This window comes from Lytechinus pictus, unplaced genomic scaffold (assembly GCF_037042905.1).
Source record: "Lytechinus pictus isolate F3 Inbred unplaced genomic scaffold, Lp3.0 scaffold_19, whole genome shotgun sequence".
Taxonomy (NCBI): Eukaryota; Metazoa; Echinodermata; class Echinoidea; order Temnopleuroida; family Toxopneustidae; genus Lytechinus; species Lytechinus pictus.
The window spans coordinates 9,083,790-9,227,968 of record NW_026974140.1 but is presented as its reverse complement, the minus strand read 5'-3'; the positions used below and the strand labels follow the sequence as shown (position 1 = coordinate 9,227,968).

The following is a 144,179-nucleotide window of genomic DNA, read 5'->3' as shown; positions in this document are numbered from 1 at the left end:
GTATATAAATCATCAAATATATCATACATAAATGAAAAATATTGAGTGGTATTTTCTGTTGCACAATAAATAAAATGGTTGCAAGGGTCGTCACAAAAGCAAAGCTTGAAAACGTAACAGCCCTGGAAAATATCCAAAATAATTAATATATATTGTCATAAAACGTGCAAGTGCATGAGGGACTGGGAGGGGGGAGGGCAAGGGAGATGCTTGGTCCTTAGCATGAAATGTTAGAAAATAACACGTATTGTTGTTTGATTTTTAATTATACATGTTCTAGATAAAAGTCAATGTCTAATTAAAATAATTATAACAATGATAATGATTTTCTTTTTTTAATTTGTTAGGTATTGGTTTAATCGCAATTCTTTTATAGTTCGTTTAAAGGAATAAAATGATCTTGTCTGCTGAAGTGAATCTGGCAATGCATTCCAAATATCAGGTCCATGATCATGATGATGTCTTAGTGTTTTATGTGCAAATAGTGTCCTGGGATATTATTGCATGTTCTTGTTGGATATGAGTGTAAATTGTTATTATATGAAAATAAATCCGTGCATACTGGAGGAAGCATGTCATAATTATATGTATGCATAAACAGTGCTATTTGTAAAGTATTAATATCATTTATCTTAAATATTTTTAGACGATAAAAAAAGAGGGTCTTTATGTGAAAGATATGCAGATTTTGAACAAATTCTAACCGCTTTCTTTTGCAATAAAAGTATATGATCAAGCCTAGTCTTGCAGCTACTCCCCCAAATGAGGTTACAGTAGTGAATATATGGTAAAATCAATGTATTATATATCATAACAAGAGATTTCTCTGGTAAGATATTTTTTAATTTACAAAGTATTCCAATTCCTTTAGCTACAGAGGAAGACACGTTGCTTATGTGCGGAGTCCATGATAAACAGGCGCGGATCCAGGAGGGGGCCGAGCCGGCCCCGGCCCCCCCCCCTATTTTTTGACAACCTGCAGAAAAAATGTACTCTTTAACTTGATAGAAACTATGAAAAACAGAAAGAAAAGTAAGAAAGAGGTATATCATGCCCATGATGTGTAATTTACAGTAACGGCCGGCCCGACCCCGAAAAGAAACAAGAAAAAAGTGAGAGGAAGAATTGGAAAATAGACTTTATATAGTCTATTTTTCGCTCGCGCTTGCATTGCCTGTGTAGTGAATCCCATTTAAGAGGATTAAATGGCACTTATATATCCAGTTCTGAAATCAATTTGCACACAATATTTTAGCTCGCACATCAAGCTTTCATCATTTTGTTTGATTTACAGAAATTGTTTATATATATCAAAATTTTCACCTCGCGCTGCGCGCTCGCATTGTTTGATTTGTGAGTTGCCTATCCTCTTTGGAAATTCTTACCAAAATTTGTCAAAATGCTCCTTTATCATGTCAGTATATCAAAAAATTAAGCTCGTGCTTCGCGCTCGCATTTAATTGTTTGAGACACACAGCTTGTTCTTTATCTAAATAAAAACGCGCTTAGACTTTTCCAGTTTTCAGGTCGGAATATCAAAAAATTTGAACTCGCGCTTCGCACTCTCATTTAATTGGTGATACTTGTATCCTCTCCATTAATCACTAAGAAAACAGTTCTAATTGAGTCCCTTTTCATGTTACTATCATAAAATTTCGGCTCGCGCTTCGCGCTCGCATTGTTTAGTTTGATACTTATCTTTTTTTCATGATTATAAAATCTCCTCAGAATCTTCAGGTCTAAGGACATATAAATATCAAAGAATTTTAGCTCGCGCTTCGCGCTCGCATTATATATTAAGACCATATGAGCTACCATATCTTGTTTATAACAATAAAAACTAACATATACTTAAATCTTCAGTCTTTAGTTAGGACTACCCCTTGAAAAAAAATCAGATTATAGCGGCCAATCGAGAAAAATGTTAATGAAAATATTTTTCGGCCCCCCCCCCCCCTATTGGCGAAAGCTGGATCCGCCCCTGATAAATGCTTGTCTATTGTGATACCAAGGAATTTTACGTATTTTTTTTTTATCTAAAGGCACATTATCAATTGTTATATCTTGCGTAAAATTTTCATTTCTATATGAGATGATTGAAAATGCATAACATGAGTTTTACTTATGTTAAGAGGTAACTTATTACATTTAAACCATGATGAAACTTTATTTAATTCTAAATTCATTATATTTATCAATTCTGGTAAGTTCTTGTGAGATAACAAAATATTAGTATCATCGGCGAATATGATGAAAGAAAGAATGGAAGATTAATTTACTATATCATTAATGTATACTAAAAATAACAAAGTTCCCAGAATAGAACCATGCGGGACGCCGCAATTGATAAACGATACAGGAGATTTAACATCATCGATAGAAACGTATTGTTGCCTATTGGAAAGATAACTCTTAATCCATGACCAAGCAATGCCCCTTATCCCGTAGTTATACAACTTATGAAGTAAAATACCATGGTATCAAAAGCTTTACTTAGGTCCATAAATAAAGCAATGGTGTGATTTTTTTTTTGAAAGTGAGTTTACAACTTTGTCCAGCAATTGCGAAATCGGTAGAGAAATTTTTTTCTGGATCCAAACTGGGCTGGTGTAATAATCTTATTAAATGACAAAAAGGAATCCAATCTTTTGTAAACAATTTTTCTAATGTTTTTGATATGCAGGGCAAGAGGAAAAAAGGCCGATAATTTGTAACTTGAGTAGGATCATCTTTTTTATAAATCGGGATTACTTTGGCTATTTTTAATAGATCAGGAATCAACCAGTGGAGAGTGATAGGTTAAAAATATGTTCCAATGGAGAAACAATACATGTTACAATTTGCTTTTAACAGTTTTGTACTAATACCATCATAGCCTGTTGACTTTTTTATGTTAAAGTTTGTACTATTTTAATTATTTCATGACGGTCTGCAGGAGTAAATAAACATTGTATTTTGATTTGGCTGAGAGAGATATTCTTTAAAATACGTATTGTCACTAACTATCTTGGAAGCTAAATTGGGACCGATGTTTGTAAAGAAACGGTTGAATGATTGTGCGATTTCAGCCGGTTGAGATATTTCTTCATTGTCTATCTTAAGACTGTCGCTGTTGCTTTGTGGTTTGTTTTTGTTAATCAATTTGTTTATAACTTTCCACGTGGCATTTAAATTCCCTTCTGCATCTTTTAATTCCTTAGAATAATAATCTTTTTTGGATGAGCGGATTACACTGTTAAGAGTATTGCGATATTTTTTATACTTCTTGAAACTTTGTTCAGACGGTTTAGAAATATACGATTTATAAAGTTTATTGCGTTTTTTAATTGAACGTATAATTCCTCAAGTGATCCATGGGTTTCTTTCATCATTTTTGCGTTATATTCTTTGAACAAGTGGTATATTTTTATTATAATAATAAGTTAGTTTGTCAATAAAATATTTGTAAGCTCTATTAACATCATGTTGAACCATAATTTCATGTCATTCTTCTCTTTCTAAGTCTTCAATTAAAGCCGAAATAGTATTCAAAATTTATTTTCTATATTTTCTTTTATTCTGCTTTTTATCATCATTAAACTTCAGAAGTGGAGAAATGAAAAATATTGGTAAGTGATCCGTAATATCATAAGTAAAAACACCACTATTATTATTATCATTAAAAGAATTGGAAAATATGTTATCAATGATTGTCGCTGACATTGGAGTTATCCTAGTAAGTACATTTATACATGGATAAAAATCATATGAAAATAGTGTATTAAAAAATGTATTCATGTTTATTATCACTGGCATCATGATTTCCTATTAAATGTGACGTGCTTTGTATATGATGTAAATATGTTTATTTTCGCGTAAAATTTTATCCAATTCACTATCTAAATTTTCAAGAAAGTTGTTAATATTGCTACCTGGGGGTCTGTATAATGTTCCTATGATTACATTTTTTCCAAATTTAATTTCTATTTCAATGAATAAACTTTCTATATCTTCAAAATGAATATCTGTTCTATAAGTTTATATTTGATATTTGAATTAATATACATTGCCACACCCCTCCTCTTCCTTTCCTCTATCCTATCAATGTGTATCATGTGATAATTTGGTATATTATATATATTTGGAGAATTCGACTTCAGCCAGGTTTCCGAAATACCAATGACTGAAAACGAAAAATTGTTTTTAGAGAGATTAAGAAATTTTCGACAGAGTCAAATTTTTTGCAGATACTTCTTGAATTGAAATGTAGTAAACTGAAGTTATTATAAACATCAACATTGCCATCGTTATTGTCGTTTAATTCAAAGGCTGATGTGAATTCCTGTGAAGTATAATATTTGCAATTTTTTACATCATTTCGACTATTAATAGTGTCGATTTCATCCAAATGTGAGGTCATTTAAATACCACATTATAAGAGAAAGGACCAAGCGGGAAAGTGACAAGGGAAAAGGGGAATGGGGAGTGCAGAGGGGTGCAGGATGAGGGAAAACATGTTTCGAAAAAAAAATGCTAAAAAATGATTTCATGAATTACAACAAACGAAAAATTGAATTGAGAGTTCCATTTTCAATTCAGTATATTACCTATTTTCATCTCGCTCCTCACACTCGCATAAAATGTTTAGTTGGATATCCATCCTTTTCATTATCACTAAAAGTGCTTAGAATGTCTAAATTTTAGGTCAGAATATAAAAAAAATTAGCTCGTGCTTCGCGCTCGAATAAAATGTTTAGTTAGATATCCATCATTTTCATGATTACCAAAAGAACTTAGAATGTCTAAATTTTAGTATAGAATATAAACAAATTAGCATTAGGTAGGCTGATGATGTCACATCCCCACTTGTTCTTTTGTATTTTATTATATGAAATTAGGTTTATTCAAATTTTTTCCTCCAAGAACTAGAAAAATTGGATTGACAACTGATTTAGTGCATTCGATATTTATTGCTGCAACTTATTTCATTATAAGGGAGACCTATTATTCACACAAGTATGAAATAATGAAAAAAATATGATTTTATGTAATAACATAAGAAAACGGAAAGTGGGGATGTGACATCATCAGCCCACCGAATGAATATTCATGATGACTGTTTTCACAAAATATTGCTAAACTTGAAACTTCAATAACTTTATTATTTGTGATCTGATTTTGATGAAATTTTCGGCATTTTGCTCAGTGAATTCTACTCTATGTATCAAGATATAAATATTTTCAGCCCGGACCATCCCTTTAAGATATTCAAGTTTTAGGTCAAAGTTTTTTCAGCTCGTGCTTCGCGCTCGCATGAATTGTTTAGATAAATACCCATCCTAGCTGTTCAGGGTCACAAAAAGTGCTTAGAATCAAAAGTTTTTGGGTTGGAATATCAAAAATTTTCAGCTCGCGCTTCCCGCTCGCCTAAAATGTTTTATAGTTAGATACCATAGACATATATATCTCTATGTTAGACACCCATCTTGGATGGCCTGTATTATCACCCCCCCCCCCCCAATAATTTAGGGTAGAAAAATTATAATAATGATGATGAAAAAATGAAAAGTTTGATCATGATGATTATAGTGATGATTATAGTATGCCATCAATCAGTTTGTTTCCCTCGCAATTTGTGTATATTGTTATTAAATAAAAACGTTATTTTCCAAGACTTTTAAACAGATGGGTGGAGGTTCAAGATAAAAAAGAATAAAATGTTTATGTATATGATATTTTTTTAACACATGACATAAAAGGACCCCGACGAAAAACAACTTTTGTTGATAGGGTGTTCCATCCCACCAGTGGTGAATAAATTAATTTTAATAAATAAATTAATTCATAAGGGTGGAAAATAAACGGGAATAAAAGGGTGGCAAGATAAACGGGGAAAACCCCATGGACGTAAATCCCAGAGGGGTATAGATCTTGAAAAAGTACAAATAACTTTTCTCAGATTTACCCCTCCCCACATCCAAGTGCATGATGTTTGTCCCATTTAATCTACAACCCTTTTGAATATCACTTCATTTTTGTTCTGTAAAATAAGTAAATCGCCAGGCATCGCTGTCATAAAAAGTTATTGTAACCAATTCCAATGCGCGAAATTAACAAGCTACCAAGAATTTCTCTTTGCGCATATCTAACAAAACGCGCTGGTCATAAAACATGTAAAAGCTCTTGAGCAAATTATCCTGATTATATCGCGGACATATCTGAGGCTAAAAATGGATGCAAAGCGCAAAAATTATTCCAAATTAACAAACTTCTTTCAAGCAACCCCAAGCAAGAAAGCAGAAAAAGAAATGAGAAAGGAATCTGAAAGTCCGCTGCAAGAAAAAGAAACAGCTAGTATAAGTGAATTAGAATCGGCATCAACTAGCACCACAGTGGAAAGGAAAGGTGAAGAAATATTCCATGATGATGAACCAAATCACCCTTAAGATTGTTCGATCATTCCCCCAAAAGAGACAAAATGCAAAAATTTCACTTTTAAAAAGTCATAATGGTCGTTTGGTGATCAGTAGCTCATATATATATGGTGCTTTTGTTGTATTTAATTAATATTAAACATTTTATCATGTGACCCCATCAGATACCTCTCATGAAAATATTGAGGTTCAGTGAGCTCAATATAATATGATCATATTTTTACAATTTTTTAATAAGTGAAAACAATTAATGGTTTCAGAAAGAATAATCATTCATTTCTCTCTAAAGCTTGTCTTCGGATATGAACATCGGATGTTTTTTTTCATGTTATTCTTCTTATTGTTATGGACTTGAATAACTAAACCTTTTTTTTTTTTTTTGCAAAAAGAAATCTCTTTTGAGTTTGGAAAGGGATGACAGTTTTGCATTCTATATGAGCACACTCATGCGGTATCTAAATTTCATTTTAACATATATATTAGCTGATATTACACACTGATGGTTTAAGAATATGTTGGAGAAATATCGTAACATGACAGTTGAGTTTTGATTGTTTTAATGTTTGTTTTTGTTTCATGCATTAATAAAGCATTTAAAACATGTTAAAATCCAGGGTTAAAATCGTCTAAGGAATGACGGTAAGCCCGATGGCGCACGAGAAGCCACACAGTTTGTAATTTGTGCTAGTCTTAATTTGTCCGAATCTGCATGCATTTTATCATCATGCATTAAGAAGAAAAAAGATGTTGCCAGTCGGGTTAGATTTAAGAGAGAAGTTGTATACATCATGCTCAATAAACAAATCACTTTGTACATGGTCCAGACAATTTTTGTCATTTTTTCTTTCGTATGAGTTTAGAATAGGCTCACTTGTAACACAAATTGAATTTTCAAAAAAATTATATAAGTACAGTACACAGCAACAATGAAGGAATTTCCAAGAACACCATGCATATCAACCACTCCCAAATGTCCTAACTTGTGATTTTAGTGGGGGTAATGTTGAAAGATCCCCATCCACAAGAACATTTGTGTCAATCATCCCCCCAACCAAGAATACCGATCGACACCCATGGTTTGTACACATGTAGTTACCCATCCTGTTCATATGGTCACAAAATGTAAAATGTCAAATTTTGGGTTTGGAATATCAAAAATGTTCAGCTCGCGCTACGCGCTCGCATGAAATGTTTAGTTACATAATATACGTCTGGCTCATGATCACCAAAAGTGTTCTAGAAATGCCCAAATTTTAGGTCAGAATATCGAAAATTTTCAGCTCGCACTTCACGCTCGCATCAATATTATTGTTCGGATAGATACCCATCCTGTTCATGGTTTTAAAAAGATAAAGCTATAATGTCCAGTTTCGTGTCGAGTCGGAATATAACATTTTTTTAAGCTCGCGCTACCCATCGTGTTCATGATTCATGTTCATGGGTGGGGGCGCCATTTTTCGAAAATCAGGTCGGGCCCCTGCATGGGTGCACAATCCTGGACACAAGCCTACCTTATCAGATATTAAAAAAAAAATAAGGTGTACTTAAAACATCAGACTTAAGTGGGGGCTACCCCCTGAACAAAAAATTAAAAAGTCAGGTTTTAGCAGTCGACTGGGGAAAATGTGGGTGAATTTTTTTTTCTGCCCCCCCCCCCCCCTAAATTTTAAAACCTCCGCCGCCAATGTCATTAATACAAAAAAAAGGCTCAGAATATTCTTTTGTTGTTGTTGTTGTTACTCTAATTATAATTACACATCCCGAATGAGCTCGCAGTTCGCACTTGCATGATAAGTTTAAGCCTTATGAGATACTGTAGTTTATCGTAGTGTAAGAATGAGGCTAAAAATACTTTAAAGAAATAACCCCTAAAAAAATCAGGAGATCGGGGGAAATGTGAATGAAAACATGCCACCTATTGATTAAAGCTTGACCTGCCCCTGAGTCGAAAGACAATGTGACTATAAAGGGGGAATATAATGTGAAACACTATATCAGGACTCATGGTCGTCGGACGTAATCGGTACCGATATGATCTGTCGGCAATTAATCGGGCTCCCCCCCCCCCCCCTCTCTACTTGAACAGCCCACGACAAAATCACCTTTTACTATTTGACATTGGCGGCGGAAGCCATACAATTTAGGGGGACCACCCAAAATTTTCGACAAGCAAAAAAAAAAGTTATAAAAAGGTTATAAAAAAAAAAATATATATCGTCCCCCACCTCAAATTTAGAATTTAGGGGGGGGGGGGGCATGTCCCCCGCCCCCCCCCCCCCCCGCTTCAACCGCCTATGCGATTTGAAGAAAGTATTTCTTGCCTGCAATTATACGTTTTCGAACATGAAATTAAAGTAGAAATAATAAGAAAAGCACCCTCTTTATCTTACACATTGCTGGTAGCGACGGCGTGTATATTTGTTGTCAGATTTATTGGATGAAATGTTCAGCCTTATTTTTTCGGTCAATTTTACTTTATCCGGTAGGAAGTAATTCCTTAAAAAGCTGTGTGCGCTATGAACGCCTGGCTTACAGCCGGGTAATATAGGAGCGCCTTGAGTACCTAACAAGGTGGATATGTGCGCAATATAAATACCCTATATTATTATTATTATATCCCGGCTTTATATTAAGACTTTATCAAAAGTTTCAGCCCGGCCGAAGTAGTACCCCTTTATATCTAAGTAAATCTTACTTTTTTAAGTTGGGACAAAACGGTCATTTCTTTTTGTAGAGATCATATACAAAAAACACAAGATGAGATAAGATTTGTCGTAAATTCATCCATTAATTAGAAGATATATGTATCTGCCCCGGTATCTGCGTGTATATTTTTTCCTATTCAGAAGTGTAATGAGCCAAAGATTTTTAGGGGACCTAGATATGGGGATGGAGCAAAAGTTCAGAAAAATTAGAGCGAATCAGGCGAACAAAGATTTTGAAATTTTTAATATAAAAATCAATTTTGTTTTTAAATAGATTTTGACATTATTTCACTCTAGGTTAGCTATCTTTTTTTCGGGGGCAGGCATGACCCAATTGAGGTCCCCTATCTGAAGAAAAAGCCATCCTTTCAGCATATGATTTAATATTAATCTCATAGTTTTTTTTTAAATCTCATACTGTCATGCTTCTACATGTCGGCCTTCACTGGTTATCGATATCCGAAATAAAATAGGCCTTCTCGAGCTCTCTCTCGAGCTCTATCTGCGAGCTGCCTGCGCTGCTATGCTATGCATGCTGCTGACAAATTGCTGATGACGTCATCATCATTGTCAAGGGAAGCTTTCGCTTGGTAACAAGATTTTTCGTGCAAAGATTATGCCTAAACGATGGTGTTATATTTTACTCTGATGATGTTACATGACTGATCAACCATGGCAAATAAGAGAGGAAGAGAACCATCAGCAGATGGCACTGATATCGACAAAATTCGTGCAGAAATCGAGCAAGAGAAACAGATGAGGTACGAATTTGCAACAAATTTTTTTATGATAAGTCCCACATGTGTAATTTTATGCTGTCAATTGCAGGGTATGTGACTGAGTCTGAGAGATGCGACGCGCGCGCGGTTTGTCTTGAGACTTGACGGAGTCAGCTCAGCTTGTGAACGTGAGTGAGTGGGTATCTTATGTGTGACCAACCGCGTAGCCAGGATTTCATTTTGGAGGGGGCGGTAGGGCCTAGATGCACGCGAAGTGTGCCAACACTTACAGAGCGCGCGAAGCGCGCTCCCTAGGGGGATGGGTTCACTTCAAGTTCAGGGAGGGGGAGTTTTCCCCTCCCGCGCGAAGCTTTCGGTGTTTCATAAATTAAAATAAAAAGGAGCCGCCTCCCTTGTTTCTAGTACCTACATCAGCTCCAATTCATTTGACTTTATTGTGATTTTGAACCTTGTTTTCAAAAGTGATTGTAAAATGAACAAAAAATTAAAATAATATTAACCTTGCGCGAAGCGCAGAAGCTAAAGCGTTTTTTTTTTTGTGTGTGCAAAGAAAATGGTCCCGAGAAAAGGTTATTTTCTAAGTTATATTGAATACTTCCCTTGGAAAGATCAGATTTGATTACAAACAATTTAGCGACTGCATATCTTAACTCGCAAAACAGAGCTGAGGAGAAGAAGGATATATGTGCGCGATGGGATAGGACGTGCCTCTCAGTTGCTCCCTGAGTTTATTTTTTTGCTTTTATTTTATTCTTTTTGGTTTCATTTCTTTTTGAAATTTTTTATTTAACTGTGATAAGAAACATTCCAAAAAAGGTTGCTGCAAGAAAAATACAAATTGGATGTAGGATTGCTGAGGATTATACGGATTTTGAATCTACATGAATCTGCATTGCAAAGTGGAAGGACACGCCATACTGTTTTACATACACGTGTGTATGTTGAATGTGTACTCTGCCTATATCAAGTCAACACAGTTACACTACGTCTACGGTATGACATGTGTGCAAATGTTTGTCATCAAAGCTAAGTCTCCCTCCATCAGCAGACCTGTTTCAGCCAAGCAAGTTAACTGCAAGTATAACAATTGAAACTTGTATTCCAGTGTGCCTGCATCTTAGATTTTTGAAGAATTTTGTTTGATTGACTTGGAGCTTATGTTTTATTTTTGTGCTGATGTTGAAAACTTTATAAACAAGCACCAATATTGCAAGCTGCTAGTTGAAGCTGTTTCATTTCTTTGCAACGAAAAACAAAAGGAGAAAAAGTTGAAATAACTGTTTTAATGAGATAAACTTGTATAAAATTGACTTAGTTTTATGTCAACATACTACTACTAGAACATTCTTCAAGTGGATTGTGAATGACTTTCTTTTGCTTGTTAAGAATAAGAGAAGCATCTTTTCTGTTGCTGGACTTTCGGTATTCTTTTTCTTTGAGTGGTCCAATTCAAGTATTTCACCCTCCTTCATAATTTACAGTTACAGACGACATTGATATAGGCCTACTTAAAAGCTTTTGTAATCTGAGAGAAAAATATCATTAATATGGCAAGTCGTAAAACATCAACTACAAGTGTAGGGAGAGGAGCTTCGCGCAAGGGGAGTATAAATTCAGATGCTCGAGGAGGAAAGGCAAAGAAAGATAATTACTCCTGTGGGAGCTGTAATCTGATAGTAATGGATGAAGATTCTGCTGTGGAATGTGAGGTTTGTAACTACTGGTTCCACTGTACTTGCCAAAATGTCTCTCCTAAACTTTATGAAAGTATCCAGGAAGAAGCAGAAGTCATTCACTGGTATTGTAGAACATGTAATGCTACTGCTGCTAATATGCTTAAAATTATGATCACAATCACAACAAGCAAGCCTACAGCAAGATATAGTTGGCTTGAAAAAAGTCTTCTCAAATCATGAGCAAGAGTGCAAAGACAAGCATCAACAAATGTGTAAGAGGATAGATGATGTAAGAAATGATGTCACAGAGTCAAGTAAATCTGTCCAATCTGGTTCCACTAAAAAGGTCATGGAAAGATTAGAGAAGATGGAGAAGTCAGTATCATACAAGCTAGATGATTTTGAAGAAAGAGAAAGAAGGAAAACAATCTTATCATCTACGGATTATCTGAGTCTGAAAATGCCAATCCTGAAGCAAGAAAACAGGATGATATTCAGCAGGTAAATTCTATCTTTAGACAATCTCTTGGGGTGAAATCTTTTGAGATTCGTGCATTATACAGGCTTGGAAAAAAGTCAGAGCAGGTATGTCGTCCTCTGAAGGTCATAACGAGCACAGCTGACTCACGTGATGAAATCCTGCGCTGTTACAGAAGTGTTGATTCCCCCTTAGATAAATCAATTCAGATGTCAAGAGATCGCACTCAGAAAGAAAGAGATGAATACAGAGAACTTAGAAAGGAATTGAAGGAAAGAGAAAAAAATGGCGAGGAGAATCTTGTTATCAGAAATGGTAAAATTGTCCGACACAGGTTTCGTGACTCACAGGGAAAGGAGTAATGTTTATGCTGGAGTTACAGCAAGGACTAAATCGACGTTGAAACCTAGTGAACAGCTTAGCAATTCACCCTTTATTTCAACTACTCAATTGCAAGGAAACTTGTCAAGTAATGAGTCATCCATAAATAGTAACTTGTTCATGAACACTACAGCAAATAATGTGAATTTCTCTTCAAGCAAACCCAAATGTGATTCTTCATTGAAGTATTGTCCATTAAAGGTATATTACACTAACTGTGACTCTGTCATCAACAAGAGAGATGAGCTGCTTACACAACTGGAATCGATGAAACCAGATATTGTAGCATTAACTGAAATTTATCCAAAAAATAAACAGTCAGAGATTCAACAAAGTGAATTACAACTTTCAGGATATCATTTGTTTATGTCCAGTGATGATCAGGTTTCAAATAGAGGAGTCGCTATTTATGCAAAGGATATCCTGGCTTGTAACATTGTAGAATTAGACAACGGAGTGTTTGGAGAATCGGTTTGGATTAATGTGGAGTTAAATAGAAAAAAACTTCTATTTGGATGTATCTACCGATCTCCCTCAAGTTCTACTGAAAATAATAATGAACTGTGTAATCTGATTGAGAAGGCTAGTCAAAGATCGCATATGTATGACCACTTGGTATTTGTAGGAGATTTTAACTATAGATACATAAATTGGGAGACTCATTCCATTTCAAATTGTAACGAGGACTGTCAAAGATTTCTAGACTGTATTGAGGATCTCTTCCTGTATCAACATGTATTATCTCCGACGAGATATAGAGATGGGCAACTGCCCAGTACCCTCGACTTTGTTTTTACGGATGAAGAGGAACTCGTACTCGATCTAAACTATGGGCCCCCGCTTGGGAAAAGTGATCATGTTTGTCTGCTACTGCAACTAGCTGTGCAGCCAAAGGAAATCGACGACGAAGTATCAGCGAGGAACTACTACCAAGGCAATTATGATAAGATGAGATCAGTTTTAAATGAACTTAACTGGGAAAGTGAATTATCAGCTCTCTCGGGAATAGAGGCTTGGATATTCTTAGAGAACCTACTACTCGGTTGTATTGAAAATTATGTTCCACTTCGAAAGAGGCACCTCCGAAATAGACCTCAATGGATGAATCAAGGACTCTTGGAAATAATCAAACTCAAACGTAAATCATGGAATAAATATCAGAAGAGTAGGTCTGAGGCAGATTGGAAGATATTTGTCAGGCATAGAAATCATGCCACCTCGGAAATAAGAAATGCAAAATCATCCTTCGAAAACCAAATTGCAGAGGAGGTGAAAGATAATGCTAAATGTTTCTGGAAATATGTCAAGAGCAAGTCCAAGTGTAAAGCTACTTTTCCTGACCTAGTAAATCAAGATGGTTCCCTAGCCAGGTCCGACGAAGAGAAGGCAACTACCTTCAATTCCTTCTTCGGTAGTGTTTTTACTGAAGAAGATCTGACTTCTATACCAAATATTCAGAAGAAGACTCGGACAGAGCTGACAAAGATTGAATTCAGGGAAAAAGACATAGAAGATATACTGTCCAAACTGGACATTAATAAGTCTCCTGGTCCAGATGGAATCAACTCTAGAGTATTAAGAGAAATACATAAGGAGATAAGTACACCACTCAAGATAATCTTTACGAAGCTGATGGAGGAGGGTACTGTTCCTGAGTCATGGAGTCAAGCTATTGTAATTCCTCTGTACAAGAAAGGAAAAAAGAGTGATCCATCCAATTATAGACCCGTTAGTCTAACATCAGTAACTTGTAAAGTCATGGAAAAGATTGTACGGAAAGTTCTCTTGCAACATTTAGAGGGAGAGGATCTTCTCTGTGACAACCAACATGGATTCCGCAGTGGCAGATCCTGTACGACACAGTTGCTGGAAGTACTCGAGGATTGGACCAGGGACATCGATGACGGTCACTCAATTGATTGTATATACTTAGACTATCAAAAGGCTTTCGATAGTGTCCCCCACCAGCGTCTGATCTCCAAATTGAAAGCATACGGTATTGGTGGCCAACTGTTAAACTGGATCAAAGCCTATCTATCTGGTAGATCTCAGAAAGTATATCTGTAAATGGAAAACTTTCCACTTCGCTTCCGGTTACTAGCGGAATTCCGCAAGGTAGTGTCCTCGGACCCACGTTATTCATATGTTTCATAAATGATCTACCTGAATCTGTCAAGTCCAATATGAAGTTATTTGCTGATGACACAAAGATGTATAGAATAGTGGACTCACAGAGTGATGCAGATGATCTTCAAGATGACGTAAATGCCGTGAGGGAATGGGCGAAAGCATGGCAACTTAAGTTCAACAACTCAAAATGCAAGGTTGTACATTATGGTCGTAGGAATAAAAACTTTCAATATCAGATGCCAACCGAAGAGGGAATATGTGAAGTCAAACCAGAAGATAGAGAGAGAGATTTAGGAGTCGTGTTCGACAAATCCCTCTCCTTCAGTGAACATGTTGCTGATATTACAAAAAGAGCCAATACCAAGCTTGGCATAATTAAGAGATCCTTCACGGCTCTAAATGAGAAGGGCTGGCTCAAACTCTACAAAGCTATTGTACGTCCTACCCTAGAATATTGTAATCCTGCTTGGGCTCCAGTTTTCAAAAAAGATGAATATCAACTAGAAAAGATACAGCAACGAGCGACGAGACTACTTCCCAACATTCGTCATTTAGATTACCCTGAAAGGTTGAGAATTTTGGGACTCCCTACTCTTTCATACAGAAGGCAAAGAGCAGAATTAATTCAAATCTTCAAAATCACAAGAGGTACTGATCGGATAGATCTGAGTAGCCTGTTCCATCTTGATGATAATAAAAGGACCAGAGGTCATAGTATAAAATTCAGGAAATACAGATGTAGATTACAGACACGGCAATATGCTTTTACAGTTAGAAGCATAAATAACTGGAATGCTTTGCCTGAAGTAGCAGTTTCTGCTACTAGTGTAAATGCATTCAAATCTGCAATCGAGAGGCACTGGAAATCCCATCCATTAAAATATTCACCATACCAGAGACAACCCTACGTGACAAGGGACAAATAAGCTTTATAGCTTTATGTCTCTACATCCAAGTAAATCCAAGTAAGTAAATGTCGGGAGGAAGATATTCCTCCCCGCGCAGAGCAATGAAACTCGAAATTTCAAAGGGAATTTATATTAAACAGGATGATGCATAATTTATTTCACTTATCCTGATGCGCTTCACTTTGAATGATAAAGAAACTTAAGTGTCATTCAAAATCTCAAACTGAGGGCGCAAAACAGGACAGGAGATGAATGTGCAGGGAAATGACATGAAGTTGAATAGAATTTGATTAAAAAAAATATTTTCCTTTTTTATTCATACGACACAAATTTTATACCTTCCTCTTTTTAAATTAGGAACCCGTTTGCCCCCAAATTATGGTTGTTTAGTATAATGAGCTGAAAAGCGGGAGAAGTTGCCTATATGGAGGTGACGGCAGAAATTGAGATAAAGATTTTACCCACCCGGAGCCGACCCTACCAGAAGTTGCGCGATCAATTTAAAAAATATATAAATTCATATACTTCGGCCTAACCTTACTCTAATTCCATGCCCTAATGTATACATTTGAACTTTAACTGGCAAGAAACATATAGCTGAGGTGGAAAAACAGGGTTAGAGAAAGGGTGAGGAAAACAAAAGAGAACTGCAATATTGTCATTTAACCGCGCACAGCGCGGAAGCAAAATTCATATATATAAATTTAGAGCAAGAGTCACAGAGTTTCTGTTTTGAGAAAAAAATAAAGAATAAAAAGAAAAACCCACAAAGCTACCTTTCTTCCCTTTCCTCCCTTCGCTTTTCCTTTCTCTCTTTTTCCCTTTTTTTTCTTTCTTTTTGGGGCCGTTTTTGGGGGGCGACCGCCCCCCCTGGCTACGCGCCTGTGTGTGACCCCGAGGGGGGGCACTCAGTATATAATGCATAGTGGGTATGTGCCGCGGAGGGGACCCCCATTTTTACACTCAAATTTCCGTTCCAAGGCATAGCATTTTTGTCTTTTTGAGAAAAAGAACAAAGAAAGCCGCTCCAAGGCATAGCATTTCCTTCTTATCGAGAAAAAAGAAGAAAGAAATCCGTTCCAAAGCTTCGCATATTTTTCGTTACGCCGTTCCGGTCGCATTGATTTGCTACAAGGAGCTGCAATTTGGTGAAAAGCGGCCGTAGAGCGCTTTTCGACCATCGCCTAAGCGAGAGCGCACCCGGCGGAGGCCCCGCTAACTGCGTCATGCACGATTGCCCGTTCCATAGGGATGCATACGCACTCACAGAGATACGGAGATCCGTTCCGAGAACCCCCGTTTTCACAAACATTTATAGTTCCGAAGCCCGTTCCGAGGACCCTCCTTTTTACAATAAGCCCGCTCCAAGGCCCCCGTTTTTTGCCTCGCCCGCGGCACACCCCTACCACTTTTTTGGTCGAGTGCCCCCCCCCCCCCCCGGGTGTGTGACACTGTCATTAGTTTTCCTCACTTGGCTGATAAGCTGTTAACCTGTGATATGAATGTGACATTGGCGCTGTAGTTAAATTCAGAAATTGAATAACTATTTTAGACAGCATTTTAGCCTCTTTTTAATTTTAGGCAAAAATTTTAGGCCGAGATCAAAATAAATGTCTATCGAACTAAACTTCAACTATGTCTGTGAGAAGCTGATATTTTTCACTGATTCCTTTGATGGTCTTATTCTCAGATCATTGTAACAAATACGAGATAAAATCGTAACTGACCAAATTGATAAATGACCAAGTGTGTTAAAATGCAATAATGTATGGTAAAATGAACTTAGGCATAGAATTAGTTTAGTTTAGTTTACTCCAACGATGTTGTAGGACTAAGCCTGTTCATCGATCAAAGTAGAATGTCTATAGGTGCACTACTTCAGACAAAATTAGATGCACTACTTATGTTGGCAGGGGTATCGTAGACAGTAAAAAGTTCCATGAAAAACACACGAGAATCGAAAATTACTCAAAATCATAGGCAATCTTCTCCCAATGCTTATCCAGTCTATTCTCAAATGCCATCACTGAACAAGCAGTAACTACATCTTCTTGGAGACTGTTCCACACATCTATCACTCAGTTAGCAAAGAAAAACTTATGCACATCAAGACGTGAATATATTTTCTCTAGCTTTAAGGAATAACCACGTGTTTTACCACCATTTCTCAGACAGAAAAGCACAGAACTTGTATCATAGTAACCATGCAGATATTTGTACACGTCAATCATGTCACCTCTTTTACGTCTGTGACTAAGTGATGGCAACTTTAGGAGGCAAAGACGTTCAGAGAATGATAGGTGCTTAATACCTGGGATCAATTTAGTAGCTCTACGTTGGACATTCTCTAACCGCCTCTGCTCACCCAGCTTATACGGTGACCATCTTATCTGCTTCTTATAGCTTTGAAGTGCATAATGCCATGGAAGTTTACATCAAATTGTCCCAAATAATTTTCATTAACAAACTTGAGCTATGCCTTTGTTATTTTCTTTTCCTTTGTAGTCTCATGCTTGAGAATTCAATGCAAGAGCTGGAAACAACTATGGAGGAATTGGAAAAGAGATATGATTGTATTTTGGATGAAGGTAAGTGATTATAATTGTTTCTTCTCTACTACCCCCCCCCCCCTTGTTTGGGTTTCATTGATACCTTCTGAATGCATGACACAATCAATGTTAAACCCAGTTAAAGCTTTGGTAACTCAAGGGTTAATAATTTGAATTTTATTCAAGTATCATCTAGCATGCAAATTTTACAGTTCAAATGGCTTTTCATCTGCTGAGTGGTGTTGGTGGTACAACAAATGTATCAGTTGAGAGCTGAAGATTTTCTCATTCAAATTCGGGTAAATTCAAATTGACAGATTCAAGAAGTTTTTATCATTGATCCATTAGATTTGTTTACCTTTTTTGTATTTTCTTCTTTCTTCAGGTAATGAATGGAAAACAAAGTTTGAGACACAGGAAGAATTCAATGCTCTTCTTGAAAAGCAGTTTCTCTTTCTCAAAGACAAGCTTGAGAAGGCCAAGGAAAGCGCCAAAGATGGATTCAGTGATGAACTGAAGGCTTTCGATGAACTCTCAGAGGTGAGTTGATGCTGCTGCTGCTGCTGATGATGATGCCAGTGCTTCTGCTGATGATGATGATGGCTGATGCTGCTGATGATGATGATGGTGATAGTGATGATGATGATGATGATGGTGATAGTGGTGATGGTGATGATGGTGATGGTGATGATGATGATGATGATGGTGATGATGATGATGCTGATGCTGATGATGATGATGCTGATGATGATGCCAGTGCTGCTGCTGATGATGATGGCTGATGATAATGATAGTGATGATGATGACGATGATGCTGCTGCTGCTGCTGCTGATGATGATGATGGTGATAGTGGTGATGGTGATGCTGATGATGATGGTGATGATGATGCTGATGATGATGATGATGGTGATAGTGGTGATGGTGATGATGGTGATGATAGTGGTGATGGTGATGATGATGGTGATAGTGGTGATGGTGATGCTGATGATGATGGTGATGATGATGCTGATGATGGTGATGATGCTGATGATGATGATGCTGATGATGATGATGATGATGGTGATGATGATGCTGATGATGATGATGATGATGATGGTGATAGTGGTGATGGTGATGCTGATGATGGTGATGATGATGATGCTGATGATGATGATGATGATGATGATGATGATGATGATGCTGATGATGATGCCAGTGCTGCTGCTGATGATGATGGCTGATGATGATGATAGTGATAGTGATGATGAGGATGGTGATAGTGGTGATGGTGATGATGATGATGATGATGATGATGGTGATAGTGGTGATGATGATGATGATGCTGCTGCTGCTGCTGCTGATGATGATGATGGTGATAGTGGTGATGGTGATGCTGATGATGATGGTGATGATGATGCTGATGATGATGATGATGGTGATAGTGGTGATGGTGATGCTGATGCTGATGATGATGATGATGATGATGATGATGCTGATGATGATGCCAGTGCTGCTGCTGATGATGATGGCTGATGATGATGATAGTGATAGTGATGATGAGGATGGTGATAGTGGTGATGGTGATGATGATGATGATGATGATGATGTGATAGTGGTGATGATGATGCTGCTGCTGCTGCTGCTGATGATGATGATGGTGATGATGAGGATGGTGATAGTGGTGATGGTGATGATGATGATGATGATGATGATGGTGATAGTGGTGATGATGATGCTGCTGCTGCTGCTGCTGATGATGATGATGGTGATAGTGGTGATGGTGATGCTGATGATGATGGTGATGATGATGCTGATGATGATGATGATGGTGATAGTGGTGATGGTGATGCTGATGGTGATGATGATGATGATGATGATGGTGATAGTGGTGATGGTGATGCTGATGGTGATGATGATGATGATGATGATGGTGATAGTGGTGATGGTGATGATGGTGATGATAGTGGTGATGGTGATGATGATGATGCTGATACTGCTGCTGCTGCTGATCACTTAATACATTTTTCTAATTGCTGCATACTATTTAACCTAGCATAGCTACCCTGATCATGCAACCAGAACATGTCATTTCACAGTATATATCTGTACATTTTTATCGTTTAAAGTAATGTTCAAAACAAAAATTCATTTATTTCTTTACTCTTTTATAATCAGGCAAGCTTACGGAAAATGGTGAAAGAACTAGAACGAGAGAAAAACAGTCTCAACAGTCAGCTGAAGGACTATAACTGGAGATTAGATCAAGAATCAAAGGTAAAGTATTGTTGTTTTTCACCAAGTTTGCTTTGACAAAAGCATTTTCAGATTTCATATCCGTTTTCAGATCCAGCCAAGCTTACTAGAGTAAAAAAAACAAGGATTGGTTGCACACTTTGGAATTTATACGAATAATTTTGATTAAAGATATTGGTTAGACTTTTCAGGGGATGGGGGGAGGGGTTGTAAAAGAGGATCTGTGGGGTTTATGAAAACTTTATATTTTGAAATATCAAAGCTTTCAGAATACACTCTCTTATAACATTTGTTTATTACATTATGATAGCTCACCAGTCTTGTTATGTCTGTTCTGCTGTTTATAGGTTGGATATATTATAAAGGTCTTTCTTTCTTTCAATACAGGCTTTCCATAAAGCTAATGAAGCTAGGAAGAACTTTGTGACAGAGCTAAGGAATGTGAGTATTAAGTTAATTTATTTTCCAACATTAGTAAGAGGTGTTTCAGAACGCAATGAGACAATAATAGTGTAATCATAGTTTAATGTTGGTTCAGTGATGTTTTGGCCAAAGTGATATTAAAAAATAAAATTTGTTAAATGTAGCACCCATGCACAACAGTGCACTGTCTAGCAACTTCAAATTTTCTTCTTCTTCTTTTTTTTTGAAGTAATGTCTCAATTTCATTTTAATTTTACAAAAAATGTCAGTAATATTAAAGTTATAATTTGCTAAACAAAAGGGACCAGGATGGCTGATGTATCCTTATTCATTTTCCAAGTAGAATTAATTATAAGATCTGTACTCATTAACATAACACTTAGAGCCTTCTAAATATTTGCCCAAATTTTAATCAGAAACCATTTGACATGAACATTAATTTACATACTGAATAACTTTTTTTGCCCCCAAAATGCTCCAAGGAGCCCTGAAAAATTCCCATCCACTGCAATGTTATATCTTATCCAATATTGCAAATTTAGGCAGTAGGTTGCAAAAAATAGTAGCCCCCTTCCCCCTCCAAAAAATAAAAATGAAAAAAAAATGAAAAATTTATTTTGTTGCCTGTCAAGATAGTTGGTATTTCTTAAGGGTAGGGGGCAGGTCTTGCATTTTACATACTATCTTTCCTGTTTAACTAATTACTTTATTTAATGTTTAATCACTAGGCTCGGTTAGAAGAAGACAAGTTCAAGCAAAGCCAGAAAAAGGGCAGTAACATGAGTACCCCAAGAGATAGTTATAACAGTACACCTGCGAGCAGAAGACTTGGTAGAAAGTAAGTATGATGGAAAGGGTTTATATTCATTTGGTTACAAGTAGCTGGTCTACTTCTCAAATAGATTAATCAAGGATGCCATTTTTCAGACTAAAGTCTGAATTCAGGCTTTTAAACTTGTTTTCAGCCATAGAAAACACATTATTTGTAATCGCGGAAGTGGTTTACACAACACCATGTGGTAAGTCCTGGAGTGACTGAGATAAGAAAAGTGAATAGAAATTGAGATGAAATGGAAAGGCGAGAAAGTGGAGATTTGAAAGAAGAGTATTCTTTTCAAAATGAGTGTCGTCCTTAAAAGGACTATAAACCAGAAGGAGTGAAAAGCTGAGAAGTAGACAGGCTTGAGTAGGTGAGAGAAGGCTTGCTGAGTCGGCGAATGGAGTAGGAGCAGGAGAGTAGATGTGACGTTTCGAGCAGGTTCACTGTTGAGTGAGTGTACTGTGGTACTTATGACGTACATGTATGTGCGGACCTGGAAGAAATAGTAGGCCGGCGACGGCAGCGCTCTGTGTGTGTTTTATTTGTAGTCTGCAGGCACATACCCTGATTGAAACTTTGATCAACAAGTAGGTATTCACAAAAGACTAGCATATTTAAAACTTGCTGTTTCAAGGGCCATAAGTATACAAGTCATTATAGGCGGTGTATTGAGACCATTTACATGTAACTTGAGTAAAGGGTTCGCACCGCAGACTTCATTATTTGTGTATCAAATGGCTAATTTTAGATGATTTTCAGACTTTTTTAATGAATTGTATAAACTTGCTGAGACAGTTCCATCAAAACACTTTCATCAGAATCAAGCACTTTTGGAGATGATGACTTTGACGAGGCAATGTATTTTAAAAAAGAATTGTCATAAAACTGGATAGATACTGGATCAGGGGTCAGTTTCACAAAAAGTTGTAAATTTGCAATAACAGTTTAAAGCTACTAAAATCATTTGATTTGATTGGTTGATAGTAAATTTGTTACAGAAGTTATACATTTGATATTAAAACAACTCTTTATAAAACAGGATCCAGTACCTGGATGGTATCAGGGGCCCGTTTCATAAAGGACTTGCAACTGTTGAAACTTTGCCATAATGGCAACTACCATGGTAACAGGGCTCAGCAGCCAATCAAAATCAAGGTTACCATGGTAGTTGCCATAATGGCAAAGTTACAACAGTTGCAACTCTTTATGAAAAGGGCCCCTGATATCCAATGACAGCTGACAATAATATTGCTTTTATAAAAGCCACAATCATATTATGGCTACATTGTATATCCATTACGTCAAACCCCCGTTTGGAGAAAGACCGCAGTTCAGATTGCAAACTGCGGTTCTATACCCCTTTTTCTGTTTGGAATTTGAAAAAATCATTTCCAAGCGCCGATCAACCCTGATTGGCCAGGTAATCCCGCTCAGGCCAGATTATGAGCGTTGAGCCAAGGACGAAATGATAAACAACAGCTGTGCTATTACGTAAGACTTCTCTGCCTGTAGTCGGACCTTCGGAATGAAATTATTGTATTCGATATTTAATCACGTTTTCAAAGGCATATTGTATTCAGAAATCCAATGTTAGCCCATTTTCAATTTCGAACGAAGAAAAATCGACCTCGAAATTAGGAAAGTAGGGGGATAAAATGACGACATGGTTTGCAGGGATGCTACCGTGCTCGCACATTGCCCATAGAGCTCTATGCATAGAGCTATTATGCTCTATGCACTGCCATATATCCATTTTGTGTGGCCCCCTACTGTGACGGTATATGCCGGGCTGTTGTTATCTTCGGACCGAGGTCAAGACACAGGTGTTTTGATACTGCTTGTGGCATTAAGGGTTTGTTGTACTTGGAGAAGAGAATTGATGCGGAGGGAAATAGGGGTATAGTGTTATCAAATGGAGGTTTTTCGTCATGCATTGCCATTTTTACCCATGTGCATATTTTGTTTTACCCTGATCAAAAGGTTGCAAGTTATTCATCACTATGTATAAGACCAATGTAATATATCAGCTCATTTATTTCCTTTTATTTTTGCTATTTCTCCCCTAGTGTACCCGACAATCAGAGGATCATTGATCCACGGAGAGGGCCAATCAGGAAAACCGCTGCCGTTAAGAAACTCCCTAAATTGGACACAGCATGAGATTGAAATTAAGGCGAAGGGAAGACCAAGACTAGGGTAAACTATCCCAATATCATAACCAAGTAGTGCTTGCAAAACCTCATAAAGTCACTGAAATCTGGGTTAGTATTCACAACAAGAATTATTGAACGGATAATTCTGCCTAGATTGACTCACTTTCGACCAAAGAAATTGAGTTCCAAAAAATTTGACTTAAAAGAGCTGAAAAACATATTTGCAAGATATGGGCCTGTAACATAAAGTGTAGTGATCAATCATGGGGCTAATTTTGATGATTGATCATACAAAATAATATTAATGCAATCAATTTTTGAAATCAGCTCCACAATCAATAACTAAGCTTTATATTACAGGTCCCCGGTCTGAAAAGTGCTTTTACTCAAGGCAATTATTTGTTTTACGGAAGGTCGATGAACACAGACCCAAATGTATATCATTAGGTTGTGCCAATTATGACTTTGGCCTGTCAAGGGTTTATTAAAGGCAGCTTAAAACCATGGGGAGAATATTTTTTATAGTACATTTTAAATGGTGTTATGCATTAACCTGCTATGTGTTTATTGTTCATAAAATTGTTATTGGTTCACAAATCATGAGTATATTTTGAAAGGAATATATTTGTATATTGTTGAAAATTATTTTGGCGAAACAGTCCAAAAGATTTCCAATTCAGGGTTTTTATGAGAAAATAATATTTGATTTGAATTGGAGAATTAAGTTATTCCTTGCTGATACCATTCTAACCCTAATAGCAACTCATAAAGAAAGCAGAAAATTCAGAGGAGCAGAAAAGTGATTTTTTTTTAATGAAGATTGACACCCCGCCCCCACTAGAAAAAGAAGGAACAGAAAAGAATAAAACAAAGTTATCCATTTTCTCAAGATTTGTGATCACATTGCGAATTGCAAGTCTTAGCTGTAGTATGGGCAAAAAGTTATCTTTTTCTGGCATGGTCTTATTGTACATTTACTTTGTATTTTGTCCACGACTCATGTCACAATTCACAAGCCACAGTTTGCACAGTACAGGCAACATTTCAAATACATGTATTCATAACATCCTTAATTATTTTTCACAAATCTCCTTCTGTGAAATTTCTACTTTCCTTTAAATGAAATATGTGTCATATATGTACAAGGGTTAGATTTGTTGCTCAGTCACATCTCATTAATGTCTGTACAGTACATGAAATATAATTTTCTATTTGCGTATGAATGTGTCAGCCTTGGAAATTGACTAATTATGATTGTATCTGAAATATTTGATCTTTTTTTTCATGTGTAATTAATAGATTATCTCTAGATGGATGGCACTTTACAGCTGCCTATTATTATTATTATCTGTTGTGATCCGTCTTCTTTGAATGTTTCATGCAAGTTTGTATGCAGATATATAGTCGGGCTGTATTAAAGTAGATTAGTATGTCTTGTGTGAAAAAATAGCTTATTTTTTCAATTATGTTCATCTCTAAAGAAGCCTTCATTTATACACACATGATGAATTGTGCAACCTGTACAGTCAATATAAATATAGCTTTAAAGGGGAAGTAAACCTTCAAATAAAACAAGAGGGCTTGCATGGAAACAGAAAAAATCAAAGAGTAAGATAAAAAAAAGTTTGAGAAAAATCAGACAAATAATGAGAAAGTTGTGAGCATTTGAATGTTGTTATCATTAGAGATCCTCCGATTGGCAATGCGACAAAGATTTATGACATCACATGTGAACAACTTTCCCTTTGATGGACTATAAGATACATGTACCCCCAAAATGTCCCTTTTTGCTTTTACTTATGGTGATACAATCTTTTCATCCATAATGTATTCCTTGAAAACATTACATTCCCTCTTTAATATAGAAAGAATACATGATCTACTAATAAATGTGATAGAAGAGGCAGATTAAGTGAAATATATACAAAAGTAATGGGAAAGTTGTTCACATGTGACATCACTCTTCTTTGTCACATTGCCAATGGGAGGTTTGATCTAAATTTCAAATGCTCATAACTGTCTTATTATTTATTCAATTTTTCTCAAACTTTTGTTGATCTGTTTCTTTGATTTTTCTGTTTTTGCACAAGCTATATTATTCCAAAGGTTCCATTATCATTTAAGCTAGCAGAGATCGGAATAATTACTTATAAAGGCTCATTCGGACATAGCACATTAAAGCTAGAGCAAATTAACCAACATTGCAAGTATTCAATAAGTAGCGAAGTGATGAAGTGAATTTCATGTGCAAGTTGCATATATAGGGGGGGCTCTGTGTCATGTGATGCACAGTTGTGGCTGTCTCCAGGTGTCACTGAACATGGATAAAGGATTTTAAACAACAGTAAAATTCAATGTATATTCTTGGTATATATTTCTTCATCTATTACAACTCATTGGAAAAATGAAGCAAGTTTAAAGGACAAGTCTACCCCAACAAAAAGTTGATTTGAATAAAAAGAGAAAAATCCAACAAGCATAACACTGAAAATTTCATCAAAATCGGATGTAAAATAAGAAAGTTATAACATTTTAAAGTTTCGCTTAATTTCACAAAACAGTTCTATGCACATCCTGGTCAATATGCAAATGAGGGGACTGATGACAACACTCACTATTTCTTTTGTATTTCATTATATGAAATATGATTTATTCCCATTTTCTCCTCATTGTCCTTGAAACAAAAGTTTCATTCCTCCCTGAACACGTGGAATTACCATTGCCTTAACATTTTATGGTTCAGTCAAGTTGGTCCTTATCAAATCTGTAAAAATTGAAATATTCTATATTTCAAACAATAAAAAACAAAAGAAATAGTGAGGGACATCATCGACTCACTCATTTGCATGTCATTGAGTTGTGCATATATATCTGTTTTGTGAAAAATAAACGAAACTTTAAAATATGTCATAACTTCTTTATTTTACATCCGATTTTGATGAAATTGTCAGCATTATGCTTGTTTGATTTTTTTCTATTTATTACAATCAACATTTTTCTGAGGTGGACTTGGCCTTTAAAAGGGAAAGTCTACCCAAACAAATAATTGATCTGCATTATAAAAGAGAAAAATGTAATTAGCTTAGCACTGAAAATGTCATCAAATTGGATGTAAAAGTAAGTAATGACATTTCAATTTCACAAATCGAATTTTTGTTGTTGTGGTCTACCCCTTTAGTTATATGAATGTCAGGAATTTGCATGTGATCATTTTCTTGTTAACTTCTGTTGCCATGGCTGTAGGACTGTTCATACTTGTATGAATTGTTTCCTAAGGGACAAACTTTCTAAAATACATACATATAAAAGGGTATCTTATTAAAATATTTATATTGAAGGTATAGGATCTGGTACCTACAATGTTTTTTTTTTTTGTAAAAATGTCCGATAGAAAAGTTTGGGGTTTTTTTTTTTGGGGGGGGGGGCTCTTCCCCCCGCCAACTACATGTACATGTACAGTCATGTCTGTAGCTGTTATTTACCCGTAGGTTAAATAATTTTGTCATGTGGACTTGAAAAATGGTATATAAATTAATGTTTAACAATTGTACTCAATAATTTGGTTCAAGAAGTCATATTCAAAATGCAAGAACATGAATTTCATGTTTAGAAGCAGTGGTGGACCGTTACCCGGAGGAGACAAAGCATTGGAGGGGCACAGCATTGTTCACAAACAATACAGTGCCCCTCCAATTATTGTCTCCTCAGGGTCACAGTCCGCCACTGTTTAGAAGAGAGAAGGGAGGATTAAACCAGTCATTCCCAAAATATGCTGCTCACACGACAGTTTAAAATTTAACTACTGTATATGATTGCATATAAATTGGTCATAAAGTGGAGTATACAAATTTTGTAGAATCTCAAGTTATTTAAGACACAGTAGTCAAGGAATGATGTATGACTGTAGATAATGACGTATGTTTCGATGCAATTCTTGTGTGTAGAAAATATTACTATATGAAATTGAAGTGCAATAGCTACATGTATCTATGTATATGTATAATACGTACAATATTCAGTCCTGAAAGGGTTCATGTACGTGTACTCCAGGCTGAAAATGATATCTTAATTCTCAAATAAATAGAGTAAAATTCAATGAGCAAAATGCTGAAAATTTCATTAAAAATATATTTACTGGTAGTCTGTCACGTATACTTTATTACCTGAAATCGTAATCATTTCATACATACATGTATGTAAAACATGTCTCCCTTCATATAATAAGTTTTAGCAATGATCATCTTGCACAGTAAATCAGAAGTCCTTCCTATTTTCACATTCTTGGAGTACAGAATTTGAATAAACAGTTTAAAATCAAACAAAAAGATTGATTGGGAGACGATTATGACATCAGCTTGCTTATTGCATATTTATAATTATAATCTATATAGAGCGTTATAGCCATACATTAAACGCATATTTTGGTCTGCATCAATTGCCTGTGCAGTATCAGAGCATATCTTTAAAATGACCGAAATCCGACGAATATCCCATAGGCTCCTGTACAAGATTTACCATTGAGTATGAGACCATATTCAAGTATAATGCGCATGCGCGAATGTGTGAAATATACAACATGTACAACAATGAAAGCAATGCGATGCGCAGCATAGATCACAATTACACTCAATGAGTCTTAATGAAGTACATGTAAGTCGCATGTCAATGACCAAAATTGATACTTAAGTGATGATGCCATAATGTGACAAGTGATATGACTTGTTAAATCAAATTTCTCCCTTTTTTGTGGGGGGTTGTATAGATGATAATAATTATATTGGATGGCTTTATTTCATGAAATACCAGAAATATTCCACTTGATAGGTCAATATTCCACTCATCTGCGATTTGTGGAATATTTTCCCAAACTCTTGGAATATTTATATATACCAAAACTTTGGAATATGACTACTTCCTCATCCAATTTTAATGAAGTTTTCAGTCTTGTTTATCTAAATGTTCAGATTATAATGTTCAGCCTGATGTACCCCTTTAACACACTGGGTGATTTCAAGAATGATGTTATGGTAACTAACACCAGGCAAACACCAAACACAGCACCAAACAAGATGAAGAAATTGAGGTCTTAAGTCACTGCACCTGCAATGTACAAGATGCTGAGCTAGCCATAATGTGATTTGTGTTATTATCATAGGCCCACATTTGGTGTTAAGAGTAAGAATCAACAATGCAATCATTGAAACTACCCAGTTTTGTTCAGTAAGAATGTTTCACGAAACATCTTGTCAATTATTCCTAGACAATTTTGTTCTGAGCCAATCAGATGCAAGGTTTTCAGTAGCTTTTAACGAATAGTCATGCTCCTCAGAAATCCACTCTTGATTCTCAACAAATAACTTGTACCACAACTGTGTTTATATTTCTATAGTTGGAATAAAAATACTATCCCCAAAATTTGTTATTCTGCATTTTTTGTGTGTCATTATCTTGACCTCAAACTGTTTGAACTATTATGACTCGTAATGCCAGATCAGGGGCGTGTCGTAGAAAGAGTTTTGAGTCAACCAATCACAAATCCAGAAATCAACTTGAATGAAATGCACATATTAAGGACTAGCTCTTTTTTTTTCAACTCTGTGCAAAAGGCCCCAGGGCCCTTTAATAAAGTACTTTAACATCCAAGGTAATAGGGCTTGGCAGCCAATCCAAATCAAGACTTTCATGGGCGAAGTTATGATAGTGATAAGTATTTCATGACAAGGGGCCCCTGATCTTAAACATAGCAAACCCAACCCCCCTGGCTCCCACCACCCTGTCTCTCTTTTATCCTTTTCAACTTACACTAACAGTACTTCCTCTTCACTCTTTCTTTTAAGGCGTCAGCGCTGAGGATTATCCTTTTTTTCATGGGGGGGGGGGCATCTATTCTACACTGACGCCCATGAACCAAACCAAACAAAATACATTTCTAAACAACCACATTCTCATTCAAGTAAATAAATTTAATGTTCTGTAACACATGTCTTGAGAGCGTACAGTAAATTCTAACCAACATGACATTGCCTTTCACAAACAACCTTCTATGCATGTTGGGTTCTCTCCAACATTCATTGAAATGGACATATGGTATTCTTGGGTTTTATTTCTGGGCGATTTCCACAAATAGTTTTATCATTGATGATTCGATTTTGCTCTGCCTATCATACCACATTGCAGTAGCTAATATTTCAACTCACTGTGAGATTCAAAGTTTATAACAATACATTGTGTACTGTAACAGGATTGTTCCCATATAAATTCTATGATAGCAAGAGAAAAGAAGAAAATCAGTTGTCAACAGAGTGATAATACACCAGGGGCCCGTAACACAAAGCTAAGCAATCATCGTAGAACTTTTCTTAACGATTGATTGCATGGACTACAATGTCGTGAAAATCAAGCGTACGATTAATCACTAACATTTGTGCTACGGGACCCAGATGGTCGCCTTTAACGGGGGAAAAAAAGAGGGGTCAGAAAATGCTCTGCCCTTCTGAGAAAGGGGTTCACCAAAGGCAGATAAAAAAACAAGATATTTTTTATTCTGAACAATAACAATATTCTGTTACATCTCTTGGTCACTCGTGCCTCAATATTCTCAGTCAAGATTTACATTCTACGGCATAGGAGGGTATTTCCAATACATTTTTCAAGATATGTTTTTCATTTTAAAGAATTCCTTCCAGTGCATGGATGGTGAGCTCTGCGAGCGATGCGCTAGTATTGATTTCATGAATGTTTGAAACTGGAAAGTGTTTCTAGACCAAGGTCAAGAGAAGAAAACGTACAGTTGATAAGGACTTTTGGGGCATTGCAAGAAATTTGAGATCAATTGCAAATCTATTTAGGGTTCTCAAATCAATCATATGTCTTGCAATTAATATTAGATTTTCTATTGCTGATCTGCTTCTGGCAAAGGTTTCTAAAACTGATTTTGTACAGCTGAAATTGATCTATCAATCATAAAAGTGCAACAGAAATCTGCAATTGATTGCAAATATTTTCTCGCAACTGATTGCCAATACTTTCTTGCAACATCCCTTAGATTCACTACAGTGAGGGAAGCAATAATCAGCAATGTTTATTCCATTTTGATCAAACTTATCAGTCTTTTAAAAGCCTGTGAAGGATTATAAGTACTCATGTCACAATGAAATGCCGTATACATCAAATGTACCATTGATGCTGAGGATACATGGGCATCCATATCCATGTTGATAAGGTGGGCATTATTTACCCCATTTCCCTCTCAAGAGCACGTCACGTCAGACACATTTTAGAGGCTACATCTTGATATAACAATAGTTATTTACAACACAATGACATCCACACGATAGATATCCCAGGGGACTGACTCATCGGACAGGCAGCCATCTTTGCGTCATCTCTGATAACTTCTTGGGTTGCTCTGCAGGGGAGGTTATACAGAAAGAAAACAAAAGTGTGATTGAAATTCCAGGCTATTAATTTCAAGGTGACAAGACATTTGCTCCGGCGACAATTGCTCCAGGCTTTATTTCATCTAAGATATAGGGTTAGAGTTACAATAGAGTTTCATGTTAGGTTTAGGAAAGGGTATGGAGTTTAATCCAGGGTTGAAGTTGGTCATTCCATTAACATGTGGAATTTGCAGCGGAGATATTGTCACCAGAGCAAATGTCATGAAACCAATTTCATTACTGATGCACACTTGACATTACCCACAATATAAAAATTTGAGGGATACTATCAATATTATCCCTTTGGGGTGTTCATCAACATTTGTCATCGTCCCATGCTTGCTTTGTAAAGTTACAAAGGTACTGCAGCAAACAGCAGTCAATATGCTCCAAGTGCGAATAAACATCTTCCCAAAACGACAGTAGTGCCTCAGTGAGATTTGAATACATGACCCTCTGATTTCAAGTCACGAGTCAGAACCCTGCATCAAAACACTTCCACAGCAACAATGAATGCATCAAGCTATGATCAACATACAATATGGGGATGATGTTTTATTGTGGTCATTAAAGGGGTACTCTGGGCCGAAAATCAATACAAAGAAATAAGATGAATTCACTGAGCAAAATGCCGAAATTTCATCTAAATCTAATACAAATAACAAAGTAACTGAATTACAAAGTTAAGCAATATTTTATGAAAACAGTTATATGCAGGCTGTCATGAATATGCAAACCATAGCAGGGCTGATAATGTCATGTCCCCACTTTCCTTTATCATATATATGTTCTTACATGAAATCATAATTATTTCATATTTACAACATTTGTGCATATGTCTCCCATGTAAAAAAATAAGTTGCATCAGTGAACTATCTTACACATTACATCAGAAGTCAATCCATTTTCCCCCTTTTTTTGAAGGATAAAATTGGAATAATCATAATTCAAATAATAGAATACAAAAGAATAAGTGGAGTCATTGCATATTCATGAAGACATGCATAGAAATGAATCAAAATAATGCAAAATTTTCAAAGGTCCTAACTTTTTTTTGGTCTGATTTTACTTTCCTGTTCAATTCTTATAATTTTCAGTCTTGGGTACTCCCTTTAAATCTTTAAAGGAAAATGAAACCTTTCAAACAAGATAGCTTGTGCAAATACAAAAAATCAAAGAAACAGATAAACAAAAGTTTGAGAAAAATTGAATGAATAATAAGAAAGTTAAGAGCATTTGAAGTTTAGATCATTAATGTAATGTACATCCTCCCATTGGCAATGCGACAAAGATGTGCGATGTCACATGTGAACAACTTTCCTATTACTTTTCTATGTATTTTACTTGGAATTCCTCTATTATCACATCTGTCAGTAGATCATGTATTCTTTCTACATGTATAGGAAGGCATGTAATACAGATTATCAAAGAATACATTGTGGATAAAGAGTTTGTATCACCCTAAGAAAGAGAAAAAATGTACATTTTCAGGGTATTTCATAGTCCATCAAAGGGAAAGTTGTTCACATGTGACATCACAAATAATTGTTGCATTGCCAATGGGAGGATCTCCATAGCATTAGTGATCGCAATATTCAAATGCTCATAACTTTCTCATTATTTGTCCAATTTTTTCTCAAACTTGCTGTGATCTTATTTTTTTATTTTTCTGTTTCCACAAAAGCCAACTTGTTCCAAAGGTTTCATTCCCCTTTAACAAAAATTGTATTTCACCTTTTGTGAAGTCTTCTGGATGCCTGTTTACGTAGTCCTGGATGTAGAATTCTTTCTCTGCTAGGGCCCTGCTTTCGAAACGACCAATGAAGTAACCTATCACTCCACCAATTACAGAAGCAGCAATGTGCCTATGTCCACCTGCATTGGAGTAAGAGTGAGGGAGAGAGAGAAATAGAAAGGGAAAGGAGAGACAGACAAATGAGGGAGATAGAGATGGAAAGGGAATGAGAGACAGACAGACAAACAGAAAGAGGAAAAATTAATACATACAGAGTAAATTATAACACATTATCAAAATTAATGCAATAAGAAGTAGAGAACATTGGGAATGTAAGTAAATAAGTAAAGAATTCCATATAAAAATTCCTTGACTTTATTAATTCTCATTTTGTTTCAGAGGTACATGTAGCCCGCCAGTTTTTGGACTAGCAGGCACATTTTGCCCACATGTACAATACTCGGTAGAGAGTGGTTGTATTTTCTGTGAGTCCAACCACTAATATACAGTGCGTATCAAAAAAAAGTTTACACTTAGAAAAAATCCTGTAAAATTATACATTTGTAATATTCTGAAATTTTTTTCACATTTTAACATTGGTACAGATCCATTCAAGCAAATGACGATATAACTGTCGAAAAATATTTCCGCTTGAGTGAGCACCACTTACTTTTGAAAAGTTAGTGAAAAATGATTTGCGCAGAACTTTGAAATAGTTATGCGAATAAAAGTAGACCTTAATCATGAAGAACACGTTGAATTTAGCTAGTAAAATTGGTTTGAAGATATCTTTTACCTTTTTAACTTGTTTCCTTGCCCAAAACACTTCGAAGAGTGCATTGCGCCCCACCCCACTCCCCCACACACCGAGGCCATCGTGGCGATATCTGCTTTACACTGAGCTGTGATGTACATGAAATGGCTTAGGCTTGATTTTCATTTTGTTAATCATTGTCAAGCTTGGAAAAGGTGTGGAGAAACAAGTATTAAATGAAAAAATGAAATGTAAACCCATTTTAAATGAAAAAAATTTAGTGAAAAAATGCTGGAGATGTCTGATATAAACTTTTGTTCAGATCTAGTTATGTCCTCAGATCCAGCTCGCACAAAAAGGGTAAAGGTTGTGCTTACTAAGTGTTGAAATTTCAATTTGGGTTGCAAAATTGTTACAAAATGCTTGAATGTATCTGTTTTATTTCAATTAACTAAAAGTGCAAGGGAAATGTATGAGAAATGTTTCGCAGGGTAAATTTGATTTCACCCTTTCCCCTTGACACAGCGTGAAAACGAGCATTTCTGCGCAAACAGATTTCTGCGAGCTTTACAAGAATGGACAGTGCTCACTCAAGTGTAACATTCTGTCAAAACTTTTACTTTCATTGGATAGATGAGACCCAAACCTAAGATTATATGTGAAAAAATTACCCACATGTTGTATATTTTTTAATTCCCAGGGCTTTTTCAAAGTGTAAACTTTTTTTTGATACGCACTGTATAACAAGATACAGAAGACTTTCATGGTTGGTGATGACCAAATAAAATGATGTTTACCATGTAGACTAGTTTCTACCAACCTTAAAGGTCAAGTCCAACCCAGAAAAATGTTGATTTAAATATAGAGAGAAAAATCAAAATACATGTAGCATAACACTGAAATTTTCATCTTAATCGGATGTAAAATAAGAAAGTTATGACATTTTAAAGTTTTGCTTATCTTTCACAAAACAGTGATATGCACAACTCAGTGACATGCAGATGAGACAGTCGATGATGTCCCTCACTCACTATTTCTTTTGTTTTTTATTGTTTGAATAATACAATATTTCATTTTTTCCAGATTTGACAATAAGGACTAACTTGACTGAATCATATACAGAGTGAGTCAGAAAAAATGTCCCACTTTTGTAAAGTTGAATTGTTTAAAATAAAAATATTTAAAGGAGAATGAAACTCTTGGAGCAAGTTAGCTTTTGTGAAAGCAGAAAAATCAAAGAATAAGATCAACAAAAGTTTGAGTAAAATAGGACTAGCAATAGAAGAGTTATGAGCATTTGAATGTCGAGATCACTAATGCTATGGAGATCCTCCAATTGGTAATGCGACCAAGATCTATGATGTCACAGATGAACAACTCTCCCCTTTTGGACACTGAAAATATACCCCCAAAACATCTCTTTTTGCTCATTCTAATCATATGACAAACGATTCATCAATGATATAATGTTGTGAAACCTCTGTACTTGTCCTCTCATAAATAGAACACCTCACCTTGTGATAGACTCTATAAAAGTGAGAATATAAGTGAAATAAGTACTAAAGTAGTGAGGGAGTTGTACGTGTGTGACATCACAGATCTTGGTCGCATTGCCAATGGGAGGATCTACATGGCATTAGTGATCTCAATATTCAAATGCTCATAACTTTCTTATTATTCATTCAATCTTCCTCAAACTTTCAACAATATGTTTCTTTGATTTTTCTCTTTGATATGGATTCAGCTGGTTTCAAGGGTTTCATTCTCCTTTAATCATTAGTTTCATGATATGTCTTGATAGAGGTATCCTCCAAGTACATTCAGGTACCATGTTCATTTGATCCCGTGCACGCATGACTGAACATCGGACAATCTTTAGAAGACTGTCAGATCTCACTTGCGCCAAGTTACTGGGTGATGAATAAAACAGTGCTTTAGACAAAGACAGTCAGACAGACAGACTGGCATGCTCACACACACACACACACAAACACACACAACACACATGTTAATAACTGGTTCATAATTTTCTCTTTTCTGATTAAGAATTGATTTTTAGCAAGATCACTGAATGTTTAAGTGGCAATTCCCGACAATCTTTCCCCTTAAAACACATTCACTACCACCATCATATCATCTTGATCTTGATCTTCATCATCATCATCAAGTGCACATAAATCCAATATGCTGGTTATGTCTTTTGTTGGTCAACAATGAAAATTTACAATGGATGTCTGTGCTTTTGTTGCACTTGCCTGTAAAAGGGCTTGCTTGATTTGGCAGCAGTCACTTGAGCCTCTTTTTCATTGTTGAACCACAATAAACTACCTCAACAAATACAAAAATTCCCTTTTAATTGTTTGTGTTTTTATTCACCGACGTTTGCAGTAATTGTGTGCTTGTGTGTCTGTGTGTGTGTGTGTGCATGTTTGAGTAGGTCTGCCAGTGCGTGTGCATGTGTGTTTGTGTGTGTTTCAATCTGTCGGACTGTCTTTGTTCAAAAGAGTGTTTTATTCCCCACCCTGTAACTTGGCGCAAGTGAGATCTGACAGTCTTCTAAAGATTGTCCGCTGTTCAGTCATGCGTGCAGGGGATCAAATGAAAAAGGTACCTGAATGTACTGGGAGGATACCTCTATCAAGACATATCATGAAACTAATGATTAAATATTCATATTTTAAACAATTCAACTTTACAAAAGTGGGACATTTTTTCTGACTCACTCTGTAGTATTAAACAATGCCAATTCTGCATGTTCAGAGAGGAATCAATCGTTGTTTCACTTTACAATGAGGATTATATTATATCATTATATTTCATATAATAAAATACAAAAGAAATAGTGAGTGGATGACATCATCTGTCTCCTCATTTGCATATTGACCAGGTTGTGCATATATCTGTTTTGTGAAATTAAGCAAAAGTTTAATATGTCATAACTTTCTTACTTTACATCTGATTTTGATGAAATTTTCAGTTATGCTTGTTTGATTTTTCTCCTTTGGATCAAAACAACTTTTTGTTGGGGTGGACTTGTCCTTTAAAGAAATTTGTGTCTAATCTTAAAGGCTATAATGGTACGCAGACGGGTTCCTCCCCTGGTCCGCGCAAATCCTTCAAACGTCACTATTTATCACCAGGAGCTGGACATAGAGGAACAGAAGATCCTGCGTCCAGAACCAAGCCTTGAAATAAGCAGCTGCAGACCAGGGGCAATTTTTACAGGAACCGGGGGCAATTTTCTGGAACCAGGGGCAATTAAAAAAAAAAAAGAATATAACGGTGAACCACACTGCAAATTTGTTTATAGTAAGCGCAGCTCCTGCAATTTTGTAATTAGTACATGAATAGCATACTAAGTAATAGGCTTATTCAAACATTTAAGAAATCAGATTTAAATGTGTGTGTTTTGACACCCTCACTCCACATCCCCTTTACAACCACACACACATGGGCTTATTTATTTTTCATCTTTAATGAACCACAACCAATGAACTCCCCCCCCCAAAAAAAAAAAAAAAAAAAAAAAAAAAAAATCTAAATAAATGAATAAAATAAATATATAAAGAGAGAGAGAGACAAAAAGAGAGGGAAAAGGAAGAGAAGAAAAGAAAGGAGAAAGGAAAAGGAGGAAAAAGAAGAAGAAAAAAAAAGGAAGGAAGAGAAGAATATTTAAATAGAAAGGAAGATGGGAAGAAAGATAAGAAAAAGAGAGAGAGAGAGAGGAAGAGGGGACAAGAGAAGAAAAAGAGAAAGGGGGTGGAAGAGAAGAAAAAAGAGAAAAGTGAGAGGAAAAGAGAGAAAGAAAAGACAGGAAAAAAGAGAACAAAAGGGGGAAAGAAAAGATGGGGAAAAAAAAGAAGAAAAGGGGGAAAGGAAGACAAGAAAAAAAAAAGAAGAAAAGGGGGAAATAAAGAGAAGAAAAAGAGAGAGAGAGGAGGAAGGAAAAGAAGAGGAAGAAAAGGGGAGAGGAAGAGGGGGAAAGAAAGAGAGAAAGAAAGAGAAAGGAAGGGGAATGAGGATAAGAGAAAGAAAAAAAAGAAATAGGAGATGGGAAACGAAAGAGGGAGATGTTGACCCGGACGTCGATTTGATGTTCGAACTATAGGCGGCGCCAAAATGATGTTCGATCTAGTGGGCGCCGAACTGATGTTTGAACTGGGAGGGGGCGCCAAAGTTGGGGAAGTACAATAAGAAACAAGATGGCGGCGTAAACATCGGGCAAGTCTCTTCCGTCTTTTCACAATATTTTTTCATTTTTTTGATGAATTCTTGTTTAAAAATAACAACGAGAGTGTAGAAATTTCGGAAATGAAGTTTTATCCCATGTACATGATTCAGAGCTAGATCTTTTGGCCATATTAGCTAATATGCCCAGCCGCCATTAATACCGCTCATCTAAGTAAAAAATACGGGACATATGTGTGCGTTTTGCGCCCGTCCCGGATTTTTTTTTGTTGGTAAAGCTTTACGCGGTATATATAAATCTTAATTTCACTACAACGAGTGAATAGGTGAGCGTGGCGCAGTGCATAATACGTAGACAACTAAGCTTTCGTGGTTCGAATCTCAACAAGGTTCCTTTTTTTTAAGGGGATCGGGGATGTGAAGTATTTCGGTGCTATTTCTAAAGGTCGACATTCGTTTTTATTGTGTATTTCATGAACTTCAACAACTTTTCTATATTGCTTAAATCCGAATTTTCAGGAAATTTGTCACTCTATACTAGCACCTTAATATGCCCAACAACTTTTATATATTGCTTTATTCCGTATTTTCATGAAATTTGTCACTCTATACTAGCACCTTAATATGCCCAAAAGAATTTTGAATAAAATATGCCTTTCCTACTTTTCTCTTTTCGCTCTATCCCCCCTCAGACATTTCAATCCCCCTGTCCGCTGCTTATATACCCCCAAAAGAAAACCCCTTTTCTCGCCCTCCGGGCAAACACAAATTATTAGAATCTTGGCTTGTTCATCACTCTATACTAGCACCTTAATATGCCCAACAACTTTTCAATATTGCTTTATTCCGTATTTTCATGAAGCTTGTCACTCTATACTAGCACCTTAATATGCCCAACAACTTTTATATATTGCTTTATTCCGTATTTTCATGAAATTTGTAACTCTATACTAGCACCTTAATATGCCCAAAAGAATTTTGAATAAAATATGCCTTTCCTACTTTTCTCTTTTCGCTCTATCCCCCCTCAGACATTTCAATCCCCCTGTCCGCTGCTTATATACCCCCAAAAGAAAACCCCTTTTCTCGCCCTCCGGGCCAACACGAATTATTAGAATCTTGGCTTGTTCATCACTCTATACTAGCACCTTAATATGCCCAACAACTTTTCAATATTGCTTTATTCCGTATTTTCATGAAGCTTGTCACTCTATACTAGCACCTTAATATGCCCAAAAGAATTTTGAATAAAATATGCCTTTACTACTTTTCTCTTTTCGCTCTATCCCCCCTCAGACATTTCAATCCCCCTGTCCGCTGCTTATATACCCCCAAAAGAAAACCCCTTTTCTCGCCCTCCGTGCCAACACGAATTATTAGAATCTTGGCTTGTTCATAACTCTATACTAGCACCTTAATATGCCCAACAACTTTTCAATATTGCTTTATTCCGTATTTTCATGAAGCTTGTCACTCTATACTAGCACCTTAATATGCCCAAAAGAATTTTGAATAAAATTTGCTTTTCCTACTTTTCTCTCTATCCCCCCTCAGACGTTTCAATCCCCCTGTCCGCTGCTTATATACCCCCAAAAGAAAACCCCTTTTCTCGCCCTCCGTGCCAACACGAATTATTAGAATCTTGGCTTGTTCATCACTCTATACTAGCACCTTAATATGCCCAACAACTTTTCAATATTGCTTTATTCCGTATTTTCATGAAGCTTGTCACTCTATACTAGCACCTTAATATGCCCAAAAGAATTTTGAATAAAATTTGCTTTTCCTACTTTTCTCTTTTCGCTCTATCCCCCCTCAGACGTTTCAATCCCCCTGTCCGCTGCTTATATACCCCCAAAAGAAAACCCCTTTTCTCGCCCTCCGGGCCAACACAAATTATTAGAATCTTGGCTTGTTCATCACTCTATACTAGCACCTTAATATGCCCAACAACTTTTCAATATTGCTTTATTCCGTATTTTCATGAAGCTTGTCACTCTATACTAGCACCTTAATATGCCCAACAACTTTTCAATATTGCTTTATTCCGTATTTTCATGAAATTTGTCACTCTATACTAGCACCTTAATATGCCCAAAAGAATTTTGATTAAAATATGCTTTCCTACTTTTCTATTTTCGCTCTATCCCCCCTCAGACATTTCAATTCCCCCTGTCCGCTGCTTATATACCCCCAAAAGAAAACCCCTTTTCTCGCCCTCCGGGCCAACACAAATTATTAGAATCTTGGCTTGTTCATCACTCTATACTAGCACCTTAATATGCCCAACAACTTTTCAATATTGCTTTATTCCGTATTTTCATGAAGCTTGTCACTCTATACTAGCACCTTAATATGCCCAAAAGAATTTTGAATAAAATTTGCTTTTCCTACTTTTCTCTTTTCGCTCTATCCCCCCTCAGACATTTCAATCCCCCTGTCCGCTGCTTATATACCCCCAAAAGAAAACCCCTTTTCTCGCCCTCCGGGCCAACACGAATTATTAGAATCTTGGCTTGTTCATCACTCTATACTAGCACCTTAATATGCCCAACAACTTTTCAATATTGCTTTATTCCGTATTTTCATGAAGCTTGTCACTCTATACTAGCACCTTAATATGCCCAACAACTTTTATATATTGCTTTATTCCGTATTTTCATGAAATTTGTCACTCTATACTAGCACCTTAATATGCCCAAAAGAATTTTGATTAAAATATGCTTTCCTACTTTTCTATTTTCGCTCTATCCCCCCTCAGACATTTCAATCCCCCTGTCCGCTGCTTATATACCCCCAAAAGAAAACCCCTTTTCTCGCCCTCCGGGCCGACACGAATTATTAGAATCTTGGCTTGTTCATCACTCTATACTAGCACCTTAATATGCCCAACAACTCTTCAATATTGCTTTATTCCGTATTTTCATGAAGCTTGTCACTCTATACTAGCACCTTAATATGCCCAACAACTTTTCTATATTGCTTTATTCCGTATATTTATGAAGTTTGTCACTCTATACTAGCACCTTAATATACCCACAGAATATTAAATTGTGTTCAAAATTTTCTATATCGCTTTATTCTGTATTTTGATAAGTTTGTCACTTTATACCAGCACCTTAATATGCCAACATTTCTGTATTGCTTTATTATGTATATTTTGTATGCAGTCACTCTATACTGCATCAAATTAATACGGACTAAAGCAATAGAGAATTAAGAATCTTGGCTCGATCATCACTTAGTACTTTATGCCCACAAACTTTTCTTTATTCCGTATTTTGGTAAAGCTTGTCACTCTTTATTAGCACCTAAATAATTATGCCCCCCCCCAAAAAAAAAATCTATTATTGCGTTTCAACTTTACTATATTGGTTTTTACGTATTTTGTTGAACTTTTTATACTAACACCCTAATATGCCTCCCATTTTTGTTGCCTTACTTTTCCTTCGCTCTACCCCCCGCCCAGCCAGACATTTCAAACCCAGAACACCACTTTTCCCGCCCTCCGGTCAATAGTAATTATTAGAATCTCGGTTGATTCGTCCCTATGCTCACCAAGTTTTCTCTATAAGCTTTATCCCGTATTTAGTGAAGTTTGTCACTATACTAACACCTTAATCAATTTGCCCATCAAAAAAAAATCAAATTGCGTTTTAACATATGTTTTTCCTTTATTCCGTATTTGTAGCTAATCACCTTTGGAATATACATCTGTACCATTAAAAGTCTGTCTTGCTCTTTCTTGAGGAAAATAAAAATAAGGCTAAGCTAACATTGACAAAATCCATTTATGATAGGGTGACGATGGAAGAGTAGAAAAGATACGCAAAAATGTTGGACATAATAAAATGCCCTATATAGAGTTTAACAATTACGGAATAAAGCAATAACGCGAAGGACGAAAATTGAGAAACAACATAAAAATACAGCATAAAGTGAAAGTTCATGAATATATAAAATCATGCATAAAAGTTTATGCATTATGTGCGAGATGCGGCAAGACATATCTTGATGTCAGTGGGGCACGATTGACATGGAGGGCGCAACTTTTCGCAGAGGATTAGAGTGAGGATTGTTTGAGAGGATTAGAGTGAAGAAAGAAAGGTTTAATGAGAGAGATGATTGATGAGCTTGCCGGGCGAAAAAAAATGAGGAAATTTGTTGACTTGGAATATTTTGGCGGAAGGAGTGAAGGAGGTTAAAATTCAATATAACGGGGCATTTATATATAACGCAAAAGTGAGTATATGAAATTATTTACAATTTCTTGTGCATACTTTTTTTTTTCAATTTTGCCGTGCCTACCAAAATGCCACATTTATTTGAAAATATCCGAGAAGATCGTATATTGGCGGACCGATAGCGACATGAGGTTTGCTGTAGAGGGGATAACTTGGGAGTTTAGAATGAAAAAAAGGAAGCTATATATATGTTAAAATAAAGTTTTAGGTCTACACGCCGACTACGAACATCAAGTGCGAACTAGTTGCGTGAGTTTTTTGTTCCATGTTTAGGCCCCCTGTTGCCTAAACAGAGAAATGTTCCAGGTGTTATTTCAGGTGACTCAATATACTCAATAGTAAACGCACATCGTGTTAAAATACATAGCGATAATATAAACGAAGTGACAAAAATAACAAAATCCTGTTTGGAATTATTGGTACCATTATCTATAGCCCCTGGATCCTTAAATATATATATTTTCTAATGAATTAAATCACTGATCGTTGATTCCCATGCCTGCTAACTGCCGCCGGGGAAACCTCCGTACGACTTGAGCGCTAAACCAGTTTCGGCTGTCAGCTCATCTCATGTGGCGTGCTGACTACGATGCTGGACTGCAGATCGAAAGGTTCGAGTTCGATCCCCATCAAGGACAGAAAAAATAAGGTTAGTAAAACAGTGTTATGTAATATAATATGAAATGAAATGCACAGTATGATGAATAAATTGGATGGAATGAATGAATGAGGAATAAATCTACCCACCATGTATCATACAGAAAACACAAAAAGAAAACGAAAATACGATGCACATAGTATTTTATTGAAAACCCGCCGATTTCATATATTTTAGTGCCCCTTCACCCCCCCCCCCCAATCCCTAATCCCCGCCCCTCTCTCGCATTCAGCTGAAATACCCATTAACACGCCACTTCACTGAACGCCGATATCCCGCTGACTGAGCTTTGTTATTGTGCGGTCATGTGTGACACCGGTCGCACATGCTCTTACGCACGTCTAGCGATAAGAATTTTCACTGGGCTGAGCAGTTATAATGGCGCTTGGGCACAATAGCGAATTTGGCCGATCTTTTATTTAGAAGGAAAGTAGAAATCTCGGGGGGTGAAAGTTTCAGGTTTTGGGGTCCTTCGTGTAGGTGAATAGGAAGGACTCCCTGGCTTCATTGAGAGTAAGCCTACGTTAGTAAATGATTTTTACTCTCAAGAAGCCGCCTGGCTATTATAAATATAACTATAAGTATAATTATAACCTCGTTCGTAGACGTAGGATGAGTGCCTACCGCTAGGCACTTCAGGTGAAAATTAGGAAAGGCTGTTCCAGCATATTTGATGGGCTCACAATGAGGCTCAATATCTACGATTCACAAAACTGTTTGAATTTTCAAATTCCGATATCTAGAAGTCGAGTTATTGTCATCTTTGTGATGAAAAAACAGGCCTTTTTGTGGACAAAAGAAGATTGCGAAATCTTATTATTCTCTTTGTTTTGGGCATGGCACATTTATAATACATAGCTAATATGGGGAATTGTACAAGCTTTTTATTTAAATCTTAAAGTACTCAGATTGATTTGACATATTGGCATATGATTTCTTTGGTTCAAGGGCAACTACCCCTGGACGATAACCCCCCACCCCCCCACCCTCGGACAATTCCCCTCCCCCCACCCCCACACACCCTGGACAATTACCCCCCCCCCCCCGGACAACTACACTGTACCCCTATCCAAAAATCTACACCTAACCTAACCCTATTTCGGGGGTAATTGCCCTGTGGTAGGTTTGTGCACAGGGTAAACATGACTTGATATTGATTTTCTTTGCTTGAACATTAGAAATTAAGTTTTCAATGAATATAATTTGTAATCAAAGAAAGAGAATTAAAATAATAATCTTAGGATTTCTAGAAAAAAATAAAAACAGATTGATTTCAATTGTCTATTATCTCATTATTGTCTTGTTATTATGGTCTCAATAAAATTGTTGATATTATTATTGTCTCATCATCGTTTCATTATTGTCCCAATTAGTATTATAATTATAATAATTATTATTATGATAATTATTTTTGTTTCATTAATATTATTTTCTAAATAATTATTACAATTATAATTACTATCATAGTAATTATTGTTATAATTATTTCATAATAATAATTATTATTGAAATAATAAATATTATTGTCTCAATAATTATAAGGCCTATAATTATAATTATGATTATTTTTATGATTATAATTATAATTATAATAATTTTTATAATAATAATAATTATTAATGACTTATCAATATTACTGTCTCAGTAATTATTACAAGTACAATTACTTTCATTATAATTGTTATCATTATAATTATTTCATAATTATTATTATTGTAATAATAGTTATTTGTCTCAATAATTATAAGGCCTTTAATTATAATTATGATTATTTTTATAATCATAATAATTTTTATAATAATAATTATTGATGACCTTTCAATATTACTGTCTCAGTAATTATTACAATTATAATTACTTTCATGATAATTGTTATCATTATAATTATTTTATAATAATTAGTATTATTGTAATAATAGTTATTATTGTCTCATTAATTATAAGGCCTATAATTATAATTACTATAATTATAATTGTTTCTACAATTATATTTATTTTAATTATAAGTATTATCATTATAATGATTATTATTGATATCTCATTAATATTATTGTCTCAGTAATTATTACAATTCAAAGTACATCATTATAATTGTTATCATTATAATTATTTTATTATAATAATGATTACTGTAATAATTATTATTGTCAATAAATACTAGAATTGATGTCTCAATAATTATTACAATTATAATTATTATCATTATAATTATAATTGTTATCATTATAATTAATAATTATTATAATTGTCTCAATGTTTATTGTCTCATATTATTAATGTCTCATCATCACTGTTAATTGCCTCATTATTGTCTTCTCTTACTTTTTCATAATATCTTCAAATTAATAATTAACACCATAACAAAGGTCCATAAATCCGATATCAAATTCATGAAACACATCTCATGTATGTAAACCTATTTCTAAATTAAATTCATGCAAGGAGCTTTCTGTGCCATTCAAAAATTCAATACCATATTCTAGACATTCAGACGAATTCCAACAAAAAATCACATATCAAACAAAATTCTTGAAGTTTACTTGCAGTTTTGCTCTTAATACTTATTTCACACGAATTCTACAAAATTATTTTCAAAATAACAATTTGATTTTCATAATTAACAGAGCTCAAATCGTAATTTAAAAAAATATACAATGGCTGAAACATACTGTGTCTGAATACCAAGACTAATCTCAGGCCCAACGCAGTGGGGATGACGTCACTCACAGCTGTTCGTATACGCTCAAAACAACCCTGCTCGATCGGCCGAGTCAGATTCACAAACACCTCATGACACTCAAAACTGAAGCTCATATTCGCAAACTCTCTACGGACCAAATTTGATTAGAATTTCACAAAATGTTCTCAAATATACAATTTTATTACTGACCGAGTTTACAAGGGATCCGATGATTACAAGAAGGTGATTTCAAGCAAAGAAAAGTAAATACCTGAATATTAGGTCCTTCCCTCGCATGAAGGTAAGTTAGACTCCGTCTTGTAATATATTTCCAATGTTTACCGAAGATGTACGAAGCAACCGCGGGAATTTTTGACCAATCAAAATCAGCGGAATAAAGGAAGAAACTGACTCTGTCTTTTCGAGCAATGCCGAATGCAACTCCAGCGCTCGGCCAAAGTGCCGAGCGGAGCGAACTGTGTGTGTTAGATAGGCGCTCGCCATTCACTGCAATGCAAAAATCTACGTCTAGCGCTGTGTCCGCGCGATCGCCCGCCCGACTGAAGTGCCTACTACCGCCTTACCGGTACTATTCAACATTTAATTGTACTACGGAAATAAACATGATTTTTGTTTGATTCAATCATTGTATTTTTGTTTTGGTCCAATTATGCTTAATTGTGCGATATTTGGGCACTTTACTCTAACCTTGTTGTATCATAAAAAAAACTGCTGGCTAACGACCGACGGATTTCCATTCTAAGCCGTTCTCTGATTGGTCAGTTAAGACAGTGCGGTGTCTGTGTGTTCCGTGTACTGTGTGTATGTGTGATGCGAAGCGTGCTGTACATGTGTTCACTGGACGTGTGGGCATAGAGTAGATACCCAGTCGTTTTATTGATTTTTAAAATGGAAACATGCCGGTCAATGACTATATGTTTCAGTGTATAATGAAAATGGGGATTACTGCGTGGAAGTTCCTTTTGATATTAAGTCTCATATCAATGACATAAGTCCCTTCAATAGCAACTTGTCATCCTGCCATTATGAACAAACACATAGCCAATTGACCGGCATGTTTCCATTTTCATTATACACTGAAACACATATAGCCAATTGACCAGCATGTTTCCATTTTCATTATACACTGAAACATATGGTCAATTGACCGGCATGTTTCCATTTTCATTATACACTGAAATATATGTTAAACTGACTGGCATGTTTCCATTTTCATATAATACCGGTCAATTGACCGGCATGTTTCCATTTTCATTATACACTGAAACACAGAGCCAATTGACCGGCATGTTTCCATTTTCATTATACACTGAAACATATAGCCAATTGACCGGCATGTTTCCATTTTCATTATACACTGAAACATATAGTCATTGACCGGCATGTTTCCATTTTCATTATACACTGAAACATATAGCCAATTGACCGGCATGTTTCCATTTTCATATACACTGAAACATATAGTCATTGACCGGCATGTTTCCATTTTCATTAAAGGAGAATGAAACTCTTGGAGCAAGTTAGCTTTTGTGAAAGCAGAAAAATCAAAGAATAAGATCAACAAAAGTTTGAGTTAAATAGGACTAGCAATAGAAGAGTTATGAGCATTTGAATGTCGAGATCACTAATGCTATGGAGATCCTCCCATTGGCAATGCGACCAAGATCTATTATGTCACAGATGAACAACTCTCCCCTTTTGGACACTGAAAATATACCCCAAAACATCTCTTTTTGCTCATTCTAATCATATGACAAACGATTCATCAATGATATAATGTTGTGAAACCTCTGTACTTGTCCTCTCATAAAGAGAACACCTCACCTTGTGATAGACTCCATAAAAGTGAGAATATAAGTGAAATAAGTACTAAAGTAATGAGGGAGTTGTACGTGTGTGACATCACAGATCTTGGTCGCATTGCCAATAGGAGGATCTACATGGCATTAGTGATCTCAATATTCAAATGCTCATAACTTTCTTATTATTCATTCAATCTTCCTAAAACTTTCAACAATATGTTTCTTTGATTTTTCAAAAAAGAGACAAAAGAAGAAAAATAAGAAGAAAAGAAAAGAAAAGAAAAAAAGAAAAGAGAAGACAAAAAAGAAAAGAAAAAAAAAATAACATGAAAAGGAAAAAGAAGAAAAAAAGAAGAAAATGACAGAAAAGAAAATGAAGGAAAAAGAAAAAAAATATTAAAAGAGAGAAGGAAAAAAAATTATAATAAGTTACTGAAAATGAACAAAAGCTGTGGCAAAAATAGTCAATCCTGACTGGTTGCCAACCAAGGAAAGAAGAAGAAGAAGAAGGTCGCTAGCCAGCAGTTAAAAAAATAAACGAAAGCGACTTCTCAAGACACAGGTACCGTACCGGCGGTAATAACGAATGAGTGGGACTACGCTGAGTTTGCCTAAGGCTAAGCCAAGCCAAGGCTTAAATTCATACGATTTTGATTATCTTCGATATCAAAGAGATTTTACCCAGGCAATTTAGGTCATTACAAATTATTTTACCTGAGAGGAACGGTCTCCTGAGTAATCCATTGTTTACAAACGATGATGCTAATCCATAACCAGCGCACATAAGCGTGTATTTATTGAATATTTTAACCTGCCCAGCAATTTCTTGTTTCTCCACAGGTGCAGCCATGTTGAAATTACTGAACACAATCGGCGCGCGCGCGCGCGCACGTACGTCGATCGATCGATCGATCGATCGATATGTACGGTACCCCCCCCCTTCTCCCCCCCCCCCTTTCTCCCCCCCCCCCTCTCAGGTGTCCCCAGGGCCCAGGTGCTTCCCATGGCTTCAAATCCCTATTTCCTAACAATCCAAGTATATCACTATCAGCCAATGAAATTGAATGACTTCAGTAGCTTTACACTGAGGGAAATTTACAGATTTTTAGATCTTTATGTACCGCAATTAGCATATGGAGTGTTTCATCAACATTTTTTTAAGCGACAAGTTGTCAGATCTGACATCTTTCTCTGATGTTGATTGGCTGAGAGGTACTGTTACTATGGTAACTGTCGGATAAAATGGGACTTGTCGGATAAAACGTCCGACAAGTCCTTTCATGAAACGCTCCCCAGGGGTGGGGTGGGGGCGGAGCTTGTGCCATATACATGTAGACCCCCCTGAAAATAAAAAAGGATGGAGAAAAGGGGTAAAGAACGATATTATTTTCTACATATGTCAAAATTTATCACAATTAAATTTATATATTGTATAAGGGCCAATTTTTTGCCAGCTCGCTTCGCTCGATCGCACACACTTTGGCTGCATCCAATTGGTTCCAACTGGAACCAGTTGGCTGTATATCCAATTGGTTTCAACTGGAACCAGTTGGCTGCATCCAATTGGATTCAACTGGAACCAGTCGGCTGTATATCCAATTGGTTTCAATTGGATCCAGTTACATCTAATTGGTTTCAACTGGAACCAGTTGGCTACATATCCAATTGGTTTCAACTGGAACCAGTTGGCTGTATCCAATTGGTTTCAATTGGATCCAGTTACATCTAATTGGTTCCAATTGGATCCAGTTGGCTGTATCTAATTGGTTTCAACTGGAACCAGTTGGCTGTGTCCAATTGGTTTCAACTGGAACCAGTTAGCTGTATGCAACTGGTTTCAATTGGATCCAGTTACCTCTCAATTGGTTTCAACTGGAACCAGTTGGGAATTGTAACTGGATCCAGTTGCAATTCTTTCTGGATTTCAACTGGAACCAGTTGTTCAAATTTCCCTATTAAAACCAGTTACCTACTGGTTTCAATTGGTATCAACTGGATTTTAGTCCTGGGTTTAAAAGGGGGTTATAAAATATATTGAATAGCATAGAAAAATTGATCAAATTCCTGAAAGTCCTGCTAGTTTTGAAAGCTCATTCAGGATTATTTCATTTTGAAAAGTAAAGTACGGACCTTAAGTTGGAATAAGAGGTCACCTGAGATAGGGGGTACACTTTTTTTCAGCAGTGTTCTGGATTTAGGGGGTCTCCAAGGCAGAAAAGGCCCGCGAAAAGCCCTCGAAAGGGGGGTTCAGAAATTTTGGCAGACCTTCGATAGGGGGATGCTTTCAAAGGAAGGGAACGAGCATAGGCGTACCCTACATAAAGTAATCAGAAGTATTTTTAAATCGCCCATAAAATCTATCAATATTAAATGTATAAATGTAAATGGTTGTTCGGTGAAAGATAGGCAAATTATTGTAAAAAAGTTTATGATTTCTTTTGCAATGTTGGGCTGAAACTTCAGGGGAGCGTTTCACGAAAGGACTTGTCGGACGTTTCATCCGACAAGTCCCATTTTATCCGACAGTTACCATAGTAACAGTACCTCTCAGCCAATCAACATCGGAGAAAGATGTCAGATCTGACAACTTGTCAGATGAAAATGTTGATGAAACACTCCCCAGGAGTCTATCCCTAGATGTCAGATGAAGAACTTTCGTGATTTCATGCAAGAGACGAATACACAAAGCCTGTTTTTACTGCCAACAAATGAACTTGAACTGTTGGGACTTGCGACCTCGCTGAAAGGCAATAAGAGTCCTGGGTTTGATGGTATTAGAAATGAGCTGATTAAAGATATTGTGCATGGTATTGTGAGTCCCCTTGTACATATTTTCAATTTATCTTTCACATCTGGCATTGTGCCAAGACGAATGAAAATTGCTAAAGTGGTGCCAATTTTTAAAAAGGGTGATCCTCAGTCAATTGACATCTTTCTCAAAAATTTTGGAAAAAATTGTACACAATAGAACAGTAACCTTTTTCAAAAAGACTGAAATACTTTCAATATACCAGTTTGGGTTTCGTGAAAAACATACCACTACTCATGCTATACTGCACTTCATTGATAAAGTGGCTCGATCTTTAGATAACCATCACCGCATGATAGGCATTTTCTTGGACTTCTCAAAAGCTTTTGATACGGTTGATCATGAAATTCTAATAAATAAACTAGAGTATTATGGAGTTAGGGGCATAGCTCTTAGTTGGTTCAGGAGTTACTTAACTGACAGAAAACATGCGTATCGTTATATGGAACCGACTCAAGTTATCAAACCATATCGTGTGGAGTCCCTCAGGGATCTCTTCTTGGCCCCCTTCTCTTCATACTGTATATAAATGATTTTAGTCTGTCATCTGATGTTTTGTCATTCATTTTTTTGCTGATGATTCGAGTGTATTTTTTTTTCTCATAAAGATCCCAATACCTTGTCAGCAACGGTTAACACCGAACTAGAAAATGTAGTTCAGTGGATCCATGCGGACAAGTTGTCTTTGAATATTCAGAAAACTAACTATATGCTATTTAGTAATTCTCTGTCAGTCTTACCACACGGTTTATTATTTGACAATGTTGACATTATGAGGGTAAGATCCACTAAGTTCCTTGGATTACAAATTGATGAGAAGTTGACATGGGTGTCTCATTGCAACAATGTATGTAAAGTCATATAAAAAAATACTGGTGTTATCTATAAATTGCGTTCTTTAGTACAAAAGAAACTGCTTATTCTATATTCTACTCTAGTTTTACCTTATCTTAATTACGGAGTGTTGGCATGGAGCAAGTCATAGAGAACAAAATTAGAATAGATACTTATCGCACAGAAAAGGGCAATTCGAATTGTTTTTCATGCTATAGTTATCGTGCTCATACTAATGTTTTGTTTCACAGTAATAAACTGTTGAAGATAGAGGATATCTATCTTTTGCAGTTAGGCTCAATCATGTATGATTTTGAAAATGGTACTCTCCCAAATGCATTGGCTCAACTATTCATTAAAAACTGTCAAATTCATAATCATAACACAAGACAAGCAGCTGCTCTTCATACCACGGGTAAGAACTACCTTTGCTCTGAATACATTATCCGTTACTGGTCCCAAATTTTGGAACACACTTCCCATTGAAGTAACTCATTCTGTCAGTGTGTCGGTCTTTAAACGTAAGTTGAAATTATACATTTGCTGAAAGGTTATGCTGAAACTCTTCAAAATATTTAGTGTAAAATAGATTACTAATTATAATCCTTAGTTTGTTGTTTTTGTTGTACACCTCTTTTCCCTCTCCTCTTTTGGCGTTTATCTTATAAACTGCTTTATATACACCTCCCCAATTGGCCCTATATAACGCTCTCTCTCATTGCCGTCTCAACGACTTTTCTTCCTTGTATATAAACCTTTTCTCCTCATTTCATAATCCCTCTCTTATCGTTTCTTATGTCTTTTCATTCTGTATATAAATTCATATATATACTCACTCTTTCCTTCTTTTGCTAATTTCTCTCTGAACTTCCTTCTTTCCTTTTCTTTCCATTATGTAGATTTAGATGTGTAGTCTTATTCAAAGTATGTAAAATATCTATACACTAATCGTATCCTAATTGGGGACCTAGTCTTGACAAGCCTAGCTTTTTTTAGGTCTCCTCTTTCTTTCAAAAATGTGAAATTTTGTGTAACTTTTGTCTCCGTAATCCTACTCTGTAATGTAAATGATATGATTTATGTAACAACCTCAATGTATGTTTATACGCTGACAATTCATTTTTTATCTTGCTATTTATTTTATTAGCATTTGTTTTGTAACTACCATGTATGAATGTTTTTGTGAAAGGAAGAAAATAAATGAACTATGAACTATGAGTGCATGGGGGCCCGGCCTGGTATCCGCATCAGCTGGGCGCTCATGGTGCTTGCTCGAAATTGGTCGAAAAACTAATGGCCCTAATTCATTTCATTCTGACTTGACTTTATAATTCTGACCAACTAATATTAATTTAGAAGATTAAACTACCGGAAAGGAGTGGATACTATATCTATGTCTTCGATCATAACAGATTATCATGATGTTCTCTATTTAGCTTTCTTAAAAAAAATTTATCTACTGTCTTATCACCTGTACACTGAGGCGAATAGATGCATGGGGAGTGCCGGGGGTGGGAGCTTGATACCATCAGTTCCACAAACAATTAGAAATGCAGGAAATAATAAGAAAAGGTAAGGAAACGACAGAAGAATGGTCACTATTATGTAAAAAAAATTATCTCGCTACAGCAACTTTTGGGGAACTGTTCTGCCCCTCAAAATTTTTGCGGGCTCTTTCCGTAAACCACTGTGATTTATGTTACGTGTTTAGTAATCAAACTCTGGCACTGTGAACATTTTTATTTCAGTACTTCAGTACTCAGGTCCAAAATAATTATGTAGCCCTTGGTGAAAAATAGTTAAGGACCGGGGGAGCGTTACTTGAAAGGACTTGTCGGACGTTTTATCCGACAAATCCTGTTTCATCTGACAATTACCACTCGATCTCAGCCAAGAAAGTTGTCAGATCTGACGACTTGTCGGAGAAAAATGTTGATGAAACACTCCCCCGGGCAGTTTAGGCCTGCAGTTTTACTTGTTCCAGAGAGTAACTGTTAAAATTCTTTTCAAAATTCTGTCTTTTTCCATAGCACATTCCTTCTTATTTCCAGTAAGTTTTCTATGACCCGAGCCCTATTCCATTTGCCAATTTCTATTCAATTGCAATTCCTATACATATTGTAAATATAAATATTAGCAGGGGTATACTGTATCTGATCAATAGAATCCTCTCTTATAAAAGGAATTACTCTCGTTTTCATCTTGCTTCTGATCTCTATGAATGGTGATCCGGATTGTTTGGTTGGACAAAATATAATTTGCCCGTTTTAATATAAAACGATTTTGTTGAACTTTTGTTCTTGCACTATAACAAGCCCTTCATAACAAAGCAGCCTTTGTCGAAATTCGATGAATCAAAACGATCAGTGTCATCCTGTCCAACAACTTTCAACAATGACTTCTAATTTGTCCATTGTGATTATTTTGATGGGCATTTTTAATATAGATTTTGAACGTTGCAGAAAGCGTCTGAGAAGTGATGCCAACACTCTAAAAAAAGGAACATGCATGTTTGTTGGGTAAAAAGATACCAAATATTTTGTAAATTTTATGAAGTGTTGCGTTGAAATTCACACTTCAAACATGCATTTTGCCCAATATGGGGAGGGGGAATTACACAGCAAACATGCATTCCCTTTCTATCCAATATTGGGTAGATTTTTACTCCCTATTTTTAGAGTGAAAATATAGGCCTAATTAATCTATCGGGGAGCCGGAAGAATATTTTCATTTAATGTGACTGCATGTTTTCCCGATCGGCCGCTCAAAGAGCTAAAAGCTGAGGGAGGGGGAGGTCCTAATAAAGACTTATGTTATAATCAGGGCCCTAGCTGGAACGATTTTTTGGCTGAGGGTGCTGAAGTAGGCCTAAATTCAGGGGCGGATCCAGCTTTCGCCAATGGGGGGAGGCGAAAAAAAAATCACCCATTATTTTCCCCGATCGGCCACTCAAAGTTGATTTTTGTTTGTTTCTTTGAAGTGGTATTCGTCACAGTCACTTCTTATAAAACATTTTTTTGGAAATTTCATGTATTTTTTCCTGAAAATTGAACATTCTGGGCAATGTTTGTGATCCTGAATAAGATGCGTATGTACATGTACAGGCCCAACTGATCAAAAAGGGACCTGTTATAAGGACTCTTTTAGCCATAAAGATGACACATATTTCAACAATCAAATAAAGCGAGAGCGAAGCGCAAGTTGAACATTTTTGACATTCTGACCTAAAAATGAACATTCTAAGCACTTTTGGTAATCATGAACAGCAGTGGCGTAACTACGGGGGGGCATGGGGGGGCACGTGCCCCCCCAATCGGCTGGCCAAAAAAAAAAAAAAAACCGGGGAAAAGGAGAAAAAGAGGGAGAAAGGAAGAGAAACGTAGTGGGGAAAGAAGAAATTATTGTTCATTGAAATGTTATATTATATTATGTTATGTTATATTACATGAGAAGCATTTTTTCATAACGTTATGAAACATTAAGGGCCTATGTCTTCATTGTTCCTGGTGCTCGCATAGACTGTTTAACGGGATATATGATCCTGTTGTACTAAAACCTCCCGTTTTCAAAACAATATACACCAAATATATTTCCTCGCAATTCGAGTTATTATTGTTTTATGTAGTGACATTTGCTTCTTTTTCATGACTACTTAAAGTGATTGCCCTATTTTAAGGTCTTAATATAAAACATTTCCTGTCCGTGCTAACGTTCGCATTAGTTGATTGGTGAGATGTCTGCTCTTCATAAATTCATAAAATCTGTCCTTAAAATGTCAATTTTTCTGATCTGAATATCAAAAATTTTCAGCTCGCGCTTCGCACTCGCATCATTTGGTTAGTGAAATACGTGAGGTCTTCGTGAATTCCTACAAACAAGCCTTAGAATGCCCCTCTTCAGGTGTGAATTACAAAGAATTTTCAGCTCGAGCTTCGCGCTCGCAGTATTTGAGTAGTGAGATGCGTATGATAATCATGATTGCAATTACTACAAAAAGTGCTTCATGTGTTTAGATGTAATTCTAACAAAATCAGCAAAGGATTGCACTAGCATTAGATGACTATGCTGAGATATTTATACTCTAAATGGATTCCTAAAATATAGTCCTTAAAATGTCCCTGTTTGGGTCAATGTATACAAAAATTTCGGCTCGCGCTTCGCGCTCGCATTGTTTGTTTAGCGAGACGGATCATGATTACAAAAAACTTGCTTATAATGTCCATTTTTAAGTCTGAATATCAAAAATTTTCATCTCGCGCTTCGCGCTCGCATTATCTAATCAGTGAGATACATATCTATCTCTTTAATGGCACTGCTTGTCCTTAAAATGTCTCTATTAGGTCAGTATACCTGGGTACTGAGCGCGCTTCGCGCGCTCCCTAAGTGACTCGAATTTGTTGCTGGTGCCCCCCCAATGCCGTGACCCACGGTACGCCACTGATGAACAGGATAGGTATATAACTAAACAATGCGAGCGGACAAAAAATGAGATTTAGACCTAAGAACGGGTCACTCTATTAATGTTTTGTAAATCATGAAAAGGATGGGCAAAATTGGGTATCATACACTTCATTTTTTTTCATTTCATTTCATTTATTTCATTTTCAACAAAATATAAATCAAATACAATCATAACAAGTCGACATCATGAAAAAAATATATCAAGGTCATAGAATCAACTTGAAAAAGACATGTTATAAGAAAGTTACATACAAAATAATCTTGCGTAAAGGATTTGTGATTTACAATTTGTGAAAAATAATAATTATGTGACAGCGAAGCGGGAGCAGAAAGTTTTTGATAGGGCCTATTCTAATCTGAAACTGGATAATTTAAGCATGTTCTAAATGAAGAACAAGCTGCGTATCTCAATAAACATGCATGCATGTGTTTTAGATTTATACGTAGTATCTGGGCACTAGTCTATAAATATATTTCATCATCAAAATCAATAATGCGAGTTCGAAGCGCGAGCTAAAAAATATGTTATATTCCGATCTGAAAAGGGTCATTTTAAGCACTAATTTCATTTCATTTTTTTCGTTTATTTCCATTTTCAACAATTACAGTTTGTTTTGTACATTTTGACAGCAGGCGCGTAGCCAGGGAAGGGGGCGGTTGGGGCGGTCGCCCCCCCTCCCCAGTGGCGTAACAGGCGGGGGGGCAGGGGAGCAAGCTGCCCCCCCCCCCCTGGCGGAGCTCACCGGGAAAATAAAATAAAAAAGGGAAAAGGAAAAAAAAGGGAGGAAGAAAGGGAAAGGGAAAGGAAAGAAAAGAAAAAAGGGGAAAGGAAAGAAAAGAAAAAAGGGGAAAGGAAAGGGGAAAGGAAAAGGGAAAAGAAAACTAAGAAAAAACATAAAAAAGGGAAAACGGAAAGATAACGGGAAAAGGAAGGAAAAAAAGAACAAGTGAGAAAAAACAATTCGCCCCGATATAATACATTAGCATGATTAGTAAGACAGGGAAATAAATTAAAGATGGCAAAAAGGCAAACAAAAGCGGGAAATAAAGGCAATGGAATTAGCCAAAATCTAAATTGGAAAATAAAGAATAGGGACAAGATAACGTACACTACCGGGCCGCCGAGGATAGAGCGGGAAGAAAAATGGATGGTATATAGCATAATGTCGTATGAAAGTCTATCATAAACTTGCTAAATCTCCAAAGTCTCTGTCCTAGAGTCAAGACCCCGTGCAGTGGGGGCTCTTCATCTGTAACCTTTAATGGGTTCTATAACGGGCCCCTATATGGACCCTTCCTGCATTAAGCTTTACGTTGAAGCACTGGCGTACCGGGGGTGGTTCCACAGCCAAGGGGAAATAAAAGAAAATAAAGGAGGCAGCGAAATGAGATGAATGAAAAAAAATATATATGACATGATATTTGCTATAATGATGTAAAAATCTATCACATAATTAGAATTTCATTTTAACAGGCCTTTTTTTTCTGGCTCGCTTCGCTCGCTGGCGACTTTTTACAAATTTTCCCACATTTGCTATGGTGTGCCCCTCACAATATTTGGATGATTACGATACACACCTGCATTGAATTTATGTGTTGTGTTAAAACTATATAAATATACACGCAATTTGATTACAATAAGTGGCCATCTGTAAGGTTTAAAATGGCTTTGATATCAAGAGGTTCCGGGGCTCTGCCCTGGACCCCACCCATAAAGCACTGTTACATGGATGAGTTGGACCATGGCCCCAAAAGTTCTACAACCAAACAAAAAAAGAGGAAAGAAAGGAAAGTGTATTATATTTTTCTGAATATCACGTCAAAATCTATCTTCATGTTAGATTCTCATGAAAAGGTGATTTTTTTTTATCTCGCTCGCTTCGCTCGCTCGGGACCTATATTAAGCTACTTATTGCCAGAAGCGCCATACTCGGCCCCCTCGAGCATATAGAGCTTCGCTCTGATTCTCACAATCATAACAAAAATCCTGTTCACCGTGGCGTACAAAAAAAAAGAGAGAAAAAAGGAAAGAGAGGAGGGTGAAATACGATAGATTTAGATTTAGATTTTATTTCCGTTCAACAATTTTTTCAAAATATAATCAAAGTAACAATACATATTCAATATAATCGATAATACTGACAAATCAATGAAATTTCGTAACAAATGTTGAATATAAATTAAACAAAACTACAATTTGTTGCAGTAATATTATCAATAAAAAGAAACAAGAAATGAACGGAGGGACTTGCCAAGAAAAGCAAAAGCTTGTAGAGAAGGCAAGCCCCTAAACTTAGTTTCAATACTAATTATAAACAAACTATATATACAACTCTATACAAAAATCGAGACGGACACAGAAGACAAACTTAAAACAAGTAATCCACAAATATCAAAATAAAACGAATAAGCGACAACAAAAAATAAGAGAAAGTAATTCAAATAATAATAATTACAGTGGTAACACAAAAAAAAGTACTTACAAAATCATAATAGGGAGGGAAGAATGGCAAAGGAAAGAAAGAGGGAGATAAGGGAGGTGCAAATAAAAAGTGCAAATGAAAAGAGGAACATGGCAGGTGCACAGGTCGTAATGTATTGTATCATGTTGTAGTGTTGTTTTTTTTTTTATAAGTAAAGTTTGACAAATTTATTGGAAGTTAAAGGTTAAGTTATTATGTTGTTTTAGTTTAGGTTATGTGTTAGCTTGACTTGTTGGTGTGGAGTACTGACAAATGAGCATCTTTTTAAGTTTGCGTTTAAAAATATTAAGGTTTGTAGATTCTTTAAAGTCGTTGGGCAGGGAATTCCAATACACAGGTCCAAAAAAGATAAAAGAGTTTTTCGCTAATATAGTACGGGTAGGGGGTAGGTGATAACAATTACGTTGTCTCGTTGGGTAATCGTGTATAGAGGAGTTTTTACAGAACATATTTGAAAAAATTGTTGGGAGATTATCTTTGTTTAGTTTATACATAAATTGGGCGAGTTGGAAAAGATATAAATCACTCACTTTAAGAATATGATTTTGGAAGAATAGTATATCTGTGTGTGATCTGAATTGGGTTTGAAAAATTATTCTAAGAGCCTTCTTCTGCAGCAACAGTATTCTTTGTAATTGTGTTTGGATCGCACAACCCCATGCCAAAATGCCATAATTAATGTATGGTAATATTAATGTATGATACAGTGTAAGTAAAGTGTGGGATGGGAGAAAATATTTGAGTTTGTTGATAATTCCGATGTTTCTTGAAATTGTTTTGCATGTATTATTGATGTGTGGTTTCCATGATAGCTTATTATCAATAGTAACCCCCAAAAATCTTGTCTCTGAAACATTTTCAAGAACAGTATTATCAAAAATTATGTTATCAGGTATTGTATTTATTCTGTTACTAAAAAGCATAAAATTCGTCTTTCGTAAGTTAAGTGATAATTTATTCGCCTTAATCCAGTCAGTGACATGTATAAGTTCTGAGTTTACAATTCTTACAAGTTGGTTTACGTTATCATGAGAAAAGAAAATGTTCGAATCGTCAGCAAACAATACAAATGTTAGTAAATTTGAACTTTTTTTAATGTCATTAATATATGTAATAAAAAGAAGAGGACCAAGTAAACTACCCTGTGGTACTCCACATGTAATAGGAAGAGTAGAAGAAACAACGTTGTTGACTGACACAAATTGAGACCTGTCTGTTAGGTAGCTCTTGAACCACTCCAAGGCCTTCCCCCTGATACCATAAAAAGAAAGTTTATGAAGAAGTATATCGTGGTCAATGGTATCGAAGGCCTTGGAGAAGTCCAGGAAAATACCAACAGTATGACAACCTATATCTATGGAAGAAGTAATTTTATTAATAAAAGTCAAAATTGCATGCGAGGTGCTATGATTTTCGCGGAAACCAAATTGCGAGTTCGAAAAAGTATTGAATTTATTAAAGAACGTAATTGTACGAGTATGTATAAGTTTTTCGAGAATTTTAGATAACGAAGTGAGCAATGAAATAGGACGGTAATTATAGAAACAAGTTGATTATCACCTTTTTTGTAAAGGGGGATGACTTTGGCTATTTTCATTAGGTTAGGTACCTTCCCTGTGTTCATAGAAACATTAAATATGTGGACCAGAGGATCGACGATATATAGTTAAAATAATTTTCTTAAGTAGGAAGTTAGGAATACCATCGAAACCTGGGCTCTTCTTGGTCTGTAGATTATTAACAATATTAATAATTTCTCTTGTGATCGTAGGATTAAAAAATATAGAGTTTGGATTTGGGTTGTCAAGAAAACTGTTGAAAGATTTATGAGTTTGAGGGACTTTGCTTGCCAGATTGTTGCCAATGTTTGAAAAATATGAATTAAATTCTTGTGCTATTGAGATGTTGTCGTCGGTAGTTGTATTGTTTACTTTTATTTTTGTTATAGAAGTACTTTTTTTGTTTTTATTTAATGCTCCATTAATGATTTTCCATGTGTTCCTCATATCGTTTTTGAACAAATTGAGTTGGGAGGTATAATATTCTCTTTTTGCAATGCGTAATAAAGTAGTGAGTGTGTTTTTGTATGAAGTATATTTAAAGCGAGATTCGTTACTTTGTTTAGTTATGTATTTATAGTAAAGGTTGTTCTTTCGGTTGATTGATCTCAAAAGTGATTTAGTAATCCAAGGGTGGAGTGGAACCTTTTTATAATTTGATTTTCTGTTAGTGGTAAAAGGAACGTGAGTATCTAGAGAAGAGTTTAATTTGGAAATGAAAAAGTTATATGCGTCATCAACGTCTGTGGATTCAAAAACAGTTGACCAGTCTGTTGTATTTAAATTATTAATTAGATTGTTTATGTTGTCATCAGTTATCTTTCGAAATGGAGTATTGAATGTTTCTTTCATGATAATTTTATTTGTAGATAATTTAGCAAAAATTGGAAAGTGATCAGTAATGTCACTAAGGATAATACCGGCTTTGGGAATTTGTTGAGTTATATTACTAAAAATATTATCAATTAAAGTGGCCGAGTTATCTGTCACTCTTGTCGGTTTAGTGATAAGCGGTAAAAAAGAATATGAAAGAAACATTTCAAGAAACTCATGTGAGGTGCTGTTTGAATTACAATCTACTAAGTTAATATTAAAGTCACCCATAAAAAAGCAATCTTTATTTTTAAAAACAGGATTTGATAAAATTTCATTAAGAGATTCTAAAAAAGTATTAACATTAGATTGAGGGGGTCTATAAAAAACACCAAGTACTAAGTTTTTACCTTTGGGGTTTGTGACTTCAACAAATAAGGTTTCTAGAACGTCGTTTGATATGGTCATGTTAGCTATAAGAGTATGGTCGTATTGTTGCGGTATGTAAAGAGCTACACCACCCCCAGGTCTTAGCGTTCTATTGTTAACAATCAAATCAAAATCAGGGAGTGTGAAGAGGGAACATGGATTATCAGAGAACCACGTTTCGGTTAAACCAATAAATGAAGATTTCGGAAACCGGTTTTTATCTAGAAATAGTCTAAGTTTATCAAAGTTTTTACTGGCACTTCTGATATTAAAATGGAGAAGAAAAAAACTTTCGCCAGTGTTATCTGATGTAATGATTTGAAATGTTGTTCTGTGAAATAATGTGATGTAGTGAGCTGTCCGAAGTGATCATTTGCATCCAAATTGTAATTAAGATCGGATGTATTATTGTCCATAAAATTCTGTATGTGTGCATATCATAGTTGGAGTTATCATGATTATCTAGTGTGCGAGTAACGTCATGTTGCGCCGAGAGTCATCGTTATTTAGAGAGCTGAATGGAAACCTAGAAAAATCAGTCATTAGCAGGGGAGATGGTGGTTAAACGAAACCTAAAGGAAACAATACACTGTGCTACGTGCCTGTTCCCGAGTATGTGTAGAAGAGGAGAAGAAAAAAAATGTGTCAGTGAAAAGGCAATAAAAGGGGAGTAAAAGAAGAAAGGACAAAAATAAAGCAGGGGAATTGAAAACTAGTGTAAGATATATAATGACCTTGTGCAGTGCAAAGTTTGGAGGGGGGGGGGTTGGAAATAAAGGTGATGAAAAACAGGACAAAAATGAAAACAAAGCAAACTTGACTGATCCTTAGTGAATAACTTAAAATAGGCCAAATGTAAACAAACAAGCAACAAATATCAACAAGAACGTAAGTAAGCAAAATAAGGCAAGGACAGAAAAAAAAATAATCATACTGTGTCCGTCTCTCCTGAAGCGTGATGAAATCTATTAACAAGTGGAATATGCCTCTGGCCGTCTCACCTGCATCACGCGATTCAATATAGCAGCAGTGCTGATTTTGAAAACTACTATAACTCGCACAAGATGTTCAGTGATACATGGTTACTCTTATTTCCACGTTTTATGAACTAGACCAATACACTTATAGAGATATGATGGCAATTCAACAAATACCCCCAACGTGGCCAAAGTTCTTTGACCTTACATGACCTTTGACCTTGATCATGTGACCTGAAACTCGCACAGGATGTTCAGTGATACTTGATTACTATTATGTCCAAGTTTTATGAACTAGACCAACACACTTTCAAATTTATGGCTGTAATTCAACAAATACCCCAATTTGGCCAAAGTTCATTGACCCTAAATGACCTTTGACCTTGATCATATGACCTGAAACTTGCACAGGATGTTTAGTAATACTTGATTACTATTATGTTCAAGTTTCATGAATCAGATCCATAAACTTTCAAAGTTATGATGGTAATTCAACAGATACCCCCAATTCGGCCAAAGTTCATTGACCCTAAATGACCTTTGACCTTGGTCATGTGACGTGAAACTCATGCAGGATGTTCAGTGATACTTGATTAACCTTATGTATAAGTTTCATGAACTAGGTCCATATATTTTCTAAGTTATGATGACATTTCAAAAACTTAACCTTAGGTTAAGATTTTGATGTTGATTCCCCCAACATGGTCTAAGTTCATTGACCCTAAATGACCTTTGACCTTGGTCATGTGACATGAAACTCAGGCAGGATGTTCAGTAATACTTGATTAACCTTATGGCCAAGTTTCATGAACTAGGTCCATATACTTTCTAAGTTATGCTGTCATTTCAAAAACTTAACCTCAGGTTAAGATTTGGTGTTGACGCCGCCGTCGCCGTCGGAAAAGCGGCGCCTATAGTCTCACTCTGCTATGCAGGTGAGACAAAAATAACAAACGAGGTCGTATCAAATGGAGAAAGCTAAATAGTAATAAAAAAAAAAAGCAAAGCAGGAAGCAGGATTTAAGCCCGTGTGATCTGTAGAATAAGAAAGATCGATCATATTCATATGAATATACATACAAAAAATCATTGCGTAAATATACGTCAGTGGTAAGTGGTTCTCAGGGAAAAAACAAGAGGCAAAATATTAAAAAAGACCCAAAACATTGCAATGATTAAAGATTGTGTTAACGATGCAAGAACTAGGTAGTTCTCAAATTCACTGCAGGGACGCTGGCGAAACTCATTAACGCACCGATTCTTCCGAAAATGCAGCCAGAGTCGCAGCGGAGAGCCCCGAGGCTCCCGCCGAAAGCCGGCGGACCGGGACAGCAGAAAATTCGAATATTTGCACCACACGAACAGACGCAAACATGTCGCCACCCAGAATTGGAGATTCCGGTGCTGTCCCGGTCCACCAACCCCCGGCAAAAGCCTCACAGCTCCCCACCGCGACCCGAACTGCACCCCAAGGAACCGGCGCGATGCAGGGAGCCTCTACTCGGTAAATTCGATAAGTCCAAAATATACCAGGGAGTTTCCCTTCGTCACTGATATTGAATTGACAAATAAAATAACAATTCACTGCATTTAACCCTTTAATGAGTCATTTCCAAACAAAAGAGAAAAGGAGGTCATAAGAAAGCCAATGATAAGGCTTCGCGCTCCAAGCACGCTTAATTCAATACAGTTTAATTTCTGATGTAGCCTATTGTCAAGTTTGCTGGTGCGTAATGAATACAAAAGGAGACATCTGCAAAATGTGTTATCCGTATATATCAAGGAGTAGTAAGCAAATTAGCAATGAAATGTACTTCAATTAGTCGTATTAACCTTATATAACAAATTTGCAAATTTGGTTCCTGATAAAACTTGAAACTGGATGAACATCAAGCTTAACGTCAAGCACACATTGGGCGATAAAACAGTATAGGTGTCTTGATAGAAGTAACAAGAGGCGCGTAGCCATGAGTTTGATTTACTGAAATTGAGTATGATTTTAGGAAAATAAAACGTAGTATATAGCAAATAGCTATTTGCTACTGATCAATTCAGATATATTACAACGGGGAAGAGAAATTACAAAGCAGCATGTTCGAAGTGGGGAAAACTGTACCAATAGAACATAAATCAAATACTGATGACCAACATGAAAAGGAGATGCGTGATTCTGTTAAAAATAGATGGCAATTGATATCAATCAGAAAATAAACACTTTTTATATATATTGGATCTCGTTGACACTTTGATTGGATAAACATGAAAAAGAGACAATCATATCCTGTAAGCTTCAACATTGTGATTTCTCAAATTTGGTAGGGAGACTTTTCAAGTTGTGAGAAGTAATGATACAATAAAGTAAATGACTCTAAGATCATGTCAATGTCTTTTGTAAACACGGTGCTAAAGCGCATGTGGTTTCTAATCGACTCATTTTAAGAAAATCATGAACGTACGAGAAAGGAAAACAATAAAACCAGTGTATATAAGTGATTAGATTGCACATATTACAAAAAGAACAAACAAAAAACAGATGCCAACATCATGTGGGATAACGATTCTACATTAAATGTCTTGTTTTGCGCCATTGATTTGAAATTTTGAATATCTCTGAGGCTTCTTAATCAAAAGGAAGCGCTATATGAGCGAAATTACACACCTTTTTTTAAAAATCACAGAGGTTTCCGTGCTTCGCGAGCATATGGGAAAGAAAATGTCCCTCTTCTAGCTTGCATCATCCCTTTCACATTTTGAGCTCGTTTTTCTTCTTAATCGAGTTATATAATCTCAGAAATATCAAAATTAGAACAGGTTAAAGTTTCAGAGAATTTTTTTAATATTTAGAGCATCAACGTATTATACTCTGTTTTGCAACTTGAGTTAACGAAATTTAATGTGGATACACTTTTTTACAATCAAATCTGACGTGACCAAGGTAGGCATAATCATTTCTGTTCTCTATTTCTATTTAAAAAAAAAAAGATTTTAAGTTTCTATACGCTTCGCGCGGTAAGAGGAATTATTTCAAATTCTTAAATATCTTCCCATTTTTGGGGCGCTCATAATTTCTCTCGAAACAATTTTGTTTTAATCATAGCGCGTCAATATTCGAGTTGATAAGGGTGAAAGAGACGTCTTCTTTTGATCATGAATGTGATGAGATATCGAAAACTTCGCGCTCCGCGAGGGAGGGGGAAACTCCCTGCACCCTCCCCCCCCCCCATATAAGGGGATTTTAAGTAATTTTATAAAAAAAAAGAGGTAATTATATTACTTACCAATCAAAATGAGAGCGCGCAGCGCTGGCAGATAGGTTTTGACAATCAAACCTGAAAAGGGATATTTTGAGAACTTTATGGAATACACGAAGAGATAAGGTACTTGACAAATCAAATAATGCTAGCGCGCAGCGCGAGCTCAAATGTTGATACCGAAAATCAAACGGAATAGCGAAAGCTCGATGTCGGAGCTGAAATATGTTTTGTATATTGACTTAAAAACTTTACATGACGAAAACCTTTCATTTGAAAACACTATACCCCAGTTTCCCTCAATCAAGGCTGCGTTTATCCGACCTCAAGCCAGAATCGTGATTTGAATCATGATTGGAATCATGATTCAAATCACAAACATGAATCACAATTACTACAGAATCAGGGTTAAGGGTGCGTTTATCCGCCACTTTTTTACCCTATAATCATGATTCCAATCATGATTCAAATCACGATTCTGCAGAATCACGATTGCGTTTAGTCGAAATTGAATATAATCATGATTAGAATCACAAACATGAACTACGAAAAAAAGGGCGTTTGGAAAGACGTTTCTGCAGAATCACGTACGAAAATGTTCGGATAAACGATATCGTGATTTGAATCATGATTATATGACGTCATTGTGTCGAGCTATTTCCGGTTCTTGCCAAGGCGCGCGCCCCACGTTGTCACATCACATGTACGTCGCCGACCTCCAATTAAGTGTCCAACGTTGACCTATACTTCCTGGGTCAAACTGCGCACTGTGATGCGCACTGGATCGGTCCGAATCCGAGGAGAAACAGCGTTGGAACGAAGGTCGTCTAAACCCTGATTCTGTAGTAATTGTGATTCATGTTTGTGATTTGAATCATGATTCCAATCATGATTCAAATCACGATTCTGGCTTGAGGTCGGATAAACGCAGCCAGACGACCTTCGTTCCAACGCTGTTTCTCCTCGGATTCGGACCGATCCAGTGCGCATCACAGTGCGCAGTTTGACCCAGGAAGTATAGGTCAACGTTGGACACTTAATTGGAGGTCGGCGACGTACATGTGATGTGACAACGTGGGGCGCGCGCCTTGGCAAGAACCGGAAATAGCTCGACACAATGACGTCATATAATCATGATTCAAATCACGATATCGTTTATCCGAACATTTTCGTACGTGATTCTGCAGAAACGTCTTTCCAAACGCCCTTTTTTTCGTAGTTCATGTTTGTGATTCTAATCATGATTATATTCAATTTCGACTAAACGCAATCGTGATTCTGCAGAATCGTGATTTGAATCATGATTGGAATCATGATTATAGGGTAAAAAAGTGGCGGATAAACGCACCCCAATTCTCTTCTCCAAGCACGACAAACCATAACTGCCCCAAGCAAGCAATTTAAGTATCAAAACACCTGTTTCTTGACCTCGGTCCGAAGATAACACAACAGCCCGAGCAAAGCATGCCGTCATTTTAATTCACTTACTTTCCTTATTTCGAGGTCGATTTTCTTCCTTCGAACTTGAAAATGGACTAACATTGGATTTCTGAATACAATATGCATTTGAAAACGTGATTAAATATCGAATACAATAATTTCATTCCGAAGGTCCTACTACAGGCAGAGAAGTCTTACGTAATAGCACAGCTGTTGTTTATCATTTCGTCCTTGGCTCAACGCTCATAATCTGGCCTGTGGAGGTAAAATTGAGACAGCGGGGATTACCTGGCCTAGCGGGATTGATCAGGCGGGTGTTTCATAAAGCTGTTCGTAAATAAAGAGCGACTGGTGATCCTGTCTTGCGGTAAATGGTACACACCATTGGCGAAGATCTAGCGCGCGAGAAAGGATCACCAGTCGTTCTTAACTTACGAGCAGCTTTATGAAACGGCCCCCTGGGCTTGGAAATGATTTTGGGATTTACAAACGCAAAATGAGGTATAGAACCGCAGTTTGCAATCTGAACTGCGGTCTTTCTCCAAACGGGGGTTTGACGTAATGTATTTTAAGCTCCATATCAGCCTATTTCAGCCAGAATGTATATGTATCTCATCAAACATCATGCAATGCGAGCGCGAGCGAAAATTTTATTTAGTGACATGAAAGATTTGTGTTAAATTTTATTTCCAAGTGTTCTCCTCACATCATTTTATTCACTCATCTTCCTCCTCTTTTTTTTTTCCTTTTCTTTTTTTTTCTCCTCTCTTTTCCCTTCTATTTTCTTCCTTTCCACTTTTTTTCTATTTTTTTGCTCCGCCAATAGGGGGTCCGGGCCCCTCGGGCCCAGTGGCGTACCTAGGATTTTCCACAGGGGGGGCAAAATCGGCCGCCAAAAAAATTGACAAGCAAAAAAAAAAAAAAAAAAAAAAAAAAAAAAGGGGGTATCGTTCCAGAAATAAAATTGACAAGCCAAAAAAAAAAAAAAAAAAAAAAAAAAGGTCTTCAATCAAAAATACAGCTTATTGTCTTCAAGTTCAGAGTGCCCCCCCCCCCCTGCCCCCCCCCCCCGTAGGTACGCTAGTGCTCGGGCCCCTTGGATCCGCCTACCTAAAAAAGGTTTCAACACTAGATCATTGGTCATTTTCTATACATTTCTCTTATGTGACACACCTACCAGAATTCCAGGGGGGTGCTACCTATGGAAAATTATACACGCGCAGGACCTCCTGGGAAATTTTTGTGGGTGCTTCAGCACACCCGCTTCTCCGGGCCATGCACACCATACTGTGTCCCCTCTTTTTTTTTTTTTTTACTCATCACGCTATACTGCCGCATAGAGCTTCGCCCTAACGCTCGCGCACAATAAAAAATCCTGTTCATCACAGTGAAGTACAAATAATAATGGAAAGAGAAAAGATTGACATAAGTATTTTTCTCTAATATTATGTCAAAATCTATCACAAAATGTGATTTAAATAATGATGATTTTTTTGGCCGCTCGCTTCGCTCGCTTACAATAAAAAAATAATGCCCTATATGCAATATCTGGCCCTCTCAAAATTTCTGCCTCATAACACCATTAGGCCTGCTCATAACATGATATGACCGAGAATTTTTGGGAGGCTCTTCCCCCCCCCCCCCCCCGGCCACCGACCCTTGTTACGCCCCTGGAGCGTAACTGTATAGAGTGCATATGTTTTTTTTTCGTGCGCCCTCTGAATAGGATGAATTGAAGCTAAAATTTGATCAACAACTCGATCTCCACATATAAACTTGTTGTGTTATGGCGAGAATAGTCCAATATTGACTGGTTACCAAATAATAACCCCCCCCCCCGTTATTTCAGGTACTAGTACATGGTGAGGACCTTCTATGTACTGTAGGCCCAACACGAGTCATTAATTTTGAAGGCTGCGTATTCACGCGAGTCTTCCTTCTTATTCTAGTTTGGGTTGATTGGCATGCAACCAGTCAAGAAATGACTATTTTTTAAACTGCTTTTTTTCTCTCTCTCTCATTGATAAGATGGAATAGCTTCCTTTCTCATTTTTTTCTGTCCTGTTTCTTCTCTTTTTTTTTATTTCCTCTTTTCTTTTCTTTTTCTTCTTTACTTTCTTTTCTTTTCATTTCCTCCGCTTTTCTTTCGCTTTATTTTCTTTATTTCTTCGTTTCTTTTAATTTATCTTTTTTTCTTTTCTTTTCTTTTCTTTATTTTTCTTTTCTTTCTTTTACCTTACCTTACCTAATTACCGCAAATACTGGAAGAATGCTGAATTAGCAGTCTCTTTTCTTTCTTTTTTCTTTTTTCTTTTCTGTTACTTTCCTTTCCTTTCTTTTCTTATTCTTTTCTCTTTTTCCCTTTTTTCTTTTCTTTTTCATTTTTTTCTGTACTTTTTTTTCTTTTGTTGTGAAGGATTTTTAGTCTTTTTTTTTTACATATAGCCTAGATCTCGGGCTAGATTTATATGCACCGATTACAAAAATAAATTATCTACTGTAATTTAATTGCGACTGAATTTTTCTTTTTATGAATTATTGTAAATTGGATAGAGTAGATTACCTGAAGAGAAGTAGTCTGTCAGTGTGTTTTCCCAGACAGTTCGGGAAATCTGAATAAAATCGAAATCCTAAAACTCAGACTACGGTAGTTCTCGAAAGGCGTAAATATTCATATCTGAATGACACGCGCCTTAAAACCTAAGTTAACAACAACAACAACACAACGGGACTTCCCCCCTTCGTCAGCATCACATGCTACTTGAGCTTGCGCAATATTCGAAACTTCCGGAACGAACGAAACGTACGTCAGCGTGTATACGTACGTACGGAGTGGCATTATCATTTGAAAGTGAAACTGAAACTTGAAGGCGAAGAACCACTCCAAAGGCGATCATCGCAAACAAATACTTAACCACTGGCTTGCCTGGATATCTAACTGTTTATAAATATACCGTGAGATTTAATGTATGCTTTACAGGTAAGTTTTCCCTAAATTGCGCAAGCAGAATAGACCCCTCAAAAGAAGTTAGAGTCAGACATAATTTTTTAAGAATCTCGGGTGGGTGATGGTCATGATGTGATGGTGAGTGAGTCACCGTTCCATACTTTAAGTTTAGGATGATGTTGTTATTGTCGGGACTTATGAGTCAAACCAAAAATCCCAAAATTCATAACAAGTTTCATTTTTAATTTTGTCTCTTGACTTGAGTCTTGTCAATGTCTAACTTTAAGACATCTGGCAGGCGTCTGTTTCAAAGAGTTTTTTAACATTTTTAATTTTTTAAATTTCTCCTTGTACACAGACGGCTCGCTATCGTGCAGTCACCATTAGGGGGTTAACTATGCAAATCCCTCCGACGGGGCTCATCGATTTTTTCTTTATTTCATAAAAATATATAAAAAGAACTGTACCAAAGTAAATATTCCGTTTTGGCCTGAAATGCACCAAAACGGAAAAATAAACTTACATAGGGAAAAAACAGCGATTACTTAGGCTGTCGTGCAACTTCACTTCCTTGTTTTACTTTTATCCGAACAATACATAAACATATGGCCATTGAGTCCCTGTACAGATCGCGCTAGAACTTCAGTCTCTGTATTTGGTGAGTGGAGCCAACAGAGTTCAGCGGAACAACCACCTTGACAGAGACCGAAGCTTTTGGTCTAGTCATGCTTGTCTTGAGTCTGAGCTCTGACCTCAGCTCTGACTGAGTCTGTCATGTCTGTATCATCGCTCTGCAGATGACTATCGGCTCGAAACCAATTCATGACTGACACGGTGAGACACAATTTTGGTTGGGGAAAGATATTAATTTCATCCTTTTACATGAATGCAGTTCTCCAAAATGGGACATTGTCTCAGTGTCTCCCATTGCATTTCGGAAAGAGTCTCCCAATTACGACAACGTCCAACACTAACAGTCATGCCAATATCTGTTGCCCACCCGAGGCAATGTGTACTCTCGGCACAATCGAATTAGGCTCTTCTGCTTACCAAGTTTTCAGCTGAGTCTTATTAAGGTTTGAAAATGATGCCCAAAATCAGCTAGATCTACATCAAAACTAACGTTAGACCAACAGCTTCGGTCTCTTGGACTTGGTTAATTCCGCTGAAGTTGGCTGAACTCTGTTGGCTCCACTCACCGAAAGGAGAAATTTTAAAAATTCAAAATATTTTAAAAGAAAAACTCCCAAAGTTAAACAGATGGCTGCCAGCTGTCTACATCAAAACTAGACCAACATATAGGTCTATTTCTGTCAGGGATATGCTCCGCTGAGACTTCGTTTGGCTCTGTGGTATCCCCTCCGTCGCTAGACCGATGACGGCTATTGGGCATGTAGTGTTGGAGGATCAACCGATGTTTACTACAGCGTCTATGGAAAAAGGGTGTGCTAGCGCACCCTCCTCGATTACTCATTTACTGCATAAAGTCTCCTTTTCATGGGCGAAAAGGGGCACAATAATAAAAGAAAATAATAGAAAATACAATCACCTTGCCACCTTTCCATAATATGCTGGAAAATAACAAATTTTTAATTTTATTCTTCTTCGATCGTTCGCCGTTATGTTTGTAATTCATCTGAGCGTACAGACGCACCCGCCAATCATGTTGTGTTACCATTTTCTGTTCATGAACTGACAATGGTAGCATGCAAGCCTTGGAATAAACAGCTGCAGACCAGGGGCAATTTTTCAAAAAAAATTGCCCCCGGCTCACGGGCTTTTTACAGGAACCGGGGGCAATTTTCTGGAACCAGGGGCAATTTAAAAAAAAAGAATTTAACGGTGAACCACACTGCAAATTTGTTTATAGTAAGCGCAGCTCCTGCAATTTTTTAATTAGTACATGAATAGCATGCTAAGTAATAGGCTTATTCAAACATTTAAGAAATCAGATTTAAATGTTTAAGTGTGTTTTGACACCCTCCTTTACAACCACACACACATGGGCTTATTTATTTTTCATCTTTAATGAACCACGAACAATAAACCCCCCCAAATAAAAAAATCTAAATAAATGAATAAAATAAAATATAAAAAGAGAGAGAGAGAGAGAGATGGAGAAAGAGAGAATTTAGATCAAATAATAATAAATTTAGAAAAAAATTAATAATTTGTTAAATTTTTTTCATGGTTAGAATCATGGGTGTGGGTGAGTGTTTGTGTGTGATTGTGACTGTGAGGTTCACTTGGATTGCATTTAAATTATGTTAAAGAAATGAAGAAATGAAATCAATATCTAACTCGGTCTATTCAAATTCCAGCACATAGCCACAGGCTATGTACATGTATTGTAGGTTCATGTACCTTGAGGTTTTCACAAGTTATTTGAAAATGCAGATCTCCACAGAAAATGCCTTTCATTCTGTGAGAGTCTTAATTCGGTGAAAATCATATTTATTCATTAATAACTTAAATATTCATCACAAATATTCATCAAAGGTTTTCACAAGTTATTTGAAAATGCAGATCTCCACAGAAAATGCCTTTCATTCTGGGAGAGTCTTAATTCGGTGAAAATGTATTCATTAATAACTTAAATATTCATCACAATGAAAAAATCATAAAGTTTTTTGACCATTCTCAAAAATTAACATGAAATCTAACGGAAAATCACCATCACTTAGGCCATTACTGATAGAATTCTCACCCAGAGCTCTTGCAGAGAACATGAGCGCAAACTGGCTAGCTAACACTAAAGCACCACACTCAAGTGCATGGCGTCCTATTTTTTTTTTAGATGGAGCCTTGTTTGATTTATTGTCTGATATTTACCCCTCTCCAAGAATGAAATTAAAAAGCTATAATTCACAACTATAAGCTAAGTGATTTTTGGATTATTAAGGCTCCGTTTTGACAAGCAAAGTCGGCGACTGTGAGGATAAAAGACTCGCACATCGTATGTGCTGTGAACAGGGATTTATCTCCTGTGCAATTCGAATTACTATATCACAGGATTGTGATATCCCGACTGGAAATGTGTGCATTAGAAATTGCACATGGTGAAGTATGGAAAACTGTTACCGCTACCGGAAGCAAGAGCCTACATGTATTACAGAAAAAAAAAGACGGACGTAGCTCACTTTTTATGGTACAGAAAAAAAGACGCACTTGGCAATTTGAAACTGTGCTTATCGTAAATTGAAAGTTACTTGATTTTGGCTTTTCAGATATTTAAATTACATGTATGAAATGGCTTCACTGCTCACTCACGGCGGGCGCAGTTACCTGGAAAATATTTGCGCCCGGTCGTCAAAATTTTTATGATTTTGGGGCTTTATGGGCGCAATTGATGGCTTTATGAGTGCGAATTTGCGCTCAGCGCCCGCTTATTTTAAGGCTTGGTATCATGAACGTTATTGGCTGGTGTGTTTGTATGCTCCGCTGGATTACAAACATGACGGCGAACGATCGAAGAAGAACCTGGCTGATCCTGAATGTTTGTCATACAAATTCTGTGTTTTCCAGCATATATTTTTTTCGGAAAGGTGGTGAGCTGATTGTATTTTCTATTTTATCATTATTACTGCACCCCTTTTTGCCCATCAAAAGGAGGAACGCTGTAGTGAAACGGCGGTCGAACCTCCACCATTACGAGCCCAATGGCAGACATCCGTCTGTGTAGGAGGCCAAATTTTTTTTTTATGTAAAAAAAAATTGCTCTGAAACAGGGATATATATCAGTCTACATCAAAACATGCAAAGTTATTCCTCAGAGTGCAGCTTAGCAGCAGCCTGGGTCTTTCTGGGTGACAACTATTGAATTTTGTTTTCTCCAATTCTGGATAATATAATTTCTCATAAATTGAAATGAGTATAGGCTACATGTAGAGTATATAGATTGTAGTCTAGACTCTAGATCTAAGTATCAAAATTTGATATGAAATATAATTATGATTTATCATGGTTCAGTGGTAAAGTCCTGGAAGGACTGAAATAACCCTCTCGTTATTTCTTTTGTATTTTATATGAAATGTGGAATATTTCAATTTTTGCAGGTTTGACAATGACCAGTAACCATCCTCATGAAGCACATTAGGTTGCAACGATCAGGAAGGATTCAATTCAAATCTTGTTTCACACTATAATGTGGAAAAAATGATAATATATTTCATGAGATAATTGGAGACGGAAAGATTTTGATATATCACATGTTTTCTTTAGAATCCGTCCTGCAGGTGCAGTCTCTAACATGTCTAATGGGATAAATACAAAAGAAATGATGGGTGATGTCCTCGGTCCCCTCATCTGCATAAAGTTCAAGATGTGTACAATTGTTTTAAATGTGAAATTTAACTTTCTAATATGTGACTTTGAGCATGTTGCCATGTTTTTTTTTTCTTTCTCATTTCATTCAAATCAGTTTTTTTTTTGGAGTGGAGTTGCCCTTTAACTGCCTCCTACTGTATCTAACTTAAAGTCAGTAATTTTTCCTTCTATTTTCTTTTGGAAGGTGACATGGCCTACATTTTTAGAAATGGGATGATATTAATTTTCACGGTGCCAATTCTGGTGGCTGTAGCTTGTGGAGCACCAATATCTCAGGTATTTCATTTTCACATTAAACATGTTAATACAGGAACCTGTCTATTACTTGAACCTGCTTATAATAACTGTGAAGACTGTTTTTCTTGTCTTGCCTTATATCCAAGGCTGATTTTTATAGTTCCTGTATTGTAATTTTTGTATAATGTATGACTCACTTTTTCATATCTATAAAGTTCGAGAGACAACCAGGATGTATTGCTTTGTGTTAATTTCATCCAAAAGTTTAATAAATTTGGGAGAAGATCCTTTGCTCATGCATGCCCCATCCTTCAAAAATGTTCTTGATATCTTTCTATTAATTTAATGTTTTATCATGTGCCTTGCCCTTGAGCACTCTACATACTGTGGATGTGTGCATGGCTTAATTATCCCTAAAGCACAGAAATCCTTATTTCAACCCAGGGGGGGGGGGTAGGCAGTCAAATATATTGCTGTACACATGCGTGACCAAAAAAACATGTCTAAAGGGGTGTTTTTTTTTGGGGGGGGGGACGCGGGCCGTGCATGCACTCGTTACGGGTATCAAGAACACCGATTTTTTTTTAAAGGGTAGTTTTGAAAGACTGCGGGGTCAAACGTATTTAGGGTATATTTTTTTCCAAGCTTTTTTTTTAAAGACTAGCCAAGCTTTTTACCTTGGGCTTTTTCCTCCTCATTTCTGAAAAGTGTTCGGGCCTCAGACAAAACTTGTTTAGGGGTCATATTCTGGCGACAACTTGTTTAGGGGCCAAAATGTGTAAATGAAGCACGCGAAAAACTTGTTTAGGGGGTTATTTTGCACAAGGGGAAAAACTTGTTTAGGGGGTGTTTGAAAATAATTTTGTCCTGAATGTGTACAGCAAAATACATTTGACTGGCCCCTCCCCCTCCCCCCCCCCCCCCCCCGGATCTCAACCTGGAGTTGTGGACAAATCATGGAGTTCATTTTGGGAACTGGGACAAACCAGTAGGCCTAATATATTCCTACAAAAGAAAAATTCAAAGTCACAAGATTTTTATTTTAACAGCACTAGATATTATTGTTTATAATTTGATATCCAAGCAATTACATGTATTTATATCAGATGTATGTACTTTTTATTCTGGTATAGCATACCCATAAATAATATAATTTCAGTTCAATTAAGTTCAAACAGTTTTTTCCCCTTTGAACATGTGTGAACTAAAAACCATTGCTTCGATCAAGTTCAACTTTCAAATCTTAACCATATCTATGAAACACCAAAGTGCATCGTTCTTTTCACATACTTTCATCAATCATTATTATTTATGGCTTGGGATTGATTGATTTTGGAAAAACACTTCAAAATTCAAGTCTTCTGAGTTTTGTTTTTCAATGTATTGAAAATCAAATGAGTAAAATTCGAAATTTAGAAGACTTGAATATGGTCATCTACATTAAATGTTGTACAACTATGTACTCCACTTGTTTATTGATATTTTTTGTATGTCATGTTTTTACTTTATTGCAAAGTATTGAAATGTTTGCTATCTTTCCCTTTATAGTTATGACCAGTCCAATCAGTCAACATCAAAATTATTTTAATTGAGTTTAGTCAATATTTTATCAACTTACATGTCAGCTTTCTATGTAATCAATCAGAAAAGTATTTCTAAATACTATGAATGTTTTTTTCTTTAAGGTTGATGAGACCCAAGGGACAGACAGCCGTAAGAGGTGCCTTCAGAACCAAGAACTGAGTGATGATCTAACCTGCCGAAACTGCACGTATTGTTATCCTGGAACAGAGCACTCCCCCACCACTGATGAAGTAAGTGTGAGGAGTTTGGTTCTGAGGTATTCATTGGTGCTTTTTATGCTTTCCCTTTACATTTACTATATTTAGAGACTTCTTTCTGATGTATTGCGTGCTGTATATAAATGTGAAATAGTAATAGCAGCAGCAGTGGTAGTAGCTCATACATGTAGTAGTACTTAGTTGTAGTCAAGGGCGTAAATCAGTGATGTAATACAATTCAAGTGGGGGGGGGGGAATAGTTCATCTCCCCTGAACAATTTTCCTGAACAGATTTCTGCCTGTGGTAGAAGTAGTAATGTATTTATAAATTGTTGTTGGAAAATGAGCTAGAATTGTATTATTGTTTAAAGGGGTGGTCTAACCTCAACAAAAGTTGATCTGGGAAAGAAAAATCAACAAGCAATATGCTGGAGATGTCATCAAAATGGGATGTAAAATAAACTTAAAACATTTATGCATATGGGCAATTCTATAAAATAACCTTTTTGTACGTCTGACCCCAATTTTTCTCAAATCTTACTTCACTTAGTAAACTGACCAAGTCATGGTCATTTGAGAGCATTACAGACTGTCAAAAGAACAACAAATCAGAGACAGAAAATTTCATGAAGGTCCCACATATAGGGGGTCGGACTCGGAAGTACATATTTTATGGAATTGCATACATGTATATGCATAAACATACATGTATGTACACTTTAAGATGTTGTTCCGATGTATTACATGTATGTGCAATATTAAGATGGAATATTATTACTATGCGAATGAGATATCTGATGATGTGACACTCACTTTTTATTTTTTATTTTTTTTATTATATGAAATATGGATTATTTCAAGTGTTTGCTCATTAAAAAAGAAACGAAGTTTGATATCTCCCTGAATATGTAGAATTGTCATTGTTTTGCCTATTGTGATTCCATTAAAAATATTGTTATCGCCATTCCAGCAAATATTGAAATATTCTATTTAGATACAAGGAAATAGAGCAACTTTTACACCATTAGCTCTACTTTTTACTCCATTTTAATTTTAGAGAGGTTTTGTCTGAGGTATTTACTATCATCTGACCTTCCAGTGGCATCATCATTACATAGTCATTCATGCAACTTAATCATAATGATATATAAACTGGTAGTTTTTAGGGTATTCATCAATCTAATCTATCTTAGTCAGAATCATCATGACAAGTGAACAAATGCTATGGCTACATCTATCCATCGAAAATAATATTCTCATCCCAAGGCATTCCAGGTGTGAATGCATTTGCTGATATTTTTTTTCCACAGAGTTGCGTAACGACGTGTCGTCCATGTGAGAAAGGTCAGTACCAACCCAGAGAAGGCTACAGAGGGTTGAAATGTCACACTTGTGTTAGTTGCTTGCAAGCAGTAGAATTAAAGACGTGCACACCTTCTCAGAATACGGAATGTGGTGAATGTTTAAAGGGGTGAGTATGGATAAAGCGAGTTCAAATTGGCAACAACATATGATTTTGGGAGCTATTTTCAGCACATATTGCAAACATGCAATGTAAAGTAATGGCAAAGAGTAAGAGGGCAAAATTGAATGTGACTGTATTCATTTTCCCAAATGTGCATTAACCCTAAAACCGGGAGGGGGGGCTGAATCCCCCCCCCTTTAACATTTTCAGCTACCATTCCGCTGCAAGAAATTTTTCGATCACGCTGCTCACTGACTTTTTACTTTTAAGTCTTGCGCATCTTTTCAGACTCAATTTACAATGCCAGGGTATGCGGTTGAAAAATTACACAACATAACATACATGTCAGACCAAAAATTGCTCCGAAACATTATTTTGTGTACAAATTCAATTTATATTCAGTTTTCTCATCTTATTCATATAGATATGATTACTTTTTATTTTGGCATAGTTATACTTGAAAAAAGCTTTTTGAATTTGATGAAACAAGTGAAAAGCAAAAGGTCGAAAAACAAAATGTCGAAAACATGAAAATACAAGAGAAATTAATAAAATACATAAGAAATTCAATTTCAAATCCATGATTTTTTTTCATTTGTAATTGTCAGCAATGGTATATAGAATATTTACACCAAAATTAGCATTCTAGGAGCTTTTGATAGTGAATTAGAGCAAAAAGTATGATTTACACATTAATTAGAAATTTTTAGTATAAAAAAATCTGATTATTTTGGAAGAATTAACCATACAGCCTTGTAGATTATATCCCACACTGTTATCATGCCAATTTTCATGGCGTTTGTGCGATCAGCAGCCAAAATCTCAAGGGGGGGTTGATTCACCCCCCCCCCCCTCCCCGGCCAGCTAACACCCAAAAAACCTGGCCTGGTTAGGGTTAAACTCGATGATTTTGCTACTGGAAATACAACCATCTGTAGAGCAAGATCCAGGATAGAACAGTGCGTTCGATGGTTAATCAGTAAGTAATGTCACTAAAACGCGTTGGATAAATGTTTGAAATTACAATCCAAAAGATGTAACATGACCTCTTTTAGTGCTCTGGTATTGCTAACAGCATACAAGTTATTGTAAACCCCTTTGTAAATCATTAGAAATTCAAAGCACTTTGTGCCTTCACTGGGGGATATTAGATTTTTCAACATTTCGTTTTTTAATTATTATTTATTCGCCTGCATCACCTCTCCAGATACTTTAAGTTTCAACCAAACACATGTTTGGATTGCACAGATCAACCAACCCACTCCAACTGCCAAGAGCCTGCCCAAGGAAACTACACTGCCACACCCCCTCAACCCACAGCACCAGCTGAACCAGTACCGCCCTCATTTGAGTCAACCCTTCCACATGAAAAGAATGCTCCTGTATCAACTCCAGAATCACCATCACCTCAGTCACCAAATGTGACCAAAGACCCTGGTGGTAGGTGTCCAAACAGCTATTTTCCAAGCATTTTCCTTGCCAGGGGAGGGGGGGGGGATTCCATGGCATTTTCTCTGGTGACAATCGCATTTCAACAATTTAAATCCATACACATCTGCTGTTCTTGGCTCCATGTACATCCTTGAACATACCTCAGAATGTATATTGTGCGTTATTGTATTCAAAGTTAGTTCTGTGCATGTACTGCAAGATTTCTACTGGTGCATTCCAATTTTGTATTACAGGTAGTCACAAATCATTGTTGGACAATATAATCATACACTGTATAAGCTAATATTTTTGCCAATCGCGGGGTCCTGACATTTTTGCAGGTAGTTGACTTCGCGATCGGAAAATGTACCAAACACTTCCACAGAATTTCAGAGAAGCAAAATTAGTGCATAGGGCAAAACATGTGCAAATTATGCTCCTCAAAACTCCAATGTATTTTGTACATGAATATATCCCTGTAAAGAAAAGTCACAGTTTGATCTGTCAAAGCAATCTTTGGAAGTTATGTTTTGTTAGATTCATTTTTTGTCTCGCCTGCATAGCAGAGCGAGACTATAGGCGCCGCTTTTCCGACGGCGGCGGCGGCGGCGTCAACATCAAATCTTAACCTAAGGTTAAGTTTTTGAAATGACATCATAACTTAGAAAGTATATGGACCTAGTTCATGAAACTTGGACATAAGGTTAATCAAGTATTACTGAACATCCTGCCTGAGTTTCAGGTCACATGATTAAGGTCAAAGGTCATTTAGGGTCAATGAACTTAGACCATGTTGGGAAAATTATTTTCAAAATCTTAACCGAAGGTTAAGTATTTGAAATGACATCATAACTTAGAAAGTATATGGACCTAGTTCATGAAACTTGGACATAAGGTTAATCAAGTATTAGTGAACATCCTGCCTGTGTTTCAGGTCACATGACCATGGTCAAAGGTCATTAAAGGTCAATGAACTTTGGCCGTGTTGGGGGTATTTGTTGAATTACCATCCTAACTCTGAACGTTTATGGATCTAGTTCATAAAACTTGGGATATAAGAGTAATCAAGCATCACTGAACATCCCCTGTGAGTTTCAGGTCACAAAACCAAGTCAAAGGTCAGTTAAGGTCAATTAACTTAGGCCATGTTGGGGTAATTGTTGAAGTGCCATCATAACTTTGAAAGTTTATGGATAGAGTGAATGAAATGTGGACATGGGTGTAGTTGACAGTCTTAAGTGACCGTTCAAATGTCATTTATGGTCAATGAATGTGGTATTATGTCATTATATGAATGATTATTTTATAGTAGTTTTCAAAGTTAGCACTGCTGCTATAGTAAATTGCGTAATGCAGGCGAGACTGCCAGAGCCGTTCCACTTGTTTAAAAGTTGGTTTAAGTGTAAAAATGTAGAATTTTGTGAACAGAATCTTACACCTCTGAAACCTCTGGTCATGTGACTGGTGAATCTTAATGAGCATGCAAGAAGCTGCCAATATAGCTGTGTTTACATGTAGAGTCAATGTGATGACAATAAAATCAAATTATTTCTTGTAAAATACATTGTAATATTACAGTGAGTGAATAAATATTGATAAAATATGCTTGGAAATTATTAAGGCTCTGATTTTGTTTGAGAAATAAAAAAGTGATATTGTAGCAAACTTTTTGAATTACAAATGTAATTTTTCAACCTTATTTTTTTGTACATATATACATGTAGGTGCATATCTCAACTCTTTCACCACACAATATGTTTGCACTAGTAAAGCTTTGCTGTTGGGGACATTGGCACAGGTTTCTAAATGTGTTAATATTTTCGCGCGTTGTTAAATTCGCGGCCGATCTGCGATTCGCGAAAATAAAGCCCTCGCAAAAATAACAGCTTATAGAGTATTCAAAACTTCATTTGGAAATGAAGTGTATATCTTTGCCCCCCCCCCCAATGCTCACTGATCATGTTGATTTCTTCATTGTAATTTTATAGTGTAATGATAGTGTAATTATACAGCGTCATAATGGTGTAATGATAGTGTGATGGCGGTGTAATGATGATGTAATTATGGTTGTAATGATAGCATAATTATGGCGTAATTATAGTGTAATGATGATGTAATTATTGTTTAATAGTAGTGGAAGGATGGTGTAATTATGATGTAATGATAGTGTAATGATAGATTTAATATAGTTTACTCTGTCTATTCATAATGATTTCAAATCTGTATTTTTTTTCAGATTCAGGGAAACCTAGAAGGAAGTTCTCATTGACAGACATACTAATATCTGTCATAGTGACTGTAATTGTAATATGTATCACGGTGCGATTGTGGTATGCTTGCAAGAAAAGGGGTAAGTGTATATTAAATCTTGATGATTTATAAGGGGACATTTATTTTTTATACCTGAAATGAGACCTAGGAATTAAAACTGACTTTTTCTTGTTTATTATTGAATTGGAATTTTTTTGCCCATTCAAAGTGCACCTTCAAGAAAGTTCTCATACAAAATTATTGATGATACCCCATTTTATGAGAATAAAACTTTTCAATTCAATGTATTTAACCACAAATAGTTAACATAAATACATGCAAAAATGATTGACATGTTCATTGTGGTTTGGACCGAAAGAAGCAGTGGACGTTATGCGTGAAATCACACTTTAGAGCAGTTTTCAATCTAATACGTACCTTTGGAACTAGCTACTTTATACTTTTTATTTAGTCACAAAAGATGCAAGTGGCTTAGAATGAAACCTTTAACAAAGTAAGAGATTAGCACATTGAAAATTTATTGTGCTTAATCAGCCCAGCCCCCCCCCCCCCCCCCCCAGCTGGGAAAACCAACCTCATGCCAGGAATAGATTTTAATAGAATAAAGAACTCGTCCCTCAAAAAATTGAATAATCACACATGTGTTAAATTACGCAGTCAATGAGCTTATAATGGACGCAGATCATGGTAGATTGACTCCATATTCCTTTGCCAAGCTAGACTGACCAGGGTAACCTTACATTAAGAATAATTTTCTTTAAAATACTGATAAAAAAAATATTGTTTGTTTTCTTTTGGAAAGGTTTAGTCTGTAGTACATCATCTTCGACCCTCGAAATCAAATCGTATTTAGAAGTGGCAACGGATGACAAAACAGGATCAGCATGCTGTAAGTATCTCTATTTCTTACTAATGAAAAGACAAGGATTAAACTTTTACTAACATTGTAATAACATCTTTAAAGACAAAAATAAATCCAGCTGTATATGTTCATGTATAATAAATAATAATGATAATGTGACTTATAAAGCGCCAAATCCACTCTGTAGAGTGCTCAAGGCGCATAAAAAGCTTAGAGTTATATAAAAAGTTTTTAGAAGATTTTTGAAGGTTTCGACAGAGGTACATTTTTTTATGTCTTCAGGAAGGCTTTTCCACAAAGTGCATAGATGGCTTTATGATTATTTGTATGGTTTATTAAAATAAACCATAGAATCAAAAAGATGACAAATAATTGAAGTAGGTACATAAACATGTATAGGGAGTTTTAATGATGCATTAAAAATGTGTGTTTTTGTATGCATGATGTACCTGTGCAGTGTATTGCACAAAGCACTGTAATCTGACAAAAATCCAGTAAGCTACTGTATAAAACTAGCTGTTCGATAAGGTTCCATATTGCACAGTTTAAAGCACATGCACAAAAGCACAATAATCGAGGCAAAGCATACATATCTACAGTGTACTTTGAAGAGTTTTTGAGTTGCTTCATGTATTCAGAATCAATTTTTTAGTATCACTATAATTAAAGATGAGTTTCATATGTTCTGTGTTTGAGAGCCTGAATCATAGATAAGTTGATTAATGTGAGCCACATCTTTTTTTTTTTTTAGCTTCTCCATTGGCTTCTGGATCACGAAGCTTTTGTGGACCCTCTACTTCTGATCCCCAACTGGTTTATGACCCCTTCCAAGGTGCTGGAGTGCCTGTAGGTCTAACTCTTGACCCCCAATCGTCAGATGTCACCAACAAGGATGCATCTCTTCCAGGACTGCTGCGCAGTAATGGCGGCCCTGGTGGGGATCAGGAAGTCTACCAAAATCAACACCGGTCACTAGAGTTAGAACGGGATGACTTGGCAGATTATTTTTCTGAGGGGCCTGCTGCTTCTGCTGCTACTGCTGCTGATGATGATGGTGATGGTGATGATGATGCTAATGCTGAAGATGATAGCAGTGACCCAATATCCCAGCCACTGCCTCTGATGCCTTAGCCTCTATGCCTGTGTAATTATAGTAAAATGAAAATATGTTTTTTTTTTTTTATTGAAATCAAGTGTATCAGAATCAATTCATATCAGAACAAAACAACTCAACAGATTATTTTTAGGAGGTACTTGCAGCTGGTGCTATTATTGATGCTTATCATTACGATGATCGTAATGATCTTGAAGATGAAGATAATTACAGATAGGCACTGCCAGGGCCTCTGAAGTCATAGGCCCGTATTCTGAAGTCGGGTTGAACTAAAACTCAGGTTTAAAGTTGTGGTTTAAGTATGGGAAGCCAAAAGTATCAAAATTTTTATTAAGTTGTATGTATCTTATGTTTACTGTGCTCTTTCCTGATTCATCGATGGTGAAGACAATCATCTATTTATACTTCCTACACAATTATGAATGATTTGAGAGCCGAATGAGTTGAAGTATGATATCTCTTCTGTTAGTGATTATGTAACAATTGGCTGTCCATACTTAAACCACAACTTTAAACCTGAGTTTAAGTTAAACCCGACTTCAGAATACGGGCCATAGTCAATATTTCCTTCAAACTCAAAGTTCCACAATATGTTTTGATTAGATAAAAGTTTTTATTAAATGTCGTTTAAATGTGATACAAAATAATATAAAATGATAAAATAAAATAATTACGTTACTGCCATAGGATAATAGCGAAAGGATACATTTCAAATTCTTTTTTTTGCATGGAATCATATTCGTTCACTGGGACTGATTTCATTTGTCTCGCTCAAAGGGAGCTTTAAAAATGTATGGCTGATGTATGTGCGGACTGCCATTCCGGATTAGGGGGCAGTGTTTGAGTGATCTCCAGAATGAGTGGAGATGGTGCACATATGTTGTTGAAGCATACATTTTTCATGGGAGCTTGGTGAAAATGCCTAGAGTGCTATGGCCTGCACGAGGTAAGTTGAAAAACTTTTTATGGGACAATTTTGGACTGACTGCCTTTTCTGAGATGAGGTTGTTCATGATGTCCAAATTGAGAGACCTCTCATGATTTTGAAATAAGTTGGGCTGAAAAGGACATTTGGAATGTTATGACTGTGACGATGCAATCCGTTCATGATAATTGTCCGAAATGAAAGCCAAATATTCAGATCACTTTTCAAGGAAATATTTCCTATTAACTGACCACTTTTTGTGTGCTGCATTAGTTCATGATATCCCGAGCAGGTTGCCACTGTGTTGAGAATAAAATTGTTTGAAAAGGGCATCTAGACTATTAATCTTGTGGTTAGGCACTCTGTTTATGATATATGGCCATAGTGGGTGTCAAAGTCAAAATGATATTTTTAGGAAATAGTTTCATACTGACTACTATTTCTAAGATTAGGTGGTTCATGATATCCAACATGAGATGCCACATTTATGTTGAATTACAAATGTAAGACTTTGGGTCTGTACAGTAATTCCTCTGATTGGACAGTTCATGATTGGTCAATTTCCCAACGAGCAGCCATTTTGAAGTGGTCGTGATTGGAGGGCTGTGGGTTCGAGGCCCACCCATGGCCCAGAATTCTTTCAGCAAGAAATTTACTCACATTGTGCGGCACTCAACCCAGGTGAGGTGAGTGGGTACCCGGCAGAATAAATTCTTTGAATGCACCAAGTGCTGGACGTAGCTGTTCAAAAGAAAGCCGGGGTGATAATAATAGTGCGCATTGGAATACATGTAGCTCATTTCTAGATAGCTATGTAAATGCCTATTATTATTCTTAAGAGGACTGACTGCTATTTCTTATACACATGTATGGGAAAGTTAATGATGTCCCAAGCAAGAGGCCTCTTAAAGTGGTAATGACTGTTGAACTGACTGCTACTCTCATTACAGTGTAGCACATGACGTTCCAAGCTTGAAGACCATTTTTATGAAAAAACTTTCAAGATGGTGTCTTTCTGCAAGTTTTGGAGCATGGTCTCTAGAGGGTCAGTTCACATTGCCAACTGCTTTCTATGTTGGGCTAGCATTATCCAGGTGCCGCGGAATGTTTTTGAAAGTTGGGGAGGGGCTGAACATGCATACATATAGTCACAATATGATGTTCCTTTTCGTTTCGTGTTTTGGACACGTTTACTGAAAAAGTTGGAGGCCTCAGATTCACCCCCCCCCCCCCCCCGATTCCGTGGCCCCTGCTTTACCACTTTTAAAGTACAAATGTAGATGTACTGTATCATTTATGCATTTTTGTACAGAGGACCTGTGATGCCTTATGGTACATGTTACACCTTGATAAAGTTACAAGTGTGTGATCTTGCATACCTTCTTGAATGGTCTGCAAAAAAAGAAGAAAAAAAAAACATTCAAAGATGAATATATTCATATCTTGCATTCCTTTGCAGATATTGAAAGTAGTGAAATTGCAAGCAAAAAACTTGACTTATGAAAAAGTGAGATAACATGAGTCAATTTGGGCAACTTCTATCTATGGAGATTTAACTTTTACATGAATTTTCTCTGAAATAAGAAAATGCAAATAACTGCTATGCATATAGTATGGCATTCAAGCAAAAAACAAATGGTCCATTTTGTTGGGTTGAGAGCAGATTTTATGGTATGCCTGTTATTGTCATGCAATACAATCCTTGTTGCCAAAATTGGGATGCTATTTTGCCAAAGAGCAAATTAATTTAAATTCAGAATAAGATAGTATTTTACTTAAATTATAAAATCAGAGAAGAGTTTTCTTGAATATTTTTACGATATTTATAAATTGATATATTTATTCTGGTAGAGGAGCATATTTATGCATATTTTTACATGAAATATCTATTTTCCATGTGACAAATGATTGTCATTGTCTTTGATTACTGCATGGTGATAATGATATTGCAATCACACCTTGGCCAGGTAATACAAAGTTAGCGAATTATCGCTAAATGAAATGGCCTATCAAGATCATCGTTCTATGTGCATTTTGCTCATTAGACTGACTAGGAACCAATCAGAATCGTTCTTTCAAATCAAAGATTAATCACTTACATGTACCTTTGGGTTACTGGGCCCTGATGATCAGTGAAATGACAATATAAATGGACGATGAGATGATATTGTCATGAGTTTGAATCCTAGCCATGGTGTTATTTCCTCCAGCAAAGAAATGTATTCAATTTCTGCTGCACTCAACCCAGGTGAGGTATTAAAATGGGCACCTGGCATGAATGTATTTCTTGAAATGCAGATACAGCTGCTCTGCTTAGGCCAAGGTAATCATGCTGCTTTTAATCTAGAGCACTTCTGATAAAATAAGTTAATATAAGCAAGTATGATTAACATTTAAATTTGTGATCAAATTTTGTGAGGATTTATCTCAGTAAGAGTACCTGTTTCAAATAAGATTGTATGATCTCAAAGTGTTTGGGCTCATACATAAAAAATGATGCTGGCGTATTGTGTTCACTGCTGTATTCAGTGCAGGTGTAAACGCAGTTGGAAAACACTCCGTCCATCGGAAAGGACACTAATGCTGGTATCATGTATGAGAGATTCACAGCCTATGCACGTTAAATCCAATACACTATTCGTTATTAAAAGAGTAGGGTGTTCACCCGGTGTATTGCACATGCTAGTTCCCAGTACTACTAGAATTGTCAGAATTAAAATAGGCTGTGTTAGAAAAACTTACACTGTATACAATCACATTCTCAATCATTGATATGGTAACATAAAACTCTGATCAGAGAGGGAGACACCCTTAATCATTTAAATAGATTTAGACATGGTGCCTGTATAAATTGGAGCCCATAGATTGCCCAGGTTCCCATTGTAAGTGTGTGTATACCACATTGGTATCATTTGTATCCAGCTAATGGAATGACCCATCATTATCTGTTAACCCATCATTGCAAACACACTTGAATTGCAAGCAAGTGCTGCATTTTAATCAGTTTTAACATTTTTTTTTATTTGTAATGAATTAAATTGACATCATTACACTCTATTTGAGCCTCAGAAATGTTTTAAGATACATGTAAGGTAATATCATATGATTCTTTTTTTAATGATAGAAAATCAAGTTCTTTCCCCATTTGATTTGTTTTCCAATCCCATTCTATATGATTTTTTTTTTGCCTTAGCCATGTGACTAAAAAGTTTAGTGTACGAGAGCAAAGAAGAAAAAAAAATATATATGCATGCCACAACAGTATAAGGAATGTGAATGTGGCAATCTTTACTTTGACTTGTAATGACTTCATTTGCAGGAGTAAAAAGCTGGAATTCAAATAGAAATTCACTGTACTGAATTACCAAGAGAATGAAGCTAATACAAAATGTCCATATGTTGATTATGATGATGATGATAATGATAATGATAAAGTCATATTTTTTTACTTTCAAGCTTTTTTGATTCTCCAAATGTCCTTTGCATTTGAAATATTATTTTACATGTAGCACTTGACATCAATTTTTTAGGTGCATCATTAATCAAGTTTTTTCGTTCAAATAGCTGAATTGGTAAAGATATTGATCAATGAAGCAATGCCAATTTGAACAAATACCGTTGCCAAATTAATAAACATTGCCAATTAGAGACTGAAATAATTACGTTAACTAGAAACTACCTTAATTTTCTTTTGTGAAATTCATCTACGCACTGATGTATAATTAAAAAAATTAATGTTGGGGTTGGGCTTTTTTTTTTTTCATTTTCAGTTTTTAGTTTGGTTTACTATTACATCTTTTAAAAAATATACAGGTAGTACAAAAATATAAAATATGAAATTAGACAAACACTGGTAATAATATACAATACAAAAGTCAAATAGAAATGATAAATGTACAATCATGGTAATAACATAGGAAGATGCGGAGTGCAGATACAAATATAAAAAGGTGAAATATGACGGAAATCTATGTAATTGTTATGACTGTCTGCAGTTGCTAATGTGGCAAGCTATCAACTTGTCAATGGGTTTGCTTCAGAAATAATGTCATTTTTTTGTAGCAATGTATATTCCAAGGTGTATTTTAACCAATTTTATTTATAGTGATTAATTGCCTGACATATTTCCAATCGATGGTAATTGTAATTTAGCATTCTGTATAACTACATTGCTGTAAAGCTTTTGTGAAAGATGTTAAAAATCCATTTGTAAAGTCACCTCAAATAAATTTGTCCTCCAAAGTTATTAGCAGTACTTCCTAACTTTCTGTAGGTCTTTCATATTTGAATACTATGCAGGGTATTAGGCCCAATCTTTCTTTTTAAAGTTGTTTTATAAGATGAAACCAGGGTCCCGTCTTACAAAGAGTTACGATTGATCCGATCAACCTCAACTATATGGAAATTCGTCATAGTCATAACTTTCCTTAAAAAAATTTGCACAATGGCTATTGTAATCAAAGAGGAAGCACACTGAATTGCCAAGACAACGAATAATGCATGAGTATAGACCATAAACAGAAAACATATTGAACAAACATCAATTTTTATAAATTAGCTTTGCTTGCTTTCCATAGCTGTTGTTGATCGGAGCAATTGTAAATCTTTGCAAGATAGGGCCCCGTTTTCACATGAGGATATATACTGTATACATGCCTTAAATTTCAATATTTTTAGGGCAATGAGACTTTTCAAAAGGGCACGTTTGTATATTACTGCACAAAGTGGGAAAACAAATTAAAAGGGCACAGAAAAATCACCATGGCCGTGACAGGAGCATTTAGGCCAATCAAGTCCTGAGAATAGTGACTGTTACTTTTTTTTATATGTAACTTTCATTGTATAATCACCCTTTAAATATTATTTTTAAGATTTGAAACAATTACCCAATATGTGAGTCTTTTTAATGGATGTCAGAATGTAGAATTATTTTATCAAATTTTCTTTGCTTATTTTTTTTGGGGGGTGATGATGAGAAATGATTTCAAAGTTTGGGTCCAATTAGATGTTAGATATTTCTGTTTAAAGCTACATAAACACAATTTTAATGCTTAAAAATATATCATGTCTGCCATACACCTGTAAGAGTTTTATGCAGAAATTATGTAGAATCGCTTTTATTTTATGTAGCAGTGGCCATTATGTTCACATTAGAGAAAGGTTCTGATGTGCAGTATTCCCCATCAAGGTGTTGAACAAAATGCACTTAGCACATTGATTTAGACTGGCCATTGTGCTTTGAAATTTTGATACAGAGTCCTGTTTGGGTTTTTTTTACATTGACTGGTATTGCTTAAAAGCTTTATGAAAAAATAGATACTTTGCAAAAGCTGAACTTTTTTTACAAAATAGTAGCAGATTTCAACTAAATTTATGGTACATTTTCTTCACCACAGTTATTTTTGTTGTCTCACCTGCATAGCAGAGTGAGACTATAGGCGCCGCTTTTCCGACGGCGACGGCGACGGCGACGGCGGCGTCAACACCAAATCTTAACCTGAGGTTAAGTTTTTGAAATGACAGCCTAACTTAGAAAGTATATGGACCTAGTTCATGAAACTTGGCCATAAGGTTAATCAAGTATTACTGAACATCCTGCCTGAGTTTCATGTCACATGACCAAGGTCAAAGGTCATTTAGGGTCAATGAACTTAGACCATGTTGGGGGAATCAACATCAAAATCTTAACCTAAGGTTAAGTTTTTGAAATGTCATCATAACTTAGAAAATATATGGACCTAGTTCATGAAACTTATACATAAGGTTAATCAAGTATCACTGAACATCCTGCATGAGTTTCACGTCACATGACCAAGGTCAAAGGTCATTTAGGGTCAATGAACTTTGGCCGAATTGGGGGTATCTGTTGAATTACCATCATAACTTTGAAAGTTTATGGATCTGATTCATGAAACTTGGACATAATAGTAATCAAGTATTACTGAACATCCTGTGCAAGTTTCAGGTCACATGATCAAGGTCAAAGGTCATTTAGGGTCAATGAACTTTGGCCAAATTGGGGTATGTTTGAATTACAGCCATAAATTTGAAAGTGTGTTGGTCTAGTTCATAAAACTTGGACATAATAGTAATCAAGTATCACTGAACATCCTGTGCGAGTTTCAGGTCACATGATCAAGGTCAAAGGTCATGTAAGGTCAAAGAACTTTGGCCACGTTGGGGGTATTTGTTGAATTGCCATCATATCTCTATAAGTGTATTGGTCTAGTTCATAAAACGTGGAAATAAGAGTAACCAAGTATCACTGAACATCTTGTGCGAGTTATAGTAGTTTTCAAAATCAGCACTGCTGCTATATTGAATCGCGTGATGCAGGTGAGACGGCCAGAGGCATTCCACTTGTTTAGTTAAGTATAGGACTTAGGACTCTTAAGATTTTTAAGAACCATTTGTCATGTTTGGCACTTTAAGAAAGCATTTTTACCTTGTTTTAAACCTGCAAGCTGTTCAGAGGCTTACCAGATATAGCAACAATCACCTGCAGATTGTTTTTTTTTTTTTATTGCAGATCAAACATCAATTATTATTTTTTTCATTGTGATAGAAGACATGGGTTTATGCATATCTTATGGTATGATGTTCCCAAGGGAAAAAGGATACCATAAATTCAGATTAGGAGACTGATTTTCTTTTTCATTTTGACTTGTTTATTATACCTTCAATAAAAAAATGGACTTGAGTACGTGGCAATAGTAGGACGTGCAACTCACTTTTTCTGAAAATATCAGGAAAATTCTATAAATTACCAATACCGCGTTGTTAGACTAAATATTGTGCATTTGGAACATCCTTCCTATATGGTCAAGTGACAGGGTAAGCGAACATTTGTGGGCTTTTTAAGCACTTCACACTTACTTTATGTCGTAGGTCGCACCTATATACATACCGTACCAACATTCAAATTTCCCGCCCTTTTACCAAAGGCCAATCATGGCGTCTGGGCCGGCGGCATCCGAGCCGGACCATACAATAACGAGTACGGATGAAGATATTTGGATGATACAAAGACCACGTCGAAAAAAAAGCACTTCGTACCAACCAGAAAAAAGAAAAAGAGAAAAGAGTGACGATATTACAATTGAAAATATTAATCAAAACGCATCGTCAGACTCTGACTCGAATACATCATATCGTACTCCAGGTTTTTCCTCGACCAAAAGATTGTCTGATTTCAAGCTATTTATAGCACCTATAGATAGACAGAAGAAATTGAACTTAAGGAATATTGATCCCTTAAAAGTAAAAAAAGCGATCAGAGATGTGAGTTCACAACCAGTAGAGTTTATCAAACCAATTAGCACTGGGTTGCTGGTAAAATGTATCAACCTAAAGCAGATGAAATCCATCTCACAGATTCAAAACATAGGTAATATACCAGTAAAGGTCACGGAAAGTAGGTCGGGAACTAAAGGAGTGATATATGGTGTCCCAACGGAAACATCAGAAGAGGATATTCTTGAAGAATTGAGAGACCAGAAAGTGACAGCAGTAAAAAGAATAGTAAAGAAAGACCAGAGAAACAAAAATGACAAAGAAAGAGAAGGTGTTGATAACAATCAGCCTACTTTTATTCCCTTGAGGAGTGTGATTCTTACTTTTAGTCGGGCAGACCTCCCTCAGAATGTCAATCTAGGCTACCAGATGTTTACAGTAAAACCATATATCCCACCTGTATCCAGATGTTTTAAGTGTCAAAGGTATGGTCACACTGCTGATATATGCAGATCTCAGATTAGATGTGTTAGATGTGGAGATCATCATAATTTTGATCAATGCCCGAAGAAATTGACACCAATATGTGCCAATTGTGGAGGTGAACACTCCGCTGCATTTAAAGGATGCCAGCAGGCAAAAAAAGCAAAAGAAGTACAAGAAATAAAGATAACAAGAAAGCTAACATATGCTGAAGCATCCCAGGTCTGGAAAACAAAAAGTGAAAAAAAAGTCACACAGACAGTCACTGGAGATGCTAAAGAATTTTCCCAATCAGTACCTAAGTTAAGAGTAAAAACTTATATAACAGATAACCAGAGTAAAGTTACAAATCCACAGGTAGCAACGGTTCCAAGCGAACTACCTATGGAGACTAACCTTCCTGACAACACCCAACAAAGGGATACACCACTGTCTGCAGTTAAAGACCAGGCTACCAGGTCAGCCGATACATCGGCAAAGAACACCACACCTAATTTTATAAGTCTAGCTAGTGATGAGCAAATTGTTGTTTTTATATGTCAATTAATTATGTCATTAACTGAAGGAAGAGAAGAAGAAGAAATAAATGCTTTAATTTTAACTGCTGCAAGAAGATTGCGGCAACAAAAAAAGGAGATCATAACTCAACAACGCAGGAACTAACGCTTTCTTTGCCCTACTTTCCATTCTTCAATGGAATTCTCAGGGCTTATTAGGGCACGGACAAGAGCTACTTAATCATCTAAAAACAAATAAAGAATATGATTTAATTTGTGTTCAAGAAACGTGGTTTTATGATAATAGTTCACTTTGTATTCCAAATTATACATGCCTCCCAAGAAATAGGGAAGGTCAACGAAGAGGGGGTTGTGCAATATATATTCATGATAGGATTAAGTACGAAGATCCAATCAATGATTCAAGTCTAGAATTACAACAAGTTAACATATATGTCACCAATAAAAAAATATCTATCATCAACTTTTATAATCCATGCAAAAGATTAAACGAATCAATTCTAAACACATTGTTGAAGAATGTTAATAAAACAGATAACCTAATAATCTTAGGTGATTTCAACGCTCATAGTACCCTCTGGGGCAGTGACAAAACCGACAGAAACGGACAAGCCATTGAGCAATTTATATATGAGAATAACTTAATAGTATTGAATGATAAAACAGGAACTAGACTTGATCCTTGTACTGGAAAGCTTTCGTGCTTAGATCTATGTATGTCCTCCCCATCACTGGCCGGTAAGGCGATATGGAAGGTTATGGAAGATTCCTTTGGGAGCGATCATTTTCCAATTATTATTCAAATAACACTTGGAAAGAAAGGAAAAAATCATGAAAATCTAAGTAATCAGGCCAAAGATAACATGTCTCATGAACATATCTCTTTCAAGAATGTTAACTGGCCCATATTTGCATACAAATGTGAAAATATCATAAAAAATGAAATAATTAAATCTGAAGATGGTATTAAGAAAATTTTTTATTCATTTATGGAACGCTTGAAGGAATGTATTCATGAAGCAATCCCGAAAAAAAGAAAGACGGGAAAAAATCCTGTCCCATGGTGGAACAAGGAATGTACTGAAAAGATTAAAGAAAGAAATAGAATACGAAACCATCTATCAAGAAAAATCACACTTGATAGAATTAACGAATACAAAAAAAAGAAGGCAGAAGCCCAACGAGTTCTCCGGAAAGCGGAAAGAGAATATTGGCAAGCTTTTTGCAGAAGACTAGACAGATTCATACCAGAGACAAAGATATGGTCATGTATAAAACGTTTAAATGGTGTACCTGTCAAAAAATCACAAAATATGCCTATTTTGATGGAGAAAGGTAAAGCCATTACGTCAGTAGCGTACCGTGAACCGCAGGAGACAAAGCATTGGGGGGGCAGTGCATTGTCTGTGAACAATGCTTTGCCCCCCCCAATGCTTTGTCTCCTCCGAGTCACGGTACGCTACTGCATTACGTCCTTAACAGAGAGAGTAGAGATTTTTGGAACTTATTTCCAATCCTTAGGACAGAAAAAAAAAAATTCCAATAAAACATTAACCAAGGAAGTACAAAATTCTTTCTACCAAAATGAACATGTTATTAATGAACCTTTCTCGATGAATGAATTTGAGAAAGCAGTTATATCTACTAAATTTGCTGCTCCAGGAAAAGATAATATTCCATACATTGTATACGAAAATATGCCAAAAAGCACAAAAGAAATTATGTTGAACATTATTAATAGAATATGGGAATCCGGGGATATCCCGAGTCCTCTAAAACACTCAATTTTAGTGCCAATCTTGAAATCTGGTAAGGACTCAAAAAATGTTATCTCCTACAGACCAATATCACTTACATCTTGTTTTGCCAAAGTTATAGAGCGTATGATAAAAGATAGATTGCAATGGTACATAGATAAAAATAACTTATTGCCTAATTTCATCAGCGGTTTTAGAAAAGGTCGTAGTACTACTGACAATGTTGTTTTATTAGAAAATGACATTCAAAAATCTATCAATTGCAGTGAGCACACTCTTGCAGTATTTTTGGATGTCGAAAAGGCTTATGACAGTCTTTGGATTGATGGATTACTGTACAAACTCACTCAATGTGGTATAGGAGGAAATATGTTACAGTTTTTAGAAAATTATCTAACAGAACGTACCTTTCAGGTAAGAGTTACAAATACTGAATCCAGAACATTCCAAGTCCATAACGGACTCCCCCAGGGGAGTGTTCTGAGTCCCCTTTTATATAATGTCATGATGAGAGATATTCCAATTGATCCTGAAGTGACAATATCCACATATGCTGATGATTGTGCAGTATGGTTTTCTGGAAAAAATGTAGAGAATATTAGATTAAGGATACAAACTTATCTAGATGTATTATGTACCTGGTTTAAAGACTGGGGCTTCAATTTTTCTATTGAGAAGACTGTTCCGGTATTTTTCACTAAGCTCACAAACGTTACTCCTCCAACAGTCAAGTTTGAAGGGAATATACTCACTTATAAAAATAATCACCGTTTCCTAGGAATGATATTTGATAGTAAATTGTCTTGGCATCCCCATATAGAGAACGTAGTTTCAAGAAGTAAAAGGAAATTAAATATATTGCGAAGTTTAACAGGAACTAAATGGGGAAGTTCATCTAAGTCCTTACTTATGGTTTACAGGGCAATTATTAGATCAATTTTTGATTATGGTTGTCAAGCTTATGATAGTGCTCCAGTATCTACAAAAAAATTGTTAGACTCGGTGCAATATCAAGCACTCAGAATATGTGCTGGTGGGCTGCCATTAACATCGCTAGTTTCACTGCAGGTGGAAATGGGAGAACCCCCTTTAGATTTAAGAAGGCAAATGTTATCAAGCAAGTATAGACAAAATATAGAAAGACATAATAATCACCCATTAATAACACGTATCAAACCATGCTGGCAGTTCGATTATCTTAAAGGTAAGAATGTTAGTAAACCGTTTGGTTATAGGCTCCAATCCAAGATAGGAAAAGAAATTAGTATCGAAAATATTATTTCTCCATCCTTTCCCCCTTGGTTATTTTGTCCACCAGTTGTATCTACTGAATTGAGTTCACAAATCAAGAAATCGGATCATCCAATACAATTACAACAATTGAGTTTGGAATTGATACATACAAAATGGTCACACCAACTCCATATATACACTGATGGATCCAAAGCCCCTGAAAAGGGGATTAGCTCAGCTGCTTTTTATGTACCTTATTTTTCCTTCTACCAAGGCAAAAGACTATCGAATTTCACCTCCTCCTATAGGGCGGAATTAATTGCGATTGTTCTTGCACTGGAATGGATAGAAGATTTAGATATATATACAGGTGTTGTTATTTTCAGTGATGCATTAAGTGCACTTTTATCTTTACAGAATCGGAAAGACGATCCTATTATCACAGAAATTCTAACTATTAGTACAAGACTCAAATATAAAGGTACAGAGATATACCTGGAGTGGATCCCTGGTCACTGTGAAATAAAAGGAAATGAAATAGCAGACTCCTGCGCAAAAAAAGCTTTATCAAATAAAATAGAAATTCATAATCAAATAACATTATCAGAAATTAAGCAACTTATTTCAAAAAGTTGTAAGATAATTTGGCAAGAAAGATGGAATAAAACTAACTCAGCACTGAAAAAACTGCAACCATCAGTGCTATCCACGTATAAATGTAATCTAGGGAGACAGGAAACTGTACTCCATCGTCTCCGTTTTGGAGTCGCTGGTCTTAACCAAGATCTACTAAGATTAGGGATCCATCCAACAGGGTTTTGTGATAGATGTCCTGAGGTAGAAACTGTCAGACATTATCTTTTACATTGTCCAAAATATATAATTGAAAGATCAATGCTCCTTGTAGAATTGAATGAATCACAGCCAGGACAAATAATGGAGTATTTAAAAAAAGATGACCCAGGGATACAGAAAGCATTTTTACGTTTCGTTTCAAGAACGAAACGTTTTAGTAAGAAGTGATATGTGCTATTATTATATTGTATTGTTTATAAGAAATATGAAAGGATATGCTTGTACAAGTCTAATATGTGAAAAGAATATATATATATCCTATATATATATATATATACATAATAATGTATGATATAATATATGCAAAATGATATGTTCTGCACATATAACTAACAAAGCCCACAAGTGTTTTCGCCTTGTTGTTGTTGTTGTTAAAAAAAAAAGAAACAAATTATTTTAATGTTTAACCCATCTGTAAGCACAGGTACACTAGCGCCCCCTCGTCTATGCATGGGTGACCTAGGCATTTTTATGTCCGAAAAATCGGCACAATGTACCGTGCTGACCGGTATGATTGCATCTTAGAAAGGGCAGGGCAAGCGCAACTAGTTGGAACTCGGCTGAAGATAGCGGTTTGTTTTTGGTGAAGACTTGTTTATATGCCATTTTGACAAGAGTTAAGACAAACTTTTGTAGACCGGTATACTATATTCATCATTTTTATAATAGAAGGATGCACAAGAAAAATATTTCATATATGTATACATCATATTGGTAATAATATGAGAAGTGAGATTTAATAGATAAAGTCAATGGCGACAATAGTCAAATATGACTAATTGCCACTCAAACCAACATAAGAAGAAGAAGAAGTTCATAGGGGTATCAGCTTTCATTAATATAATTATAAATGATAATATTACTAAATTTTGTAAATGTGAAAATTAAAGTAGTTTTCACTTTTATGTATTCACAAAGTCCTTTATTCAAATTGAAACCAAAGTCACAAAGAGTACTACTAATAAGAAAGTATTAATGAGTAATTTTTTGCGGGGTCACAAGATGATTTGATTAAGGTCAACAGTACAATGAAACAGTAGGTGAAAAAAATTGTAATTTCTTTTTACATCAGTGATGTAAGTATTAATAATCAGCAAATCATTGAAGAATGTAGTGCGTGTTGATATTTCCTTCAATATCTTTCATGTTTGTATTGTAAACTTAGAACTGTCAACCGAGATTTTAGAATGATCAATTTAGAATTCAAATTTTTATTAATTTCTAATTTTTCAGATTTAAATAATGTCATGCACTTGATTTATACTTGTATATATCAGTAAGAAAAGAAAACAGTATGTAGTCTAAATGTGTACATTTGTGCGTGGTATGTAGCATAGAGAGTTTGACTTTACCTAACGTACCTTACCGCTGTTCCTTCTCTTAATATATAAAGGTTAGATGTTTCATGCAAAATATTGATTTCTAAAGTTTTAGTTTTATGTGTGGTCCTACGGTATTTCTTTGAAAATAATTGTTTCTTCACCAAAATACGGCTGATTTTTAGCTTTGAAAATACTGAAATGTTCTTCTTCAGGTTGGTAGCTCTGATGTCATGGTTTAGTCTGGTAATTATGGTTGTATAAAGTTTTATGACATTTTATCAATCTACAATACCAGGGGCCCGTTGCATAAAAATTACCATTATGGTAAATTTGCCTTGCAATGGTCACTTGCATGGAATCATTGATTTTGATTGGCCGTTGATCATCGTTACCATGGTAGTTACCATTGGATGGCAAAGTTACCATAATAGTAACTTTTATGCAATGTGGCCCTGGTCCCTGCATTATAACTGATACAGTCGATAAAAGATACAATGAAGTATATTTTGATTACATTTTGTCAATTCACAATACCAGAGCCCTGTATCATAAAAAATACAATCAATTGTATTATTAGACGTAACTGTAAATCTTTGGAAATCCATGTACAAAAAGTTGCAATCAATTTTAAATCTTTAGCATATCTCTATTTGTTATGCCCCTGATAGGCCTCCACTCATGTTGATGTGTTTTATCAATACAATATGAATTCATGTAGTTTTTACTGAGTAGATATACCATCTGGAGTTTGCTTGTTATCTGCAGTCGTCTTGAAGTTCAGTCATTTGGTGATTTTGTCACATCATCTCCAACAACTCGGTTGTTACGCATTGCCAGATATATACTGTGTATGAGTACCCTCCCTTGCCGCAATAAATTGGGTTCCAAAAGAAACTGATCAAACTTTACGAGGGCACTGTATAAATTCCAAAATATGAACACAGTGGTTATCTGTGTGTGGCTGAGTGAGGTACACACAGACACACAATTACCTGTATTCTGAACTGGGGTTTAATTAACTTAGACTGTGGTCTAACTCTGTCCCAGACTTATGGGAAGGAAAACATGTCAAAATTTGTTCACATGGTATGTTTATTTATGTTTGCTGTGCTCATTCCACATTCTTTAAAGGTCAAGTCCACCCCAGTACAATATTGATTTGAATAAATAGAGAAAAATGAAACTAGCATAACACTGAAAATTTCATCAAAATTGGATGTAAAATAAGAAAGTTATGGCATTTTAAAGTTTCGCTTATTTTTCACAAAACAGTGATATGCACAACTCTGTGACATGCAAATGAGTCAGTCGATGATGTCCATCACTCACTATTTCTTTTGTTCTTTATTGTTTAAATTATACAATATTTCATTTTTTAGAGATTTGACCATAGGGACCGACTTGACTGAATCATATAGTATTAAATAATGCTAATTCCACATGTTCAGGGAGGAATTGATCACCGTTTTATTTGACAATGAGGAGAAAATTAGAATATTTCATATTTCATATAATAAAATACAAAAGAAATAGTGAGTGGGTGACGTCATCAGTCTCCTCATTTGCATACCAACCAGGATGTGCATATAACTGTTTTGTGAAATTGAGCGAAACTTGAAAATGCCATAACTTTCTTATTTTACATCCGATTTTGATGAACTTTTCAGTGTAATGCTTGTTGGATTTTTCTCTTTTTATTCAAATCAATTTTTTGTTGGGATGGACTTGTCCTTTAATGGTGAAGACAATTGTCTTATTCATCCTTCCCAGACAGTAGAGAATGATTTGAGAGTCAAAGAAGCTGATACATTGAGCCTCTACCGTTAATGATTTATGTCACAGCTGGCTATCCATAGTTACACCAAAATTTTAAACCAGAGTTTCATTTAAACCTCAGTTCAAAATATGGGCTGCTGTGTTCAGATTATCCATTACTTATGTCGGGACATCCCCAGGGGGTTAGGGTGTGTGTGTGTGTGTGGCTGTGTGATTATTCCAGTCATTTAGAATTTTGATGTTAATTTCCTGAAGCTTCTTTGTGATTGAGCCAATCACTAATACATGCCCATGAAGGACATTGTAACAAACTGGGAAGTTTGTTTAATCCCATCTCATTTTCATTGGTCTTTATTTTGTAACTTTGGATTCTGAAACCAATTGATGTGAGGGGCTAAGCCTCTCTTCGCTTGAACCAATCTCTTAACTGACATGTACTACTTATACCTTGGTCACATTTGTTCTACGGCGGCCGTACGGCGAGTCGAAAACAGCCGTTTTATTCATTTCTATTTAAAGCACCTATATGTAGCTGGTACAAAAAAATGTTAAAACGGCTGTTTTCGACTCGCCGTACGGCCGCCGTAGAACAAATGTGACCAAGGTATTAGTAAAGATTATTGAAGCTAGCCTGTCTAAAAATATTGTTCATTTTGACTGTGTGGAATTTGTGCACTGCCCTTGCAAAGTTTGATCAGTTTCTTTAGAAGCCCAGAATATATTTTCCAATTTTACACAAATTGTTGATTTTGGGTTAATTAATTTGTTATCGTTGTTGCCATGTTTTGTTCTGAATGATTCAAATGTGGCCGTAATTTTGGTATAAAAGGCAGGCTGATACTACCCACTTTCTCAAATCATGTACTATAAAGTCAAATAAAAACTCACTTCTTTACATGTCAGAATTGTGTAAATATATGTGGCAAGTGAGGATATGTCAATGATCACTTGACCTTGATTGTTAATGAAATACATTCATCCTGATGTAAAGCTTTATTTTCATTTCCCATTTCTTAAATGAATTCTTATTTTCAATATTTAGATGAGTTTGAAATCATTCCTTTTATGTTAATGTACAACATTCAATGGATTTTAAATCTTTCTAAAACTTTTGTCTTTCTTTTCATGAAATGGAAAATTATATAATTTCTGTAATGTTTGTACTATCAAGTAAGGAAATAAATGTAGACATCTTTTCTTCTAGCTGATAAACAAACTTGTTAAGGGAGTTATATATGGAGCGTTTAGAGTCGGATGTAAATATGTAAAGAGGAATACAAATGTGAAAGAGAAGGAGGGAGTGAGAAAAAAAGGGGTCAAGGATTAAAGGGCAGAAGCCATGGGGAAGGGGAGAGAGGGGGATCGAGAGGGAAGGAGAAATGTTCAGAGGGGAGGGAAGGGTTGATGTGTGGGGGGAGGAGAGAGCGAGAGAGGGAAGGAGAAATGTCGAGAGGTGAGGGAGGGGATGAATCGTCAGTGAGGAAGGAGAAATGTCGAGAGGTGAGGGAGGAAGGACAGAGAGAGATTGAGAGGGAAGGAAGGGGAATAAAGGAGGTGAACGGTAGAGAAAATGAGGAGGGAAATAGAACATGACGAGGGGAGGGAAACAGTGAACTGTCTTCTTTTTAAAGGTCTTCTTTAAAAAAAAAATCATAACTAAAAAGTAATTATCAAATTATTCCACAACGTGGGTCCTTATAGAAAACACAAAACTTTTTGATACAAAGGTTTGTACTGTTGTAGTAATAAACTTTTTTCATCAAAAAGAGTTTTTTCAGTAAAAGCTTAGGATTAAATTGTTAAAGAATTTATTTTAAAGCAAGATAAAATCGCGCCAAATTACTTATTTATCTGTACCTCAATGAGTTGGGCCCGTCGGTTTCATAAAGACTTTTGATTATGGTACTTTTTTTATTATGGCATTGTGGTAAGTACCGTGGAAGGCTTGAGTGTCATTGGCTCCTGATTCATATTACCATCAGGGGTCGCGGAAGCGGGGGGCGTCAGCCCCCCCCCCCCCACTTTTTTTCCAAAACCATGTACAAAAATGTAAAAATGACCATACGATTGGGATTTTTTGCATGGTCAGCCCCCCCCCCCCACTTTCAATTATTGAAAGGTTTTATGAAACCTGTCCTTGGTGAGAGATTCATCCCAGGATTAGCTTTGAGATTAACGTTGTTGCATGCTTGCACAAACATCAACCCAATATTAATGCCCCACATCGAAACATCAAAACCAAGTTTGACATCACCCACTCACTCACAGTGTTACGTCATTTCTGATTGAGAGCAACTCAGTTACGCGCCCACGTCACAATGCAATATAATACGCATAATACGTCATAAATGCGAAGTTGGAACGTCCGCTATATATTGTTACCGAGACAGCCTAGCAAAACGCAATGTTAGTGGCTTAAAACATCATGACAAAATAACTTTGGCAAATGGCAGACATCTCGCAAGATAGCAACAAACAGACGTGAGTGATGGTATTTGTATAAAAACATTATTGATATTTGTTTTTATATTTAAAAAACATACATTTAGATCTAATTATTGAAATATCGATTCGAAATTTAGATCCAAAATGTATAGGGCTTACCAGCAGCTGTTCTTGATCATTTAAATTTCCAGAGGGAAATAAGCTAAAAAGGAAAAAGCATCTGTCAGATCAATATATTACTAGGTCTCAAAGATTAAACTCATCAGGGACCGCGGAACCAGCCCGGGGGTGGCTTCAGCACTCACTTTTTTTTTCCAATTGACGTGTGAAAAATGTCGAAACGACCATCTTATTGTGATTTAGTACATAATAGTCACGGGCATAGTCGATCAGTCCCCGGGCCCCTCACTAAAAATTTACAAAGCCGTTGTGATTCATCCGCCCCCTATTTTGCCGTTTATTCATATTTTATTCTTACTGCTTAATTTGGTTGTTATTCATTTAATTCCAAACAAAATTTTACATGTTGATGATGATTAGGAGGATGCCAATACATTTTGAGTTTAGATTCTCGACTCTTCATTGGAGTGCCGATTGTGTCATTTTCTTGGCACCAGTCCGTCTTCTTCCTTTCATTACTTCTTGATATATTCCCTTTCTTACGTTGTTTATATTATGTTTCTTTTCATCAGATTTTATTTTTTTATTTTTAGTTAATCTATTTTTTTGTTATGTGAGGATCGTTTCCAACAAGTTGAATTATTCATGTGCTTTTCATTATCCTCCAAGCAACCAAAGATATGTGTATTACCTTGTTTGTATATGAACTGTTTTTATCTTGAAGTGGAAATAATTGAACTGAATTGAAAGTCCTTTGGTTAATATTCCCGGTGACCATTATTGTAATGTAAACGATTTAGATTATTTCACCACTCAGATGAGGGGTGGATTTTCTAAGGGGGCACATTTTCCCGAGGAAAGCCTAAGGACAAAATTTGACTCAAGTGGGACACGGGCCGCCCCCCCCCCCTAGATCCGCCAGTGCCTCAGATTAATATTTAAAAATCGAAAGTAGGCCAATAATCTGCTTCGCGTCTCAAGCCCAAGATTCATCGCCTCGTAACGTGTTGTAACCAGGGAGGTGTCAAGGAAGAATATTGGCGAACTCGTTTTTTCAATTGACACAAAAATGATCCAAGTCGACAAAAGTACATCGGGATCCCATTTCATAAAGACTCGTTATGATAACAAACGCAAAATTTCTATAACAAATATACTATCAGCCAATCAGATTGAAAGATTTCAGCAGCTTGTAACTGTTATTATAGATTTGTTATTTCAATAAGTTTTATGGAACGGGCCCCAGTTGGTTCAAGAGCGCATAATCATGGTTAATTGAAACTATCAAAAAATTGTAACAACAGTTTGATGACCCTTGTCATGATTTATCTTCAATATAGTCATCAATACAACCGTTTACTAACATATTTAATTTTATGCACACCTTTTAAACAAATATTATTAATGGTAATCTGGCTGACGAGAGTACTGCCGGTGTAGCGGCGGATCCGGTGCTAGGCAGATATACGGTTATAGAAACACTTGAAATATATGCATAGATGTTGTTGAGCAGCAACTGATTTTTAGAAGTCCTGCTCCACAAGTTTATGAAAGAATATTGATATGTTATGTGGATCATAATAGTCACAGTCATTGGTTATAATTGTAGTTTTTCTTTTGATGCTAGACCCTTGTAATAGATTGGAAAAGAACTGTCTATTAATGAGTTCTGGCATTGAGCCAAATGCGTTACTATGTCAGAGTCTGCATAAAGTATAAAGGCCTAATTAAGCCCCCCACCCCCCCCCCCTCGTTAGAAATTAGCATATATTAGCGTTGTGGCCCAGTGGATTAGTCTTCTGACTTTGAAACAGAGGGTCGTTGGTTCGAATCTCAGCCATGGCGTTGTTTCCTTCAGCAAGGAATTCATCCACGTTGCGCTGCACTCAACCCAGGTTATAGATGAATGGGTACTTGGCAGGAATTTATTCCTTGAAATGCCATCGCGCTGTAAAAGGCTACAGAGGCTAAAGCCAAGTCCTTTGGAAGCGCATAGGGACGTTATTATTATCTACCGAATGGTCTCTTAGCACATAATAACTTTTAAAAGTATTCTCCCTATTAACATTTTCGATCTATGGTAAAACTTTTCTTTTGTCCTCTCTTTACTATTTTACCAAAGGAATGCATTGTAATTGTCTGCCAAAATGTCAAGAAGTTTGTGTCGAAATTGAGTGAACTGGGGCAGCAGTTTTGTCCTAGATTCAGAGCGATTGTTACATTTCCTATTTCGTCCGCCCCTTAAAATAATTTGTATAGGTTAAACTACTTCTTGGACAATCGATTGCTGTTCTTGCATTCTCCATACGCTGCTGGGCAAAAACAATTAGCCATTTAAATTTATCCTTTGAATCGCAGCCACCCCCTCTCTTGAGCTTCTAACAAAAATCTTTTTTTTTTCTTTTTTTTTTCGTCAGAGAACAAGACTTCATCCCACTTCCATCAGAATTCTCTCCAGAATTTGACGATGGTTCAGAAGAAGCCGCCATCTCGTCCAAACACCAGGAAAGGCTCCATAAACTAAAGTCCTGGTGGTCGAAGAAGGGACCCACTGCATGCATAAACTTTCCAACCCTGTCCGATAGCAGCGACAGTGACGACGACTACGATGACGATGTAGATGGCGTGATCTTCGCCCGCGCCCGTTGCCGGGTCATGCGCGTGGTTGGAAAGCTGACCACCATCCAACAGAATGTCCAAATGGTTTCCCGAACAAGGTACGGACCGACTGACCAGGATGGCGCACATACTATTAACCTTGGTGATCTGCAGAGGACTGGAGAACCCCTGGATGACATCAGCTGGGGTCAATTAATGCTTCTCAACTCGATAGATATCCTGCAAGCCAAAATCAGTTTGGTTCGAAGGCTCTTTCTAGACTACAAGATGAACATGTCCAAGTGTAAGTCAGATGTGACCGAAGACGTAAGCCAAGAAGACGAAGTCTCTCTCCTGCCAACGCAAATTGAAAAGAATGGTGATGAGGAGTATTTTCTAGGGTCACAATTTGCGAGAAGGCGACACCGGATTGCTGAGTTGTTTTCATCTCGTCATCACCGTGAATTGATTCGTAAGTGTTCCGATCTGTTCTGTTACCTAATCAAACCAAGCATCTTTTCCCAGAAGCAAATCGGTGAAAGTAAAAGGAAAGTGTTGGTGGAGGATGCATTTTGTAAGATAAGGGTCACCGGGTTGCCAGACTCTTTAAACGATGACAGTTGGAACGTTCTTGACGTTTGCCACCTTCCTAATTCCTGCGTTATCTCAAGATGCATTAACTTCTCGACATTTCTTACGATGATTTCGCAAGATGACCCAAGTCTCATCCGAACTGTGACGTCACAATGTGATGTCGCACAATCACCGGCGTCGTTGATATCGCAGTATCAGGAAATCCTAATCTACTTCCGCAACACGGCTATCTTCTGCGCCTACATCTTCAGAAGGCTCAAGATCTTAGAACAGGAGCTGTGTGCCGCGGGGAAACACCTCGGCGAGATGAGAGACAAGCGACTGAAGAATTGCAAGCCGGTGAGCGATGGTGACGAACTCCTGCGTCGTGTGATGATGAAGAGCGAGGCGGTCCTGGAGATGAACGAGATCGCTCAAACGAGCACGAGTCCTGAAGAATGCCGCGCTAAGAGATTCATGATCAAGGGGATTTTGCGGATCGAGAAGAGAGCAGAAAATCTGATGTACCGGTTTGCTGGCTGGAGGCGATCAAGAGAATTTCCCTCACCTAAAAGAACCAAAAACTTCTACTTAGATGGGATGACAAAAACGAAACCTGAACCCATGGAGTCTCGGGTGTTTTACAAAAAAACAGTCGATGGTTTGATTATCAAACGATTCTGCATTTCCAAAGATTCCTTGATCAGGAAAGCATTCAGTCAATCCACTATCGCGGGATTAAATGATGCCCTCCTGGTCGCAAGTGAGCCCCATTGCAATTCAACATCCAGACAGATGCGATCAATGCGCTTTAAAGGAAATTTGACTTTTTAGTGCTCTTTATTTCAGTATCAATTAATATTTCATGCCACTATGCATGGAGCTATAGCTTTATGCACTATGTATTCAATGTATATATTTAATGTGTATATCAAAGAAATAAAGGAAGTAAAGTAGTTTAAACGCGTTTAACCCTATATATTGGCTTCTTTATTCGTCGACTATCATCGCGTGAAGCATGACATGAAAATAATGCACGAGCGAATAAAGCGAGCGAGAAGAAATTTTGACCTAGCTTTTTTAAAAGGAAAATCTAATTTTGAGGTAGATTGTTATTAAAATAAACAAAATAACACCACATCTAACCCACCTTTCTTTCCATTTTTCCCTTTCCCCCTTTTCTTGGTCGTTGAATTACTTTGTTTGTTTTTTTCTATAGGTCAGTGTCCACCTCGCCATGGCAGTGCCCCCCCCCCCCATATACGGCAAATCAAGTCTCATTCAAATCAAGAGTATTATATAACTAGCATTTATAGTAAAGATAAAGCTGACCGGCTATGTGAATATGAAAAATTTTGAAAATAATATACGGCAAATGAAGTCACACTCAAGAGTAGTATAACAACTAGCACTAGTGAAGATAAAAATGAAAATGAAAAAAAAATAAAATGAAAAATCTTAAACATACATGTACACTCACGAATATGCAATAACTCACAGGTACCGTACAGAATAACAGACTTAGAAATAGTTTTTTTTTAAATAGTGGTTTATTTTGTAACGTCACAGCATCCGAGAAGCTATAGGTAATGAATATAACCCATATAACATCTAAAATTATTCCATAAATTCCCAATTATCACCAATTATTGTTCATGATGAATGAAATAATGAATCTGTTTGCACAGCTAGGTAAAACTGCTCTCAATTTTCTAAGATAATAATATTCACTGGCGGATCCAGGGGGGGGGGCACCCCCCTTGACAATTATAATAACAATTTAATGAAAATATGCCATTTTTACCGAAGAGTGCCCCCCCCCCACCCCCTCTTTGAAAGCGAGGACCCTTTTTCGGACGAAGTGGCCTTAATAATAATAATGATAATAATAGCCAATTTTTATAGAGCGCTTTTCCCAGAATGGCTCAAAGCGCGTTACAGCATATTATTCACGTACGTTCACCGCCTATAGGCTATGTATCAACTCAGTGGAGCCCGCCATTATAAAAGCCCTCTCGCGGTAGGTCGCCTAACAATCTTGTTAGCGACGCTTACGAGCATCTTCTTGCTCACTCTCCAAAATGTCTGCGATATTAAAATCCTAAAAACTAATGAAATCGTTTAAATTTAGTAAGACTATGAATGTTTATCATTTATATTGACTATCGGTGTATCAACCTATATCGAAATTATAAGCAAGTGTGTGTAAGAAGGCGATTTACCAGTCATTTTGATGAGTGATACAATATGCCAAAATTTATGAAAATATAGCGTAAATTTTATATAGCATTTCAAAAATCCTTATTTTCAATATCCCCATAATTTTTTGTTGTTTTAAAAAATATCTTATTACATTAACTAGAATTTTCCAGACCTGATAACGTTGGTAGCTTATTTTCTCCATCATTCATAAGAAAATTTCAGGCCTTCAAAATCGGGTTATTTTTTGTTATATTTCTAAAAGAAAATAGTTAGATTCGAACAACTATACCATTGTTCTCCCGAAGAAGGGTTATCATCACATAAATTTGTGTATATCATACATAACATTAAATATTACGAGTGTAGCAATCAATGTTGGATAACATTTTTCACGATGAGTTACGTAATGAACAGACAAATCAAGTTCATTCTTAGCACACGAGCCGCAGAATGCAAAATTTTAGCGTGTGCAGACGGGGCTGATCGCCCGGGCTGTCCGTTCAGATTATCCAGTCCGATACTGGAGTCAGGTGGTATATTTCACGTACCTTTTCCCCTCGCGATGACCACTGTGCAGTTTTAGTGTTTTATTTCGATACTCAGTCTATGAAATTCATACTTTACCGATGTCTAAAAATACTTGGAATATACCTGACACATAAATTATTTCATTTTCGGTGATTATTATTTCTTTCCTTAATTACAAAAAGTCAAACTGATGTCAAGAATGTGTAACATTGACTGTATAGTTAAAAATATAGGTTTGGGAAATATCGTGTTAAGTTTGTCCAATGTCATCAGCATCTCGGTATATGTTAAACAGAAAATATAAAACAACTATATGTTTTGTAAATTCCACGACCGCCTTTACCATTATGGAACATATGAAGCCAACCTGCATGACCGCCGGGGGGGGGGGGGGACTCAAATTATTTGTTAAAATGAAAGTAGTATCAATATTTATAGACCTTCAATATGCCTATTACCAGGCTCTTGTGATTATAAATTATAATCATGGTGAGTTGGGGGAGTAAAAGGGTTGGATGAAATAGATTGCATGGGGAGGGGTCGAGGCCGAGAGAAAAAAAGAATTAAGGGGCCAAAAGGAGATTGCAGGCCGGTAGATCGAATGACAGAGGGTCAAATATTAATAGGGCAAGCTTTATTTGAGAGCTTGACCATAACAGGAGGGAAGGAAAAATACAAGACAGTGGAAATTTAAATAGGGAGAGCTGATCTTTGAGATATATAATGGCACGAAAGCAAAAACAAAGAAAGAGAGAACAGGGAGATAAAGGAGGAGGAGAAGCCCTTGCAATTAAAATGTATCAAACACACTTGGCTGGGGCGGCAGTGAGCACGGTGAGATGATTACCCCCCCCCCCCCTCCCTCTACCACCTCGTCAGTCTCAGTAGCAGAGAAAGGGGACTAATGATTGACTTTTTGTGATTCATGCAGGTCGAAAGAAATGATAATTCTCAAAAATGAAATCATTCATGTGTCAGGTATATTAGAGCATTTTTAGATATCGGTAAACTATTCATTTCACAGATTAAGTATCAACATTAAGCACTATAAAACTGGACAGTGGTCATCGTGGAATATACCACCCGAAACCAGCATGACCAGTATGGGACTAGATAATCCCGTCCGACACACTAGGGATCAGCCCCGTCTGCGCACGCTAAAATTTATCATTCTGCGGCTCGCGTGCCAAGAATGAACTTGATTTTTTCTCTTCATTACAAAACTCATCGTGAAAAAGATTATCTAACATGGATTACTACACTCCTAAAATGAATTGATATGTATCATTTACACAACAATACGAGATGATAACCCTCATTCGGGCGTACAGTTGGTATAGTAGTTCGAATCTAACAATTTTCTGTTAGAAATATAACAATAATTAACCTGATTTTGAAGGTCTGGCATTTCCTCATAAAGCCGAGAAACAGTAATCTATTAACGTTATCAGGTCGGGAAAATTCTGGTAAATGTAATAAGATATTTTTTTAAACAACAAAAAATTATGGGGATATTGAAAATAAGGATTTTGAAATGCTATATAAAATTTACGCTATATTTTCATAAATTTTGGCACTTTGCATCACTCATCAAAATGACTGATAATTCGTAATATAACAGGCAATTGCCATTAAATTCGGTATGAGTTTGTACACCGATAGTCAGTGTAAATGATAAACATTCATAGCCTTACTAAATTTGAATAATTCCATCAGTTTGTAGGATTTTAATATCGCAGACATTATGGAGATTGAGCCAAACGATGCTAACAGGCGTTGCTAACAGGGTTGCTAGGCCCGAAAATCCGATTAAGCTCCGCCCACTTTTTACACTGAGTTGGAGGGATTAACGTACGTGTATTACCCCGGTCATTGGATTCATTTCAATCCCGTACGAAAAGTGCACAATTTCCACTCCCTGGGGAGCATTCCTTGCATTCATCGCAGCCTCATTATGGCGCTGGCAAAATCAAACATACAATATATTTCGCATCCTACCGGGTACCCATTTAGCACCTGGGTCGAGAGTGGCAAAGTGTGGATGAACGCCTTGCCAAAAGACGCTAGACCGCGGTGGGATTCGAACACACGACCCTCTGTTTACAAGGCGAGAGTCAGAACCACTACACCACGGCTCTTCCACTTAGATTTTAGGTGAACACCTTTTTTTTTGCTTGTCAAATTTTCATCGGGAAAATATGCCTGCCCCCTGGAAAATCTTGGATCCGCCCCTGATGGCATTTCATTTAATTTATATCCGACATGGCGGGCTGATATCATGTGATATCATATGCCTCTCGGTGGATTAGTGAAAATTCCTCTCTTAATTTTAAGTCGTAATGTTAGGGAATGTTTGGAAATGTTAGGGCATATAGTTGCTGATGAAACGAGGAGCTTGAGACCTAGAAAGTTAGATGGTCCTCTGCAAACGGGGTGCTTGGGACATGGAATTGTACATGAATGGGGGTCTTGAGAACTGACGCCTAAAATGAGGGGCTTAGGATATAGGAACGAGAGGGGGAACGTACCCATACTGCCATTATACTGCCACGCGCAGTAAAAATGTTTTGTTTTATTTTAAACAACGCTGTTTACTATATGAATCGCACAGTAGTTGTTTAACAGTTTATACTATCATGCTTAATTTATTGAGAATTAAATATTACAAATTAAACTTTGTTGTTTAAGATTTTAAACACTAACATTGTTTAAACTGTTTAAACAACTACTGTCCACGTTCATATAGTAAGCAGCGTTGATAAAAATTTAAACAACTTTTTGCTGTGCGCTGTGGGTGCTCACGCATGCGAACAACCAAAGGGTATTTGTATATTTATATTTACATGTATGTATATATTACTTTGATGTATTAATTACTTGTGACTGATAAGTGATACTTTTTTTCCTATGCACCTTTTTGTTTTTAAGAGTGACGACAATTTTTGTGTTTTTAAATGACGCGAAAATAAAAAGAATTGAATTGAATATACGTGAGTCTCACCCCCCCCCCTTCCCTCACGAGGGGGCAGTATTTGGACTAAATTTTTTTTCAGCTAAGATTGAAACTTCTTGAATATGTTTATCTTTGTTTTTGCTTTAATCGAAACCCACTTGGCATCTGGGCGAACTTCCACATTCATCGGATGCGTGGGGGTGGGAGGGGCAGGAGGTTCAAAAGAGTTCAGAGTAATTTGTTAGAGTGGGCGGCATTTATAAAGTTACAGGTACTTTAGAATGAACTCGTTGAGTCATTCTATTCTACCTGACTGAACCAAAGAAATCTAGCCAAACTCGTTGATCGTTCACTGTTCCATCACTGAGTTCCTTAAGTTCCCCACCAGAAGTGACAATAGTAACAAATACCTAGTAGGCAGAGATATAGCAATACTTATTAAAATCACCGTCTTTTCTCCGCATTCCACTACCATTATCATAACCCATCAGTCCATATCATCCATCTCAATCACAACCACACACCCGCTCTTAAAATGTGCTTTCTTCTTTTTAAAACGAATGCTCATTAACATAACAATGATTGACTCAGGCCGTTTGCACAGCATTGAAAGTGAAATATACGCGGTGATATACTTGAATCCTATTTTCTCGGCAAACTAACTTGAAGTTTTGTTTGCTTAGGACTGAGTATGGACCACTTTCACTGTATTGTTTCTTTGAATTGTGGTTTCTTTTTTTAAACAATCGGGAGCCCGGTCTGTTTGGATCGATTCTGTATAGATATACTACTCTTTCAACTATGCACTGTCTTTAGCTTAGGGGTATGTTGTATGAAGCAGTGTGTGGAATTTCACAAAGGAATCGTCTTTAGTGGAGATCCCAGATTGAAAGAACACATGCATGCACGTTATACAAGGTAAGATTTTAAAACAGTTTCTTTTTAAAATGAATTTTTATGTTGGATCATATTATATGTTTCAGATAACCGCGGAGTGAACGGAATAATTAGAAATGTATATAAAGATGATGATATATTTTGACTGCAATTTGTAATAGAAGTGTCTGAGTTTTCATGTCGAATCGGGTTGGTCATATTTGCAAATTATAGGTCCTATCCTATTGAGAGGGGGGGGGGGGTCTATTGACCAAGATTGTATACAATGTATTATTTTTTCATAGATCGATCGTTTTTATTGTGAGTATATAGCTTAACCCGTGTCTGCATGAGATGAATGATTAATAATCACTGTTTCATTTAAATATATTAGACCTAAATATATTTGAGCATTGCGTTTCTAGGAAAGACTACAAGATAATATATCAATTTTAGAAACTCGATCTACCCCCTCCCTCTCTTTCTCTTTCCAACTAACCAAGATGTATACCCACAATACAAAAGCCAGTCAATCCGATTTATTCAATCCTTATGATATTACACTGGTAAATATATTTATGACGAAAATGCTTTCTTAGTGTCGGTGAAAAACGAAATCCTGGTAATGCAGTTGGCCATTGCTGCTGAGAAATAGACTTAACCAACATAATTAAAACTGCATTGAATGTGCGATTAAGAAAAGGTTTGTATAGATAGATAGGTTTTCATTATTTCAATTAAAAGTATATTGATAGTAAATATTGATAACCGCGAGCTGAAAAGAATTTTCACTGCTTTTTGTATTTACGGCGAAGCTACTATAATTATTTTTCATCCTCTTATCATCTCTCCCCTTCCTCTTCCGATATGCTTTCCCAATTTTGACCTGGTCATCTAACAAACCCTCACTCATAACTTCTCAGCATTTCCCGGCAGTTTTCGCCTTGATCTGTCGTCTCTGTCTTTCTCTCTTCTTTCTCCCGTTCTCATTCCTTTCCCCTCTCTCATTCTCTTATTCCATTCCCCCTTTTTAAGGGAAGGATACTTTCCGAAATATAAGGAATATTATCATGCTTATTGTCCAAAATTGATGCTGTGATCGAGAGAATGGAAAGCTAACACAAAATGAAAACAATGCGCCTTCCATGTGATCGCTATATCTTCTTTTCTTGTGAAGACTTATGTGACGTCACGTTTAAATAACGCTATTTTTACAAAAGGATCCCATCGTGCATTTGTCTTTAAAAACAATTTCAAGCGAAATAGAACTTCTGTTGTGTTAGTAGTTTTAGTCTCTGCCTCCAACAATAGTTTTAGTAACTCCCGACATCAAATGCGTTTCTATACCCAGAAGTTTTATTGTACTTTGAATGACTTTAATAAAAACAGGTCACATAGTTTGAATTGAGGTAAATCTTGTCACTATTTGGTCTAAGAATTCTATTCAAATCGTCTTGTGATCTTCTTTGCTACATTGTCCACGCACATGCTCATTTTATCATATTTTCCCCTTTTTCATGTTTTTCTCTTTCCTCACATTATAATTACATCAAGTTATCGTTAATTTGTTTTCTTCTGCCCCTTTTAATATTTCTATATAGGCACACATGTTATTCAATATTTAAAGGACAAGTCCACCCCAACAACAAGGTGATTTGAATAAAAAGAGAAAAATCCAACAAGCATAACACTAAAAATTTCATCAAAATCGGTTGTAAGTTATGACATTTTAAAGTTTTGCTTAATTTCACATAATAGTTATATGCACATCCCGGTCGTGATGCAAATGAGGGAACTGATGACATCACTCACTCACTTTTTTTTGTACTTTATCATAAGAAATATGAAATATTCTATTTTTCTCATAATTTTCCTGTGAAACAAATTTTTATTTCTCACTGAACATATGGAATTACCATTGTTCAACATTATATGGTTCAGTCGAGTTGGTCCTTATTGTCAAATCTGTAAAAATTGAAATATTGTATAATTCAAACAATAAAAAAACAAATGAAATAGTGAGTGAGGGACATCATCGATTCTCTCATTTGCATGTGAGTAAATTGTGCATATAACTTTTTTTGTGAAAAATAAGCAAAACTTTAAAATGTCCTAACTCTCTTATTTTACATCCGATTTTGATGAAATTTTCAGCATTACGCTTGTCTGATTTTTCTCTTTTGATTCAAATAAACATTCAATGAGGTGGACTAGACCTTTAATTTCTTTGGCCCTCATTCACTTTCCACTTTACAATCCTCCTTTCTTTCCGTTTTCATTTACCCCCTACCCCTCTTTCCGAAAAAAAATTTGTTCTACTGCTTTTAAAGTCTTTGAGACAGGCTTAATAAAGAAGTTCCTTTGACATTTTGTTTTCAGATTGAAACCGGTTATGACAGTTTGAGAATGGAGGATCTCGCATATCAATAATTCTGTATGAAAACACGGTAAGACGGTCACAAATTTTTTAACTGTTCTGACATGGTATTTATAGTATAAGTTAATAGTACGATTTGTTTAATGTTTGACGAATTTTGACAGAAAATAAAAGGCCACAAACAAAAATCCTTTCAAAGTAAACATTAAATAGAATTATATTCAAATATGAGTTTGATTTGAATTATTTTAAATTAGATTAGCTTTATAGTTACATATGTTTTTGCTATTGTTTGGTAATATCTACCTAAAATAATCCTTAACAATGATTGCCAATGTTTGCAAAGCTGTTGCCTGTAAGAAGCTGACTAACTTTTGTATCAAATCATATAATTAAAAAAATATAAATTTTTGGTAGTTCTAATATTTCTTGTGAATCATAATACTATTATGAAATCGATGAATTCATTTGAGTATTTACTGAATATGAGCAGCATGAACTTCCTTCTGAATTAACAATCAGTATTTTGGGTTGCCAGAGCCACTTTTCAGAAGGTCCACTTACCAATATTGATAAATATTCGTACATCCATAGCCATTCCATATATAAGTTTGACTCATGACAAAATTTGATAATGAATTAATATGATTTTATGACAGGAACAGATGGATGTGGACAAGATTCAAGCCATCATCAAGAAGAATGGTATCTCGACCATTCGCTATGAGATGCCCGATGTATACGGTATATCTCACTGCCGTCTATTCCCGGCTGCATCCTTTCAAAGAAGAACCACTGAAGGTGTCAAGTTCAGCATCAGCACCCTGATGTCCTCAGATCCTCAAGGCAACCTGGCGTCTGGCACCGGGTACGGAGAAGAGATTGGCTTCGGTAACTGTCTGGCGTTTCCCGACTTGGAGACCTTTCAAGTCGTGCCCTGGGCAAAGTCCTCTGCTCGGGTGCTGATGAATCCTACGATTGATGGCCAGCCTGTTGTAGGTTACCCGAGATATGTGGCACGTCGTCAGATTGCAAGGCTCAATGCAGTTGGTTACACGCTTCTTTCTACAAACAAATACGAGTTCTGTGTGGAGAATGCAGTGGAGAGAAAACCAATCTTTTCAGGGAGGAACTTCGGAGCAACGGTTCGGCTGCCGAAGGTGGAAGGAATCCTGGAGCCACTCTGCGATTACCTACCGCAAGTCGGGTATGATATATTGAACATGGATACAGGATATGGACCCGGACAAATCGGGATGTCCTACAGACCGGCGTTTGGGCTGAAAGCAGCAGATACCGCATACACGTTCCGAACGTCTATTAAAGAAATCGCCCTGAGGAATTCTCACATTGCCAGTTTCATGACAAAACCATACAACGATGGCAACGGATCGTCGGGGCACTTCATCCATTCTCTCTGGGATCCGAAACGTAAGCATCCCATGCTGTTTGACAAGGATCATCCTACAGGGTTATCGAAAAACGGTCGTCACTGGGTGGCAGGGATTTTATCTCATGTCCCAGGTTTAGCTGTCCTGATGTGTCCGACCATCAACTGCATGAAACGCTATGTTCCAAATGAACAAGCTCCCGTCAACGCATCATGGGGTTACGATAACCGCAGTACGGCCGTGCGGGTTCGGGTCATGGGAGATCGTGGAACCTTCATTGAAAACCGCCTTCCAGGAAGTGGGTGTAACCCTTACATTGTCATGGCAGCGACAATTGCAGCAGGCATTGATGGCATCGCCAACAAACTTCCTCTGCCGCCTCCTGTGAAAGGTGATGTGATGGACGAGAAGTCCCTACCTCCTCTCACAGCTAGTATTCCAAACAATATACACGACGCTCTGAGCGCTCTGGTAGCCGATACTGTCCTTTGTGATGCCTTAGGAGATGAGTTCATCAACTGTTTCCTTTCGCTGAAGCAGCAGGAGGATCAACTGATGACTAAAGCGATGGGAACAGGACACAAGAACTGGGAATATGATTACTATTTTGAATATATGTGATATTGAGCCTTTACAAGATGATTTTATTTCTTATAGATGTATAGCATGTGTAGTATTATAATGTGACTTTTAATAGAAAACTAACGTTTTGGTTTAAATTGTTTTGGTACACCAGTTCTACAACTGAATGTTAGATGAGAATTATCAATATACATATTTGTCAAAATCTGAATAATACATAATGTAATGCAAAGTTACAAGTCATATTTTTCAAGATTGAAAGAAATTAATTTCATGAAATTCTCAATTAGACTTATTTGTGATGAATTTATTGTTACATTTGAAGCTTTAAACTACAACAAAGGTCCATGATCCAACACAATCTCTGAAATTTAAACAATTGTTGTATGTTACTTTGTTGGTATCATCAGTGTCTGACCTTCTCACCCTGGCCACAAGAAAATCAAGTCCTTGTTTCATCTCGCTTATTATTTATAAATACTCTAAAGGAGTGATCTGATTGGCTTATTATAAATCGTAACAAAATTGCAGAATTTGTGACTGATATAAAGTTTTTTAATGAAATCCCAGACTTCTTATCTACAACTGCAAGTATAGTCAATTTGAGATTAATCAGGGTTCAATGACACAAAGGTGAGCGATTAATCATTTATGCTTGGTTTTCAGGACTAATTGTACATTGTAGTCAATGCAATCAATCATTTAAAAAATGTGCTATGATGATTGCTAAGTTTTTTGTTACGGGCCAAAATTCACATTTTTATGACACCGAATAGAACAAGGGATAATTTTATGAAAGGACTTGTCAGAAGTTTTATCCAACAAGTCCCATTTTATCCAACAGTTACCACAGTAACAGTGCTTCACAGCAAATCAAGATCAAGGAAAGCTGTCAGACCCGACATCTAAAATGCTCCTCAGACATTTCTATGATAAATCAATGTTTACCTATACATCTTCCCAACATTTGACAAATTAATAATTTACTGTAACTATACTGTCATCAATCCAGTCTTTTTGTGTCAGAGATGTATATGTACAGTATATATTTATATTCTTTTCATGCATAATGAAAAATAATACAAAGGAAAAGAAATTTAAAAAATATGAAACTGCAGTTTTGTAGTATTTTCTGATTGAGGCCCAGTGGCTATGTAATTATTTATTTTAATGACAAGAACAATGGTTTCATTTCTACACCGATGGATGGGCTAAAGATCCAATGCCATGGCCTTTGCTTCTCTCTTTCCCTCTCCATTTAGAGTGGATGCAATGGGTGTTTCCAAATTCAGTGTCAATCTTTTGGTGTTGGTGTTGCACTGGTCCTTACACCAGCACAGCACCAAAATAAAAATAAGTATCATCTTGGGGAAAAAAAACATTTTTCAAAAAATTTGAAACCATCTTCCATAGAAACCAGGTCAAACCATTCATTCGCAACCAAAGCATGAAGAATAAAAAAATTAGCAACACAACAAACAGTTCATGATGAAAAACGTATTATTCCATTTTAAATATTTCATTTATTTAAATCTAAATATATAAATATTTCTCCAAAAGGATATCTCATCTACCTCTAGAGTAGAATAAATGTACATTTCTGTTTTTTAGTATTTCTCATTATTTATACATACATTGTATTTACATAATTATGCATCATGCATTGATGAATAAATTGCCAATAAAAAGTAATAGAAAAAATTATGAGGTATTTTCGAAGGACACTTTAACTTGCAGAATAAGGATGACATATCGAGAATACTTCATAAAGCTGTTGTACAATTAGCATTCTTTAAAGGGAAAGTTCACCCTGAAGAAAAGTTTGCTGTAAAAATAGCAGAAAAAAAATGATAAAAAATATTGGTGAAGGTTAGAGGAAAATCCATTAAAGATAAAGGAAGTTATTAGAATTTTAAGTTTTGTGATGTCATAAACTAGCAGCTGCCCCACATGTTATGAAATATAAAATGCATAAATTTCATATTTTTAATGGTTCATGATGACTTGTTTTTGTTTTCTTTTTAGAAACGGTTGTGAAATGGTTTGTCTATTGATATACTGAAGGTACAATAAAAGCCATTTCTAATTTTCTGAGAAAATGACATTTGATTTTTTTACCACACGATATGTAAGAAAGCTGCTCGCATATGACATCACAAATCAAATAATGATTGTAATAACTTCTTTTATGCTTTGATGGATTTTTCTCAAACCTTTGGCAATATCTTTAATTATTTTCTGCTGATTTTACAATACACTTTTTGTCAGGACTTCTCCTTTAATTCATCACAACACTTTATTCCTATTCACATGTTCATATTATAGCAGGTTTTTCTGGGGTAGGGGGGATTTTTTCTTGTATAGACATTATGACATGGGCATTTTTTCAACCAAATTAATTTGTAATTTATCATACTCTGCAATCCCATAAGAATTAAAACTGAGAAATAGTGATGCACTCACTTAATCACACATATAATTGAAAAATTATGTATTGTAAGTTAGAATCAGGGCAATTCCATAAAATATGTACATCCGACCCCCTATATATGGGACCTTCATGAAATTTACTGTCTCTGATTTCTTGTTCTTTTGACAGTCTGTAATGCTCTCAAATGACCATGACTTGGTCAGTTTATGAAGTGAAGTAAGAATTGAGAAAAATGGGGGTTGGACGTACAAAATGGTTGAATATTTTATGGAATTGCCCATCTCCTCTTTCATACAAATACATTTTATATGATACATCATTTATTCATAAGTGAGTAAACACAATTTGAAGTAGGGAAAACAAAAATCATTTGGTAGAGGGTATCTGAATTTCAACAATAAAAGTAAACGTCTCCCGAAAAGATGAAATCTGTTTTTTTTTTCTACCAAGAGTGGAGCGAACAGGTAACCTACAAATTTGCGAATTGCCCACAGAAAACTATGAATCAAACAGAAGTAAAGAAAAGTGTGTTTTCTAATATGAAAAACTACTTCTATTTCAATGCTGAACAAAATTATTTGTCCTTCTTTAGCGCAATGTGAACGAGTAAGCAGACATACATAGTGACATAAAAACCAGTCATATCCAACCCAATTATCCTCCATAATCCAAGGTGACTACACGCATAATACATAAACCTTTCTGAAACGGGATTTAACCAATAACAATGGCAGAGGTACACAGTTCATTGATAATAATACCTACAATATCTATACAGCACTTAATACAATGTTTCCAAGAGCTGCATACTACATGTATTACCCCCGGCTTCAGCACGGCTACCCAGAATGGACGCTTGAGCATTCCAGGAATTTCTTCCTACCGGGTACCCATTTACTACACTTGAGAGGACAGTGGCAAACGCCCTGCAAAAAGTTCAGAGACTTGTCCACCAAGCCACACGATTTATGTTGATAACAAGGAATGTCACGGTTTACTGCATACGGGTCAAGGGGGTGTTTCACGAAGCTGGACTAAGGTGGAATAACAAGCCAATTTGTAAAAATTTGCACTAAAGCCTATTTCAATATTGGATAAACATCCCAAAGGTGCAAGCACTATTCCAATTAATTACTAGATTATATCTTTATACTGTATATGCCCTAAAACAGATATGGTGTAGAGACAATTAAAATAAAAATGCATTTGATAGGATGAATTTTGTAGATCTACATGAATGTTTCAGGCATTAAATAATATTTTTAGGGAAAGGCAATTTTTCCATTTGGCCTATATTAATAATATGGCTCAAATGGGAAAGAGGGCACAACAATTCGCTAAGGCCAATGAGAGAAGCATCAAGGCCACTCAACTGGCCATGGCCTTTGATTCAAAATTAAGCCCAGAAGTTTATTTTTTATTGGATTCTTGATCAAAATGCTTAATTTGCGAATCATTAAAGTACTTCTCAGGCATTGAATGGGCTGAACATTTCATGAATTGATCATCAAAAATTTGCTGATCACAAGCTTTGCTGAAACATGCCACCTTGATTTAATGTTCATCACAAATTGCTGATCTTACGTGAAATGACGTCATTTTGGTTTGTTCTGATTCACAAAGAGCTGTATGACCCGAGGCATATGAAGGAGCATCTCCCTGATGTGACTCGGTAACACTGCATTTCTACCATAGCTGCAAGAAGATAGCAGAGAATGGTAAGAATTTAGAGTTCACAATAAATCTGATTTCTTAAATGAGACATACATGTATCATCATTTATTTGACAAGCATCAAACAAATTTGATATATGATATCAAAGAGCAGTAACACACACAACTTCATTTTAAATGAATCACATTCATGACTTTTGTTTTCTTTTATTTAATTCATATTTGATTGGAAATTCTATAAAAATAGATTCAAATATATTTAGCCATGATGGCGTTAGATCATATGCTAGTAGACAAAATGGATATAAAGCTAACATTGTGCTAGGATGTAAATATAAATGTATTATATCAAAGAGCATGCAACATATACTCAACTTCATTTTCAAAGAATCACATTTTTTACATCTGTTTCTGTTTTTTGGTTGAATTTGTGATTGATTGTAATTTCTTTCAAAATAGGTTCAAATATATATAGCCACGATGGTTTTAGACCATCTGCTAGTAGACAAAATGGGTACAAACCTTGTCCAGATTGGAAGTTGATGTATGGTAGCGGTCTAAGTCTCTTTACCAAAAATAACATAGAGGGCCTCCTGACTCCAAATCCCTAACTAGTACAACTCTAATCTTCATGATGCAAATGGGAGATGAGAGGATTGGCACTGGGTTAGGAATTGCAGAGACATTGATAGAGAGCGTTCGACCAACCCAAATTCAATGAGTTACCAACATGGTGCATAATCAGACCTGCCAACCTCTGGGAATTAAAAAGCGTATTCTGCGATAAAAAAAGTGCATTTTCCCCCAAAAAGTGTATTTCATAATAAATGCGTGGCGCACTCGCTCATCGAGGCGCTCAAGCTGCATGCAAGCTTAAATGCGCACTGCTCTTGCAGATGAAAAAAAACATTTAAACATGTGTATATCTCACCCTGGGTTTAACAAAATGATTGAAAAAAAACAAGTTACCTGAAATTACATTGATCTAATAACCATATTTGTGTAAGTTTTATGAAATATAGACATATAGAGATGATTTTTCTCAATAAATAACGATTTTGTAAAAAATAAAAAATAAAAAAAATGTACTGGTTGGCAGGTCTGCATAATGCTTTGTTAGGCAAGCCCAATTCAAAAGAAATTGCACCATGTTGGTAACCCAATGAAATCGGGTTGGCAAAACTCTCTCTATTATTGGCTCTGAGGGATTGGGAATTAAGGAGGCCCTCAAAGTTAGTTTTGGGAAAGAGACCTTCCATACATCAATGTCCAATCTGGACTAATATAAACCTAACATTGCGATAGGATGAGATAGTAAAAGGTATATACACTTACCTTTGAGTTTTGCCCTGTGTGTCAATGTATTTAATGGTAGATGCAGTAGCATGGACTAGGATCATAGAACCATCGTTGTACTGAACTCTCACCTCACCGGAACTCATCTGCAAAATGAATTTATATGTATAGTGTAAATTCGCCAATTATCTGCAATACGGACAAAGGAATGATTTCACAGAATTTGGGAAGGACACAGAATTCAAAGAATTTCTTAGGTCCAACAAAGTGAATTACAAAATGTCTGGTGAAAATAATTTTTTTGTAAATAAGGTAAAATTCAACAAAACTGTGCAGCAGAGGGATACATGTATTGCCAATTGAACCTGTTCACATGTGTCTGCTTAGTTTTATCTGCATACTGCCGTTCACAGGTGCACTGGAACACTTTTATTTATTATTATTATTATTTTTTTTTTTGGGGGGGGGGTAGAGGGGCAAAATCTTGAAGGGGGCACAATATTGTGACAGTGTAAGATTCTGAGCGAGGGAGCGAAGAGACAAATGGGGGGGGGGGGTATCCCACAGTAAAAATGCTGATATTCTTCAAATCTTTCTAAGCAATGATACTGAAATCCTGAGCATATTACCTGAGATGCCCATCCAATGTTTGGGACAAAGACACTTTTAAGAACTTCCTCCTTGCCTTCTGGGTGTGAGGAGGCTTGCGATGTGGCTTTAGTCTCCTTAGAACTTTCAGCTAAAGAAAAGAAAAAAAGCAAATTAATAGAATAAAAGAATGTTTCTTACTGAATTGTAGCAGATAAAATAAAAACAAATTTCTAACCTATATTTTGTAGTTTAATTATCTATATTGCAATATAGACATCAATTATCTTCCTACGATACCGAGTCCACAAAGAAAATATTGCCAATGATGGTCAATCAGCACATTTTATAAAAATTTCTTTCATTTGTATTTATTTTACTATTATCATTACTATTTCATTTTATTATTTTTATCATTTATCATTTTGCCTCCGACGAAGATTCTGCTAGGATCGAAAGCTTAGGCCCCTTCTGACTTTCTTATTATTTTTTTGTGAGAGGGTCATAATAGAATAAAAAATAAGTCAGTGTAAATCAGGTAATAGCAAACTTTCTATTTTATATTTGACTTTAGAGTTGGTTAAAGTAAATTTTCTATGTTTTTACTTATCAAGACCCTGTACCTGTTTTTCTGTGCTTTGTCCTGTCCTTGCCATGTGCACTCCTTGCTACGCTGCATATAGTACCATCAAAGGAACATACAGAGGCTGTGGGCGGGGCCACTACGCTAGGGGAGGTGACAGACCCCTGGGGGCACCCCTTGGCGGGGTCATCTTGATGGGTACTGGTAAAACGTGGCACCTTGTTGTTAGTGGTAGTGGTGGTAGTGGCAGGAGTTGCTTGGGATGTTGCTGCAATTGTTCTGATGTTGGTTGATGGTGGTGCCTTTGTTCCGTGCTGGTATGGTTCTTGAACTGGCTTCCTGTAAGATGGGTAAAATAACATGTGAAAAACCGACAAGGCTGTATGGGTAGCTTTGCTTCCTTTATTAGTAATGCTTTTCTTTCTTTCCTTTTTAGACTATTACAAGTATTTACTTTAGAATTTTTATTCATCAACCATTTTATTTTTCAAAGAAAGAAAAGCAAATCCACTTACCTTGAGAGGATAAGAGGAAAGAAAGGTCCATAGCCATGTCTGGATTCAAGACTAGCGATTGCAGATTCAACATCCACACAATGCTGCCGCCACTGAAATAAACAAAAAGCAATGAAATTCATCATTACCACATACCAACTCTGATGAGATTTATGATTATGAATTCTAATTTTTTTCTAGTATTTTATGTTTAATTAATTCAAAAAAATATATATATATTTACAGGTAAACCATACCATGCTACCATCAGAAAAAACACCCTCCTCTCCAAAAAATAAAGAAAAGCAGAAAATATTTGCCTACGATATCTCAATCATACTACCATAATTACACCAAAATCTGATCAGGTCTGACAGATTGCACTGTTCTGGAATCCTTCACTCAGGCCTAAAATGTATGTTGAAAAGCTAAGATTTCCTACTTTTGCCCGAAAAGTGGTATCCCTGCTCAACTTAAGCCCTCAGCCAAATGACAGGGGAGCTTTATACTCACTGTGTAGAAGCTGGTGATGATTGGTTTGAGGTGGCTGGGTATCTGGTCACTGTTAGGGTCAGCCGGGAGTTTGCTTGTCTGGCCGTTACTCTCAGTTACGTCCAGTTCTGCCGAAGTGGCATGGATTTTAGTTCCTAAAAGTAGAAATGACATTATCTAAAGGATAGTTTAAAGGAAAGTGTCTCAACTCCTAAACTTGAAGACGTTTTCTCTCAAGCCCCATAGATGCCAGGGAAAAATATATGGGGCTCAGGCAATTTTACCCACAGATGCTTAAGAGCCCCTTGAAAATAACAAAGCAAAAAGATTTTAAATATGAGGCCTTTTCATTGGCCCAGGACTGATATAACGTTAAGCCAAAATTTAAAAGAATTATGAAAAGAAATGGAATATTTTTATATATGTTTGTTATTTCATATCAGCTTGCATGTTCCATTTTGCAAGGCCTGATGTACAAACTGCTCATTGGGAACCGCTGCACTACTGATAGAGACTTATGTCACAATTGGCTTTCCACAGTTAAAGCACACCTTACGACCAGAATTCAAATTGAACCACAGTTTAGAATACAGGCCCAAGGATCCAAATCAACAGCCAATCACCAAGAAGATCAAGATGACCCCAAATCACACCAACACTCACCATCATAGACGCAAGCCTCAAAGTCCGCTGTTGGGCCGTTCTCCATCAGCATACACTTTGCTTCCGATGTATAGAGGGTGACCTTAGGGGTCTTGGACCTGACCAGCTGGATGAACCTAGAGGCATACTGGTACTTCTTCCAGTACTTGGATGGGAGGTCGTGGTAGCTGTGGGTGGTGATGCCGCTGTCTTGGGGCGGGGAGGGCGGGTCCTCCATGATGGGGAAACCTTTGCCCCCGTTGGGCTGGTAGATGGTAACCTGAAGGGGGTACAAACATAGCATCATTTTCTTTATGAATGATGGTGTGTCGATATAAAGTAGATGATGATGGTGGTGACATTATTTAGACGGAAGGTTGCGGTAGCTATGGGTGGTGATGCCACTGTCTTGGGGTCAGGGAGGATTGGTCCTCCATGATAGGGAAACCTTTGCCCCCATTTGGCTGGTAGATGATAACCTGAAGGGGTACAACCATGGCGTCTCAATATGGAAGATGACGATGATTCTCTGCATAAAGTTTGTGGTAGCTACATGTATGAGATATTTCAGTGGGAATAGAATTCAGAGTAATGCGAGGAACTGACAATTAAGACTCCGGGTAGGGTTAGGATTGAGGTTTCAGTATAAAATTATTGTTCAGATTATCGCTGGAGCCAATGTAAGATCCTTACCTGCATACCATCTTGTGATATCCTCAAGACTTCTACCACTCTGTCCTGACCATCTTTGGTCTTGAGAAACTCAAGACAAACCTCTCCGCCAGGCATGATGCTCACCTAACAATCAAGCAATATATTCAAATTATGTGGGTGTTTCATGAAATAAATAGGCAGTGATTTGTCACTGACAAATTTGCTCTGAGCCAATCAGATGCAAGGATTTGATAGCTTATAACAATGTCAGTGAAACTCACTGATAATTTTTCTTCATGAAATGCTCCCCAGATCAGCATAAAGAATATCAAAATGAAAAACAAGATACATTTCAATATCAAACACAATGAATGGTTCTCGTACAAATTAACTGTGGGTCCATTCTGGAGTTTTCACTATTCAAAAAGAAAGGTAAGGAAAGTGACCACTCTGCAGCATATGGCTTCAAATGGACATGATGCACACTGCCCTCTACTAAAAGCATGTCATCTTGAATCTTAAGTGGAGGGGGGTCTTGAAAAATGACCCTGAAACTCTTGAAAAACTGAGAAACTCTGCCAAAGATGGAGGAATTGGCAGGAATGGGTATGTTGTCTCTAACTTCAGCCATCACCATCCTCTAAAACAGTAAGCAACGCCATATGCAGATGGTGCAGTGGTCATCTTCTAAATATGAGATAGTTACATACTTAAATTCATCTTATTTCAAGGAGAATTTTTTTTGAACAACTTACTACTGCATTTCTTGTCCTTTGCCTGATTGGTCTTAGTCTCGTAGCATTCAAAGGCGGGGTCAAATGAGCTAAACTCTGAACACCAGCTCCACCCTCTCCCTTACCACCACCTTCCCTTTTCTCATGCTTGCGTGTATGTCTGTGCATCCAGTCGCCGCCTTTGTCAAGGTCATGTGACTTTGATTTGCTCCATTTGTGGCTGCTCTTTTCCCCAGCCTTGATGTCCTTATGCGATGCATCATCCTGCTTCACTGATGATCCTCCAACTGATGACGAAGAATGCACACCATGTAGGCTAGGATGGTCACTTATAGAGGACTGAGTACTCTGTTTCTTGTCCCCACAAACACCTCTAGCATGGTCAGTCCTTAATATCTGAGTCTGCGTCCCTTCAGAATCAACATCTGCTTCAGAAAACAGTCTATGCTTGGCATCGTCGACCCTATCATAATGTCCAGATATCTCTGTCCTGCTCTTCTCTCTGAAAATCGAGCCATGCTGTCCTAGGTGATCCTGCGACTTCCAAGAGGCACTTCTCGCTGACTGAGGATCACCCTCGTACAGGTGTCCTTGGCTTCTGTACACATTCCTCTCGCGAGATTCATACGTGCCCCTAGTCTTTGTTTTAGACCCTTTTATGCTTCCATCGCTGATAGACGGTTTCATGGTAAGGTTGTAGTCTCTGGACTGTGCTGAATTGTAAGATGTAGGAGGTTGCGTCCCATCGCTGCTGGTCGACCTGAGGTCCTGAGAACTCGATGCCTTCTGCTTTAGACCTGTGACCAAGACAAAGATAATGATGATGATTATTATCAATATCTTCATCTTCATCAATATCATCATCATCATGATCATCATTAACTTTTATTTGATTTGCTACAACTGATTAGTTAAAGGCAAGAGAATCTGATAGATAATGTTTTAGGATCTACATGTACCTAAACAGCACTCTACCTCTAAGGATGTTTCTTGAAAGCAACTTTAGTAAGCCTAGCAATCAAGTTTGGAAACTCTTGCTGGAATGCTCACCAGTCCCTCTCTACTAAGTCACTCTTTAGTGCAGTAACAAAAACAAAAGAGAGAAGATACGGTTACCAGTACCTGAAAACCATGGTCTGGATTCTGCCTCTCCTCCTTGCCCATTGCTTGACTGCAAAGCCGCGCTGTGATTGGCTCGTTGCCTGACTGGCGGAGAGGGGGGATGCCTATCGTACTGATTCCAACTTGTGACAATCCTGTCTCCATGACGATGACCTCGTTCTTGATCCTTGACCTGACCTCTTGACCCCTCGCCCTGGGAGATGACCGGGGTCAGGGCTGACAACGGGAGGGCCCTCATGGGTCTGCTTCGGGATGAAGTGCGGTTAGTTGTATGGGAGGAAGATGTCGTTGCCATGGTAGCGAGACCACTGTCCAGCGACGATTCCACTGGCCTCTAAATACAGAAGAAAATAGAAACAGTAAAATTCAGTTTGCTTTGGAGTTTAATAGAAAACATAGCACACTCTCTCTACTTTCCTACTTTCTTTAGTACAGATATCATTTTTCCTCCCTTTGCCATTTTGCATCAAAATAGCAAAATACATATATGTGATGTCACAATGCATTATTCATTAATTTTTTTTATACCTAGGTTTTTATTTATCTGACTGCTAAGAAAGCACGAATGCCTGTGAGCAAGCAACCAGGGGACCGACAGCTTAAGGAACCTGGTAATGAGGATAAATCCCTTACAAAAGGGCACTTATTATGAATGTTCATTTTTTTAAACACAAATTCAATATGTTCATTAATTAGGCAAATATATAATTCTGTTCATGTTGAGACTCTAATACTCACTATCAGGAGTTGACAGAGCTTATTCAAATCTTATAGCACTTGGATTTCTATTTAATACCAAGTGCTAATGTAGGGATGAGTATATGCTCAATATTGACTTCTATCATTACAATGTCAATTTTATGTCAATCAATGTCAATGTTAAAATCATAGATAATGTAAAGCCACTACATATTCTGACTATGGTGCAATTTAAAAAAAAATCTTATTTTGAATTGAACATGTACAGTCCAAAAGTATAATTACTTTACGGGAAATTTGGCATATTGCTAGCAATAATAAGGTCAGATTTGTGCTTTGCTGCAAGCCTTGTGATCGGAGCTCAATCCAAATCAGCTTCAATTTGGAATTAAATTTGTCGGCAAAACAGAAATCGGGGGGGGGGGGACATTTCATGAAACTAATAATCTGTGATTTTCATTGACGACTGTGACAAGCTACTGAAAACCTTGTATATGATTGGCTAAGAGCAAATTGGTCAGTGAAAATCATTGACAAAGTGCTACATGATACATTCCCCAGATTCTTTACTACCTTGGAGATGGGTTTTTTCTTGGATCCACCGAAGCGGGTCCTGTCCATGAAAGGATGATCCAAGACTGATGATAAACTGATCCTTTCTGTTGGGTCCTTTCTCAACATTTTACTGATCAAATCCTGGGCTTCCGCTGAGATGTGTGTGGGCATGATATACTCGGCCAACATCACCTGGTTGGATAATTTAAAAAATGTTAAGGATATTAAGATCAAATGAGAGAGAAAGTGACAATATTAATATCATCTTCATAATATTATAAATTTGGCATTTCAAAATATACAAGGAATGGCAAAATGAAAAAAGCAAGAAAAAAAAAATGATATAGCACCACTGTCTAAAAGAAAAAAATGAATATGAAATATCCCAGGCCCTTAAGTCATTTTTTATTTTATTCACGAGAATGCATATAACATTTACATAATCAGATTTAAAAACAAACAAACACGAAATTAAAAGGGCAACTATGATAACACAGAAATAAACTTGAGAACAGAAAGGGATGGAGGAAAATAAAAATTTGAGATAAAGAAAGGACAAATGTAGGGAGAGCACCTTCTAAAGTGTTATTACACTGAGCCACTGGCACAAAAGGAAGGTGTTATCATAACACCAGAAGAAAATTACACCAAACACTCTTCCATGTACCTTTATATTGAGTGTCTTCTTTACAGCCTCAGTATCAAAAGTCATTTTATCAGTTAGAAAGGTGTAAAGCATGTGTGACTATGTAACACTCAACACTACCTACCTATTCAAGTGTTTCCTCAAAAGACTCTACATTGAACCATGGGATGAAAAGGAAGATAAATAACATAACACCTGAAGAAAAATACACCAAACACCTTACCACATACCTTGTTAAGTGTCTTCTTGACAGCTTCTGTGTCAAAAGGTGGGTTACCGGTCAGAAAGGTGTAAAGCATACACCCTAAAGACCATACATCAGACTGGAGACCATGTGGCCCTCTGGTTGCTATCTCTGGCGAGATGTAGTTCGGTGTTCCACACATGGTGTAGTGCTGTTCCCCTGGGAGCTTCAGCTGCGTCGCCAATCCAAAGTCGGCTATTTTCTGCAAGAGTATGATAAAGATAACAGGGGAGTGTTTCATGAAATATCGTCATTTGCTCTAAGCCAATCAGATGCAAGGATTTCAGTAACTTACAACAAGTAGTCAATGAAAATCACTTACTAAGCTCCCCAGGTGTGAACAAATATGATTTGATGAAACAAGATGAAATGAGGAAAATCATTCTGTTTCCATTTCATACGGTACTGGTTACAGAAAATGCATTATTTGGAAGGCCGCAATACAAACAGATGTAATCTTACAATTCCACTTCAATTCACGCATGAAAGAAAAAAAAAGACATGAATAAATTACAATCATTTAGATTTTCCAAACTTTATAACCTTTCATTCAAATATTGTTTTGCGTATCTTCATGTACATCGAGTCTTCAAAAATATGAATATGAAATATGAGGGAACCTATCAGATTATTATTATCATTATTTATTTTGACTTTGTAAAGTAAATCAAATTGGTACAATGTAATACCACACAATAATGAACATAACATTCAATAGCGTATAGATTGTGCATCCACTGGACTGCCAGGACCAAATAAAGTTAGCTGATTTACTGCAGTCAATAAAGACTATGTGACCCTATCTAGTAGGTGTTTACATAAAAGAGAATGGCCCGTATTCTGAAGTCGGGTTTAATTTAAACTCTGGTTTTAAGTTGTGGTTTAACTATGGAAAGCCAGTTGTTACATAAATCTATAACAGTAGAGGTTCAATGTATCAGCTCATTTGACTCCCATAACATTATTAACTGCCTGGGAAGGATAAGTATGACAGTTGTCTTCACCATTAAAGAATTAGTAAAGAGCACAGTAAACATGAGAAGCAATCACTGTAAACAAAATTTTGAACCGTTTGGCTTTCCATAATTTTAGCACAGAGTTAGACCATGGTCTAACTCATTGATTGAAACTCCTCATATATCATAAGTAGGAATGATTGTAGCCTTGACTTACACAGTGCATATCTCTGGTGAGTAGAATGTTTGCTAATGTCAGATCCCTGTGTAGAATCCCATGGGAATGAAGATAAAGAAGACCTATCACTATCTCCTCCAGAAACTGACGAGCTGAACAGAAATGAAAAAACAAAATTTACAATAAAACAATTTTTTAAAATTTGATTAGATTTTCTATATTTCAATGACAAAAGTATACAAATATAAATAATCATTTTTCAACATAACAAAACAATAAGCAAACATTTTACATCATGATAAACATGCATAGTATTATTCTAATTCAAATATAAATCATATTTTGAAAATTATATTTTGTTATTCTTGAAATATGCATATGCCTATATGGACTAAAAAAATTAATATTCATAAATTTAATGTACATTATATAGAAATAGACAGAAGATCGCCATCTTAAACAAGGAGGTGGAAGACAATGTTACCAAAATAGTAACTTATCTGTAAGTAACAGGCCGAAAACTTTCATACAAATTTTGGTACTGACCTTCCTCTTCGCTGAAAACTCTTGCATTTTTCTTGAGATATCTTAAAAGCTCTCCTTTCTGGGCCAGCTCTAATACAAGGTACACATAGTTGTGGTCTTCGAAATAGCTGTAAAGCTGGATGAATAAAGAAATAGATTTCAGAAATTGTATTAATAATTTTCTTAGTCTTCCCTTTTCAACAGAAATTGTAGGAATGATTGCTGTTATGTAAATCTGTTGCAAAAAGCACAATGCCTGATATATTTCAAAATAGATAGAAATAATTTTCAAGCAAGTATGAAGAGTAAGCAAAACTATGCCCTAATGGTCAATGATAATATCAGTTGAGGTATTAAAACATACTGTATACACTAGTAGTTGAATCATTGGCAAGGTGCCCATTCGGATATTTAACTACTTTGTCAACTGGAATGATAATGACTATCATGTCTAATGACGTTTTACGTTGATTTTCAAACACGAGCTATGTTCATTTGAGCAAATTTGTTCAGAAATGGCTATAAAGAAATCAAAATCAAAGATTAAGTGACGAAATTGCTAAAAAATCCACATGTACTAACGAGGAGATTTCCTTTCATGTGACTACGACTACATTACGTACAAGATGCAAATTGCAAGTCTATGGAGTGAGCAATTCTCACAGGAGCAAATGCTGTGTCACCTATAAAATGCTTAAGTGCAAAAGGAAGTTCATGCCATATCATCACTTACGTACTCTATTACATCTAATTCTAATTTTAATTTACAATGAATAGAAATTCAATAAAAATGTATATACATACCTCCAGGATAGACGGGTGTTTCAGCTGACAATGAATTTCTACTTCATTCTTAACTCTGGTTACCATGCCACTGGACTGCATTAACTTTTTATCAATCTAACAAAAGAAAAGAATCAATAAGATTAAAATTGTGTATTACTACAGCTTTCATTAGGTAGTGATAGAGTGGCTCAGTGGATAAATTGAGCCGCAGGGTCTGGTGTTCGAATCCCACCACAGCACTCGCATTCTTTGGCAAGGCGTTAATCTACATTAGCCACTCTCCACCCTGGTGTAGTGAATGGGTACCCCATCAGAAAAAATTCCTTGAATGCTTCAGCACTCGATCAGAGTAGCCATGCGAAAGCCAGGTAACTGTAAAGCAGTGCTCAAACACATTGGGTTTTTACTCTCTATATAAATGTTATCATTATTATTATGATGAATTCGGAGGGGAGGGGGCATCTTATAAAAGATGTGAGCACTAATTGAACTGCCACTCTGACAATGCAATTGCAGTGAAGCCCTTTAAATGGTGCCTTGGGGTGTGTTTCATGACACTAATAATCAGTGATTTTAACTGACAAATTTGCTCTAAGCCAATCAGATGCAAGGATTTTGGTAGCTTATAACAACAGTCATTGAATATTACTATTTGTTTCATGAAATGCCAACCCCCCCTATAATATTCTAGTAATGACCACCCTATGATTTCTTGGCTTGGTATTTGCTACTCTGAGTAGAAAGAACATTGTCTCACAGATCCCATGTACATTTGGAAATTGCCAGTGAAATGTGAAAAGCAAACATTATGGAAACAGAATGCTACATTACTAAAATAATGCAAATATATATTTACAAAGGCTAACATATTTTGTATATTAAATAATGCCATAATGAAAATGATTTAAACATGTCACTGTGAAAATGATTCTTAATTTACTTCTGGCTATGGCAATGATCTCAAAATGAGTTTGAACAAAATCCACTGAAATAACCACTGAGTTAAATAAAGTAAAATAATTATCAAGACTACATTCTTATGAGTCGGGGCGTCATGGTCTAGTGGATATGACTCTCGTCTTTCAATCAGAGGGGCATGGGTTCAAATCCCAGCCGTAGCGTTTTCCTTCAGCAAGAAATTTACCCACATTGTGATGCATTCAACCCAGGTGAGGTGAATGGGTATCTGGTTGGAGCAATAGCCGAGGTAATTTACAGTGCACCATTGAATAGGCAACTAGAAAATCAGCACCTCATAAATGCTATATATCATTATCATCGTTCTCTTTCTCACCTTTCATTCTCAACTCATCAATCCACCATCCAATGGTCCTATCCAAGAATAAACCACATGATGAACCATAAACATCTCCCACGTTATCTGTACCACCATACAATTCTTCAAAGATCATCTAACCACCAAGTATTTGCAAGCACAAATATTACGAAAATACAAGTAGAAATTCCTTCTTGTGGATGAAATAGAATACTATCCATGAATGGATATCACAGACTCGGTCAATGAGGGTATGAAGGCGTGCACATTGAAAATTTCAGACTTCTTTCTTTTTCCTTACCATTTTAATAGCAACTTCCTGTCCAGTACTGATGGTCTTAGCTCGGTATACGCAGGCAAAGCCACCTCTACCCAACAGGTTGAGAACCTGGTAATTCTGTCAAGAAATACCAAATAAACCTATTAATTAATTGGTTAGTATCATTTAGAATCAAAGTTTTGATGTACAGTATGAAAGCTGCATAATCATGATAACAACGAAGATGATGATGATGATGACAATGATGATGGTGATGATGACAATTATGATGATGATAAAAAAATAACTAAAATAATAGTAATCATCATCATCATCATCATCATTCATCATCATCATCTATCTTACAAGAAAATCTAGAAGCACATTGTATTCTTACCGTACATACCTATATGATATGATTTTATGAGTGGGGTATGAATATTTTAAACACCAACAATTTTTAAAAAAATCTTTTTCTCTATTAAGTTAGTGGATATACATGTATGTAAATTGTTATTTTGATTTTTATATGCTATGTAACTAAAAGAATATTTTTTAGGAGGCTGCACTCTACAAGCTTGACTTTTTAGCAGCCTCCTCCATTTCCAACCCGATATGTAATAATCTTGAATATAATTTTTGTATAGGGATACTTGAAATATGTTTTATTATTTGTATGTCAAAATATACAAAACAAACTGTAATTGTTGAAAATGGAAATAAACAAAATGAAATGAAATAAATTTGTCATAGTTGTGGACCCTGTAACACAAAGGTTTGTGTTGGATTCAAATATGAAAGAACACTTTTCATTGGCTTGGGTAGAAAATATGAACAAAATGGATATGAAACAATTATGATTAGTCCTTACTATTTGGCCTTTGCTATACATACATTGTACCTGAGAGCGCCAAGCAGGTAGACCACACGGGTGGCACAGTGCAGCTAAATACAGGTATATGCAACATGGGAAAACCATGCCTGCCAGCAGAAGAAAATTTATCAGCAGGGAAAGAAAGTATTCCAGGGCCCGGGCAATTTCGCCCCTGAAATGAGCGCTCAAAAGAGCCTTGGAAAAAAAAGCCCCAGAAAATTCCCATTCAGGTTGTGAAATGTAGCCCCCCCCAAAAAAAAAAATAATAATAAATACCAAAAAAATTGTGGTCATTTTAAAATCCTAGAGACATCTTGATAAAAAGTGACTACTTGGCTGAAAAAGCCCGTCATTTCTGTCTGACCTAGAGGATTATCAAATTAGCTGCAGAAAAAAAAAAAAATTTAACTTTTAACTACCCTAAAAATGTTTACCTCAATTTTGTCCTCCATACTGATTTTCACTTCAGTAAAGCTTCTCTGATATACACCCCGTACAAGTTTCACTCAGACAACTCATTGTTGATGTCATCTCCTGGAAGGGGTAAGGAGACAGAAAGAAAGCTTACAAGTGGTAATATGCTAATATGCATTTAAATCAGTTCACAAGGTCTAATGACCCTACAAAAGAAACGTCTCTTGAACGAAATACTCAAACTCAGCAGTCATTCAGATAGATATCCAGATTTTAGGGACCAAATAGTTAAGACAGTTTGTTTAAGTCTTATCTTAAGCTTATCGTAAGTCTTAAGTCTCACCTCTTTAAGGAAGAGGTGAGCCAAAATGGCATACAGATCAATACATATAAAGTATGGTTTGATAAGACCATTGTCACCAAAATATCATTACAGTGCAATTAATATGAATATAATTAGCTAGTTCATGACTTCATGTTAAATAAATCTCCTGTTCAGTAAAGAAGAATTAACTCACTGTTCCTTATAATCTGTTTATGATTATTTACATACTATAATTGTCAATACCTGTTCTGTTGTATAAATGTTTAAGTTGTATTTTTGTGTATTTTTACAGAGATTTGAAATAAATAAATCTGAATAATATTAATGTAATTTCTTAATATTATCACAAAACGGCATAGTAACTTCATATGATTCTGAGAACAGATTTAGTTTATAATTGTACATGTATCTGAAGATCATGTTTCATTCTTTAAAAGTTCTGTCACGTTCGTTCTTCTTTCAAAATTGAAAACAAAATGGCCGATCGATACCGACAACGAACGCGACATGGAGGTCTAACTTTTCCTTTTTTTGAGGGTCCAGTTTGTGCCTCGATGTATACCTTCATCCGTATAATCAAGGTAAGAAGTGCATAATTTATTTTTCCCCACTTTATTTGGAGTGCTATTCCTATTGCGACCCAATTCTACCCCATTTTGGAGAATACCCATGTCTGCCACTTGTTCACTGCAACCATCCTGCCTGTGGAGAATCTACAGGTAGGACTATGGTATGCCAATGACGTACACAGCACACACTTAAAAAAATCATTAAAATGTCACTTTTGTGACCAAAATTACTAATTTCCATACAGTTGCAATTTATTTTTCAGTAGTAACCAGGAAATAATTTTGTATTCACCTCAGCGCTCAAAAACTTGAATTTTGGGCATATTTTTGTGTACGCCTTCCATGCATTGGTGGAAAGTAATATGGTAAGAAAATTTTCATTTTTCAATCTCTATTTTTAATTAAGAAAAAATAATTCAAAGAATCAAATTTACTTAAGAGCCAAGTTATATGATGAATAGCTGTAATAAAGGAAACAGACAGTGTAAAAAATCAAGCATTTGTCCAAAAGAAAAAGAGAAAATAAGCCAAACATTGCTACCCTTATTTTGCAACAGTCATGGAGATGTAACTGAGAACAAGGTTATATAACCTTGTTCATTGAATGAGTGATGTCTGCCTAGTATTACACGGACGAGTCCTGGGCTCCCTGACCCTGGGTTAGGTTGCAGTGCAGTGAGCAAGCAAGTGCTGCCTGGCTAGTGGGGCTGAGTCAGCAGGATCAGGATTTTCATTTTGATTTTTAATGAACAGTGTCACTAGGCACTTCAGGTGAAAATTAGGAAAGGCTGTTCCAGCATATTTGATGGGCTCACAATGAGGCTCAATATCTACGATTCACAAAACTGTTTGAATTTTCAAATTCCGATATCTAGAAGTCAAGTTATTGTCATCTATGTGATGAAAAAACAGGCCTTTTTGTGGACAAAAGAAGATTGCGAAATCTTATTATTCTCTTTGTTTTGGGCATGGCACATTTATAATACATAGCTTATGGGGAATTGTACAAGCTTTTTATTTATTTATTTATTTATTTATTTATTTATTTATTTATTTATTTATTCATGCATGTTCACAATATACAATGTAAAAGAATAAATCTTAAAGTACTCAGATTGATTTGACATATTGGCATATGATTTCTTTGGTTCAAGGGCAACTACCCCTGGACGATAACCCCCCACCCCCCCACTCTCGGACAATTCCCCTCCACCCACCCTGGACAATTCCCCCCCCCCCGGACAACTACACTGTACCCCTATCCAAAAATCTACACCTAACCTAACCCTATTTCGGGGGTAATTGCCCTGTGGTAGGTTTGTGCACAGGGTAAACATGACTTGATATTGATTTTCTTTGCTTGAACATTAGAAATTAAGTTTTCAATGAATATAATTTGTAATCAAAGAAAGAGAATTAAAATAATAATCTTAGGATTTCTAGAAAAAAATAAAAACAGATTGATTTCAATTGTCTATTATCTCATTATTGTCTTGTTATTATGGTCTCAATAAAATTGTTGATATTATTATTGTCTCATCATCGTTTCATTATTGTCTCAATTAGTATTATAATTATAATAATTATTATTATGATAATTATTTTTGTTTCATTAATATTATTTTCTAAATAATTATTACAATTATAATTACTATCATAGTAATTATTGTTATAATTATTTCATAATAATAATTATTATTGAAATAATAATTATTGTCTCAATAATTATAAGGCCTATAATTATAATTATGATTATTTTTATGATTATAATTATAATTATAATAATTTTTATAATAATAATAATTATTGATGACTTATCAATATTACTGTCTCAGTAATTATTACAAGTACAATTACTTTCATTATAATTGTTATCATTATAATTATTATTATTGTAATAATAGTTATTTGTCTCAATAATTATAAGGCCTTTAATTATAATTATGATTATTTTTATAATCATAATAATTTTTATAATAATAATTATTGATGACCTTTCAATATTACTGTCTCAGTAATTATTACAACTTTCATTATAATTGTTATCATTATAATTATTTTATAATAATTAGTATTATTGTAATAATAGTTATTATTGTCTCATTAATTATAATTACTATAATTATAATTGTTTCTACAATTATATTTATTTTAATTATAAGTATTATTATTATAATGATTATTATTGATATCTCATTAATATTATTGTCTCAGTAATTATTACAATTCAAAGTACATCATTATAATTTTTATCATTACAATTATTTTATCATAATAATGATTACTGTAATAATTATTATTGTCAATAAATACTAGAATTGATGTCTCAATAATTATTACAATTATAATTATTATCATTATAATTATAATTGTTATCATTATAATCATAATAATTATTATAATTGTCTCAATGTTTATTGTCTCATATTATTAATGTCTCATCATCACTGTTAATTGCCTCATTATTGTCTTCTCTTACTTTTTCATAATATCTTCAAATTAATAATTAACACCATAACAAAGGTCCATAAATCAGATATCAAATTCATGAAACACATCTCATGTATGTAAACCTATTTCTAAATTAAATTCATGCAAGGAGCTTTCTGTGCCATTCAAAAATACGACTTTCATTAAAGGAGAATGAAACTCTTGGAGCAAGTTAGCTTTTGTGAAAGCAGAAAAATCAAAGAATAAGATCAACAAAACTTTGAGAAAAATAGGACTAGCAATAAAAGAGTTATGAGCATTTGAATGTCGAGATCACTAATGCTATGGAGATCCTCCCATTGTCAATGCGACCAAGATTTGTGATGTCACACACGTACAACTCTCCCATTTGGACACTGAAAATATACCCCAAAACATCTGTTTTTGCTCATTCTAATCATATGACAAACGATTCATCAATGATATAATGTTGTGAAACCTCTGTACTTGTCATCTCATAAAGAGAACACCTCACCTTGTGATAGACTCTATAAAAGTGAGAATATAAGTGAAATAAGTACTAAAGTAATGAGGGAGTTGTACGTGTGTGATATCACAGATCTTGGTCGCATTGCCGTTGGGAGGATCTACATGGCACTAGTGATCTCAATATTCGAATGCTCATAACTTTCTTATTATTCATTCAAACTTTCAACAATATGTTTCTTTGATTTTTCTCTTTGATATGGATTCAGCTAGTTTCAAGGGTTTCATTCTCCTTTAAAGGACAAGTCCACCCCAACAAAAACTTGATCCGAATAAAAAGAGAAAAATTCAACAAGCATAACACTGAAAATTTCATCAAAATCGGATGTAAAATAAGAAAGTTATGACATTTTAAAGTTTCGCTTCATTTCACAAAAGAGTTATATGCACATCCCGGTCAGTATGCAAATGAGGGAACTGATGACATCACTCACTCACTATTTCTTTTGTATTTTAGTATATGAATTATGAAGTATTTTGATTTTCTCGTCATTGTCATGTGAAATGAAGTTTTATTCCTCCCTGAATACGTGGAATTCCATTATTTTAACATTTTGTGGTTTAGGCAAGGAGATCCTAATTGTCAAATTCGTAAAAATTTAGATATTGTATAATTCAAACAATAAAAAACAAAAGAAATAGTGAGTGAGTGACATCATCGACTCTCTAATTTGGATGTAACTGGCTCGTTCATATAACTATTTTGTTAAAAATAAGCGAAAATTTGAAATGTCATAACTTTCTTATTTTGCATCCGATTTTGATGAAATTTTCAGCATTGTGCTTGTCTGATTTTTCTCTATTGATTCAAATCAACATTTTGTTGGGGTGGACTTGACCTTTAACAATACCATATTCTAGACATTCAGACGCATTCCAACAAAAAATCACATATCAAACAAAATTCTTGAAGTTTACTTGCAGTTTTGCTCTTAATACTTATTTCACACGAATTCTACAAAATTATTTTCAAAATAACAATTTGATTTTCATAATTAACAGAGCTCAAATCGTAATTTAAAAAAATATACAACGGCTGAAACATACTGTGTCTGAATACCAAGACTAATCTCAGGCCCAACGCAGTGGGGATGACGTCACTCACAGCTGTTCGTATACGCTCAAAACAACCCTGCTCGATCGGCCGAGTCAGATTCACAAACACCTCATGACACTCAAAACTGAAGCTCATATTCGCAAACTCTCTACGGACCAAATTTGATTAGAATTTCACAAAATGTTCTCAAATATACAATTTTATTACTGACCGAGTTTACAAGGGATCCGATGATTACAAGAAGGTGATTTCAAGCAAAGAAAAATAAATACCTGAATATTACTTAGGTCCTTCCCTCGCATGAAGGTAGGGATCCCAAAACGAAAATCTAATTTTTGAAATCTATGTTTAAAAGCATTGAAAAGTACCTCGCCTGAATCAGCATATTAAAAAACCCCAAGTGAATGACTTTTAGTGTTCCAAAGAGATCTAAATATCTGTTAATCTGAGGCGAAATTAGGTCCGAATTGTGACAGATTTGTGTACAAATTTCTCTTTGAAATTTGGTCGACACGTACGGCACAGAGCTCGGCACTGAACGAGGGATTGTGGGCGTGTCCTTTCTCGTCTCGGTCTATTATTACGCAAATACACAACTCGAACGAAAGTACGTTCACCGTATCAGTTAGTCTCGGATCCGAGCTTATACAAATAAACAATGATTAAATAACAAGAAAATAATAGAAAGAAGAGAAAAGGGAAAATGAATGGCTCAAATGCAGTCGTTTGGTGACGGATAGTATGCTCTGACCTCTTGCTGATATAAGGATTAGATATGACATAAGTTTTATGCCATGATAACTAAAGCATGGGGGGGGGGGGGCGAGGGCACTCTGACTTTCAAAATAATTAACTATTTAAACATCTATATCTAGGCAATTAAGGGAGGGTCCGGGATTTCCAAAGGGGGGGGGGGGCACTATTAGCCATGTTAGCGGTGGCAGTCAAAAAATTTAGGGGGGCACCAAAATTTTTGACAAAAAAAGGTTATCAAAGGGGGGGGGGCCGAAAAAAAATTTAGCCCCCCAAAAAGCTAACAACATCCCCCATAGGCAGCGGGGGGGGGGTGTGCCCCCCTAAATTTGAGGTGGGGGGACGATCGTCCCCCCCTAATTTTTTGTTGATAACCTTTTTTTTTGCTTGTCAATTTTTTTTTCCTGCGTGCATGCCCCCTAAATTCCAGTGGACCACCCTAAAAAATTCATGTGGTCTCCCCTAAAATTTGGGTTGATACACTTTTTTGGGGGAGGGGGCTTGTCACAAAATTTTGGTGGTCCCCCTCCCTAAATTTTTGATTTCCGCTGCCAATGGTCCCCACCTAAAATTTAGGGGGGACATGGCCTATGGAGGGCACATTTTCCCGATGCAAATTTGATGAGCATTACAAAATATTTTTTTACCAAAAATTGAAAGTCATTTCGTCCATAAAAATTGACAAGCAAAAAAATAGGGCATATATATATATATCCTCACTTTCAAGGGGGCATGCTTGGGTAAAAAGGGCATGCTTATATTACAAATTACAATTTTGGCTCTCGATAATTATGCCCCTTGGATCCACCAGTAATCTAAGGGGAATTTTTTGTTTTTAGTTTTGATATGGCTACCTTCTCGGAGGGCGTCCTCGCCGCGGTAGCTGGATAGTGCTGCAAAAGAGTAGGCCTTATACATCTTTTGCAGCATTAACTGACACTCCGAGACGTATAATTTTACCTTATACTTAAAAAATGAATAATAAAAAATAAAACATAAACACTTGTTTTTAGAGTAAGTTGATGCAAAATATATTCAGTCTGGGGCATGAAGACTTGGAACTCTGCCCCATATCATTGTGCTTGCCTCGCTCGATTTGTATCATCAAAAAAAAAAAAAAAATGTTTCCACATTAAAATTTTGATCTAAGTACAATGGCCAGAAATAATAGTACGAATAAGCTAGCAGAATTTGTATCATATTACCCATATTATTGAACGCCAACGAAGGCAGTTTCTAAATCCTGTTTGCTTTATTCCACTTTTCCACTAAGATTCATCCCTTTTGCGTGTCATATGAAAGCAGTTTTGTGCGCAGATCTAGCGTACCGGTAGGACCACATGCAGTCATTAATAGGTCTCTTTAATTTTTTTTCCAACAATTGATGTCTCATGCTTTCTTTAAAATTAATAAATTAGAATCCTTGTATATGGCCCTGGGAAGTGGGGTGCTCGGGTTGTGACCCCCAAGTTTTTTTGTTTTTTTTTAGCTGGTGGTGCGTTTTTTGTACACGTATATAGTTTAAAACAGGAAGAAGAATGACATTGATTTTTGTACCGCATTATTTTCATTAATAATTTTATTGGTAGAAATAAGGTAGAAATAAAATTAAAAAAACATTTTTCAAAACTATTCCGCGGCTCCTGGAAGAATGGAGAGATGGACGGAAGGAGAGAAATAAATAGGATGAAGGGGTGGATCCAGCTTTCGCCAAAGGGGGGGGGGCCAATTTTTTTTTCACCATTATTTTTCCCCAATCGGCCGCGCGAATATGATTTATATTTGTTTCTATGAAGAAATTGTCACTTCTTAGCTTTTGTCTTGTAAATCAACATAAATATATGATATCATAACCCTTTTTATATAATGCGAGCTAATTTATTAAAAAAATTATGTTTTTCCCCAAAGTTTGAAATTTCTGGGCAATGTTTATCATGAAAAAGATGTGTATGCAACTAAATAATTACTAAGAACGCGAAGTGCGAACAGAATTGAAATCATAGGCACTTTTTGTAACTTAAACAGGATAGGTATATAACTTAGCAATATTGATGCGAAGCGCGGGCACAAAATTGGAAGATTTAGACCTAAAAACGAGACATGTCTAGTCATGTCTTTTAAATCATCATGGAAAAGGATGTCAAATTGCCGATCTTTGTTACTTTAATAATACTCGCGCAAAGCGCGAGCATAATATTTTTGTATACGTTTTGAACTGATCAAAAAGGTACCTGTTAAGGACTGCTTATTTCACTTAGCCATGGAGACGTTACATATTTCAACAATAAAATAATGCAAGCGCGAGCCGATTTTTTTTTTACACTTCTACATAAAGAATGGAAAATTTTAATCGATTATTGTGACCATGAACAGGATCGTCGCTATAAAACAATTAATGCGAGCGCGAAGCGCGAGCGGGAAAAAAAATCGAGATTTAGACCTAAAAAATGGGACACTCTATTCATGTTTTGTATAATAAGGATGAGTAATAGGGGTTCTTCCTACATAAAAAATGCGAGCACAAAGCGCTAGCAGAATTTTGTTTTTCAGAAACTGGATAATGATTGAAATACTAACAAGTTGAGTATCTAGATAGACATGCGCTCGCGTGTTTCCGATTTAGGCCTACAATCTAGGCATTCTGAATATATATTTTAACATGAAATTGAAAATCAAAGCGAGCGCGAAGCGCGACCTTAAAATATTTGACATTCTGATCTGAAAAAGGGGTCAATTTCAGCTCAAGTACTTTGTGAGGTGAATTTGGATCGCACTTAATAAAGAGCTGATAGATTTGACAAAGGACCGGGACATGAAAGTGATGAATATCTTCCTATTCCTCTTGCTAAGCGCGAGATGAAACAGAAAGGACAATTAAACCATTAAAATTAATATCTGATCTATAAATGCCTAATGAGACGCGAAATCTGATGATAACATGGTATGAAAACTGGAAATTTCAAGCACTTTTGTTATTATGAATATGATGTATCAGGTAATATTTTTAACCGTTTATGCGAGCGCAAGTCGCGAGCCAAAATTTTTATAAGGCCAAGTCACAAGGATTACCCTCCTTTTAACTGCCATTATCAATATGTTACTACATTATAAATCATGTATTTACTCTACATATGCATTAAATTCTGTGAATCCCATAATCTTGAACCATTAATGCTTCTTTCTTTGACCCATGCTATTTCTGCCCATTTATCTCTTGAGTGTTTTTTTTCTCTCTCTCAAGGTGTGTATGGCACATTGAGGAGTATAGAATCATGTTGGAGATATTGAAAGGGGTAGAATAATTGAATGAAATTTATGGGGGGGGGGGCAAAGATGTTGAGACAGAAAGGGGGTTTGAGAGAAAAGAGGGGAATTAACTATAAAGGAACAGCAGTCAGGAGAGGGAAAGAGAGAGAGAGAGGGGGGGGGGGAGGAAATCGAAGGAAGATATGCATACGATAAAAGAGTCCTCGTAGAAAGAGTGAGAGAGAGAGGGGGGGATATGGAACTGAGAGATCATAATGAGATAAGAAAGAAGTAGTAGTGCATGGGCGGATCTATCGCCAATAGGGGGGGGGGTGCCAATTCGTCTACGGCCAACTTGTCCACTCACTACATGGTCTACTTTCATTTAGTCTTATGCCAATCTGTCCATCAACATTTCGTCTAACAGCCACTGGTCCATTAACCATTTGGTCCAATCATCACTTTGTCTAATAACCATCTCGTCTATGACCATTTAGTCTCATAACCGGTTGGTCTAATACCCATTTTATTTTCATTCATTCACAATAATACACTTATAGTCCAATTAGATGAAATGGTATATGGACCAAATGGCTTTTGGGTCCACTGGTCATTAGACGGAATGGCATTAGACTAAATGAAGAAGAAAAAAGACTATGTGGTGAGTTGACGAACTGATGGACCAAACGATAGTAGACGAGTTGGCAATTAGACAAATTGGAAATAAACCGGGGAAGGGGCCGAAAAATATTTGCACCCGTATTTTCCACAATCAGCCGCTCAAAGTTAATAGGGGTAGTCCTAACAGTCACTTCTTTATTCTCATTAAACAGCATACACAAAATACAATAATATCATAGCCCCTATAGTGCAAGTGCGAAGCGCGAGCTAAAATATTTTTGAAATTTCATGTTTTTTATCCTCAAAATTGAACATTCTGGGCAATGTTTGTGAACTTGAACAAGATGCGTATTTTACTAAAATTGCTGCGAGCGCGAAGGAGCAAAAAAAAAGTAAGTAAGAAAAGAGAGAAATATACGTTCTGGCCTGATCGAAAAGGGACTTGCTAATGGCGGTTTACAGTTAGCCAAGAAGACGATGCATATTTCAATCAAAATAATGCGAGCGCAAAGCTCGAGCTAAAATGTTTGAAATTCTGACCATAAAAATGGACATTCCAAGCACTTTGTGTATGAACAGAACACAGTGGGAGCACGAAGCGTGAGCGGATAACAATTGATATATATAGACCTAAAAGGAACACTATTTTATATTTATGTTTTCTAAATCGTGAAAAGGGTGGGTAATTGGTTACCGTCTTACATTATTTTATAATGCAAGAGCGAGAAGAATTTTTTTTATATTCTAATCTGAAGCGAGATAATTTAAGCATGCTGTTTTCAATAAAGGATAAGCAGCCCGTCTCAATAAACATGCGTGTTCTAGAATTTGTGCATTCTTAATACACTTTTTACCACGGAAATCAATAATGCGAGCGCGAAGCGCGAACTGATAATATTGGATATTCCGATGTGAAAAGGTCAAATTAAGCACAATATAGGTGGTTTGAATAAAAATGAATAAAACGGCTATTTCGACTCTCCGTACGGCCGCCGCAGAGCAAATGTGACCGAGGTATAAATCAAAAAGAATAATGAAAGTTCAATGTCCTAGCTGACCGTACAGTATTTGTTTTGTATTTTGACTGCAAAGCTTAAATGTCAAGCTCATATATATCAGCCTATTGAGCAATATGTACTCATCG

The 144,179-nt window shown here is 36.2% G+C and overlaps 4 protein-coding genes across 6 annotated transcripts; 3 read left to right on the top strand and 1 right to left on the bottom strand.

Annotated features, from left to right (window-relative positions):
* The first annotated feature begins 9,569 nt into the window (after positions 1–9,569).
* LOC129260699 (coiled-coil domain-containing protein 169-like) lies at positions 9,570–29,024 on the top strand. Its single transcript, XM_054898652.2, has 7 exons — positions 9,570–9,879; positions 17,937–18,019; positions 18,366–18,520; positions 20,136–20,234; positions 20,601–20,654; positions 21,365–21,474; positions 23,523–29,024. Exons 1-7 carry the CDS (start codon positions 9,791–9,793, stop codon positions 23,614–23,616), a joined length of 684 nt encoding a protein of 227 aa, XP_054754627.2. The 5' UTR covers positions 9,570–9,790; the 3' UTR covers positions 23,617–29,024.
* Positions 29,025–68,905: 39,881 nt separating this feature from the next.
* LOC129260700 (uncharacterized) lies at positions 68,906–87,791 on the top strand. Its single transcript, XM_064114110.1, has 8 exons — positions 68,906–69,166; positions 73,644–73,735; positions 75,382–75,510; positions 76,788–76,948; positions 78,150–78,382; positions 80,610–80,723; positions 81,447–81,533; positions 82,258–87,791. Exons 2-8 carry the CDS (start codon positions 73,649–73,651, stop codon positions 82,635–82,637), a joined length of 1,191 nt encoding a protein of 396 aa, XP_063970180.1. The 5' UTR covers positions 68,906–69,166; positions 73,644–73,648; the 3' UTR covers positions 82,638–87,791.
* A 22,678-nt stretch (positions 87,792–110,469) lies between these two features.
* LOC129260934 (lengsin-like) lies at positions 110,470–117,466 on the top strand. Of its 3 annotated transcripts, none has more exons than XM_054898942.2 (3): positions 110,470–111,059; positions 113,397–113,464; positions 114,054–117,466. In XM_054898942.2, the coding sequence occupies exon 3, from the start codon at positions 114,060–114,062 to the stop codon at positions 115,404–115,406; it is 1,347 nt and encodes a 448-aa protein (XP_054754917.2). In that variant the 5' UTR covers positions 110,470–111,059; positions 113,397–113,464; positions 114,054–114,059; the 3' UTR covers positions 115,407–117,466. The 3 variants fall into 3 exon arrangements, with proteins under 3 accessions (XP_054754917.2, XP_054754918.2, XP_054754919.2); XM_054898943.2 differs by having other exon boundaries at positions 110,714–111,059; positions 114,060–117,466; XM_054898944.2 differs by lacking the exon at positions 113,397–113,464 and having other exon boundaries at positions 110,972–111,059.
* Positions 116,868–133,603, bottom strand: LOC129260936 (serine/threonine-protein kinase PLK4-like). Its single transcript, XM_054898945.2, has 17 exons — positions 133,509–133,603; positions 132,243–132,338; positions 130,684–130,779; positions 129,901–130,015; positions 129,394–129,506; positions 128,207–128,422; positions 127,349–127,522; positions 126,077–126,410; positions 124,976–125,751; positions 124,260–124,364; positions 123,588–123,846; positions 122,946–123,079; positions 122,454–122,545; positions 121,979–122,277; positions 121,397–121,506; positions 120,807–120,913; positions 116,868–119,493 (listed from the first exon to the last, which is right to left on the bottom strand). Exons 1-17 carry the CDS (start codon positions 133,524–133,526, stop codon positions 119,394–119,396), a joined length of 3,144 nt encoding a protein of 1,047 aa, XP_054754920.2. The 5' UTR covers positions 133,527–133,603; the 3' UTR covers positions 116,868–119,393.
* Positions 133,604–144,179: the final 10,576 nt, after the last annotated feature.

Bases quoted from the DNA above. Each gene is read 5' to 3' on its own strand.
- LOC129260700 (XM_064114110.1), top strand. From the start codon at position 73,649: ATGGCCTACATTTTTAGAAATGGGATGATATTAATTTTCACGGTGCCA. The intron at 75,511-76,787 runs GTAAGTGTGAGG...TTTTTTCCACAG, and splicing joins ACTCCCCCACCACTGATGAA to AGTTGCGTAACGACGTGTCG. The intron at 81,534-82,257 runs GTAAGTATCTCT...TTTTTTTTTTAG, and splicing joins CAAAACAGGATCAGCATGCT to CTTCTCCATTGGCTTCTGGA.
- LOC129260934 (XM_054898942.2), top strand. From the start codon at position 114,060: ATGGATGTGGACAAGATTCAAGCCATCATCAAGAAGAATGGTATCTCG.
- LOC129260936 (XM_054898945.2), bottom strand. The intron at 129,507-129,900 runs GTCAGTACCAAA...ATTTCTGTTCAG, and splicing joins AGTTTTCAGCGAAGAGGAAG to CTCGTCAGTTTCTGGAGGAG. The intron at 121,507-121,978 runs GTACAGGGTCTT...TCTTTTCTTTAG, and splicing joins GACAAAGCACAGAAAAACAG to CTGAAAGTTCTAAGGAGACT.
- LOC129260699 (XM_054898652.2), top strand. From the start codon at position 9,791: ATGGCAAATAAGAGAGGAAGAGAACCATCAGCAGATGGCACTGATATC. The intron at 9,880-17,936 runs GTACGAATTTGC...TTTCCTTTGTAG, and splicing joins GAGCAAGAGAAACAGATGAG to TCTCATGCTTGAGAATTCAA. The intron at 20,235-20,600 runs GTAAAGTATTGT...CTTTCAATACAG, and splicing joins GATTAGATCAAGAATCAAAG to GCTTTCCATAAAGCTAATGA.